The sequence below is a fragment of the Pseudophryne corroboree genome, chromosome 1 (assembly GCF_028390025.1).
Source record: "Pseudophryne corroboree isolate aPseCor3 chromosome 1, aPseCor3.hap2, whole genome shotgun sequence".
NCBI lineage: Eukaryota > Metazoa > Chordata > Amphibia > Anura > Myobatrachidae > Pseudophryne > Pseudophryne corroboree.
Window position 1 is genome coordinate 497840365 of NC_086444.1, and position 144179 is coordinate 497984543.

At 46.7% G+C, this 144179-nt stretch overlaps 2 protein-coding genes and 1 long non-coding RNA gene across 3 annotated transcripts in view; 2 read left to right on the forward strand and 1 right to left on the reverse strand.

The window, feature by feature from the left end:
* RFK (riboflavin kinase) overlaps positions 1 to 3086 on the forward strand; it is a 78156-nt gene extending 75070 nt beyond the window's left edge. The window contains exon 4 of the mRNA XM_063913848.1: positions 1 to 3086. This exon is cut by the window's left edge and continues 852 nt beyond it. The gene's annotated coding sequence lies outside the window, so the exon portion shown is untranslated.
* A 47747-nt stretch (positions 3087 to 50833) lies between these two features.
* On the forward strand, positions 50834 to 97951 carry LOC134895667 (uncharacterized). Its single transcript, XR_010171932.1, has 2 exons — positions 50834 to 51317; positions 97345 to 97951. It is a non-coding gene; the product is annotated as an uncharacterized LOC134895667 (long non-coding RNA).
* On the reverse strand, positions 55668 to 84316 carry LOC134932092 (proprotein convertase subtilisin/kexin type 5-like). The gene is made up of 4 exons (XM_063926159.1): positions 84172 to 84316; positions 67907 to 68007; positions 65612 to 65795; positions 55668 to 56681 (listed from the first exon to the last, which is right to left on the reverse strand). The coding sequence occupies exons 1-4, from the start codon at positions 84314 to 84316 to the stop codon at positions 56266 to 56268; spliced, it is 846 nt and encodes a 281-aa protein (XP_063782229.1). The 3' UTR covers positions 55668 to 56265.
* Positions 97952 to 144179: the final 46228 nt, after the last annotated feature.

Genomic DNA, 144179 nt, shown 5'->3' on the forward strand with positions numbered 1-144179 from the left:
ATCGCAAGGTGACTTTGCGATCTGCACTAACATTTCTTACGATTTGGACTATATAGTCAAAATCAGTGATCACCAACCAGTCACTCGCAAGCTACAGGTAGCTCGCCGTAGTATTTTTCGATAGCTCGCAGAGCGCACGAGCTTGGCAAGTCACTGGCACGCCTCCTCCTTTAATTTTTAATATGGTGCCAGCCGTCAGCCAATCAGAGCTCGCGGACTGGCAGCGGCGGCGCCTTATTGGCTGCTGGACAGCGAGCTTTGTTTGGCTCACTTACCGGTGCCATATTTCAAATGCCCGCTGCCGCCGGAGACTGTCACCCTCACCGCAGCTGCTCTCCGGAGTCCTTCCGTTACTCATACAGGAGGAGCTGCGGCTGTAGAAGAAGCCAGCAGCGGTGAGCACTGCGGGGGGGCATTGTATCTGGCACTGCAGGGGGGCATTGTATCTGGCACTGCAGGGGGGGCTTTGCATGTGTATCTGGCACTGCTGGGGGGGCTTTGCATGTGTATCTGGCACTGCTGGGGGGCTTTGCATGTGTATCTGGCACTGCTGGGGGGCATTGCATGTGTATCTGGCACTACGCGGCAGGGGACAATACTTGTAGTTGTAGTTCGCAGGAACGCACGCGCATTGGGGGGAGGGGTTAGCTCTTTCAGAGGTTTTATTTTCTGAAAGTAGCTCACACCCCAATTAAGGTTGAAGACCACTGGTCAAAATTCTAAGAAAATATCTCACCGTGTGTACACACCATAAGTTATGTAAAGTCAGATGGCTAAACTATTACGCATTCTTTAACTGGAATACACAGACCATATAATAGTGTATATAACAAACTACTTTTTCTAGAAAAGTATATTTATTTTAAACTGGAGCAATTTTCAATTTAAATCTACAGCAATTTATGTATGCCTAACTTTCATTCCAGCTGAGGCAATACGGTAGAATATGCTCTAAAATGCTGTCTAGATCCTTCATGTCTGCAGCAGTGGCAAAGACTGAAATGTATCAAGCTATAAATATTTGTAACAAAAAGCTCTACACATTTAATATACCTTTGACAAGAACATTATATAGTCTATAGCCTCAAGATACTGATTCCATCAGTCATTTATTTATTAAGCAAATATTTATTATCTCTTGCGGGGGCAGATGTGAAAGTTGAAGTTCTACTGATATTACATCCGTGCCTCTCTTACCCGAATCCCAATATCAAGGTGAAGATTGTGCCAAAATCTATGCTTATTGAATTATCTTCCATGTCTATTAATCATACAGAACTACTGCTGCACAAATGTTTTCTCAATATTGCATTAAAATGCTGTATATATTGCATCAAACTTAAGATGTCTGTACATGTTTCTACCTGACACTCATTTTTAAAAAGAAGGGTAAGGGGACCTGCACCTTTTTACATAATGGTTATAGTAAATATCTACATGCTGCCTTATTCCAGGTTTTTATGCCGCTTAAATGCATACCCTAAATATATTCGTTCACACTATAAGTTACATTAACTCGTATAACTCACAATATTATATACTCCGATCATTGGAGTTCAGCACTATGTGGAAAAGTTAGTAATTATAATACAGTATCCATAAGCTCTTGACCAGTCAAGATAATCTATAAATTACAATGTGACTTGTTCCATTCGACATCCATTATTTGGGTACACTGTATTACCCAAGTGTCGAGGGCTGAGTTGTGTATTTGTAGCCGTAAAAATGACCTGTTACTTGAAAAAGATACATTAAATAAATGGCTTAGTCTTCGGATGCCTAACCATGTTGTTCTAATAACAGAACTTCCAGGATTTGGATTCTCATTGTAATAATCTATTTTACTTGTAAGGTGCCGCAAATGGTTTGCAGCGCTGTCAATAAATGTACTTTTTCATATGAACTGTGGCCTTACTGGTTAAATGACATATGTAGTAGTGTTACACATTTTGCGCAAGATGCAAATGTGTGTGTGTGTGTGTGTGTCGTCAACCCACCCTTCCCGCACCCGTTTGTGCCCGCTGGCAGCTGTTCAAATGTTTCTACGGCTGGGCACAATATCATTTGAGCTCACTATCCCACAGCGTAGAAAGCTGAATATGAGCGCAATATGCACGATAACGGGGGACAATTGAATATCGCCACGCGATCTCCCGTTACTCTAAACTTTTAAATATTGTACTTGCAAAAAGTAAAATCTAGTATTGGTAGGCATTTGTTATATGAAGATTTAATCTGGTGTTTTACTTGTGATGCCAATCTATAAGGTCCTTGAGGACTCTGTATGTTCACTTATTCAAAACAGTAGAGCTTGCCACTATTTTCCACCTCCCTTTTCCCAGGTGCATGTGCCATTTTTATGTACAGTACTTGGAGCTACAAGATGGAGAACCCTCAAACGCTGTACCAATTTTAAATCAAGTGAGATGAGGTAGTGTATTGAAAGGCAGTAAGTGGATAGACTCCTTGTTTGTGAATGGTAGATCAGTCAAGTAAGAGTGTAGATTTAGGGGCAGATTTAACAAGTGAAATTCTTGTTATCACTCGTTACAAATGATAAATGGTGCTCTAGCCAATCAGCTCCTGTCATGTGGTTGAAATATGACAGGAGCTAGCTGGAGCACCATTTATCATTTGTAACGATTGATAACAAGAGTATCACTCATTGTTAAATCTGCCCCTTAATCTTCTAATGCTAAGCATACTCCTTTTTAGGAAGAGTTTAAAAAAGTTTTCCAGTCACATGTCCTCTTTTAACTGTTGTCCATGTTTCTTTAGAAATACGGTCAGACTTTTTATTTATTTATTTATGTTTGTATTAAGAGTGCAGTTATTACTTTTAGGAAGTGTGCAGAATAGTCAGTTTTTTGGGACCATGTTACTGTTTGGTAAAAAATTATGAAAGCATTTTTTTTGTCTGAACTGTTAAAGGCAATGTCTTTTAAAATTATTTCCACGTTTTGTTTCTGATAGCCCTTTCTGGTTATAAATCTTTATTCATTTGAACTGTATAAAATTGTTTTGAAGGAAAATGTTTTGTTGCAGTACATCTAATCAAATCTATTAAATTGCTATTTTAATTAAAATCATTAGTGTCTTTATATTTTTGCTTTATCTGCTTTATGTTTATTGATACAGTTTCCCTATGTTTCTCTTTCATCCACTAGGGCACACTGGAGGCTGTAGACACTGGGGTATAGATGGGAGCTATTGGGAGCTGGCACTTTAAGAATCTGATCCTGGTCCGTTAGGGTGCCTTGAGGACCGCATTTGGGAACCTCTGCACTATAGATATCTGTAGCAGTGTTTCTGAAATTCAGTACATAGGGAGCCCTAACAGTGGCTGCTGCTGTCTAGTCTCTCAGGTGCACTGATGGAACGCTCAGATAATCACACACAAGACTTGATAGGAGAAGCTACTGGGGCTGGACTTATGCATGTAAAATTGTATCTTCAAACCTAGACAGATACCGGGTGATTTTCTCTCTGTCTAGTGAATGTAGTTTTGTCTCCCCTTTTTTTTTCTTTTTCTCGAACGTCCTTCGTGGATGCTGGGAACTGAAGTTTACTGTGGGGTATAGAGCGGTCCGCAGGAGCACTGGCACATAAAAAACAAAACTCTGCTGTGTACTGACTCCTCCCTCTATGCCCCTCCCCATGACTCAGTCTTAGAAAATGTGCCCAAGGAGCCGGGTGCACATTCTCAGAGCTGCAAGAATGTTTTCTTCAGATTTTCTTTTAGTTTGTTATTTTACAGGTACACTGGCATTCAGTGTACCTGCTTCGTGGGACTCAGGGAGGGAAACGAACCAACTTAATAGAGAGTTAATGGTTCGTTTCCCTGCTGACAGGACACTGAGCTCCTGAGGTGCTGATCCTCATTCTGATGGAGAGAGTGAGCCCACACCAGCAGCATATGCAGCCACCCTGAGCATAATGCCGAAGATCACAGTTTCCAATGGTGTGGTGAGTGAACTCCGGGGATCCCAATTAGCGGGTCCCCAGTGATATGTGGCGGCATGACTGGACGGCGGTCCCCAGCTCCTGCCGCGGCACCCGCCGGTACCTACACACTGGCCACTGTGATCTCCTGTTGCGCACACGGGCCCTCAGAGAGAGGATTTAGACTGTCAGGGCTGAAATATGAAGCTTTGAAACTTCGCAGGGGTCAGTATAATATTGTGGGACCGCGTGCCATTATGGGGGCGGGCTTCCCAGAGATCAGTTAAGAGCAGCAAGAAGTGCCATTTCCTCAGTGAGACTGCAGCTGCTGACACTACCAGGCCTCCCTCATCATAACCATTATCCACCACTGCAAACTGGTAACATAGGCCCTCATTCCGAGTTGTTCGCTCGCAAGCTGCTTTTAGCAGCTTTGCACACGCTAAGCCGCCGCCTACTGGGAGTGAATCTTAGCTTATCAAAATTGCTAACGAAAGATTAGCAGAATTGCGAATAGACACTTCTTAGCAGTTTCTGAGTAGCTCCAGACTTACTCTGCCACTGCGATCAGTTCAGTCAGTTTCGTTCCTGGTTTGACGTCACAAACACTCCCAGCGTTCGGCCAGACACTCCTCCGTTTCTTCAGCCACTCCCGCGTTTTTACCAGAAACGGTAGCGTTTTTTCGCACACACCCATAAAACGGCCAGTTTCCGCCCAGAAACACCCACTTCCTGTCAATCACATTACGATCACCAGAACGAAGAAAAAACCTTGTAATGCCGTGAGTAAAATACCTAACTGCATAGCAAATTTACTTCGCAGTCGCACTGCGGACATTGCGCATGCGCATTAGCGACTAATCGCTCCGTTGCGAGAAAAATATAACGAGCGAACAACTCGGAATGACTCCCATAGTGGGGTGTTAGACTAGCTGGTGAGCAGCGGAGGCTCCCCTCCCTGGGTCCTGGTCACTGCTATAGGGGCTGGAATTAGGCTGTAGCTGGGTATTTATTATTATTATTAATCTGTAATTGTATTATCTGTTATACTTGAGGTACTTGGCAATATGTCTGATAGCAACCCTATGTGTAATGTATGCAACATGCTACCATCATCTCCAGATTCCCTGCGGTGTACCCAGTGTTCAGTACCCTAACAGGGTGCAAGTAGTGGGCCTGAGTGGGTAGAGTCTTTTAAAGCAATATTTGCAAATATTAATACCGAATTAGCCACTGCTAGTCAGGAACGTCAAGCCCTAAGACAGTCTATAGACTCAGACAGGCCACTCAGGCTCCTCTGAGGATCCTTAACCCCCCACCCACACACGCGCGCGATTCAGAGTCGCAGGATTGGGACGAGGGAGAGGTAGATATTTAACAAGAAAGTTCCTTAACTCCTGGTGCTGAGGCCCTCATTTACACTATATGTGAAGTGCTTCGTATGCCTGACAAGGAAGCAGACATGCAGGAGGAATTAAACTTTAATGTATTACCCAAATCATCCTCCACGTTTCCAGTGTCTAAGGAATTGGACACTTTAGCTAAGCAAGAATGGGTAAACTCAGACAAATTCCTTATCCCTAAAAGGGTGCCGAATACCTTTCCTTTCCATACAGAGGACAGGAAGGTGTGGGAGAATCCGCCTATGGTTGATACTTCTGTTTCCAGATTATCACGAAAATTGGTACTCCCAGTACCAGGGGCTATTTCTTTGAAAGAGCCAGCTGACCGCAAAATTGAGTATACTCTCAAGTCATTATATACGGCAGCAGAGGTAGCCCAACGTCCTACAGTGGTCTGTGGGTGGATTGCCAAGGCAACAGTAAAATGGTCGGAAGCTGCCCTTACAGATTTTGATACTCTTCCACGGGAAGATATAATTACACTGATACAACACATGCAAGATTCGCCACAATTTATGTGCGAGGCTGTGAAGGAACTCAGTCTCATTCACGGTCGTACAATGGCTTTAGCTGTCTCAGCTCGTAGAGCTTTATGGTCGGCTGATGCGGATTTAAAGAAGGGAGTGGGAAACCTCCCTTTCACAGGGGAGGCCTTATTCGGTGAAGAACTCAACAAATGGATATCTCAGGCTACGGTGGGAAAATCCACATACTTGCCGTCAGCGCCTCCCCCTACTAGTTGTACCTATCCAGGGCCTGCTCTGCAGTGCTTTCGTGCCAAATTCAGAGGCAGAGGTACCTCTACGGCAGCCAAAGGAACTCGTGGTAGGTTTCGTGAAACAGCAGCCGCTACCAGCGCAGCTCAGCCTGTAAGTGCTACTGCCACTAAACCCATCGCATGACTGGCGGCCCCTTTTAAGGGGCGAAATCCAGGTGGGTGCTCTGTTGCTACACTTCGCCCAGGAGTGGGCGCAGACATGCGGAGATCCTTGGGTGAGGGATCTCGTTTTGCAAGGGTATCGCCTGGAATTCCAAGAGCTTCCCCCTCACAGATTTTTCAAGGCAGGCTTACCAGCTTCACCTGCAGCAAAAGATGCCATTCGAAGCCTTCTTTCAGCAGAAGTAATTGTACCAGTACCCCCTCAGCTTAAAACGCAGGGGCTCTACTCAAGTCTTTTTGTGGTTCCCAAACCAGACTGTTTGGGACACCCAATTTTGAACCTCAAAAACCTGAACCCTTATTTAAGGGTCTTCAAATTCAAAATGAAATCACTGGGGTCGGTGATATCCAGTCTGGAGGAGAGGGAGTTTTTAGTCTCGCTAGACATCAAAGATGCATACCTGCGTATCCCAATTTGGCCACCTCATCACGCATTTTTATGCTTTGCAGTGCTGGACCAGCACTACCAATTTCAGGCTCTGCCCTTTGGCCTATCAACGGCTCCAAGGGTGTTCACGAAAGTCATGGCGGAGATGATGCTCTCCTCATTTTCTGTCAGGAACAATTGACATTGTTGCCCGAGGTGCAGACCTTTTTACAGGGTGTTCTGCGCATTCAGTCTCCATTTGTTCCTCCCACAGCTCCGTGGGATTTGAACGTGGTTTTGGCTTTTCTCCAGTCGGACTGGTTTGAACCGTTGCATTTGGTTGAGTTGAAATAATTGACATGGAAGACGATCACACTGTTGGCCCTGGCTTCCGCTAGACGTGTGTCAGAGTTGGGTGCTTTATCCTGTAAGAGCCCGTATTTGGTATTTCACGGGTATAGGGCTGAGCTTCGGACTCGCCCACAATTTTTACCGAAAGTGATGTCCGCTTTCCACGTGAATCAGCCTATTGTGGGTCCGGTTTTAGGTGACACCTCCATTGCCCCATGTTCCTTGGACGTGGTGAGGGCGTTGAAAGTTTGTCAGCAGGACTGCTAGTACCAGAAAGATGGACTCGTTGTTTGACCTCTATGATGCAAACAAAATTGGTCGACCTGCATCTAAGCAGTCTATTGCTAGATGGCTACAGTTGACTATTCACCAAACCTATACTTCGGCGAATTTGCTGGTTCCAAAGTCTATTCAAGCCCACTTGACAAGATCGGTGGGTTCCTCCTGGGTGGCTGCCCAGGTGGTCTCGGCCTTGCAACTGTGCAGAGCGGCTACTTGGTCTGGTTCGAACACTTTTTTGTCAAGTTTTATAAGTTCGATACTTTGGTCAGTGATGACCTACAGTTTGGTCAGGCGGTTTTGAAGGGGTCTGAGCACTCCCACCCGTTTTGGGAGCTTTGGGACTTCCCCACAGTAAACTTCAGTTCCCAGTATCCACGAAGGACGTTAGAGAAAATAGGAATTTGTTACCTACCGGTAATTCCTTTTCTCGTCGTCCAGAGTGGATACTGGGCGCTCGCCACAGTGCTTCGTTCCTGCCTGCCGGTTAATGTGTTGTTGGGGACTGCTTGTTTCTGTCCCTGTTTTTCAGTGGTTAATTTAATTATCCGGGTTACATCAACATTTTCCTGGGTTGGTTCTGTTTGATGTTTTGCATTATGATTAAGCTGTTGTGTGTTATGTTGCCACACCTGTTATGTTAATCATATGCCTTCTTCGAAGTATGTTCGGTCTCCTAGGGCACAGTTTTCTGGACTGAGTCATGGGGAGGGGAATAGAGGGAGGGGTCAGCACACGGCAGAGTTTTGTTTATGTGCCAGTGCTCCTGCGGACCTCCCTATACCCCACAGTAAACTTCAGTTCCCAGTATCCACTCGGACTACGAGAAAAGGAATTACCGGTAGGTAACAAATTCCTATTTTCTCTAACGTCCTAGTGGATGCTGGGGACTCCGTAAGGACCATGGGGAATAGCGGGCTCCGCAGGAGACTGGGCACTCTAAAGAAAGATTTAGTACTATCTGGTGTGCACTGGCTCCTCCCTCTATGCCCCTCCTCCAGAACTCAGTTAGAATCTGTCCCGGCCAGAGCTGGGTGCTCCTAGTGGGCTCTCCTGAGCTTGCTAGAAAATAAAGTATTTTGTCAGGTTTTTTGTTTTCAGAGAGCTTCTGCTGGCAACAGACTCTCTGCTACGAGGGACTGAGGGGAGAGAAGCAAACCTACTCACGGCAGCTAGGTAGCGCTTCTTAGGCTACTGGACACCATTAGCTCCAGAGGGATCGAACACAGGTACCTAACCTTGATCGTCCGGAGCCGCGCCGCCGTCCCCCTCGCAGAGCCAGAAGAACAGAAGCAGCATTAGCATGAAGACACCGAAATCGGCGGCTGAAGACTCCTGTCTTCACTTAAGGTAGCACACAGCACTGCAGCTGTGCGCCATTGATTCCACAGCACACCGCACACTCCGGTCACTGTAGGGTGCAGGGGGGGGGGCGGCGCCCTGGGCAGCAATTAATTACCTTTTTGGCAAAAATAGACATATACAGTCTGGGACTGTATATATGCCCGAGCCCCCGCTATTTTTAACACATTAAAGCGGGACAGAAGCCCGCCGCTGAAGGCGCGGGGCCTTCTTCCTCAGCACACCAGCGCCATTTTCTCTTCACAGCTCTGCTGGAAGGACGCTCCCCAGGCTCTCCCCTGCAGTATACAGGTGCAATAGAGGGTGAAAAAGAGAGGGGGGGGCACATAAATTTAGGCGCAGAGATATATTTAACAGCAGCTACGGGGTAAACACTAAGGTACAGTGTAATCCCTGGGTTATATAGCGCTGGGGTGTGTGCTGGCATACTCTCTCCCTGTCTCCCCAAAAGCCTTTGTGGGGTCCTGTCCTCAGTCAGAGCATTCCCTGTGTGTGTGCTGTGTGTCGGTACGCCTGTGTCGACATGTTTGATGAGGAAGGATACGTGGAGGCAGAACAAGTGCAGCGGAGTGTGGTGTCGCCGCCGACGGTGCCGACACCTGATTGGATGGATATGTGGAAGGTGTTATATGATAAAACTGTAATCTTGGGACAGTCAGGGTCTCAACCCGTGCCTGATCCTACAGCGCAGAGGCCGTCAGGGTCTCAAAAGCGCACACTATCCCAGATAGTTGACACAGTTGTCGACACGGAAGCTGACTCCAGTGTCGATGACGATGAGGCAAAGTTGCAGCCTAAAATGACTAAAGCCACCCGCTACATGATTGTAGCAATGAAGGATGTATTACACATTTCTGAGGAAAATCCTGTCCCTGACAAGAGGATTTATATGTATGGGGAGAAAAAGCATGAAGTGACTTTTCCCCCTTCACATGAATTAAATGAATTATGTGAAAAAGCTTGGGATTCCCCTGACAGGAAGGTGATAATTTCCAAGAGATTACTTATGGCGTATCCTTTCCCGCCCACGGACAGGTTGTGCTGGGAATCCTCCCCTAGGGTAGACAAGGCGTTGACATGCTTGTCTAAGAAGGTGGCCCTGCCATCTCAGGATACGGCCGCCCTAAAGGATCCTGCGGATAGAAAGCAGGAAGCTATCCTGAAGTCTGTTTATACACATTCTGGCACACTGCTGAGGCCGGCAATTGCTTCGGCCTGGATGTGTAGTGCGGTAGCTGCAGGGACGGATAGACGGTCTCTCGGACCTAGTTTCCACAGCTACGGCTGGGAAGTCAAATTTCTTGCCTTATGTCCCTCCACAGCCTAAGAAAGCACCGTATTACCAAATGCAGTCCTTTCGTTCTCAGAAGAGCAAGAAGGTCAGAGGTGCGTCCTTTCTTGCCAGAGGCAGGGGTAGAGGAAAAAAGCTGCACCATGCAGCTATTTCCCAGGAACAAAAGTCCTCCCCGGCTTCCACTAAATCCACCGCATGACGCTGGGGCTCCACAGGCGGAGCCAGGAGCCGTGGGGGCGCATCTCCGACATTTCAGCCACGAGTGGGTTCGCTCACAGGTGGATCCTTGGGCTATACAAATTGTGTCTCAGGGATACAAGCTGGAATTCGAGGTGACGCCCCCTCACCGTTACCTAAAATCGGCCTTACCAACTTCCCCCATGGAAAGGGAGATAGTGTTGGCGGCATTTCACAAACTTTTTCTCCAGCAGGTGGTGGTAGAGGTTCCCCCCCTTCAACGGGGAAGGGGCTACTATTCCACTATGTTTGTGGTACCGAAACCGGACGGTTCGGTCAGACCCATTTTAAATTTAAAATCCCTGAACATTTATCTGAAGAAATTCAAGTTCAAAATGGAATCGCTCAGAGCGGTCATTGCAAGCCTGGAAGAGGGGGATTTTATGGTGTCTCTGGACATCAAGGATGCTTACTTGCATGTCCCTATTTATCCGCCTCATCAGGAGTACCTCAGGTTTGTGGTACGGGACTGTCATTACCAATTCCAGACGTTGCCGTTTGTCCTGTCCACGGCACCGAGAGTTTTTACCAAGGTGATGGCGGAAATGATGGTACTCCTTCGGAAGCAAGGGGTTACAATTATCCCATACTTGGACGATCTCCTCATAAAGGCGAGGTCCAGGGAGCAGTTGCTGATCAGCGTAGCACACTCTCAGGAAGTGTTGCGTCAGCACGGCTGGATTCTGAACATTCCAAAGTCGCAGCTGATTCCTGCGACGCGTCTGCCCTTCCTGGGCATGATTCTGGACACAGACCAGAAGAAGGTGTTTCTCCCGGAGGAGAAGGCTCAGGGGCTCGTGACTCTGGTCAGAGACCTCCTAAAGCCAAAACAGGTGTCGGTGCATCACTGCACACGAGTCCTGGAAAAGATGGTGGCGTCATACGAAGCCATTCCCTTCGGCAGGTTCCATGCGAGGATCTTTCAGTGGGATCTGCAGGACAAGTGGTCCGGATCGCATCTTCAGATGCATCGAATGATCACCCTGTCCCCCAGGACCAGGGTGTCTCTTCTGTGGTGGCTACAAGGTGCTCACCTCCTCGAGGGCCGCAGATTCGGCATACAGGACTGGGTCCTGGTGACCACGGATGCAAGCCTCCGAGGGTGGGGGGCAGTCACTCAAGGAAGAAACTTCCAAGGGCGGTGGTCAAGTCAGGAGACTTGTCTGCACATAAATATCCTGGAGCTACGGGCCATATACAATGCCCTGAGTCAAGCGGAGCCTCTGCTTCGAGACCAACCAGTGCTGATTCAGTCAGACAACATCACGGCAGTCACTCATGTAAACCGCCAGGGCGGCACAAGAAGCACGGTGGCAATGGCGGAAGCTACCAGGATTCTTCGTTGGGCGGAGAATCACGTGCAAGCACTGTCAGCAGTGTTCATTCCGGGAGTGGACAACTGGGAAGCAGACTTCCTCAGCAGACACGACCTCCACCCGGGAGAGTGGGGACTTCATCAAGAAGTCTTCACGCAGATTGTAAATCGATGGGAACTGCCACAGGTGGACATGATGGCGTCCTGCCTCAACAAAAACTTAGAGGTATTGCGCCAGGTCAAGGGACCCTCAGGCGATAGCTGTGGACGCCCTGGTGACACCGTGGGTATTCCAGTCGGTCTATGTGTTTCCTCCTCTTCCTCTCATACCCAGGGTATGGAGAATCGTAAGAAAAAGAGGAGTGAGAACAATACTCATGGCTCCGGATTGGCCAAGAAGGACTCGGTACCCGGAACTGCAAGAAATGCTCATAGAGGACCCATGGCCTCTGCCTCTCAGACAGGACCTGTTGCAACAGGGGCCCTGTCTGTTCCAAGACTTACCGCAGCTGCGTTTGACGGCATGGCGGTTGAATGTCGGATCCTAGCAGAAAAGGGCATTCCGGATGCAGTTATTCCTACACTGATAAAGGCTAGGAAGGACGTGACAGCAAAACATTATCACCGTATATGGCGAAAATATGTTGCTTGGTGTGAGGCCAGGAAGGCCCCTACAGAGGAGTTCCAGCTGGGTCGATTCCTGCACTTCCTACAGTCAGGTGTGACTATGGGCCTAAAAGTAGGGTCCATAAAGGTCCAGATTTCGGCCCTATCCATTTTCTTTCAAAAAGAACTGGCTTCACTGCCTGAGGTTGACGTTTGTTAAGGGAGTGCTGCATATTCAGCCTCCTTTTTGGGCCACCAGTGGCACCTTGGGATCTTACCGTGGTCTTGGGTTTCCTGAAATCCCACTGGCTTGAGCCATTTAAGACAGTGGAGCTAAAGTATCTCACGTGGAAAGTGGTCATGCTGTTGGCCTTCGCCTCAGCTAGGCGTGTGTCAGAATTGGTGGCTTTGTCATGTAAAAGCCCCTATCTGGTTTTCCATATGGATAGGGCAGAATTGCGGACTCGTCCGCAGTTTCTGCCAAAGGTGGTGTCATCTTTTCATTTAAACCAACCCATTGTGGTGCCTGCGGCTACTCGTGACTTGGAGGATTCCAAGTTGCTTGATGTAGTCAGGTCTTTGAAGATCTATGTTGCCAGGACGGCTGGAGTCAGGAAAACTGACTCGCTGTTTATCCTGTATGCATCCAACAAGCTGGGTGCTCCTGCTTCAAAGCAAACCATTGCTCGCTGGATCTGTAACACGATTCAGCAGACTCATTCTGCGGCTGGATTGCCGCATTCAAAATCAGTGAAAGCCCATTCCACAAGGAAGGTGGGCTCTTCTTGGGCGGCTGCCCAAGGGGTCTCGGCATTACAGCTTTGCCGAGCTGCTACTTGGTCGGGTTCAAACACATTTGCAAAATTCTACACGTTTGATACCCTGGCTGAGGAGGACCTGGTGTTTGCCCATTCGGTGCTGCAGAGTCATCCGCACTCTCCCACCCGTTTGGGAGCTTTGGTATAATCCCCATGGTCCTTACGGAGTCCCCAGCATCCACTAGGACGTTAGAGAAAATAAGAATTTACTCACCGGTAATTCTATTTCTCGTAGTCCGTAGTGGATGCTGGGCGCCCGTCCCAAGTGCGGACTTTCTGCAATACGTGTATATAGTTATTGCTTAACAAAGGGTTATGGTTATGTAGCATCGGTTGAGTGATGCTCAGTTGTTGTTCATACTGTTAACTGGGTAAGTTTATCACAAGTTGTACAGTGTGATTGGTGTGGCTGGTATGAGTCTTACCCTGGATTCCAAAATCCTTTCCTTGTAATGTCAGCTCTTCTGGGCACAGTTTCCTTAACTGAGGTCTGGAGGAGGGGCATAGAGGGAGGAGCCAGTGCACACCAGATAGTACTAAATCTTTCTTTAGAGTGCCCAGTCTCCTGCGGAGCCCATTATTCCCCATGGTCCTTACGGAGTCCCCAGCATCCACTACGGACTACGTGAAATAGAATTACCGGTGAGTAAATTCTTATTTTTTTTTTCCTTTTGAGGATAAAAGGATGGTAAAAAAAAAAAGAGAAAATATCCTCCTCAGTAGTAAATATTGATTACTGTAGAAAGAAAATAGGATAGACTGTCAGGGCTACTTGGTCTTCAAAATTATTCTATAACTATAATCCTGGCAGAGTTGCCACTAGACCTACTTTCAAGGGAATCCATTTAGATGAACATCGGGCATAGGTTCAAATGCTGCAACAATAAGCACATAAAATACTAAATTAAGATACCCTGAAGCCACAAAAGACTAGTGATGTGCACCGGAAATTTTTCGGGTCTTGTGTTTTGGTTTTGGATTCGGACGTGTTTTGGCAAAAGCTCCCTGAAAATTTTTTGTCGGATTCGGGTGTGTTTTGGATTCGGGTGTTTTTTTTTTTTTTTACAAAAAACCCTCAAAAACAGCTTAAATCATAGAATTTGGGGGTAATTTTGATCCCATAGTATTATTAACCTCAATAACCATAATTTCCACTCATTTTCAGTCTATTCTGAACACCTCACAATAATATTTTTAGTCCTAAAATTTGCACCGAGGTCGCTGGATGACTAAGCTAAGCGACCCAAGTGGCTGACACAAACACCTGGCCCATCTAGGAGTGGCACTGCAGTGTCAGACAGGATGGCACTTCAAAAAAATAGTCCCCAAACAGCACATGATGCAAAGAAAAAAAGAGGCGCAATGAGGTAGCTGTGTGACTAAGCTAAGCGACCCAAGTGGCTGACACAAACACCTGGCCCATCTAGGAGTGGCACTGCAGTGTCAGACAGGATGGCAGATTTAAAAAATAGTCCCCAAACAGCACATGATGCAAAGAAAAAAAGAGCTGCACCAAGGTCGCTGGATGGCTAAGCTAAGCGACACAAGTGGCCGACACAAACACCTGGCCCATCTAGGAGTGGCACTGCAGTGTCAGGCAGGATGGCCCTTCAAAAAAATAGTCCCCAAACAGCACATGATGCAAAGAAAAAAGAGGTGCAAGATGGAATTGTCCTTGGGCCCTCCCACCCTCATGTTGTATAAACAGGACATGCACACTTTAACCAACCCATCATTTCAGCGACAGGGTCTGCCACACGACTGTGACTGAAATGACTGGTTGGTTTGGGCCCCCACCAAAAAAGAAGCAATCAATCTCTCCTTGCACAAACTGGCTCTACAGAGGCAAGATGTCCACCTCCTCCTCATCGTCCGATTCCTCACCCCTTTCACTGTATACATCCCCCTCCTCACAGATTATTAATTCGTCCCCACTGGAATCCACCATCTCGGGTCCCTGTGTACTTTCTGGAGGCAATTGCTGGTGAATGTCTCCACGGAGGAATTGTTTATAATTCATTTTGATGAACATCATCTTCTCCACATTTTCTGGAAGTAACCTCGTACGCCGATTGCTGACAAGGTGAGCGGCTGCACTAAACACTCTTTTGGAGTACACACTGGAGGGGGGGCAACTTAGGTAAAATAAAGCCAGTTTGTGCAAGGTCCTCCAAATTGCCTCTTTTTCCTGCCAGTATACGTACGGACTGTCTGACATGCCTACTTGGATGCGGTCACTCATATAATCCTCCACCATTCTTTCAATGGTGACAGAATCATATGCAGTGACAGTAGACGACATGTCAGTAATCGTTGGCAGGTCCTTCAGTCCAGACCAGATGTCAGCACTCGCTCCAGACTGCCCTGCATCACCGCCAGCGGGTGGGCTCGGAATTCTTAGCCTTTTCCTCGCAGCCCCAGTTGCGGGAGAATGTCAAGGAGGAGCTGTTGACGGGTCACGTTCGGCTTGACTTGACAATTTTCTCACCAGCAGGTCTTTGAACCTCTGCAGACTTGTGTCTGCCGGAAAGAGAGATACAACGTAGGTTTTAAATCTAGGATCGAGCACGGTGGCCAAAATGTAGTGCTCTGATTTCAACAGATTGACCACCCGTGAATCCTGGTTAAGCGAATTAAGGGCTCCAGCCACAAGTCCCACATGCCTAGCGGAATCGCTCTGTTTTAGCTCATCCATCAATGTCTCCAGCTTCTTCTGGAAAAGCCTGATGAGGGGAATGACCTGACTCAGGCTGGCAGTGTCTGAACTGACTTCACGTGTGGCAAGTTCAAAGGGTTGCAGAACCTTGCACAACGTTGAAATCATTCTCCACTGCGCTTGAGTCAGGTGCATTCCCCCTCCTTTGCCTATATCGTAGGCAGATGTATAGGCTTGAATGGCCTTTTGCTGCTCCTCCATCCTCTGAAGCATATAGAGGGTTGAATTCCACCTCGTTACCACCTCTTGCTTCAGATGATGGCAGGGCAGGTTCAGGACTGTTTGCTGGTGCTCCCATCTTCGGCACGCGGTGGCTGAATGCCGAAAGTGGCCCGCAATTCTTTGGGCCACCGACAGCATCTCTTGCACGCCCCTGACGTTTTTTAAATAATTCTGCACCACCAAATTCAATGTATGTGCAAAACATCGGACGTGCTGGAATTTGCCCAGATGTAATGCACGCACAATATTGGTGGCGTTGTCCGATGTCACAAATCCCTAGGCGAGTCCAATTAGGGTAAGCCATTCTGCGATGATGTTCCTCAGTTTCCGTAAGAGGTTGTCAGCTGTGTGCCTCTTATGGAAAGCGGTGATACAAAGTGTAGCCTGCCTAGGAACGAGTTGGCGTTTGCGAGATGCTGCTACTGGTACCGCCGCTGCTGTTCTTGCTGCGGGAGGCAATACATCTACCCAGTAGGCTGTCACGGTCATATAGTCCTGAGTCTGCCCTGCTCCACTTGTCCACATGTCCGTGGTTAAGTGGACATTTGGTACAACTGCATTTTTTAGGACACTGGTGACTCTTTTTCTGACGTCTGTGTACATTTTTGGTATCGCCTGCCTAGAGAAATGGAACCTAGATGGTATTTGGTACCGGGGACACAGTACCTCAAGCAAAGCTCTAGTTTCCTGTGAATTAACGGTGGATACCGGAAACACGTTTAACTCCGCCCAGGATGCCAAGGCCTGAGTTATCCGCTTTGCAGCAGGATGACTGCTGTGATATTTCATCTTCCTCGCAAAGGACTGTTGGACAGTCAATTGCTTACTGGAAGTAGTACAAGTGGTCTTCCGACTTCCCCTCTGGGATGACGTTCCCTTTATTTTTTTTGAGCAGTTTATATAGCTATACTGGTGGTCAGCAAAATTCTGCACTGTCCTCCTACTATATACTACAATGCAGCACAGATATGGAGCGTTTTTCAGGCAGAGAATGTATAATACTGGTGGTCACTGGTCAGCAAAACTCTGCACTGTCCTCCTACTATATAATACTGCTGGTCCTCAGTCCCCACAATAAAGCAATTAGCACACTGAGCACAGATATTTGCAGCACACTGAGCACAGTCAGATATGGAGCGTTTTTCAGGCAGAGAACGTAGGTATTTGCACTTGCAGCACACTGAGCACAGATATTTGCAGCACAATTTGCAGCCCACTGAACATAGAAACTGAGAGGACGCCAGCCACGTCCTCTCACGATCATCTCCAATGCACGAGTGAAAAATGGCGGCAACGTGCTGCTCCTTATATAGAATACGAATCTCACGAGAATCCGACCGCGGGATGATGACGTTCGGGCGTGCTCTGGTTAATCGAGCAAGGCGGGAGGATCCGAGTTGCTCGGACCCGTGAAAAAAAAGGTGAAGTTCGGGCGGGTTCGGATCGTGAGGATCCGAACCCGATCATCACTACAAAAGACTTTTATAAATTGGCTTCTGCATTCAAGAGAATTTTTCAAACACAGTCTCTAACATGCAGTTAGGAGCTGGTTGGTTGGTACTTTATCACTGTCCAATTTATCACTTTTAAGGCCCAGATTTATCAAGCCTTGAATTCTTTCATTTTATTTTAACTACAAAAAACTCTACCTCAATAAAGAGCCCTTCACCACTTAACTGAGAAGTGGGGTCTTTGTCTCTCGCATCCTGCACATGCAGGAATGGTCTGTCAGGACTCATCAGAGAAGCGTCTGCCATTGTCCCAAATGCCGGTGGCATTCCTGGTGAGTAAATGCTTCACAGTGCGGCCTCCACAAACCCGCTTCAGAGTTTGCTGAGCCGGGACTTTCACATGATACAGCTCCAATCCCCTGTGGGCATCTACCTGTGCAGGGCTGATGGCTGATTTAACTGCTGAACTGGCCACCTCACATAGGGAACGGGAGTCCGCCAGGTCTGAGGGCCCTTTACATTGTCCGCTGTCTTTCTTCATTTTCCCTTTCTACAGAACCAGACCGCGCTTGCCAAGTCGGTGGAAGGTTTGGTGAAGCTTATGGATTCTTCTTATAGACAGATAGTGGCATCCCTTCCCCCTTCTTAAGAAGCGGACGTTTCCGCAGATCCTTCAATCAGACGAGTCGGATGTAGAGCTCCTGTCACAAGATGAAATAGGGGAGGAACGGGAACTTTAAAAGGTTTCTGAGACAGAGGTCCTTTCTCCACACGATGCTGCCCAGGGGGTTGAACCCCTAATTTTAGCGCTTCAACAGGTTTTAAACATTACTGATATATGGTGGTGCCAGATACTCTGGAAACTTGCTTATTTGGTAAGCGATAGAAAACATCAGTAACCTTTACTTTTTCCCATAAACTTGATGGTCTGTCCTCAGCACCCAGAGTGTTTACAAAGATAATGTCAGGCAGATCTTTTGGGGTCACGATCATCCCGTACCTGGACGATTTTCTCATCAAAACTCCGTCCAAAGAACTTCTACAGTAACATGCGTTGCTCACATACAGGATCTTAGTACTTTGGTACTTACCGATAAATCAGTTTCTCTTATTCCACAGGGGACACTGAATGTCCGCTCAGCATTGTTAACCTGCAGTCATTGTTCCATCCAGTTTTTAAATTGGTATTATTATTTGTGTGAGTTCCTCTTCTTTTTCTGGTTTATCTTCCTCTTGTTTTCCATCTCATTTTCTTAAACTACTGGCTGATGGGGGGATAGAGGGCTCCCAATAGCCACCCATCTATACCCCAGTGTCTACAGCCACCAGTGTCCCCTGTGGAATCAGAGAAATGGATTTATCGGTAAGTACCAAAATCCTAAATTTCTTTTTCTCCATTTTATTTTTCTATGTTACTTTCACAATTTCTATTGTATTTTAATTGCTATTTAGTGCCCAGGGTTATTCTCTAACAGATTACTTTGTGAAAAAGAATACTTCATTGCTTTCTCAAAGTTAGTGAAAGCTGAAGAAAATTTTTAGTCACAAAATTAATCTGATACTAGAGATGACTTGGTCTAGACAAACAATTTCAGCATCATGAACAATTTTAAGGCGCTCAATGAAGCATGTCTTGTTTTATTGGGTATGAAATGGGAAAATTATCTTGAATGCAGAAGCCAATCTATGAAGGTCTTTTGTGGCTTCAGGGGATCTTAATTTAGTATTTTATGTGCTTATTGTTGCACCATGTGAACCTATGCCTGAGGTACCTCTAAATGGATTCCCTTGAAAGTAGGTCTAGTGGCAACTCTGCCAGAAGGATTATAGCTACAGGCAGTAAGGGGTAAAGAATACTTTTTAATCTTTTTGAAGACCAATTAGTCCTGAGAGCTAATCCTATTTCCTTTCTACAGCAGGGTCACTGGAATGTTTTGAGTTTGGGGGGGGGGGGGGGGGGGCGTAGTAAAAATGACAATTTGGCGCCCCCCCCCCCCCCTCAAAAACAAAAACCCTCCCCACCCCCAGTGCGGGTGAGCGCTTACCTCCGGGCAACTCTTCCTGTAAAATCAGTGTGCTGTGCTGCCGCAGCCTGCTGTGCCCCATGTCCTCCTAGCCGGCTCTTCACAGATGCATTACTGGGAGGAGGCTGTGATGTCCCAGCAGGCTCAGCATGGCCGCGCCTCCTCCCAGTAATGCATCAGTGAAGAGCCGGCTAAGAGGACATGGGGCATAGCAGGCTGCAGCAGCACACTGATTTCACAGGAGGAATCCCCCGCGGGGATCCGGGGGTAAGCGCTCCCCCCTCACCCATGCCTGCACCTCCATCTCGTTTGAGGGGTGCATGCTGCCCCCCTATTCCGATGCCACTGTTCTACAATAATCAATATTTACTACTGAGCAGGAGATTTATTCTTTTTTTTTATTTTTTTATCATCCTTTAGCCTTCAGCCTGTGACAAAAAAAAGAGACAAAACTACATTCACGAGACTGTGAAAAAGCAGTCACCGGGTATCTGTCTAGACCTGAAGATATCCGATTTTACATATAATGTACATGTCCAGCCCCAGTAGCTTCTCCTATCAAGTCTTGTGTATGAGTATCTGAGCGTTCCATCAGTGCACCTGATGAGAGACTAGACCAGAGGTTCTCAAACTCGGTCCTCGGGGGCACACACAGTGCATGTTTTGCAGGTCTCCTCACAGAATCGCAAGTGAAATAATTAGCTCCACCTGTGGATCTTTTAAAATGTGTCAGTGAGTAATTAATACACCTGTGCACCTGCTGGGTTACCTGCAAAACATGCACTGTGTGTGCCCCCGAGGACCGAGTTTGAGAACCTCTGGACTAGACAGCAGCAGCCACTGTTAGTGCTCCCTATGGACTAAGTTTTAGAAACACTGCTACAGCTATCTATATGCAAAGGTTCCAAAATGTGGTCCTCAAGGCACCCTAATGGTCAAGGCTTTAAGGCTAACCAAGCTTGGGCACAGGTGATTGAATTAATACCTTAATCAATTTGATTTAACAATTGTACACAGTCATGGATATCCATATAACCTTGACTCTTAGGGTGCCTTGAGTACTGCTATAGTGCTAATTATTACTACTGTATTATATTTTTCTCTAACGTCCTAGAGGATGCTGGGGTCTCCGTAAGGACCATGGGGATAGACGGGCTCCGCAGGAGACATGGGCACTTTAAGAAAGAATTTAGTTCCTGGTGTGCACTGGCTTCTCCCTCTATGCCCCTCCTCCAGACCTCAGTTTGATACTGTGCCCGGAGGAGCTGGGTGCTTTTCAGTGAGCTCTCCTGAGTTTGCTGATAGAAAGTATTTTGTTAGGTTTTTTATTTTCAGGGAGCTCTGCTGGCAACAGACTCCCTGCATCGAGGGACTGAGGGGAGAGAAGCAGCCCTACTCTCTGAGTGCAGGTCCTGCTTCTTAGGCCACTGGACACCATTAGCTCCAGAGGGATTGGTACGCAGGATCTCACCCTCGCCGTCCGTCCCAGAGCCGCGCCGCCGTCCCCCTCGTAGAGCCGGAAGACAGAAGCCGGGTGAGTATGAGAAGAAAAGAAGACTTCACAGGCGGCAGAAGACTTCATGATCTTCACTGAAGTAACAGACAGCACGGCAGCTGTGCGCCATTGCTCCCACACACCTCACATACTCCGGTCACTGTAAGGGTGCAGGGCGCAGGGGGGGCGCCCTGGGCAGCATTTGGGACCTCTGGTTGGCAAAAAGAGAACATATATACAGCTGGGCACTGTATATATATATATATATATATATATATATATATATATATATATATATATATGAGCCCCCGCCAATATTACAGTTTAAAAGGGACAGAAGCCTGCCGCCGAGGGGGCGGGGCTTCTCCCTCAGCACTCACCAGCGCCATTTTTTCTCCACAGCACCGCTGAGAGGAAGCACCCCGGGCTCTCCCCTGCTGATACACGGTAGAAGAGGGTTGAAAAGAGAGGGGGGGCACATAATTAGGCGCAAAAATATTACATACAGCAGCTACTGGGTTAACATTAAATTACTGTGTTGTTCCTGGGATATATAGCCATGGGGTGTGTGCTGGCATACTCTCTCTCTGTCTCTCCAAAGGGCCTGGTGGGAGAACTGTCTTCAGAAAGGACATTCCCTGTGTGTGTGGTGTGTCGGTACGCTAGTGTCAACATGTCTGATGAGGAAGGCTATATTAGAGAGGAGCAGGAGCAAATGAATGTGGTGTCTCCGCCGACGGCGCCGACACCTGATTGGATGGATATGTGGAAGGTTTTAAATGCTAGTGTTAACTCTTTGCACAAAAGATTAGACAAGGCTGAAGCCTTGGGACAGTCAGGGTCTCAACCCGTGCCTGATCCTATGTCGCAGGGACCGTCAGGGTCTTATAAGTGCCCACTATCCCAAATTGTTGACACAGATACCGACATGGATTCTGACTCCAGTGTCGATTACGATGATGCAAAGTTACAGCCAAAATTGGCTAAATCCCTTCGATATATGATTATAGCAATAAAGGATGTTTTGCACATCACAGAGGAAACCCCTGTCCCTGACACGAGGGTGCATATGTATAAGGAAAAGAAGCCTGAGGTAACCTTTCCCCCCTCACACGAGCTGAACGAGTTATGTGAAAAAGCTTGGGAATCTCCAGATAAAAGACTGCAGATTTCCAAACGGATTCTTATGGCGTATCCTTTCCCGCCAACGGACAGGTTACGATGGGAATCCTCCCCAAGGGTGGACAAAGCTTTAACACGCTTATCCAAGAAGGTAGCCCTGCCGTCCCAGGATACGGCTACCCTCAAAGATGCTGCTGATCGCAAACAAGAGGTTACCCTAAGGTCCATTTATACACATTTGGGTACCTTACTAAGACCGGCAATCGCTCCGGCCTGGGTGTGTAGTGCTATAGCAGCATGGACGGATACCTTATCTGAGGAGATTGATACCCTAGATAAGGATACTGTATTATTGACCCTGGGGCATATTAAAGATGCTGTCCTATATATGAGAGATGCTCAAAGAGACATTAGTTTACTGGGTTCTAGAATAAACGCTATGTCGATTTCTGCCAGAAGAATCCTGTGGACTCGGCAGTGGACAGGTGATGCCGACTCAAAAAGACATATGGAGGTTTTACCTTACAGGGGTGAGGAATTGTTCGGGGAAGGTCTCTCGGACCTGGTCTCCACAGCTACTGCTGGAAAATCAAATTTCTTGCCTTATGTCCCTCATAGCCTAAGAGAGCACCGCATTATCAAATGCAGTCCTTTCGATCACAAAGAAACAAGAAAGTGCAAGGTGCGTCCTTTCTTGCCAGAGGTAGGGGCAGAGGAAAGAAGCTGCACAACACAGCTAGTTCCCAGGAACAGAAGTCCTCCCCGGCCTCTACAAAATCCACCGCATGACGCTGGGGCTCTACTGGCGGAGTCCGACACAGTGGGGGCACGTCTTCGGAATTTCAGCCACATATGGGTTCACTCCCAGGTGGATCCCTGGGCAATAGAAATTGTTTCTCAGGGTTACAAGCTGGAATTCGAAGAGATGCCTCCTTGCCAATATTTCAAATCGGCCCTACCAGCTTCTCCCCAAGAGAGGAAGACTGTTCTAAATGCGATACAAAAATTGTATCTTCAACAGGTGGTGGTCAGGGTTCCCCTCCTTCAACAAGGAAGGGGTTATTACTCGACCATGTTTGTAGTCCCGAAACCGGACGGTTCGGTCAGACCCATATTAAATTTAAAATCTCTGAACCTATACTTGAAAAGGTTCAAGTTCAAGATGGAATCGCTAAGAGTGGTCATCGCCAGCCTGGAAGGGGGGGATTTTATGGTGTCTCTGGACATAAAGGATGCATACCTTCATGTCCACATTTATCCACCTCATCAGGCGTACCTCAGATTTGTGGTACAGGATTGTCATTACCAATTTCAGACGTTGCCGTTTGGTCTCTCCACGGCCCCGAGAATTTTCACCAAGGTAATGGCGGAAATGATGGTGCTCCTGCGGAAGCAAGGTGTCACAATTATCCCATACTTGGACGATCTCCTCATAAAAGCGAGATCAAAAGAGCAGTCGCTGAACAGCGTAGCACTTTCACTGGAAGTGTTACAGCAACACGTCTGGATTCTCAATATTCCAAAGTCGCAGTTGGTTCCGACGACTCGTCTGCTTTTCTTGGGCATGATTCTGGACACGGACCAGAAGAGGGTTTATCTCCCGATAGAAAAGGCCCAGGAACTCATGACTCTGGTCAGGAACCTATTGAAACCAAGACGGGTGTCAGTGCATCACTGCACTCGAGTCCTGGGAAAGATGGTGGCATCCTACGAGGCCATTCCCTTCGGCAGGTTCCATGCGAGGACCTTCCAATGGGACCTACTGGACAAGTGGTCCGGGTCACATCTACAGATGCATCGGCTGATCACCCTGTCCCCCAGGGCCAGGGTGTCCCTCCTGTGGTGGCTGCAGAGTGCTCACCTTCTCGAGGGCCGCAGATTCGGCATTCAAGACTGGATCCTGGTGACCACGGACACAAGCCTCCGAGGTTGGGGAGCAGTCACACAGGGAAGAAATTTCCAAGGTCTTTGGTCAAGTCAAGAGACTTGTCTTCACATCAACATCCTTGAACTAAGGGCCATATACAACGCCCTGTGTCAAGCGGAGACCTTACTTCGCAACCAACCGGTTCTGATCCAGTCAGACAACATCACCGCAGTGGCCCATGTAAACCGCCAAGGCGGCACAAGGAGCAGAGTGGCGATGGCGGAGGCCACCAGAATTCTTCGCTGGGCAGAGAATCATGTAAGCGCACTGTCAGCAGTGTTCATTCCGGGAGTGGACAACTGGGAAGCAGACTTCCTCAGCAGACACGACCTACACCCAGGAGAGTGGGGACTTCATCAGGAAGTCATCGCACAGATTGTGAGTCGGTGGGAACTGCCACAGGTGGACATCCCGCCTCAACAAAAAGCTACAGAGGTATTGCGCCAGGTCAAGAGACCCTCAGGCAGTAGCTGTAGACGCCCTAGGGACACCATAGATGTTCCAGTCCGTCTTTGTGTTTCCTCCTCTTCCTCTCATACCCAAGGTGTTGAGGATAAGAAGAAGAAGAGGAGTGAGAACAATCCTCATTGTTCCAGATTGGCCACGAAGGACCTGGTGTCCAGATCTGCAGGAAATGCTCACAGAAGATCCGTGGCCTCTTCCTCTAAGGCAGGATCTGTTGCAGCAGGGGCCTTGTCTGTTCCAAGACTTACCGCGGCTGCGTTTGACGGCATGGCGGTTGAACGCCGGATCCTAGCAGAGAAAGGCATTCCAGATGAGGTCATTCCTACGCTAATAAAGGCTAGGAAGGACGTGACGTCTAAACATTATCACCGTATATGGCGAAAGTATGTTTCTTGGTGTGAGGCCAGGAATGCTCCTACGGAAGAATTCCATCTGGGCCGTTTCCTTCACTTCCTACAAACGGGAGTGAATTTGGGCCTAAAATTAGGCTCTATTAAGGTCCAGATTTCGGCCCTATCCATTTTCTTTCAAAAAGAATTGGCTTCTCTTCCAGAAGTTCAGACTTTCGTGAAGGGAGTGCTGCATATTCAACCTCCTTTTGTGCCTCCGGTGGCACCTTGGGACCTTAACGTGGTGTTAAGTTTCCTAAAGTCACACTGGTTTGAACCACTTAAAACGGTGGAGTTGAAATATCTTACGTGGAAGGTGGTCATGTTATTAGCCTTGGCTTCGGCTAGGCGAGTGTCAGAATTGGTGGCTTTGTCACATAAAAGCCCCTATCTGGTTTTCCATATGGATAGAGCGGAATTGCGGACCCGTCCTCAATTTCTGCCAAAAGTGGTATCATCTTTTCATATGAACCAACCTATTGTGGTGCCTGTGGCTACATGTGACTTGGAGGATTCCGAGTCCCTTGATGTAGTCAGGGCTTTGAAAATTTACGTGGCCAGAACGGCTAGAGTCAGAAAAACAGAAGCATTGTTTGTCCTGTATGCAGCCAACAAGGTTGGCGCTCCTGCTTCAAAGCAAACTATTGCTCGCTGGATTTGTAACACGATTCAGCAAGCGCATTCTACGGCTGGATTGCCGTTACCAAAATCGGTCAAGGCCCATTCCACTAGGAAGGTGGGCTCTTCTTGGGCGGCTGCCCGAGGGGTCTCGGCACTACAGCTGTGTCGAGCTGCCACTTGGTCGGGTTCAAACACCTTTGCAAAATTCTATAAGTTTGATACCTTGGCTGAGGAGGACCTCATGTTTGCTCAATCTGTGCTGCAGAGTCATCCGCACTCTCCCGCCCGTTTGGGAGCTTTGGTATAATCCCCATGGTTCTTACGGAGTCCCCAGCATCCTCTAGGACGTTAGAGAAAATAAGATTTTAAACCTACCGGTAAATCTTTTTCTCGTAGTCTGTAGAGGATGCTGGGCACCCGTCCCAAGTGCGGACTACTTCTGCAATACTTGTATATAGTTATTGCTTCAATAAGGGTTACGTTGTAGTTGCATCGGGCCTGACCTGATGCTATGTTGTTTTTCATGCTGTTTTTCATGCTGTTAACTAGGCTGTTATCACAAGTTATACGGTGTGATTGGTGTGGCTGGTATGAATCTTGCCCTGGATTAACAAAATCCTTTCCTCGTACTGTCTGTCTCCTCTGGGCACAGTTTCTCTAACTGAGGTCTGGAGGAGGGGCATAGAGGTAGGAGCCAGTGCACACCAGGAACTAAATTCTTTCTTAAAGTGCACATGTCTCCTGCGGAGCCCGTCTATCCCCATGGTCCTTACGGAGTCCCCAGCATCCTCTACGGACTACGAGAAAAAGATTTACCGGTAGGTTCAAAATCTTATTTTTTTAGTTTCATTGTAGCGCAATAATACACGGGGCGTAATTCAATTGAGTGCAGGAGAATTATAAAACCCTGCTGCACTGTGTTTTTCCTGCAGCCACAGGGTTTTCCTATTCAATTAAATGAGATAAATGAGGCCCGCTAAATGTCATAGCCTGTGAGAAGCCAAAGGTTTGGAACTTGTTAGTATTAACTCACCTTCAGAAGCTGTGTCTTCTTCATCCAGCATCATGAGCTGATCTTCTGCTGCAGTTGTGTGTGTGTGTGTAACTCCCGCTAGAAAGGCTGCAGCAGGGAGAACTATACCTCCCAGTAGCCCCTTCCGCAGTGAGAAGATGCAGGAGAGGCCATCAGACTGGTAAGTATATGCATTTTTTTAAATTGGATATAGTGGGTGTCAGGAAAGCGCATACTAGAGATGTGCACTTGAAATTTTTCGGGTTTTGTGTTTTGGTTTTGGGTTCGGTTCCGCGGCCGTGTTTTGGGTTCGACCGCGTTTTGGCAAAACCTCACCGAATTTTTTTTGTCGGATTCGGGTGTGTTTTGGATTCGGGTGTTTTTTTTTTAAAACACTAAAAAACAGCTTAAATCATAGAATTTGGGGGTCATTTTGATCCCAAAGTATTATTAACCTCAAAAACCATAATTTCCACTCATTTTCAGTCTATTCTGAATACCTCACACCTCACAATATTATTTTTAGTCCTAAAATTTGCACCTAGGTCGCTGGATGACTAAGCTAAGCGACCCTAGTGGCCGACACAAACACCGTGCCCATCTAGGAGTGGCACTGCAGTGTCACGCAGGATGGCCCTTCCAAAAAACACTCCCCAAACAGCACATGACGCAAAGAAAAAAAGAGGCGCAATGAGGTAGCTGTGTGAGTAAGATAAGCGACCCTAGTGGCCGACACAAACACCGGGCCCATCTAGGAGTGGCACTGCAGTGTCACGCAGGATGGCCCTTCCAAAAAAAATTCCACAAACAGCACATGACGCAAAGAAAAATTTAAGAAAAAAGAGGTGCAAGATGGAATTGTCCTTGGGCCCTCCCACCCACCCTTATGTTGTATAAACAGGACATGCACACTTTAACCAACCCATCATTTCAGTGACAGGGTCTGCCACACGACTGTGACTGAAATGACGGGTTGGTTTGGACCCCCACCAAAAAAGAAGCAATTAATCTCTCCTTGCACAAACTGGCTCTACAGAGGCAAGATGTCCACCTCATCATCATCCTCCGATATATCACCGTGTACATCCCCCTCCTCACAGATTATCAATTCGTCCCCACTGGAATCCACCATCTCAGCTCCCTGTGTACTTTGTGGAGGCAATTGCTGCTGGTCAATGTCTCCACGGAGGAATTGATTATAATTCATTTTAATGAACATCATCTTCTCCACATTTTCTGGATGTAACCTCGTACGCCGATTGCTGACAAGGTGAGCGGCGGCACTAAACACTCTTTCGGAGTACACACTTGTGGGAGGGCAACTTAGGTAGAATAAAGCCAGTTTGTGCAAGGGCCTCCAAATTGCCTCTTTTTCCTGCCAGTATAAGTACGGACTGTGTGACGTGCCTACTTGGATGCGGTCACTCATATAATCCTCCACCATTCTTTCAATGGTGAGAGAATCATATGCAGTGACAGTAGACGACATGTCCGTAATCGTTGTCAGGTCCTTCAGTCCGGACCAGATGTCAGCATCAGCAGTCGCTCCAGACTGCCGTGCATCACCGCCAGCGGGTGGGCTCGGAATTCTGAGCCTTTTCTTCGCACCCCCAGTTGCGGGAGAATGTGAAGGAGGAGATGTTGACAGGTCGTGTTCCGCTTGACTTGACAATTTTCTCACCAGCAGGTCTTTCAACCCCAGCAGACTTGTGTCTGCCGGAAAGAGAGATCCAAGGTAGGCTTTAAATCTAGGATCGAGCACGGTGGCCAAAATGTAGTGCTCTGATTTCAACAGATTGACCACCCGTGAATCCTTGTTAAGCGAATTAAGGGCTCCATCCACAAGTCCCACATGCCTAGCGGAATCGCTCCGTGTTAGCTCCTCCTTCAATGTCTCCAGCTTCTTCTGCAAAAGCCTGATGAGGGGAATGACCTGACTCAGGCTGGCAGTGTCTGAACTGACTTCACGTGTGGCAAGTTCAAAGGGCATCAGAACCTTGCACAACGTTGAAATCATTCTCCACTGCGCTTGAGACAGGTGCATTCCACCTCCTATATCGTGCTCAATTGTATAGGCTTGAATGGCCTTTTGCTGCTCCTCCAACCTCTGAAGCATATAGAGGGTTGAATTCCACCTTGTTACCACTTCTTGCTTCAGATGATGGCAGGGCAGGTTCAGTAGTTTTTGGTGGTGCTCCAGTCTTCTGTACGTGGTGCCTGTACGCCGAAAGTGTCCCGCAATTCTTCTGGCCACCGACAGCATCTCTTGCACGCCCCTGTCGTTTTTTAAAAAATTCTGCACCACCAAATTCAAGGTATGTGCAAAACATGGGACGTGCTGGAATTTGCCCATATTTAATGCACACACAATATTGCTGGCGTTGTCCGATGCCACAAATCCACAGGAGAGTCCAATTGGGGTAAGCCATTCCGCGATGATCTTCCTCAGTTGCCGTAAGAGGTTTTCAGCTGTGTGCGTATTCTGGAAAGCGGTGATACAAAGCGTAGCCTGCCTAGGAAAGAGTTGGCGTTTGCGAGATGCTGCTACTGGTGCCGCCGCTGCTGTTCTTGCGGCGGGAGTCCATACATCTACCCAGTGGGCTGTCACAGTCATATAGTCCTGACCCTGCCCTGCTCCACTTGTCCACATGTCCGTGGTTAAGTGGACATTGGGTACAGCTGCATTTTTTAGGACACTGGTGAGTCTTTTTCTGAGGTCTGTGTACATTTTCGGTATCGCCTGCCTAGAGAAGTGGAACCTAGATGGTATTTGGTAACGGGGGCACACTACCTCAAGAAATTGTGTAGTTCCCTGTGAACTAACGGCGGATACCGGACGCACGTCTAACACCAACATAGTTGTCAAGGCCTCAGTTATCCGCTTTGCAGCAGGATGACTGCTGTGATATTTCATCTTCCTCGCAAAGGACTGTTGGACAGTCAATTGCTTACTGGAAGTAGTACAAGTGGTCTTCCGACTTCCCCTCTGGGATGACCATCGACTCCCAGCAGCAACAACAGCAGCGCCAGCAGCAGTAGGCGTTACACGCAAGGATGCATCGGAGGAATCCCAGGCAGGAGAGGAATCGTCAGAATTGCCAGTGACATGGCCTGCAGGACTATTGGCATTCCTGGGGAAGGAGGAAATTGACATTGAGGGAGTTGGTGGGGTGGTTTGCGTGAGCTTGGTTACAAGAGGAAGGGATTTACTGGTCAGTGGACTGCTTCCGCTGTCACCCAAAGTTTTTGAACTTGTCACTGACTTATTATGAATGCGCTGCAGGTGACGTATAAGGGAGGATGTTCCGAGGTGGTTAACGTCCTTACCCCTACTTATTACAGCTTGACAAAGGCAACACACGGCTTGACACCTGTTGTCCGCTTTTCTGTTGAAATACCTCCACACTGAAGAGCTGATTTTTTTGGTATTTTCACCAGGCATGTCAACGGCCATATTCCTCCCACGGACAACAGGTGTCTCCCCGGGTGCCTGACTTAAACAAACCACCTCACCATCAGAATCCTCCTGGTCAATTTCCTCCCCAGCGCCAGCAACACCCATATCCTCCTCATCCTGGTGTACTTCAACACTGACATCTTCAATCTGACTATCAGGAACTGGACTGCGGGTGCTCCTTCCAGCACTTGCAGGGGGCGTGCAAATGGTGGAAGGCGCATGCTCTTCACGTCCAGTGTTGGGAAGGTCAGGCATCGCAACCGACACAATTGGACTCTCCTTGTGGATTTGGGATTTCGAAGAACGCACAGTTCTTTGCGGTGCTTTTGCCAGCTTGAGTCTTTTCAGTTTTCTAGCGAGAGGCTGAGTGCTTCCATCCTCATGTGAAGCTGAACCACTAGCCATGAACATAGGCCAGGGCCTCAGCCGTTCCTTGCCACTCCGTGTGGTAAATGGCATATTGGCAAGTTTACGCTTCTCCTCCGACAATTTTATTTTAGGTTTTGGAGTCCTTTTTTTTACTGATATTTGGTGTTTTGGATTTGACATGCTCTGTACTATGACATTGGGCATCGGCCTTGGCAGACGACGTTGCTGGCATTTCATCGTCTCGGCCATGACTAGTGGCAGCAGCTTCAGCACGAGGTGGAAGTGGATCTTGATCTTTCCCTAATTTTGGAACCTCAACATTTTTGTTCTCCATATTTTAATAGGCACAACTAAAAGGCACCTCAGGTAAACAATGGAGATGGATGGATACTAGTATACTTATGGATGGACTGCCGAGTGCCGACACAGAGGTAGCTACAGCCGTGGACTACCGTACTGTGTCTGCTGCTAATATAGACTGGATGATAATGAGATGAAATCAATATATATATATGTATGTATATATAATATCACTAGTACTGCAGCCGGACAGGTAGATAATATATTTATTAGGTAATGATGACTGATGACGGACCTGCTGGACACTGTCAGCTCAGCAGCACCGCAGACTGCTACAGTAAGCTACTATACTATAGTAGTATGTACAAAGAAGAAAGAAAACAAAAAAAAACACGGGTAGGGGGTATACAATTATGGATGGACTGCCGAGTGCCGACACAGAGGTAGCTACAGCCGTGGACTAACGTACTGTGTCTGCTGCTAATATAGACTGGATGATTGATAACGAGATGAAATCAATATATATATGTATGTATATATATATATATAATATCACTAGTACTGCAGCCGGACAGGTAGATAATATATTTATTAGGTAATGATGACTGATGACGGACCTGCTGGACACTGTCAGCTCAGCAGCACCGCAGACTGCTACAGTAAGCTACTATACTATAGTAGTATGTACAAAGAAGAAAGGAAAAAAAAAACCACGGGTAGGTGGTATACAATTATGGATGGACTGCCGAGTGCCGACACAGAGGTAGCTACAGCCGTGGACTACCGTACTGTGTCTGCTGCTAATATAGACTGGATGATAATGAGATGAAATCAATATATATATATGTATGTATATATAATATCACTAGTACTGCAGCCGGACAGGTAGATAATATATTTATTAGGTAATGATGACTGATGACGGACCTGCTGGACACTGTCAGCTCAGCAGTACCGCAGACTGCTACAGTAAGCTACTATACTATAGTAGTATGTACAAAGAAGAAAGAAAAAAAAAACCACGGGTAGGTGGTATACAATTATGGATGGACTGCCGAGTGCCGACACAGAGGTAGCTACAGCCGTGGACTAACGTACTGTGTCTGCTGCTAATATAGACTGGATGATTGATAATGAGATGAAATCAATATATATATATATATATGTATGTATATATAATATCACTAGTACTGCAGCCGGACAGGTAGATAATATATTTATTAGGTAATGATGACTGATGACGGACCTGCTGGACACTGTCAGCTCAGCAGCACCGCAGACTGCTACAGTAAGCTACTATCCTATAGTAGTATGTACAAAGAAGAAAGAAAAAAAAAAAACCACAGGTAGGTGGTATACAATTATGGATGGACTGCCGAGTGCCGACACAGAGGTAGCTACAGCCGTGGACTAACGTACTGTGTCTGCTGCTAATATAGAGTCTAGACTGGATGATAAATTATTGATAATGAGATGAAATCAATATAATATCACTAGTACTGCAGCCGGACAGGTACTATATATATTTAATATGTAATGACTGATGACGGACCTGCTGGACACTGTCAGGTCAGCACAGCACCGCAGACTGCTACAGTAAGCTACTATAGTAGTATGTATAAAGAAGAATGAAAAAAAAAAACCACGGGTAGGTGGTATACAATATTATATATATATATATATATATATATTATATACAATTTTATATATATATATATATATATATATATATATATATATATATTAAACTGGTGGTGATTGATTATTAAACTGGTGGTCACTTCAGGTCACGTTGCAACTTGCAACTAGTACTCCGAGGCCTAAGCAGACAATCACAAAATATATTATTATACTGGTGGTCAGTGTGGTCACAACAATGGCAGTGTGGCACTGACTCTGGCAGCAAAAGTGTGCACTGTACGTTATATGTACTCCTGAGTCCTGCTCTCAGACTCTAACTGCTCCCCACTGTCAGTGTCTCCCCCACAAGTCAGATAATACACTTACAGTCACACTATCTAATCTATAAATATCACTTCAGCAAGTAGTATAGTAGTATACAGTATAGTAGTACTCCTCCTAATGCTCCCCAAAATACTGTCTCTCTCTCTTCTCTAAACGGAGAGGACGCCAGCCACGTCCTCTCCCTATGACTCTCAATGCACGTGTGAAAATGGCGGCGACGCGCGGCTCCTTATATAGAATCCGAGCCTCGCGATAGAATCCGAGCCTCGCGAGAATCCGACAGCGTGATGATGACGTTCGGGCGCGCTCGGGTTAGCCGAGCAAGGCGGGAAGATCCGAGCCTGCTCGGACCCGTGTAAAAAAACCTGAAGTTCGGGCGGGTTCGGATTCAGAGGAACCGAACCCGCTCATCTCTAGCGCATACCCGTGGTAGTCTAAAATGGTGTGTGAGGTCCGTGAGGTTTTTTTGCGGGATAAACCTTAGGGGTCTATTTACAAAGCCTTGAAGAGAGATTAAGTACCAGCCAATCAGCTCCTAGCTGCCATGTTACAGGCTTTGTTTGAAAAATGACAGGAGCTGGTTGGTTGGTATATCTCCGTCCACTTTATTTCTTTCCAATGCTTAATAGATAGACCCCTTAATTCTTGCAGTGTTCTCATAGGCTTAATAAATAGACCCCTTAAATCTTGCAGTGCTTTAATTTCTCCTACGTCCTAGAGGATGCTGGGGTTCCAAAAGGACCATGGGGTATAGACGGGATCCGCAGGAGACATGGGCACACTGTAAGACTTTGAATGGGTGTGAAGTGGCTCCTCCCTCTATGCCCCTCCTCCAGACTTCAGTTAGACTCTGTGCCCAGAGGAGACTGGACACACACTAGGGGAGCTCTCCTGAGTTTCTCTGAAAAGACTTTGGGGTATATGCAATTCCGGGCGAATTGCGGCAATTTTTCGCCCGTTTTTTAATTCGACACACGGTGGGTGCCAGAATTCGACATATTCAATAAAAAACGGATTCGACAGTCCCGCTGTCGAAAAACAGCCGATTTGACGGATTTTGATTAGATTTTTAAAAATGTTAAAAAAACGGTAAAAAACCCAAAAATTTTTTGCGTGGGGTCCCCCCTCCTAAGCATAACCAGCCTTGGGCTCTTTGAGCCGGTCCTGGTTGCCAAAATACGGGGAAAAAAATGACAGGGGATCCCCCGTATTTTAACAACCAGCACCGGGCTCTGCGCCTGGTCCTGGTGCAAAAAATACGGGGGACAAAAAGAGTAGGGGTCCCCCGTATTTTTTGGACCAGCACCGGGCTCCACTAGCTGGACAGATAATGCCACAGCCGGGGGTCACTTTTATACAGCGCCCTGCGGCCGTGGCATTAAATATCCAACTAGTCACCCCTGGCCGGGGTACCCTGGAGGAGTGGGGACCCCTTCAATCAAGGGGTCCCCCCCCAGCCACCCAAGGGCCAGGGGTGAAGCCCAAGGCTGTCCCCCCCATCCAAGGGCTCCGGATGGGGGCTGATAGACTCGAGTAAAATGTAAGAATATTGTTTTTTGCAGAAGAACTACAAGTCCCAGCAAGCCTCCCCCGCAAGCCGGTACTTGGAGAACCACAAGTACCAGCATGCGGAGGGGAAAAGGGCCCGCTGGTACCTGTAGTTTTACTGCTAAAAAAATACCCAAATAAAAACAGGACACAGACACCGTGAAAATACAACTTTATTTCACACATGCCGACACATACATACTTACCTATGTTGACACGCCGACTCTGGCCACGTCTCCGTCTGTCGACATCCGGGGTACCTGAAAATAAAATTATACTCACCTAAATCCAGTGTCCTGTGATATTTGTAATCCACGTACTTGGCAAAACAAAAAAACGCATACCCGCTCCACACGGACTGAAAGGGGTCCCATGTTTACACATGGGACCCCTTTCCCCTAATGCAGAGACCCCCCGTGAAAGTGTGGCGGATTGAAAATGACGAATTTACTGTCTAAAAGCACTGTTGTCGAATTTACAATCTTCAATTGAATATACTTTTGTCGAAATGCCGCATTTGTACCATTGCAGAAATATCGAATTTGACAAACGTCGAATTTCAAAAAGTCGAATTTGGAATGCCCGTTTTTTTGGCGAAAAGTACTGTATTGTATTGTCGAATTTTTTTTTGGGTGAAAATGTCCCGTTTTTCGACATTTTCGGGAATTCGACCGCAATTGCATATACCCCTTTATGTTAGGTTTCTTATTTTCAGGGAGACCTGCTGGCTACAGGCTCCCTGCATCGTGGGAGTGAGGGGAGAGAAGCAGACCTACTTCTTCTGAGTTCAAGGGCTCTGCTTCTTAGGCTACTGGACACCATTAGCTCCAGAGGGTCTGATCACTTGGTTCGCCTAGCTGCTCGTTCCCGAAGCCGCGCCGTCACCCCCTCTCACAAAGCCAGAAGAAAGAAGCCGGGTGATTATTAGAAGAACAGAAGACTTCAGTGACGGCAGAAGACTTCAGAGTCTCGGAGGTAACGCGCAGCGGTCGCGCTGCGCGCCATTGCTCCCACATACCAGCGGCACTACAAGGGTGCAGGGCGCAGGGGGGGGCGCCCTGGGCAGCAATATACCTCACAGTTTAACCCTGGCAAAGATGTATACAGTGCATAGGCACTGTATACGGACAACCGCCAGTATAAAACTGTAAAAAGATAGCGGGGCCGAGAAGGGGGCGTGGCTTAGCCCTCACAACTCTGTACAGCGCCATTTTCTCCTCACAGAGATGCTGGGCCCGACAAAACACCCAACAGTGTAAAATGAGGGGGGGCACAGTTATGTAGTGCAATACACTAGGTTCACCATGAGGCACTATAGATATATGTATATAATGTGCGTGTGTACACAGTGTTGTGGTTTCCCTATCAGAAATCTGCCCATGTTAGCAATGCTGGTGGGTGTTTTAGTACACGTGTGTCAACATGTGTGAGTGATCTACCGCAAACAGATATGGGTATCCCTCTGTCGGCAGAGCCGACTCCAGATGGTACTTGATTCATTAGATTAAGTGTCAGCATGTCAGTAGTGGTAAGCTTTGCCAAAGTAAGCACTGTCTGGGGAACACAGAAGTATGTGGGTGACCCTGTCGGCACCAACTATGATGACTAGGTGAAAAAAATAATAATATATATATATATATATATATATATAAAAACCTATACCTGTAGGTATATATATGTATGGTACGTTGCAGTGAGCTGTAGCTCGAGCACAGACGTGATAGTATCTTGTGGAGGCGTCCTAGTGAAATTAGGTATATGTTTCCCTCAGATCCCTCGGGGTCAGAAATCTGTTATTTTGCCCAGTCACAACTCCCTGTCGTCGACACGAATACTATGTTCTATGTCGGTCATAATGTTTCCTGATTAGATCCACAATATTGGCATTCAGTACATGTTCATACACATTCAGAACACATAAATGTCACTAGGGACCCTGATGTTCCTGACAGATTTTATATATATATATATATATATATATATATATGAGATGTATCTATAGGTATATGTGTGTACATATGTGTATTTAAATGTGTATAGTTATATTACAATTTATTATGAATGTTGAAGTACAGTTATTCTTTCTCATGTGCTGGTCGCTCTGTTGATGAAGCTCTAGGTCAGCCATGACAAGATGGTCTCGAATCCTCACGAGGAGTCCGAGTGTTTATTCTTCTCCCGCCGTGGATGGAATAAAGTGAATGTCTACCCCTGGTCTACACGGGGCCCTGTCACCAAAGATCGTAGACAGGAAGCTAGTTATAATTTTAATTATATGCTTTGATGATATTTGCATTACATGCGCATGGGGCTGTACTTGTATTCAAAGATGGTCGGTTAACTTGTTATCCGATATAATTACCCTGGGGAGAAATGGGATATTCCTCGGGTCCTATCTATAACATTGCAGCATGCTGCCGTGCAACGACAAGAGGTATGCATTGACTCAGAGAAATACTGGAGCATCTTCCCTATGAAGGGATTATCTGGTTTGGGGATGGCTTGGTTAAGTGGATCTCGGCAGATACCACTGGTATGTCTACCGTCCTGAGCTATGTTCTCTCACAACGGTTGGTGACGCATTTTTTGTGGGATGCAGTCATTTTGACCGGTCGGTTACCGTTTTGTTTTCCCCTTCTTTGCAGGTAGAGGAAGGTGAAAAGGTAAGAGGTCTGCGGCCTTTTCAAGTTCGCAGAGCAAGATATCATCCTCTGTTTCTACCACGTCCACCGTAGATCGCTGGGTCTATCTTGCTGGAGCCCACACCAGTGGGAATGCGTCTAATACTCCTCAGTCAGTCCTGGAATGGACTGGACACAGTGAGTTAAGAATACAGTCCATAGGGGTACATACTCGAGTTTCCAGATGATTCCCCTCGCTGATTTTTAAAATAGATCTTACCGATTCTCCTATGGACGGGGAGGTAGTAGGTGACACCATACAAGGCTTGGTTCAGGATCAGGACATTGTCCTGCTGTCCCTGTCATAAAAAAAAAAGAAAAAAAAGAAAGGGAATAAGCTGTTATTCAGGCTTTTTCGTGCTTCTCAGACTGTACAGCTCGGTCAGAACAATCCCAAAAAGATTTCTTCTTAAGAAGTTGAACTACAACTTGGAATCTCTCAGGGAAGGGATTTCCGACCTGTAAAAGAAGAAAGTGGTTTTAAGTGCGGTGTCATCCGCATTAAACTTACCTATTTTTGCCATTTCACCAGAGTGATGGTGGTATGATGGTTTTCCTTCTATAGTAAGAGCCATTATTTTTCTGTACTGGGACGCTCTCCTGACTGCGGCGAGGTCAAGAAACAAATGGTACAATTCGTTGTTTCTCTCTGACAGTTCTTCGTCACAAAGAATCGCTATTGATCCCAACGACGCTGAGGTGGGAGTTGGGAATAAGTTTAGATACTGATCGGTTAAGAGTTTGTTTTTTCCTGTGGAAAGAGATCTGATGATCCAGAGTCGGATCAGGTTTGGAACAGTGTAAACCCGTCGATACCTTTCGTTGATGCGGAAGATGGTTGCGGCCTACAAGGCCATTCGGTGAGAAGGTCAAATGCCAGAGTTGTTTTGCGGGACCAGTTGGACATATGGTCCGGGTCTTACCTGCACATGCACCGGTAAATATTCCTATTTTACAGGACCAGGATATCTCTCCTGTGGTGGCTTTACAGTTCTCACCTCCTACAGGGACGATGGTTCGGGATCCAGGATTAGATCCTGGTGTCCATGGATACAAGTCTCCGAGGCTGGGGAGCAGTTTTCCAAAGGAAGAATTTCCAAGGGGAAAGGTCAAGCCGAAAAGCTTGCCTGCAATAAGCATTCTTTTATTAAGAGCTATTTACAATGGAACATCTTCTTCGTGTTCTGCCCGTCTTAATTCTGTCGGACGACTAAACAGCAGTGGCGGAAGTAAGCCACTAGGGCGGAATGAGGAGCAGAGCGGAAATGGTGGAAGCCACAAAAGTTTCTGATGAGAGGAAAGGCAGGTAAACGCTCTATTAGAAATCGTTGTTCCGGGTGAAGACAATGGAGAAATAGACTTCCTAAGCACGATCTTCATCCAGGAGAGTGGGGTCTTCATCAAGAAGTTCACAGAAATGACAAGTCTTCGGGGAATTCCTCGATTAGACGTGAGGGCGTTTTCGCCTCAACAAGAATCTTCGGGGATGTTGTTCCAGGTCAAGGGACACTCAAGCTATAGCAGTGGACCCCCTCGTGACACCTTGGGTGTTTCAGTCGGTCTGTGTGTTCCCTCCACTTTCACTCTTTCCGAAAGTGATAACCATAAGAAAAACAAAGATTCAGGCGATCCTCATTGTTCCGGTCTAGCCAAGGAGGGCTTGTTATCCAGATCTTCAAGACTTACTCATAGAAGATCCCTGGCCTCTTCCTCTAAGAGTGGTCCTGTTACAGCAAGGACAGGGCGTGTACCAAGATTTACCGGGGCTGCGTTTGATGCCTTGGCGGTTGAACGCCATATCCTGGCCCGAAAGGGTATTGCCGGTGAAGTCATTTCCACATTGCTTCAGGCTAGTAAAGGAGTAACAGCGAAGATTTACCACCGTATTTAGGAAGTATGTGTCTTGGTGTGAATCCAAGAAGGCTCCTACGGAAGAATTTCGGCTTGGTCGTTTTCTCCATTTTTTGCATGCAGGTGTGGATGCAGGCCTAGCGTTAGGCTCCATTAAAGTGCCGGTTTCGGCCTTATCAATTATCTTTAAAAAAAAATAAAAAGAATGGGCCACCTTTCCAGAAGTTCGGACTTTCGTGAAAGGAGTGCTGCACTTCCAACCTCCATTTGTGCCCCCAGTGGTACCATGGGACTTTAATGTGGTATTGCAGTTTCTTATGTCACACTGGTTGGAACCTTTACGTAAGGTAAAAATTTCTCTCTTGAAAAGTGGTCATGCTATTGGCATTGGCGTCCGCAAGGCGGGTGTCGGAATTGGCAGCTTTGCCTCACAAGAGCCCTCTTTGATCTTCCTTGTGGATAGAGCGGAATTGAGAAATTGACAACAATTTCTGCCTAAAGTGGTTTTCTGCATTTTCACAGGAACCAACCTATTGTTGTGTCTGGGGCTACTTAAGCCTTGGCTGATTCGAAGTCTCTTGTGGTAGTCAGAGCTTTGAATATTTGAGTCACCAGAACGGCTCAGATTGGGGAAACAGAGGTCTGTTTATCCTGTATGCTCCCAACAAAATTGGGGCTCCTGCTTCTAAGCAGACTATTGCACGCTGGATCTGTGATACGATTCGGCAGGCTCATTCTACGGCTGGATTGCCGTTACCGAAGTCGGTGAAGGGCCATTCTACCAGGAAGGTGGGCTCTTCTTGGGAGAATGCCCGTGAAGTCTCGGCGGTTCAACTTTGCCGAGCGGCTACTTGGTCGGGTTCAAACACTTTTCATAAGTTCTACAAGTTTGATACCCTGGCTGATGAGGACCTCAGGTTTGCTCAATCGGTGCTGAAGAGTTATCCGCACTCTCCCGCCCGGTTTGGAGCTTTGGTATAAATCCTCTAGGATGTAGGAGAAAATAGGATTTTAATACCTACCGGTAAATCCTTTTCTCTTAGTCCGTAGAGGATGCTGGGCGCCCGTCCCAGTGCGTGCTGTATCTGCAGCTATTGGTGGTCGTTACACTCATGTGGTGTTTTCAGTCAAGTCTGTTGCTGCGGTTATTCGTGCCATGACATGCGATATGTGATTATCGGTCATGATACACACAAGTTGTGTTACGTTTTCGGTCAGCATTTTGCTGTATGGTTTTTCCATGCCATCAGCTTGTGTTCTATTGAATGCCACGTTCTGTGGCATGTTCGAGGTGTGGGCTGGAATGACACTCACCGTGTTTAAACAATAAATTCATTCCTCGAAATGTCCGTCTCTCTGGGCACAGTTTTCTAACTGAAGTCTGGAGGAGGGGCATAGAGGGAGGAGCCAGTTCACACCCATTCAAAGTCTTATAGTGTGCCCATGTCTCCTGCGGATACCGTCTATACCCCATGGTCCTTTTGGGACCCCAGCATCCTCTACGGACTAAGAGAAAAGGATTTTCTCTTAGTCTGGTAGGTATTAAAATCCTTAGGTAGGTATTAAAATCCTATTTTCATGACCTAATAATCATTGGACAATAAATATCTACCATAGAGCATAATGGGAGAAGGAATTAATAGTTCATGCTTTAGATGACCCTAGGCAAGGGGATGTAGTTGGTGTCCCAATGGATGGGATGCCGGCTGTAAGACCGGAACCGGAATCCAACACTACTCAGAGTCCCGACAGTCGGCATCCTGAATGTTAGTATGCCAGGGAGGGTTAGGCTGTGGAGGGTGTTAGGAATAGACTGCAGGGAGGGTTAGGCTGTAGATAAGCAGGGTAAGGCTTAGGGGCATATTCAATTGGTGTAGAAACTGCCGTCTTGTCGAAAAGACGGCAATTTTCGACTTTTTGAAGTCGGTAGGGGTTCCGACGTATTCAGTCCCAGACTTTTTTATTCGACAAGACAGGGAATTCGACTTGTCGAAAAGTACGTGGATTGGCGGAATAGCTGCCGATCTGCGTGCTTCTGTCGGAAACGAGGCCAAATCCGACAGGTTTTGGACCTGTGTCCGACCATCTCAACCCAACAAAAAAAGTTGCATTGAGATGAGGGTGCTGAGGGAGCACAGTGGTGAGACGGGGGTAAGCAGCAGTGAGATGGGGGTGAGCAGCAGGGAGATGGCAGTGTGCAGTGGGGAGACAGGGGAGAGCAGCGGCTACAGCAGCTTAGCCGGAGGATGGGGCACCGCCGCCAGACCTCACGGCAGCATCCTCCCGGCTCCAGCAAGCGAGGTCCCGCTTGCTGGAGCCGGGTGGATGCTGCGGTGAGGTCTGGCGGCGGTGCCCCATCCTCCGGCTAAGCTGCTGTATCCGCTGCTCACCGCTGTCTCGCTGCTGCTCACCGTCGTCTCCCCGCTGCTCTCCCCGTCTCCCCGCTGCTCACTCCAATCTCCCCACTGCTCTCTCTCAGCACCTTCATCTCAATCAGACTTTTTTAAAGTCCTGAATCCTGTCAGATTTGGCCGCATTGAATAGGTTCTGTCGGATCCATTCCGACAAATTCATGTTGGAATGGATCCGGTTTTAATTGAATATACCCCTTAGTTTTAGTATACTAACTAAAAAGTGTTGGCATTCTGACAGTCAGGATACTACTGTTGGTATTCTGACCATCCTGGCATCCTCACTGTCTGCATCCTGTACCCAAACCCAGGCAAGACATGTTCATGGAATACTAGCCATGCCATAGAAATAATTTCGTGAGATGTAATCTAAAATTTTAAAAAGTAAATGTATGTGTAACCTAACAATGGTCACACATTTCAGGGGGCTTACATGCTGAAGGGTATACATTACTTTATGCTCAAGGTGTAAAGAACTGTAGACAAGTATAGGCCTTCCATGTAGCCACCATTCCTGGTAGGAAGCTTGACTTGCAATTTGTGTTTATTACATTTATGCATCAAGAGTCTATTAGAATAATATAGGCACTATACTGCCCACTATCTTAAATCTTGTTTTTTTTCCTTGTGGATTTTCCCCCTTGCAAGTAAGAAAGGAGCATACCTTATGAAAGGTTCTCAAACACAGTCCTCAAGGAACCCCAATGGTCCAAGTTTTAAATTTATCCATGCTTGGCCACAGGTGACTTAATTAGCACTTCAGTCAATTTGATTTAAACCCTCTCTGCTGGTCCATGGATTTATCTAAAACCTGTACCGTTGGGTTGCCTTGACGACCGCGTTTGAGAACCTCTGCCTTAGATCACAGGTACTCAATCTCGGTCCTCGGGACCTCACAAAGCGCATGTTTTGCAGATTTGCTCACAGAATCACAAGTGAAATAATTAGCTTCACCTGTAGAACTTTTAAAATGTGTCAGTGAGTAATAAGTACACCTGTGCACCTGAACAACAATGAGACTGTTTGAGGGCCTGAGGACTTTGAGAACCACTGCCTATAGATGATTCAAAGGTGCCTCTATGTTTAATATGCTGTTGCTATTAGTGGCGTAAGCAGGGGGGAGATGCAGGGGAACTAACACATATCTTGGCACAGTTTGTTGTTTTTTAATTTATTTTAAATCATTACCAGGTCTGAGGACACAGACAAAGTCAGCGATGGAGAAGGGTGTGAGGAGCTGGGAGGGTGTGAGGCACAATTTATTACATCTGTATATAGCTACCTGTAGTAAAAAACACATTTCTCTGTAGTGTCATACCCAGGACCTCACACATTACAGTCAGATACCATGGCCCTCATTCCGAGTTGTTCGCTCGCAAGCTGCTTTTAGCAGCATTGCACACGCTAAGCCGCCGCCTACTGGGAGTGAATCTTAGCTTATCAAAATTGCGACCGAAAGATTAGCAGAATTGCGAATAGACACTTCTTAGCAGTTTCTGAGTAGCTCCACACTTACTCGGCATCTGCGATCAGTTCACTCAGTTTCGTTCCTGGTTTGACGTCACAAACACACCCAGCGTTCGCCCAGACACTCCTCCGTTTCTCCAGCCACTCCCGCGTTTTTCCCAGAAACTGTAGCGTTTTTTCGCACACACCCATAAAACGGTCTGTTTCCGCCCAGAAACACCCACTTTCTGTCAATCACATTACGATCACCAGAACGAAGAAAAAACCTCGTAATGCCGTGAGTAAAATACCTAACTGCATAGCAAATTTACATGGCGCAGTCGCACTGCGGACATTGCGCATGTGCATTAGCGACTAATCGCTCCGTTGCGACAAAAAAATAACGAGCGAACAACTCGGAATGACCCCCATATGCATGGAGCTATTTACATCTGCATAGGAAGCCTGGTAATTGTAACGGGTTGGGTATGTTTTACCGGCGTCCGGCATCCCGCCGGTCTGCATCATGAAGCCGGGATCACGGCCACAGAATGCCGGCAGGGGAGGGTGGGACGGTGCTAGCGCAATGAAGTCCCTTGACGGCTTGCTGTGCTCACCAGGCTGTGGGCTCGATGACGAGCTACGCTCAGCACAGATTCTATTCGATATAGGTATCATGAACACCCACGAGTGGCAATAGTCCATTTTAGACGGCATGCCGACTGTCGGGTTTATGAGGCTTGAGAATGTAAGGGGAGGTATTGTGACCGCCGGTCACATAACTACAGCCCATTGTAACCAGGGGTGCCAAGAGAATTCCTGGGCACCGGTACAACAACTTTCTGGCCCCCCCTGCCCCTCCCCCCAGAGGGGGTGTGACCACAGCATGCTGGGGGCAGGGCAACACCTCTTTGGAGGCATGTGTAGCACATGAGAAGCACCCATTCAGAGGAGTATGGCATGCCTCCCAGCTAGAGCAGTAGAGAGCCTGGCTGGGCCAAGGTACTTTTCAGGGGGCATGGCCTAATCAAAGAAGGCGTTGGCTTGGGACCCCATTGGGCCCCAACATCAGACCTGGGCCCAGGTAATTTGTACCCCCTCCTCTCTTGGCGCCACTGATTGTAACTACTGTATATGAAACTAGTTGTAATGGTGAGTATAAAACCATTGCAGCCAAGCAGATCTATCTAATCCCCTGCTGTCACTCTACACAGATTTACTCAGTTGCAATGCCCATTACATTGACCATCAAATAACAATTACAACTAGCTTCATATAATTCAAGTTATCATGTTTACTCTGCAGGAGCAAATAGCTCCATGTGTAAGCTGTCTGACTGCATTGTGAGAGTTTGTGGGTTTGAGCAGTGGGTTTGACATTACTGAGAAATATTTTATATACAAGGAATGTAACTGAATGAGACAGTGCACACTCATTCACGTTAAGTGTATGAATATAGTATAGGAGGTTTGGTGTTCTGAAACTAAGTTTAAATGTTCTAATAATATATGTGTAGATAGAGAATTAAATTAACATCTTCATCCACCTTACGCTTCCACTCTTACCTTACGGATGAATTGTTCTGTGGTGGCAGTATCACATGCTCATATTATCTGTTGTGTGGCACCCCTTCTCTGGTTTGTTGCCAGAGCACTTGATGGTCCAGCCCTGTACGGGGGAGCTATTTATGCAGCAAGCATGTGGAGGGGTCTGATGGGGTTTACAAGCTTGCAATGAACTTATGGTTTATGCTGTGTGTTTTGCACAACATACTTTGTATTTTCTTCTTCGGGTTTCATAGGGCTCACAGGGAGAAAATTGGGGCTGTAGGTAGTGGATGGTGGTGGAGTCTGCACACCAAACTGTAAAGCTTTTAGGCTTGCCAGAATGTTTGACTCCTCTCCCCTATAACCCCGCCTCCATGCTCAGGCAGGTCAGATTTTTGTTGGTGCCAACAGAAAAGCTGGTTGCACCTTTACAGGGGGCTGCTATAGCAGCACTATGCTTGCAAATGTAAAAGTTATTTTTTCCCCTTTTCTGAGCTTGTCAGCACTGTAAGTCTGTTAGCCTTCAGCACTACAGCTCCATCACCCCCCACTGGTGCCAAAACTCCCACACAGCCAATGCCAAGATGGGTACTTGCGGCAGGGGACGCACACCGCGTTTTGCACCGCCCACTGTGGAGACCCCAGGACTGCGTGGCTGGCATATGGGGGCAGGTAAGAGGGTCCCATCTTAAAAGAACCCACATTTAAATCACGTCTGCTGCATATTCTGGGAGACGGACTGCAGCACTGGCGTGGACTTTGTCTCTAGGCAGGGATTCCACTAGACAAGTTGTTTCCAACCTTAATTAGTGTGTGAGCTACTCGAGAAAAATTATACCTCCTGAGGAGCTATGAAAGTTTTTGAAACAAAATGCTGTATTTAATGCTTTCTGGCACTCTCTAAGTGTTAAGACTGGACTCGTGGGCAGTGGCGTAGCTAGAAATTTTGCACCCTCCTGCCAAAAAAGTTTCTGGCGCCCCTCCCATTGCTATATTAAAAATAAAGAATTAGCCAAAAAATAGGATTTTAATTACCTACCGGTAAATCCTTTTCTCGTAGTCCATAGAGGATACTGGGGTCCATTTAGTACCATGGGATATAGACGGGTCCACTAGGAGCCATGGGCATTTTAAGAATTTGATAGTGTGGGCTGGCTCCTCCCTCTATGCCCCTCCTACCAAACTCAGTCTAGAAAACTGTGCCCGAGGAGACTGACATACTTTGAGAGAAGGATAGATAAGGATAGTGGTGCGATTCTGAACCAGCACACACAACAAGAGGAAAGCCAACCAAACCAAACTTGAAACAGCAACGGCTGAACCAACATTACTTAACCAAGTAACATTGCAGGAAGAACGAATAACTGGGCAGGCGCCCAGTATCCTCTATGGACTACGAGAAAAGGATCTACCGGCAGGTAATTAAAATCCTATTTTCTCTTACGTCCTAGAGGATACTGGGGTCCATTTAGTACCATGGGGATGTACCGAGTGCTGAGGTTCCTGCAGAACTGAGTGACCAAACTGAAGGTCCTCAGAGGCCAAAGTATGAAACTTGTAGAACTTAGCAAACGTTTTCGAACCTGACCAAGTAGCTGCTCGGCAGATCTGTAAAGCCGAGACACCCCTGTCCACCGCCCAGGAAGAACCCACCGACCTAGTAGAGTGGGCATGAACAGATTTTGGACATGGCAAACTTGCCGTGGAATAAGCATGCTGGATAGTAAGTCTGATCCAGCATGCAATAGTCTGCTTTGAAGCAGGACACCCAATCTTATTGGGATCATAAAGAACAAACAGCGAGTCTGTCTTTCTGTGACAAGCTGTTCTTTTCACATACACCTTCAAAGCCCTCATGACATCCAAAGACTTTGACGTAGCAGAGGTGTTGGTGACAACCGGGACCACAATAGGTTGGCTGATGTGAAATGCAGACACCACCTTAGGAAGAAATTGCTGACGAGTTCTGAGTTCAGCTGTGTCCTCATGGAAAATCAAATAGGGGCTCTTGTGAGACAAAGCCCCCAGCTCCAACACATGTCTTCCTGAAGCCAAGGCCAACAGTGTGACGGTCTTCCACGCAAGATATTTTACATCCACCTCCAGTAACGGCTCAAACCAGTCCAACTGGAGGAAATGCAGCAAAATATTGAGATCCCAAGGTGAACGTCTGGTCCTCAGGGAGAGATCTGGACTTTTATGGAGCCCAGACGTAGACCCACATCCACTCCTGCTTGTAGAAAAAGCAGGAAACGTCCTAGATGGAATTTCACCGCAGAAAATTTTCTCCTCTCACACCAAGAGACGTATTTCTTCCAAATAGGATGATAATACTTAGACGTTACTCCCTTCCTGGCTTGGATCATAGTCAGGATATCCTTGTTAGGTATCCCTCTCCTGGCTAGAATCAGCCGTTCAACCTCCATGCCGACAAATGTAGCCGAGGTAAGTGCTGATAGACGAACGGGCAGAAGATCCTCGCAAAGAGGTAGAGGCCACAGATCTTCGAGGAGCATCTCCAGAAGGTCCGCATATCAGGCCCTTCTTGAATTCCAGGCCCTTTAGAATTCTTGGGATCAGAGGAAGTGGAGGAAACACGTACACCATCTAATAGACCCATGGAGTCGCCAGGGCATCTACCGCCACCACCTGTGGGTCTCTCAACCTGGAACAATACCGCTTGAGCTTCTTGTTGAGACGAGAGGCCATCATGTCGATCTGTGGATATCCCCATCGACTTGTCAAGCACCTTGGGTAAAGGCCCCACTACCCCGGGTGCAGGTCCTGTCTGCTGAGTAAGTCTTCTTCCCAGTTGTCTACTCCCGGAATGAAGACCACTGACAACGCCACAGCGTTTCTCTCTGCCCAGAGGAGAATTCTTGACACCTCTGACATTGCTGCTCTGCTTTTAGTTCCACCCTGTTGGTTTATGTACGTTACTGAGGTCACATTGTCCGACTGGACCTGAATGACCAATCTTGAAGAAGATGTGAGGCCTGCAGAAGGGCGTTGTATACGGCCCTGAGTTCCAGAATGTTGATTGGAAGGACGACTTCCTTACTGGATCATCTTTCTTGAAACTGCACCCCTTGAGTGACTGCTCCCCAACCTCTGAGGCTTGCGTCCGTGGTTAGCAGAATCCAGTTCTGAATTCCGAACTTTCGACCCTCGATGAGGTGAGATGTCTGTAGCCACCACAGAAGGAAGATCCTGGCTTTTGGCGACAGACGGATCCTCTGGTGCATGTGAAGATGCGATCCGGACCATTTAACTAACAGATCGAGCTGGAAGGGTCTTGCATTAAACCTTCTGTATTGAAGAGCCCCGTAAGAGGCCACCATTTTCCCCAGAAGGTGAATGCATAGATGCACCGATATCTGGGTTGGCTTCAGGACATCCCAAACCATCGACTGGATTACTAATGCTTACACCTTCTGCAACTCCATATCCAGGAACATTCCCAGGAATGGGAGCCTCCGCGTTGGCTCTAGGTGAGATTTTAGAAGGTTCAGAATCCACCCATGATCCTGGAGAAGTTTGGTTGAGAGAGCAATGCTGTCCAGCAACCTTTCCTTGGACGGTGCTTTTGTCAGGAGATCGTCCAGGTACGGAATTATGTTCACTCCCTGTTTGTGGAGTTAGAAACATCATTTCTGCCATCACCTTCGTGAACACCCTCGGTGCCGTGGAGAGGCCAAATGGTAGGGCCTGGAACTGGTAGTGACAGTCCTGCAGTGCAAACCGTCGATTAGCCTGATGAGGCGGCCAGATCGGAAATGTGAAGGTACGCATCCTTGAAATCCAGAGACGCTAGGAATTCCCCCTCCTCCAGACCTGAGATCACCTCTCTCAGAGACTCCATCTTGAATTTGAACACTCATAAGTATGAGTTCAACGACTTGAGGTTCAAAATTGGTCTTACCGAACCATCTGGTTTCGGTACTACAAACAATTTGGAATAGTACCCCTTGTTTAGCTGATGAGGTGGAACTGGAACAATGACGTGAGTCTGTACCAGTTTTTGGATGGCATGTTGTAAAATTATACTTGCCGCTTGTGAAACTGGCAAGCTTGATTTGAAGAATCTGAGAGGTGGGAGCTCTTGGAACTCCTGTCTGTAGCCCTGGGAAAGAATATTTATGACCCAGGGATCCTGGCACGAATTTGACCAGATTTGACTGAAGAATTGTAGGCGAGCTCCCACCTGACAGCCTTCCAGGCATTGCGGTCCACCGTCATGCTGAAGTCTTTGAGGAAGCAGATCCCGAGCTCTGCTCCTGAGCACCTGCTGTTCCTGGTTTGCGTGGTTTACCTCTTGCGGCGCTGGAGGATGTAGAAGCACCTTTGGATTTGCCCTTGAACTTGGCCGTCCAAAAGGACTGTAACCTAGTAGCTGAATAAGTCTTCTTGGTTGGGGGGGCTGCGGAAGGAAGATACGTATACTTACCCGCAGTAGCTGTGGAGATCCATTTGTCTAATTCATCTCCAAACAAGGCCTCTCATGTGAATGGTAGGCCTTCCACGCCTTTCCTGGAATCCGCGTCAGCAGTCCACCGGTGTAGCCACAAGCCCCTGCGTGCCAACACTGCCATAGCAGTGGTGCATGCTTTAAGCACGCCTGTTTCCTTTATGGCTTCCCATCATAAAGTTCACAGAGTCCTGTATATGCTGCAGGAGTAAGACAATATCCCCCCTAGGCAAGGAATCTAACCCCTCAATTAGGTTACCTGACCATTTTGCAATGGCTTTTGTGATCCACGCACATGCAATAGTGGGTCTCTGGGCCACCCTAGCAGCTGTGTACAATGATTTGAGTGTAGTCTCAATTTTACGATCAGCCGTGTCTTTCAGGGAGGCTGCACCAGGAACAGGCAATACGATTTCATGTGACAGCCTAGAGACTGATGCATCCATTATCGGTGGATTTTCCCATTTTTTCCTATCCTCTAGAGGAAAAGGAAAAGATGAGAGCAACCTTTTAGGGATCTGAAACTTCTCATCAAGATTAACCCATGTTTCTTCAAACAGGGTATTCCATTCTTTTGACGCAGGAAAAGTGTCTGAGAACTTATTTTTACATTAAAATAAGATTCCTCACACTCCTCTGGCACCTTATCAGGAATATGCAGAACAACTCTGATAGCCTCTATAAGAGCCTCTGTTCCCTGTGACAGAGTTGCATCCCCCCCTCTGAGTCCACCTCCCCCCCCCCCCCTCTCCATGTCTGACCTGTCAGCATCAGAGTCAGACTGCAGGATATGGGCCAGAGATCGGTTTTGCAGGCAAATGGAAGGGGACTGAGATGCTGTCCTGGGGACTGAGTCTCTGTTCTGTTCATAAACTCATCCACAGTTTGTTTTAAGTATTGCGTCTCTTTCTCATTGCAGGACAATTTTGTAGAAAGAGTTGAGATCATTCCCTTAAGAGAATTAACCCATTCCAGTTCAGCCCCGCTAGTCTGTGGACCCTGAGTACCCTGTAGTCAGCCCCCTGGTGAAGAGGAACACTCTGCGGTACAAGACACACACTCTTTGCCTGACATACTGTAATGTGACAGCACACAAACACAGGGGAAAGTTTAAGCACAATTAACCCACAAAGAGCCCTTCAGGGAGACACAGAGATGTTTGGAGCCAGCCCTCACCGCGCCCTTACCGCTAATGCCAAGCTTAGCCAGGTCGCAGACTAAGTACCCTGATAGGGGACTTAGTACACTAATAATCGCTTTCCCCCTGCTATGACCGCCTGGTACCGCTGAGGTAATTTGGAGTCACACTGGAGGAGCTGCGCGTCTCTGTCCTGTCAGCGTCTGTGTCCACAGCAGGGGGAAAATGGCGCTGGTGAGCTGCTAGATGCTCTCATAGTGAAGCCCTGACCCTTCATTGGCGCATGGTCTTCCCGCTTTTCTTATACCGGCTGAGGTAATTTTGTGCTTAAAGTGGAGAGAACTGTTTTAAGGCTGTTGTGCCAGTATAGGTACTGTGTACAGTGTACTGGGATGCAGTTGTGCACTGTGTCCGAAGACTCATTCCGCCCCCGTTTAGAAGCCGTGCATCTCCGTACCCTCATGCCGCCATAATGGCTGGCGCCCCGTTAGCTGGGACTCAGTACTCACCACTCTTCATTCTTCTGGCTCTGTTAGGGGTGGCGGCGTGCTGCGGGACTGTAAGCTCGCCGTGGTGGAGCTTGCGAATAGGTTCCTCAGGAGCTCAGTGTCCTGTCAGCAGGGAACGGGACCATTAACTCTCCAAGAGATTGGGCCCCCCTAAGTCCCACGAAGCAGGCAGGCTGGTGCCATCCAGCCCTGCCTGAGAATAACAAACATATAAAATAAATGTAGAAAACTCTTCAGGAGCTTCCTTCAGCGTGACCGGCTCCTCCGGGCACATTTTCTAAACTGAGTCTGATAGGAGGGGCATAGAGGGAGGAGCCAGCCCACACTATCAAATTCTTAAAGTGCCCATGGCTCCTAGTGGACCCGTCTATACCCCATGGTACTAAATGGATCCCAGTATCCTCTAGGACGTAAGAGAAAGTGGGTGTAGCAACACTGCAAGGGGCGTGGTATTGCACAAAATGACTACCTTATACCCCAGTTTTCCAACCTGCATGCCCATTGGCCACCACAGGAAAAAAATATCCTGATTCATGCCCCTTACATTATTTGTAATTTTTCCTCCTTATAGTAATGCTCCTTACACATTATGCCACACCGTAACACCCGGGACACATTATACCATACACAGTAATGCCACTTACACAATATGCCACACACCGTAATCCCTGCTTCCTACTTCCCACCCCCCAGTGCTTGCTCCCTACACACACCCTCCCTGTGGACTCTGCTCACTACACATGCCCCACCCTGCTGTCCCTGCTTTCTACACCTCCTCTCCCCCATCCCCCCCAGGTACTTGCTCTCAACTGCTTATACACACCCATGACAGTCCATGCTCCCTACAAGCTGTGATACCTCCTCCACGGCCTGCCCGGCCACACAGCAGGCACACGCTTCTCACACCAACCATCTACTATGGCCTGCTTTGTCTCTCAGGACACCAAGGATACAAGCTGTGTGGTTCCAGATACCCAGCCTCTGGCAGCAATGACTTGTCTCTGGGTTTTTGTGGCATTAGTCTGAGGTTTTTGTGGCATTAGTCTGGGTTTTTGTGGCATTAGCCTGAGCATTAGGTTTTTGTGGCATTAGTCTGGGTTTTTGTGGCATTAGCCTGAGCATGGAGGTGGTGTTGTAGGGAAGAGGTGACAAGTATTCTGGGAAGCCTGAAAGCTTAACTGTGTGGTGCCCGGACTCTCATCTAGCACCTACAACCCCAATGTGCTCCATGTGGACCATATGAACCTCGAAGAAAGAGACTTAACAAAAGTAAGTCTATCATAACTCTCGTTATTTTATCCATAGAACATGTGTATTTTTCTATTTGCCTCTCTCTACAAATAACGGCATATGAGATGCAAGTGACATCTGTCCTAGTAGTATAAAAGTCTCATAAGTGATAACACTACATTAATACAATGTTGGCTCCCATTGTTAGTGATTTCTCACAGTTATTATACTATACAGAATGTTTCTTAAGAGGCCAAAATAAAATAGATATGATTTGTTCTGTTTTGGTATTTAATGCGTTATTTACCTGATAAAACGTGGGGTGGGAGAGGGAGGCTATTGTGGAATAAACAACTGTAAAGATATTTTTTTCTGTGCCTAGGTCTAGTGCATAAGTTCTCAAACTCGGTCCTCAGTACCCCACACGGTGCATGTTTTCAGGGCCCCCAGCAGATACACAGGTACTGTATATTAATTATTCACTGACTCGTTTTAAAAGGTCCACGGGTGGATCTCATTCTCTCACTTGTAATTCTGTGAGGAGACCTGGAAAACATGCACTGTGTGGGGTCCTGAGGACCGAGTTTGAGAACCTATGGTCTAGTGTGTAGGACAGATGCTCCCAAATACATGTGTTAGCATGATGTGTGAATACATTTTATTTATGTTTGGACATCGACTGACAGGGAAGATAATGCTATTCAACCTTTACTACAACATAGCTAACATACGTAACATGTTACACACCATCTACTGAATTTTTGCTTCTGATGGAAATACAGCGTTCTAAAATCCCAGTCTGTCAGGTGCTCTAAGTAAATCTAGCAAGCACTAAAACAAAAGTGAGTAACATGTTTTTCACCCTGAGGCCTGTCTCACACACCCCAGTTTTGACCGGACTGCAAAAGTTGTCCTTTTTTTTGGTGGCTGGCAGTGCCTTTCACACACAACTGCTTTGAGGCGTGTTTAATGCTGTGCGCATGAGCAGCAGCAGCGGCACGAAAAACCTGGTGTGAATGAAAGAGGCCATTCACACACACACTCCACTGCCTTCAGTGACGGCACGGCCACGGCCCGGCAGCCATCCTATTCAGTGGATATTTCTGGCTGCAACACGGCGACCGGGCCGTGTCCATGCCGTGTGAAAGGACCCGATGGGCTTATGTATTTATTACAATCCCGGCACAGCAAAAAGCCGTCAGGGAGTTTGCCGTGCCGGTTAGTGTTAAAGGGGCCTAAGGCAGGAAATGATTCTGGAGGGGATTGCTTTGAAATGCATGTAAACTGAACATAAAAGAACATTTCATGTGTAATTACATATTAAATATAACAACTATTGTCTTTCAGTGAACATGAAAGGAAGCAAAGGCAAGTACAAATCATTTTCATTTAATCTTTTTTTTTTGGGGGGGGACATCATAATAACACAGGGCAAATGTGGAACAAAGGTACAGTATATATTTTTAAACACATTTGAAACTAAAATATCGCTGTAAAGACTGTCCAACGTATTGGGATTGTTTTAAAAGAAACAATTACATTTATCAGTTAAGCACAATACAGTGCTAAGCAGATCCACTCAGAGAAGTAGCCCAGTAGTAGTGTTGGTGACCCCACTTTGGACACATTCTCACAATAACATATTCTATTAATTTAGGGTCTAGAAAATGTAAGATTATCCACATACAGTACATTTGTATATTAAGTCCAGAAAAGATAAGGGTACATACAGAGGCGGATTGGCCATAGGGTTTACAGGGAAGACTCCCGGTGGGCCGACGCACCCGTGGGGCCTGTTTTGTTTGAGGACATGTGGTCCTTTTTATAGACATAATGAATAAGATGCAAAATAATTTGCATATATAAAAATGACTTTGCCACTTAGCCTGGGATTGCAGATGATCTAGTGTATGCTCTGTCTGCCTGCTTGGCTGACATATAAGATTGAGTGAATAGTGATTGGGATATGGTTGGTGTAATAAGCAAGAAAATATATCTTTCTAAAGAATTATATAGTTTCCTAAATTCTAAAGGTGTATCATATAATGTGCTCAGAATATTTAATTTTATTTATTTTTAACTTCCCCTCTTGATGCTGGACATCCCCACTATCTGGAAAGTCTTGGGGGGAGGGTGCTGCTGCCATGGCCCATGGCTAGACCTTACACCTCTGGTGCTGCCCATGTGGGGCCACTAGTACACATTTTTCCAGGGCCGCTTTTTGTTCCCAATCCGCCCCTGGGTACATACAACTGATTCTAGAGCTGTAGCAATGTTGTCCTGTGCTGCTTTCACTGAATCCCCAGAGTGCTGGTTCATAGAACACTATGAGGACTCTGTTGTCAGTAATGACTTCAAATTATGAACCAACTTAAAAATAGATTATGCCTCTGGCATTTGACTTTAAGTAATGTCAATTCAGTCTTCTGTGATCTGCTGATCACTATTCTGAGATCCCTTTACCTTCTGCTTAATACATGTCAATACATAAGGGCACCTGTATGGCTACTTACAGTTATGTACCCTTTTTTCTAAATCTATTCTTTAACATTTAAAGAAATAAAAATCTGATCATATTCACAGTACAATTTGTCTATTCACAAATAATTTATTCAACTGGAATATCCAACACAAAAAAAAATGAATTCTCATATACAGCGGTTATGTCTTGCTGCAGGCTGTAGTGTTCCCTTTGTGAAGTGTACTGCATGGTATACACGTAGAGCCACCTGCTCTGCAACATGGCAACTAGAAAGTCAGACAGATATGTGTACAAAAGAGAAAAATCACCAAAACATGGATTGTTTAAATGCTCAGCTCACTGACTAATACTGAGATAAGTGCCATCTTAGTAAGTGTACAGGTACTGTGGATTGATCTGTCTCAACTCCCTAACAAATTTAAACTATTGATCTATTACAGGTGAAAAAAATAATAATATCAAATGCCTATATAAATGCAGAAACCAGTGTAGTTTTTGATATACAGCAAATGTGGGAACTTTTTGCATGTTCATTTTTGCTGTTTTTGACAACTGTATATGTGCAGTAACTTTATACTCAGTACATTTAAATATTTCTTATGGTTCAGTTTCTGCCTTATAGTTTACAGGCTGCGTTTGAAACAATGGGGGTCATTCCGAGTTGTTCGCTCGCAAGCGGATTTTAGCAGATTTGCTCATGCTAAGCCGCCGCCTACTGGGAGTGAATCTTAGCATCTTAAAATTGCGAACGATGTATTCGCAATATTGCGATTACACACCTCGTAGCAGTTTCTGAGTAGCTTCAGACTTACTCGGCATCTGCGATCAGTTCAGTGCTTGTCGTTCCTGGTTTGACGTCACAAACACACCCAGCGTTCGCCCAGACACTCCTCCGTTTCTCCGGCCACTCCTGCGTTTTTTCCGGAAACGGTAGCGTTTTTTCCCACACGCCCATAAAACGGCATTTCCTGTCAATCACATTACGATCGCCAGAACGATGAAAAAGCCGTGAGTAAAAATCCTAACTGCATAGCAAATTTACTTGGCGCAGTCGCAGTGCGGACATTGCGCATGCGCATTAAGCGCATTAAGCGGAAAATCGCTGCGATGCGAAGATTTTTACCGAGCGAACAACTCGGAATGACCCCCAATGACAGAAGCTGTTTGGTACTTTATCGCTCACAATTTTATCTCTCTCCAAGCTTTGATAAATACCCCCCCCTCCTCCCCACCTTAAAGACATAATTCTAAGCCTATATCTAGGTAAACATTATATACAGTGTTTTAGGGCATCAACAAAACATTATATACAGTGTTTTAGGGCATCAACAATTCTAATTATAACACCAAACATTTCTCTGAGGTTAGTTAGTTATTTGCAAGTATTTCCCAGTATCAGTGAGCAGGGGCAGAACAAAGCATCTCATTGCCCCACAGAAAAGAGCAGAGAAGAACCCTCTTCTTAGTGTGATGTGGAGGTCCCCAAGTGATCAGGGGGTCTCCTGAAGGGAGTTTTGGGGGTGGGGGGCTCCAGCATTCTGGAATTCCTCATCTCTGCGCTCAATAGTAGCAGTGCCACCACTGTCAGCGAGGATTAGGAGACAGAGGGTCTGATTCAGAGATGGACAAAAGTTCAATGCTGCATGCAAGCAGCATTGAATTTTCACCCAATCTCTAGGAGGGGCATGCAGAAGAAGTCTAAGGAGAAGAGATGCCTCCTGCATGTACCCGTGATAGAGACATCGCAAGCTGGGATCTAACATAACCACCTCAGCTTGCGCAGCTGGCCAGTGGAAGCGGGGGCTGTGAGGCCAGGAAGTCTGCGTGTTGACACACAGACCCTTGGCTCTTAGGCAGCCTTCCCTACCCACCCCTCAACACCACTGCCTGTCAATCAGGCATCGGCAGTGGGGAACTCCAGGCGTCATCACAATGCCCATCCTACATATGTGCAGAACAAGCCTTGCACAGGCACAGATTCCAAATAATCAGGAATCTGCATAGTTTACAGAATCTGCGACAACCTCTGTATCAGGTCCAAAGTAAGTAAGCTTGGATAAAACTGTTGGTATTAAGGTGGGGTTAAAAAAGTGATGACAGAGTATTGTATTTTACTCTCCCAAAGATTGGGGCTTATTTTACTATATATAGTATATACTGTGCATAATGACCTATCGTACAAGTGTAAATTGGCCAAGCTTGTATTTTGTATCACATTAATCTCTGTTTATCAATTAGTTTTTTCAACAGTATGTTGTTTTGTTACTTTGCTTTAGAATAGAGTCAATATGGTAATATTTTAGATATGAATTGCCTGGGAGATTCAATGATCATCAATGATTAGAATAAAGATCATCCATGGATAAAACATTAGTGCTAAAACACAGTTTACGCAAACTGGCACCATAAGGACCTACATTACTATAAGTTTATTTGTGCTATTGGTTGAAAAGGGTTGTGCATCCTGGATTGCTAAATGACTAATAATGTACATTTTTCAATTAATTATCTAAAGGAATAACTTTCATCATCATACTCTAAATCCTCTTCATCGTCGTCTTCTAGAAGGCCATATTTAAATTTCCGATATACTGTTCCATCCTGACCCATATAAACAATATCTTCATCATCATCATCATCTTCTTCCTCCTCATCGCGATCATGGTACTCAATCACATGATCTCGCTGGAAGCTGGAAGTACTTTCTCTATTACTTTTGAAAGACTGGAATGACTTTGTTTGGTCTGGCAATTTCTCATATCCGGCTTTGGTAACAGATACAGCCTTTGTGCGGGCTCTTCGCCAGAAAAATATGATCGCCCCTGCGCTTAGCACCAGCAAAATGGATGTGGCTACAAACAAAGCAGTCTTTTTGTGTCCATCGTTTTCTGCAAGGAGCCCTGTTATTAAGGTGCATGCCTCTAAATGAACAAATGCAAGGGACATGGATTAGTCAATGAATAACGATAGATCCTATTTATTTTCTTTATTTTTTCAGTTAAACATATATTTAGTTCTTAGTCAAATGTACATATAATACCTTCCTTTTGACTAAGCACTGGCTTCTGAACTGAGCTTTTCAAATAATTATTTTTATTATTTTCCTCTGTTACCAATACTGGTATTTGGGCCTAATTCAGACCTGATTGCAGCAGCAAATTCATTCTCTGATGGGCAAAACCGTTTGCACTGCAGGTGGGACAGATATAACATGTGCATGGAGAGTTATATTTGGGTGGGTTATATTGTTTCTGTGCAGGGTAAATACTGGCTGCTTTATTTTTACACTGCAATTTAGATTTCAGTTTGAACACACCCCACCCAAATCTAACTCTCTCTGCACATGTCATATCTGCCTCCAGTGTCGGACTGGGGAATGAAGGACCCACCGGGGGAATGCTGTTGTAGGGGCCTATGCTTAAGGGTTTGGCCAGCCACCACAGAGGTTTGGCTAACCATTACAGAGTACATGTTCTGTTCCCCTTGGTAAATATATAATAAACCATGTTCTTATGAAGTATAATGTAACATATGTATAATGCATAATTCATGTGCACTAGGATAGAGACTGGAACCTGATCCCTAGAGGAGGAGGAGGAGGGCCCACAGGTAGTGGGGCCAACCGGAGGTTTCCACTGTTCCCCTGTGGGCCAGTCCGACTCTGTCTGCCTCCCTTCCCTTCCTGCACTGCACATGGTTTTGCCCATTAGAGAACAAGTTTGCTGCTGCAATCAGGTCTGAATTAGGCCCTTTGTCAGTTCCATTGCTGTGCACCTCTACTTGCTCAGATGTCTTTATTTCCATCAAAATATATAGGGTTGCAGAGCAAGATGGTAGTGGTTGCAGACAAGGGGTGTGGTATGGTATGCCGGCGGTCGGGCTCCCGGCGACCAGCATACCGGCGCTGGGAGCCCGACCGCCGGCTTACCAACAGTGTGGCGAGCGCAAATGAGCCCCTTGCGGGCAAGGTGGCGTGCTACGCGCGCCACGCTATTTTATTCTCCCTCCAGGGGGGTCGTGGACCCTCACGAGGGAGAATAAGTGTCGGTATGCCGGCTGTCGGGATTCCGGCACCGGTATACTATGTGCCGGGATCCCGACAGCCGGCATACTGAAGACCACCCGCAGACAAGCAGGGACGTCTTAACAGCAGTGTAGGCCCCTGGGCACAGCAATGCACTGGGCCCCCTACCCATCCTCCAGTGGTAGGGGTGGTGGGTGCTATTAGCGGCGGCTTTGATGTCCCACAGGCGGTATGGGGTGTTCTATCTTCCGCTGAGCATGTAGGACCTGGAACAGTCATTTCTGCTAATTACTACTTTACTGCACAGATGGGGCTAAACTGTAGAAGGGGGCATTGGGCTGAATGAAGAAGCCCTGGTACATGACTTCCAGCGTGGTAGGGGGTGCTTAATATGTAGGGGAGGGTGGATAGTGGAGTGGGCTTAATATTCATCATTTTCTGGTGGGAGGTCAGCTTGCTTGACTGCAGATATCTCTAGTTCCTGAAAATATATTTCTTAGCTTTGACTGGAATAAAAAATTAGAGAGTCCCACCTTTCAGGAGGTGCTGGGGACACCTTTCAGGAGGATTTGGGGACTTGGGGATCAGAGTTCAGGAGCCAGAGCAATTCACTGAGCAGGGACCAGCTGCTTGAAGGTTGATATCTTTGGTTCTGGGCATAGTAGAGACAAGCTGCCAGTGTCCATCAAAAGGGGAGAGTCCCAGCTTTTGGATTATACCCTCAGAAAAACTCTAAGTCAGACAGAACATGAGAACATGCTCAGATGGGGACCACTGCTTTGACGTTGGATATCTCCGGTTCCCCAGGTCCGATTTTCAAAAATCTGGTACCCATGGAAAGAGGGGACCCTCAGCTATCAGCCTATGACCCTTATACCCCTGGGGCCCTTGGGCAAGAGCCCATTGAGCCCATACGAAAAGACGCCCCTGCAGACAAGGCCATGCAGGTGAGCATTTGACTTAACTTAAAGTAAGTGCACATTAATCCTGTGCCAACCCATAGTAAGAGCACACTGATCATGTGACTTACTTAACCTACAATAAGTGCACACTGATCACGTGACTTAACCTGCAATAAGTGCACACTGATCACGTGACTTTACAACGTTTTACGGAAATATTGGTGTTCACATCCATTTCTGGTTAATTTTGTTTCTCTTACGTCCTAGAGGATGCTGGGGACTCCAAAAGGACCATGGGGTAAAGACGGATCCGCAGGAGCTTGGGCACACTATAAAGACTTAAACTGGGTGTGAACTGTCTCCTCCCTCTATGCCCCTCCTCCAGACCTCAGTTAGACGTTGTGCCCAGGAGTGACTGGATGCACACTAGGGGAGCTCTACAGAGTTTCTCTAGAAAGACTTTTGTTAGGTTTTTTATTTTCAGGGAGACCTGCTAGCTACAGGCTCCCTGCATCGTGGGACTGAGGGGAGAGAAGTCAGACCTACTTCTGCTTAGTTAAGGGCTCTGCTTCTTAGGCTACTGTACACCATTAGCTCCAGAGGGTTCGATCACTTAGTTCGCCTAGCTGCTTGTTCCCGGAGCCGCGCCGTTACCCCCCTCACAGAAGCCGGGTTAGAAGAAAAGAAGACTTCAGTGACGGCAGAAGACTTCAGTACCGGAGGTAACACGCAGCGGTCGCGCTGCCCTCCATGCTCCCACACACCAATGGCACTGGGGGGGGGGGGCGCCCTGGGCAGCAAGTTACTGTAAGTTGTTGAAGCTGGCATATGTACATATTAGGTGCCTGGGCACCATTTCCGATACCCCCGCCAGATGCTGCGGCGGCCGCGCTGCGCGCCATTGCGCCCACGCGCCGATGGTTGTTGCAGGGGTGCGGGGCGCTGGGGGGGGGGAGCGCCCTGGGCAGCATGTTACTGAGGGCAGGCATACTCGGGGCCCCGATACCCTGTACGATACCCCCGCCAATTAGCAGCGGTAGCGCTGCGCGCCATTGATCCAGTACATGCCAGCGGCTGGTTGGGTGCAGGGCGCTGGGGGGGGGTGCCCTGGACAGCAATTTAGATGTGTTTGGTGAATGTATATAGTGCCTAGACACTATATACAGTCCTCTGCCTGCATATTATACTTTTTTATAATAGGGATGAAGCGCGCCTCACAGCAGTGTTCAGCGCCATTTTTCTGTCTGTCCCCGCCAAAATGGTGATACAGTCCAAACGAGGGGGGGCACAGAGTTTTTAGTGGTATATTTAAGGATATCTATAACACTATTTGGTTGGAGATGGCCATATAAGCATTGTTGTGCATATTTCTGTGTGAGTTCCCTGTCAGTATACCCACTGTAGTACACATGTGTCTACATGCGTGAGGGCTCTGTCACAATCTGTTCTGGGGTCACTGTCGAAATCGCCGACGCCTGTTGGTACTGGATATAGTCAACCGGTCGGTAGTTGTATGCTTGCCATAAGTACACACTGTATGGGAGACACAGTAGTACGTGGGTGACCCTGTCGGCACCAACTATTATTACGGGGTGTAAATTAACATGCTGTAACTGCCTGAGGCCTGTATATATGTATATTATATGTATGGTTTGGTTCCGTGAGCCTGTAACTCGAACACGGACATGGTAGTGTATGTGGGGAAGTGCTATTGATATTATTTATATATATATATACTCCCCTCGGACCCCTCAGGGGCGCAATAATGTTATTTTTGCCTAGGTTACTACTTCCTGCTGTCGACGAATACTAGGTTTTCTGTCGACCATAACGTTCCTGGTAGATCCACAAGTGGGGTGTATTAGTACATGATTATACATTACTGTCACTAGGGACCTTTTGGGTCCGGACAATTGACTTATGTATATATGTTTTTATATATATATATATATATATTTATATATTGGGTATTACATTATGTATATTCATGAATGCTGAAGTAATAGTATTCTTTTTCATGTGCTGGTTGCTCTGTAGATTAAGCTCTACGTCGACAGTGACGAGTTGGTCTTCAGTCCTCTCAAGGAGTACGAAGGTTTATTCTTTCCCCGACGAGGTGAGAATACTGTGGAAGTCAACTCCTGGTCGACACGGGGCCCTGTCAGAAAGGATCGTATACAGGAAGCTAAGTGATATTTTATTCCTATACGTTGACCCTGTTTACATTTCATGCACATGCGGGAGTGTTTATATTCGGAAAGCCGTCCGATATAATTTACCTAAAGTGTGTGAGGTTGGTTTCCCCTGTTGGTTCTTCTTATACCATTACGGCGGCTGCTGTGGGAATACAGGAGGGTGGCCGGGGAAATGCTGAGGCTGTCTCCGGGAGATACTGGAGTTTTTCCCTGGGACGGTGTATCACTGTTGGGTGATACCTCGGCTCAGTCAATCCCGGGGCATGCTGCTGGTGATTCTAACTTCCTGAGTTAGTCTCCTTCACAAGGGTTGGTGATGCATTCTTTGGTGGGATGTAGTCGTTTTCACCAGTTCGATTCCGTTCTTTTTCCTTTTCTGTACTGACAGTGGAGGGTGTAAAAGGTAAGGTTTCTGCAACCTTGTTCGGTTCGCAGAACGGGATGTCGTCTGTTTCTACCACATCCATTACAGGTTGCGGGGTCTACCTGGCTGGAGGCCACCTTGGTGTGACCTCGTCTACTACATATCAGTCAGTCCGGGAATAGACTAGGAACTGTGAGTTACTTATAGAATCCTAGGGGGACTTTCTGGTGTGACAGATGGTTCCCCTCACTGATTTTTCTATTAGATCTTGCTGTTCCCCTATGGAAGGGGAGGTGGTACGCGACACCATACCAGAGGTGCGTAAGGTTCAGGGCATTGTCCTGATGTCCCTGATATATAAAAAAAAAAAGACAAGGATTTCTCCTTACGATGTTGGACTACAGGATGGAACCTCTCCGACGAGGGAGCTCCACCACGTCATGATAGTAAGGGGTTCAAGGCGTTTTTCTCCGCATTCAGGTTACCTGGATGGGTACCCAGGAATGTCTTGGCCATTTCACCGGAGTGATGGCAGTAGGATGGTATTTTTTCCATAGTAAGAGCCATCGTTATTCTGTAGGGGGGCACTCTCCTGATTAAGGCAAGGTCAAGCCACAAGTGATGCAAATTGACGTTTTCGCTCTGACTGTTCTTCGACACAGGGGTAGCCTGTTATTCCCAACGGCGCAGACGTTGGGGTAGGTATCAGAGTGGTTACGGAAAGGTTGAGGTTCTGTGTGTTCCTGTGGATGGAAGTCTGAGGATCCGGAGTCGGATCAGATTTGGAGAGAGGCTTTTTTCGGTGAGCTGGTCAAATGTCAGAGTGGTTTTCACGAGACCAGTTAGGAAGATGGCCCGGGTCTCCCCTACACATGCGCCGGAATATAATCCTAATAGTCAGGATATCGCTCCTGTGGTGTTTGCTCTGTACTCACCTCCTAGAGGGACGAAGGTTCGGAAACCAGGATGAGATCCTGGTGTCCATGCATGCAGATCTCCGAGACTGGGGAGCAGTCCTTGCAAGGGAAGTATTTCCAGAGTAAAAGGTCAAGCTGAGAAGCTTGTCTGCATTAAGCCTTCTTGAGTTAAGAGAGATTTTCAATGAACATATGCTTCGTGACCTGCCCGTGTTAATTCTGTCGGGCGGCTTGACAGCAGTGGTGTATGTAAGCTGATAGGGCGGAACGAGGAGAAAAGCGACGATGGCAGAAGCCAAAAAGTTTTCCGCTGGGTGGAAAGACTGGTAAACGCTATATTAGTAGTTTTCGTTCAGGAGGTGAACGACAGTGAAATAGATTCCTCTGCAGACGTGATCTCCATCCGGGAGAAATATGGTCGTCATCGAGAAGTTTTCCCTGAAGTGACAGGTCTTTGAGGAGTGCCTCAGTTGGACATGTTGGCGTCTCGCCCCAAAGAGAGTTTTCAGGGATATTGTTCCGGGTCAAGGGACAGTCAAGCTATAGCAGTGGACGTCCTCGGGACACCTTGGGTATTTCAGTCAGTCTATGTGTCCCCCCTGTTTTCACTTTTTCGGACGGTGATAATCATAAAAAGAACAAAGGTTCAGACGATCTTCTTTGTTCTGGTCTAACCAAGGAGGGCTTGGTATCCAGTTCTTCAAGATTTACTCGTAGAAGATCCATGACCTTTCTTCTACGTGAGGAACTGTTACAGAATGATCCGGGCGTGTACCAAGACTTACCGCGGATGCGGTTGACGGCGTGGTGGTTGAACGCCATATCCTGGCCAGAAAGTGTATTCCCAGGTGAAGTCTTTCCCACACTTCTTCAGGCTAGAAAAGAAGTAACGGCAAGGTCTTACCACCGTGTTTGGAGAAAATAGGTGTCTTGGTGTGAATCCAAAATGGATACTACGGAAGACTTTCCCCTGGGTCGTTCTTCTCCATTATTTTTTGTAAAGCAGGTGTGGGTGCAGGCTTAAAGTTAGGCTCCTTTTAAGTGCAAAGTTTTGGCCTTATAAATTTTCTTTCCAGAAGGAATTGGCAACCTTTACGGAAGTTCGGACCTTCGTGAAAGGAGTACTGCACATCCAACCTCCATTTGTGCCCCCGTTGGCACCGTGGGACCTGGACGTGGTGTTGCGTTTTCATGTGTCACACTGTTTGGAACAAAGGTTGGGTTGAAATTTCTCTCTTTGAAAGTGGTCATGCTATTAGCTTTGGCGTCCGCAAGGCGGATATCGGGGGTAGCAGCTTTGTCTCACAAGAGTCCTGTTTGATCTTCCAGGTGGATAGAGAGGAATTGAGAACTTGGTTAATAGTTCTGCCAAGAGTGGTTACTGGGTTTCGCAGAAATCAGCCTGTTTTGATCCCGGTGGTTACTTAGGCATTAGCTGAGTCAAAGTATCTCGATGTAGTCAGGGCTTTGAATATTTAAGTCACCATTTTGGGCTCAGGACGCCTGCGTCTATGCAGTCTGTTACACGTTGGATCTGCGATACGATTCGGCGTGCTCGTTCCATGGCTGGATTGCCGTTACAGAAGTCGGTGGAGACCCATTCTACTAGAAGGTGGGCTCATCTTGGGCGGCTGCCCGAGGGGTCTCGGCACTTCAGCTTTGCCGAGCAGCTACGTGGTCGGGGTCAAACACTTTGCTAGGTTTACAAGTTTGCTACCCTGGCTGCGGAGGACCTCGTGTTTGCTCAATCGGTGCTGCAGAGTCGTACGCACTCTCCCACCCGGTCTGGAGCTTTGGTATAGACCCCATGGTCCTTTTGGAGTCCCCAGCATCCTCTAGGACGTAAGAGAAAATAGGATTTTAATACCTACCGGTAAATCCTTTTCTCCTAGTCCGTAGAGGATGCTGGGCGCCCGTCCCAGTGCGTACTGTCTCTGCAGCAATTGGTTATGGTTACACTCTTGGGGGTGTTTCTTTTCTGTCGGCTGTTGCTGGCGTTGTGCATGCCAGGGCGTGCGGTGTATTATTATTGGTTGTGTTGACACACAGGTTGTGTTACATATTCTCTCAGCATATGGCTGTATGTTTTTCATACCGTGGGCTGGTATTCTGTTGAAGGCCATGTCTTGCGGTATGTTCGTGGTGTGAGCTGGTATAACACTCACTGTGTTAAATTCTAAATTCTTTCCTCGAAATGTCCGTCTCTCCTGGGCACAGTTTTCTAACTGAGGTCTGGAGGAGGGGCATAGAGGGAGGAGCCAGTTCACACCCAGTTTAAGTCTTTATAGTGTGCCCAAGCTCCTGCGGATCCGTCTATACCCCATGGTCCTTTTGGAGTCCCCAGCATCCTCTACGGACTAGGAGAAAAGGATTTACCGGTAGGTATTAAAATCCTATTTCTGTAAAAAATTGATTGTATAAGTGATGTCACAGTTTAATACTTTATTATTAAAAGTATGAAATAGTTAATAGCTAGCTTTGATTGCTACATACAGAGTTAAAGGGTGTGGATCATTAGATCGACAGTGTCTAGGTCGACAATGTTTAGGTCGACCACTATAGGTCGACAGTCACTAGGTCGACAGGGTCAGAAGGTCGACATGTTCTAGGTCGACAGGTCAAAAGGTCGACATGAGTTTTTTATGATTTTTTGGTGTAGTTTTCTTTGTAGAGTGACCGGGAACCCCAATTAGTGCACCGTGTCCCCTCACAAGGCTCGCTTCGCTTGCCATGCTTCGGGCAAGGTGCCTCGCTCCGCTACCGCTTCGCTCGGCACAGATTACCATTCCAATTGTAGTCCACGTGGATCGTTAAGTATGAAAAAGTAAAAATTTTTTTTTTTTAAAAACAACTCATGTCGACCTTCTGACCCTGTCGACCTAGTGACTGACGACCTATAGTGGTCGACCTAAACATTGTCAACCTAGACACTGTCGATCTTCAGACCGGATCCCAGAGTTACAGACGTGTCCTCATATACTAATCATTAATGCAGTGCAAGACGCCCGGCATGATTGAGACGCTCCGAGTGGTGTAGTGTACCCTCTTTTTCTTTAAATTTTGTATCTTATTCGTACTGCAGATGTAGTGAAACGCCACTCAAAGAGCAAATTTACGTAGTCGCAGATGAAGCATAATGGAGCTTGGCATGAGAAAAAGCCACAGCCGATTGGCATGGTGCACCAAGAGGGTCTATGTGGTGTGACCAAAGCCACAGTGTATGGGGGCACATCTGTATTGATTTTTGAGACTTGAGTAATAAAATAGTATTTACAAAGCTGTATAGCTTATATTTAAAAAATAAAAACCTAGAATGTCAAGCAAATATTTTTTTTTTTTTGGTACGGAATAGTCCATTGAATTATAGAATATGTTAATTTGTTTTTGGTTTTTGTTTGTGTGTTTTGTTTTGTCTTTTTAATATAAAGTGTTCCACATAATGGTCTCACCGAGTGATCTAGTACAGTCACAGCATTCCCCAGAGTCCTCTGGTTTGGCACTGCAGCAATGCACACATCTACCTTCATCCAAATAAAGCGAAAAGTTTGGTTGACACGCAGTACAATTCAGAGGCCCGGGTCCCTTACACTCTGCACAGCTATCATGGCATTTTTCACATTTTGCATCTGGATTCTTAAAAAGCAGAAATAAAAAGAATTACTAAACCTTAAATACATGGATCGAACAAAAAAGATATCTACTAATGTTGTTAAATATTTATTGAGATTTCCTACCTCTGCTGAAAGCCGGTCACACACTTAGCGCTCTGATTCTTGTCTGATCAGTCTTGCACATCGTACACATGTAACACATATGTGTAATTACCCCTGGTGAAACCCATTCTTTTGCATGTGTTTGGCAAATGCATATCTCAGTCCTGTATTCTCCACCTTTGAAATATTGCTAGCAGTGCCGCAACATTTTAGCTCTGTGTACAAGAAACAGCAGCTCCCTCCCCCCTCATATTTAAAATAGGCCCAGTGCGCACCGTAGGCTTGTGCCCAAAATATAGGGGCGTGGCTTCACAAGGAAGGAGCATGGTCACAAAATAATAACAATTCATATTATGCTGCACAGTAGTCTCCATTATTCAAATTACACTGCACAGTAGCACCACTTACACACATTACACTAGGTAGAGCTCCTTTTACACATTATGCCAGGTAGAGCCCCTGTCACACATTACTCCAGGTAGAGCCCCTATCACACATTACACCAGGTAGAGTCCCCCTTTTATATATTAGGGCAGGCAGAGTCCCCCTTTTACACGTTACGGCAGGCAAAGTCCCCCTTTTACACATTACAGCAGGTAGAGTACTTATACACATTACGCCAGGTAGAGCACTTGTACACTTTACGCCAGGTGGAGCCCCATATACACATTACGCTAGGTAAAGCCAGAAACCTCCCCTCTGTGAGACTGACTAAGGGCACTGAGGGCACTAAACTGCAGTGCTGCACCTGCTGCTGGGGTGGACTGTTAAATCTGCCTGCCTGCCTCCTCTGCTTCCAGGCTCTCCCTCCCACTGGAACACAATGCCGCGGCTCCTCACAGGGCACTGTGTGTGTGCTAGGGGCAGGCTGGGAGAGACGTCTTGACATCTCTCCCGAGTCTTAGAACAGAGGGAGGGAGTAGAGCTTGCAGTGGGTGGCTGCAGCACTGCCTGGCTGCAACTGTTAACAGTGAGAGAAGGAGCCAGATGCTCCTCTCCGCAGGCACCGCTGCAGCTAGCTGGCAGGCGGACAAATAGTGTGGTGTGGCGGGTGCTGATGAAAGTTTTTCTGCTCCACAGCTCGTTGTGCTGTGGGCAAAGCACCATCCACCCACACCTAGTTATGGCCCTGATTGCTAGGGCTACACCTCTCCCTTGCCCAAGAAGCAAACATCATCTTCTTCCTTGACTAATGTATTCTCCCATTAATCTGATATTCCCCTCACACATCTTAATCAATCCATCCTAAAAGGCAGTAGCAAGACCGACCTTCCTCTCAATAAAAAATGATGGTATACAGGCAATTAGGGGCAGGTTGTTAGAACTTTTTCAGTAACTGAAAACCCAAATCAGGTTTGACTGAGCAGACTGGCATTAATAGAGCAACCCCACCACAACCACCACCCACCAAAAAAAAACCCATAGCTTTTGAACCTGTTGATGGAATAATGCTGCTGATAATCATTGACTTGTACTTTCACTACAGGGTGATTAGAAGCTGCAAATGCTTTGAAACTATTAATGGGGGGGGGGGGGGGGGTGTTGGACTGCTTGCCCTAATTCTACACAGAATGACAGGTGCTACCATGCTGAGACTCTTGGTCCACACTGGAAAAAGAGAAAATGCAAGTGCACGCACAAGCTACTGTAAGTATTCTAAGTACTAAACACTGCTAATCAGAATAATTATAATAAACTCTGCAATATAAGATAGAGTAAAATTGAGGTGCTTAACATCATCTTGTCCAAAAATATAAGCCCACCAAATGCGACAATGTGACCTCATCTGCTGGGTCCCTAACATTCCTAAGGTTCAAGTCCAGAGCACAGGACTTAGTTCTTCGAGTATGCACCTGCATTTTCTCTTTTTTTATGTAAAACTATTAAAGTTCAAACTTGGAGTGCAACATAATACAGTGTACAATTATCGATAGTTGGATTTTTTTAGTTTCTGATAAATAAAACTGTCAGTAAGTTTTCTCATCTTTGGCAACCTGTCATAAATTTGAATTCTGTCTCATTAAATATTACCTGTGAACGTTTAAACTCTCCAGGAAAACACACCGATTGACATATGGATCCTGACAGCTTGTAACTTGATACACAGGATAAACAGAAAACAGCTCCCGAACCTAATGTAAAAATACACAGATTTTAATAAGTCTCTACAAATTTCTAACAGTCCAGTCATAAATTCAAGGCAAAGAATGTAAATGTTTTTTTGACCTAAACAAAATTATTATTTTTATTTACTTGGACAAAAGTTTAATGATCACTTTTCGCAAAACTATATCAAAAAGTCTTCTGGCCAATGGCTGATTAAGTCACCCCTAACCAAAATAACCCTGGAAGCCATAATAAAAATGAAAACTTATGGGGGCACAAAGAATGACATCTAATAAAGCTGCATTGGCACAGTATATAGAGAGTGTAGGCTTTCAGCACTAATATTTGCCCAAGGCCTCTTGGATGTCAAGTTACACCACTGTCTGTACTGTACAATATAACTAAAGAACATAAACAAATACTATACAGATATATTGCAATAGGAGCAATCACACCACCACGTAAATATAAAACAATTAAATGGATATTGCAGTAGTGGTTGGGTAACTATTATCTTCCAACTAGAGTTTATTCAATGCCATAACTTGAGAGGAACATGGCACCGCACTGCACGCACTCAGCGCGCACAGAGTAGTTTAGCTCTAGTCTACCCGTGGCCCACAGCACTCCTACTCATCGCGTTGGCACGGGTACTGTGGGGGCATATCTGGCACTGTGGGAGCATTTGTATCTGGCACTGGGGGCATATATGACACTCTGGGGACATGTGTATCTGGCACTGGGGGCATATCTGGCACTGTGGGGACATGTGTATCTGGCACGGGGGCATATATGTATCTGGCACTGTGGGCATATATGTATCTGGCACTGTGGAGGCATATATATATATATATATGTATCTGGTACTGTGGGGACATATATATATATATATATATATATATATATATATATATATATATATATATATATATACAGTGGGGATTGAAAGTTTGGGCACCCCAGGTAAAAATTTATTTTAATGTGCAAAAAGAAGCCAAGGAAAGATGGAAAAATCTCCAAAAGGCATCAAATTACAGATTAGACATTCTTATAACATGTAAAAAAAAGTTTGATTTTATTTCCATCATTTACACTTTCAAAAGAACAGAAAACAAAAAATGGCGTCTGCAAAAATTTGGGCACCCTGCAGAGTTAATACCTTGTACTGCCCCCTTTGGCAAGTATCACAGCTTGTAAACGCTTTTTGTAGCCAGCCAAGAGTCTTTCAATTCTTGTTTGAGGTATCTTCGCCCATTCTTCCTTACAAAAGTCTTCCAGTTCTATGAGATTCCTGGGCTGTCTGTGACGCACTGCTCTTTTAAGGTCTATCCATAGATTTTCAATTATGTTGAGGTCAGGAGATTGTGAAGGCCATGGCAAAACCTTCAGTTTACGCCTCTTGATGTAATCCACTCTGGATTTTGAGGTGTGTTTAGGATCATTATCCATTTGTAGAAGCCAGCCTCTCTTTAACTTCAGCTTTTTCACAGATGGCATCAAGTTAGCGTCCAAAATTTGCTGGAACCTTATTGAATCCATTTTTCCTTCTACTCGTGAAATGTTCCCTGTGCCACTGGCTGAAATACAACCCCAAAGCATGATTGATCCACCTCCATGCTTAACAGTTGGACAGAGGTTCTTTTCATTAAATTCTGTGCCCTTCCTTCTCCAAACGTACCTTTGCTCATTCCAGCCAAAAAGTTCGATTTTAACCTCATCGGTCCACAGAACTTTATTCCAAAATGCATCAGGCTTGTCTCTATGTTCATTTGCACACTTCAAACGCTGATTTTTGTGGTGAGGACATAGAAGAGGTTTTCTTCTGATGACTCTTCCATGAAGACCATATTTGTACAAGTATCTCTTTATAGTGGAATAGTGTACCACAACTCCAGTGTCTGCCAGATCTTCCTGGAGGGATCATGCAGTCAAACGTGGATTTTGACTTGCTTTTCTCACAATCCTGCGAGCTGTTCTGTCTGATATTTTTCTTGGTCTTCCAGATCTTGCTTTAACTTCCACTGTTCCTGATGACTGCCATTTCTTAATTACATTCCGAACAGAGGATATGGGCATCTGATAACGCTTTGCTATCTTCTTATAGCCTTCTCCTGCTTTGTGAGCATCAACTATTCTCAGTTTCAGTGTTCTACACAACTGCTTAGAGGAACCCATGGTGCTGATTGTTGGAGCAAGGTCAGATGAGTCTGGGCTTTTAAAACCTTTGAAATTGACATCACCTGGTCTTTCCAGACGATGATTGAGAACAATCCATGACACTGCCAGGTCTCAGCTGTCCAAAGGGGGCAGTACAAGGTATTAACCAGTGGCACAGGGAACATTTCACGAGTAGAAGGAAAAATGGATTCAATAAGATTCCAGCAAATTTTGGACGCTAACTTGATGCCATCTGTGAAAAAGCTGAAGTTAAAGAGAGGCTGGCTTCTACAAATGGATAATGATCCTAAACACACCTCAAAATCCACGGTGGATTACATCAAGAGGCGTAAACTGAAGGTTTTGCCATGGCCTTCACAATCTCCTGACCTCAACATAATTGAAAATCTATGGATAGACCTTAAAAGAGCAGTGCGTCACAGACAGCCCAGGAATCTCAAAGAACTGGAAGACTTTTGTAAGGAAGAATGGGCGAAGATACCTCAAACAAGAATTGAAAGACTCTTGGCTGGCTACAAAAAGTGTTTACAAGCTGTGATACTTAAAATGTTTCTTTGTTTTCGCTGTGGTGCGCTCCCTGGGTTAAAGTGGATATTCTTACTTATCGATTAGTCTATAGGGTCATATATGTTTCAACGGTGCTTGGAGATAGACGGGTCAATAAATCACAGTCTCCGCTTTTCCACACGACACCTCACCAGTTCCCCAATATAGGGATTTTTATCAGTCAATATATGGGGTTATATAAGTTCATCAGCATTAGGAGATGGACGAACTCACAAATCTTAGATTCCTCTTCTCCACGGGACACTTCACCAATTCCACCAACATAGGGGTCCCAAAAAATATAAGGAGAAGGTTCGCATATGGTGAAGTACAGTAATTTTATTCGACAGATGTGCAAATATGCTAAAACTTAAGTGCAAATATGCTACAGATGGTATGGTTATCCAATGTGCAAATAGGCAAAATATAACTCATAAAGTTAGCAGCATATGAATAATAGCAGCATATGAATAATGAAGAAATGAAAAAAATCCACCACAAATTATGTGGACCTGCGTACCAGATTGTGTGGGGTGTCAGATAGCCCACCCAGAAGCGCATGGAAGGTTACTTCCCGGGATTTGCAGCAACCAAAATAACCACTGCGGATTCTCGGCTGGTTCTTGTGACACACCTTGAGGAAGGCTCACTTATAGGAGCTGAAACGCGTTGGTGATTGATTGGAGGGACCTTCCATGACCAGAGGGGAACAAGAACCAGCCGAGAATCCGCAGTGGTTATTTTGGTTGCTGCAAATCCCGGGAAGTAACCTTCCATGCGCTTCTGGGTGGGCTATCTGACACCCCACACAATCTGGTACGCAGGTCCACATAATTTGTGGTGGATTTTTTTCATTTCTTCATTATTCATATGCTGCTATTATTCATATGCTGCTAACTTTATGAGTTATATTTTGCCTATTTGCACATTGGATAACCATACCATCTGTAGCATATTTGCACTTAAGTTTTAGCATATTTGCACATCTGTCGAATAAAAGTACTGTACTTCACCATATGCGAACCTTCTCCTTATATTTTTTGGGACCCCTATGTTGGTGGAATTGGTGAAGTGTCCCGTGGAGAAGAGGAATCTAAGATTTGTGAGTTCGTCCATCTCCTAATGCTGATGAACTTATATAACCCCATATATTGACTGATAAAAATCCCTATATTGGGGAACTGGTGAGGTGTCGAGTGGAAAAGCGGAGACTGTGATTTATTGACCCGTCTATCTCCAAGCACCGTTGAAACATATATGACCCTATAGACTAATCGATAAGTAAGAATATCCACTTTAACCCAGGGAGCGCACCACAGCGAAAACAAAGAAACATTTTAAGCTACTCAAGGGACTGAGGTGACCGTCCTGTCTGTTAGGTTGCTGCACCTTTGTATTGAAGCGCCATCTGTACATTTGTTTTTTATACAAACTGTGATACTTGCCAAAGGGGATCAGTACAAGATATTAACTCTGCAGGGTGCCCAAACTTTTGCAGACGCCATTTTTTGTTTTCTGTTCTTTTGAAAGTGTAAATGATGGAAATAAAATCAAACTTTTTTTGACATGTTATAAGAATGTCTAATCTGTAATTTGATGCCTTTTGGAGATTTTTCCATCTTTCCTTTGCTTCTTTTTGCACATTAAAATGAATTTTTGCCTTGGGTGCCCAAACTTTCAATCCCCACTGTGTATATATATATATATATATATATATGTGTGTGTGTATGTGTATATATATATATATATATATATATATATATATATCTATATATATATCTGGCACTGGGGGCATATATGTATCTGGCACTGTGGGGGCATATATGTATCTGGCACTGTGGGGACATGTGTATGTGGCACTGCTGTGGGGCATATCATGTGTATGTGGCACTGCTGTGGGGCATATCATGTGTATCTGGCACTGCTGGGGGGCATATCATGTGTAGCTGGCACTGCTGGAGGGCATATCATGTCATGGGGGAGGGATGCTTTTAAGTTTTCTCGCTCAGGGTGCTAATAGGCCTGGAGCTGGCCCTGCACTTACCAGTACACGTTCTGCAGGTTGGATGGCATCTTTCACAAACATTCTGTTCATGGTCTTCATAGTAATTCTCAGGACATGAGCTATAACACTGTTTTTTACTTGACATGAGGAAAAAATATTTATTGCAGGAGAGACAGTCAGAAGACTCTGGACCCGAGCATTCCCGACAGCTCCTGTCACACCTCTCACATGTTGTTGTGGAGTTCTCTGCATAATATCTGGAACCAGAAAGGATAACAAGATCATTGTATAACAATGATAGTCTTTATCGTCCTACAACAGCTGTTTTGAGATCATTTAGCTTCAGTATTTCTCTGTGTGTTTTTTCTTTTCTGCTGATTTTTTTTATTTATGCTAATTTTTTTTTTTTTTGCATGCTGTGTGTATAGAGGCAATTTAGAGGGTCTCCGAAAGTATAGGGTCAAACAAAACAGCTCTGTCCTCAGATCAAGCAACTGCAACATTCTCAAAGAATCATGGGGCTAATTCAGGTTGGATCGCAAATCATGATCCAACCGGAATTATTGCGCATGCGCCCAAACTTTCTGAAAATCAGGCAGAAGCGGTCGCGGAGCGGGGGGAGGCAGCAATGCTCTGTTTCCAGGGCGGAGAATGAGCCTTGCGGGGGCAATGCAGCGCAAATGGGGGCATGGTGGGGGCGTGATTGCGGCAGCTGCATGACGTTACACGCAGCCACCGCGATCGGGAACATGGTGGATGCAGCTAAGCTGTGCCGGCAGGAGGCATCCCTAATTCCTGCTTTGAAGCAATTTCTGCTTCATCAATGGGAGAAGCGGCCCCCAGCATGCTAGCTAAAGGATTGCAAATTCTGCAAAGTAGCAGAATTTGCAATCCTTACTGAATTAGGACCTATATGCTAAAAGAATGGCGGTGCTCCTAATCCACAATGTTACCCTTCCCTAAGGATCGCCTAAACTTATTTTTGACTTCAACATTCAGTGGCCCATTTATGACAGTGAGAAAAGCCTTTTGTCTGGTATTTTTACCCGAAAAATGACATTTCCCACCTTCTCTCAAACTCTAAAAAAATGAACACCTATTTAGCTTACTGCCATCGCCATAGACTTCTATAGGGATACGGTTTAACTCTAAAGAAGCAAAAGGCTTCACTATTCAATGCTCGATAATGTCATTCTGAGGTAGCATCACCCTACACCTGGCAAAGCTCGCACCTTGGCGAATAAAACTAATGCACTGTGGCAAATGACAATACTGCTATAATTTGTATCAATGTGATAAGCGGCAATTCATAATGTTACTTAGCGAATGATCTACATACTCAGGCAGAGGTCCAACAACTGTCAAACAAGATTGTAGCAGTGTTAGTCATAAGTGGTCACAGGTTTCTAATGATAGTGCGTTCAGGGTTGGACTGGCCTGTAGGGGTAAAGGGGAACCCAAGCTGCCTGGGGGCCAACCTCCGCTTCTAGGGATCAGGTTCTAGACTGTGCACTTAAATTATACTTTATACATATGTTACCTTATACGGCACAGGGGTATGGTGTATTTTCTCAGTGCATTGCTGTTATTAATCTGGTACATTATCCAGCATGCACTAGCAGTATTTACTATGTATATATATTAAGGAGCCCAGATCATGCACTCTCAAATGGTTAGCCAAACCTCTGTTGCAGCTGGCCACAACCTCAGACAAGGGCCCCTATCCTGCATTCCCCCAGTGGGCCCTTCATGCCCCAGTCAGACACTGAGTCATAGGCGTGCGCACGGGGGGTGCCTAGTGCGCACAGGCACCCCCTAATGTCCGGCACCCCCCGCACGTTACGCCTGCGCTCCGATCATTGCTGTCTGTGTGCTACTGTTGTAGCAGTGTGTGTGCTACTGCTACTACAGCAGCACACTGATAGCGATGATCAGATATAACCTAGTCCTCCTGGCTCCTGCATCGCTCGCTGGTGCTGCCCTTACAGCATGCTTCCACCCCCTCCTGCTGCGCCGCCGGTCACACTCACACAGTGACAGCTGACAGCTCCCTGTCAGCTGCACTGAACCTAAACGGCTTCTTAGTGGACGGGTGGGTTGGCCGCACTGCCCAGCCCACCCATGTCATAATCCGACTGCCTCGCAGTGTGACGTCAGCACGTCACACCGCACGCCCTCCCCTCCCTACCTTCCTCCTTTCCCACCCTGCGTTGTGGGCTGTTTTCCAGGCTCCCACCTGTGCTCATTTGCAGTGGCACTGGTAGTTAGTATTGTGTGCCTGCCCTGCCCTGCCGTTTTCTACCGCTGCAGGAGAGGAGCCGGTGCCTGCTGCCTGAGCCTTGAGAATGTGAGTGATAGACTCACTCACTCAGTCACTGTCTATGTGCACCAAGGTTCAGGGCAAAGTTCAGGCCAGACAGGGGGTGGGGGTGGGATAAAACTTAGAAAATATAGGGTTATTATTAATATATATATATATATATATATATATATTTATATATATCCCCCTTTGCCGTATTCTGCAATATGCACGTCACTCCAGGATTGATAGAAAAAGTTGATGTTTGTTTAGTCCATGTTAAATGAGCATCACACTACAAAAGTGCTGAGTGCAGCCTGCTTATAGCTGCACTCAGCACTTTTGTGGTATGATGCTCATTTAACATGGACTAAACATCAACTTTTTCTATCAATCCTGGAGTGACGTGCATATTGTAGAATACGGCAATGGGGGATTATATTATTTGAGCACAAGCACACAGGTATAAGTATGTGTATATCAGGCATTCCCAACCACGGTCCTCAAGGCACATTAAAGGGCCCTACACACTGGCCGATCCGCCGCCGCGCTGCCCGACGGCGGATACGGCCGACGAGCGACGCGGCGGGGGGGGGAGGAGGCAGTGACGGGGGGAGTGAAGTTTCTTCACTCCCCCCGTCACGCGGCTCCATTGAAGTGCAGGCAAATACTGTATGGACGAGATCGTCCATATTGGCCTGCATGCATAGCCGATGGGGGACCAGCGATGAACGAGCGCGGGGCCGCACATCGTTCATCGCTGGAGCCTCCACACTGAAAGATATGAACGAGTTCTCGTTCATTTATGAACGAGATCGTTCATATCTTTCAAACAAATCGGCATGTGTGTAGGGCCTATTACAGTGCAGGTCTTAGTGATATCCAGGCTTCAGCACAGGTGACTTAATTAGTAGCTCAGTTATTTTTATTTAATCATCTGTGCTGCAGCCTGGATATCACTAAAACCTGCACTGTTGGTGTGCCTTGAAGACCGTGGTTGGGAATGCCTGGTGTGTGTGTGTGTATATATATATATATATATATATATATATATATATATTAGTGATGTGCACCGGAAATTTTTCGGGTTTTGTGTTTTGGTTTTGGATTCGGGTCCGCGGCCGTGTTTTGGATTCGGACGCGTTTTGGCAAAACCTCCCTGAAATTTTTTTGTCGGATTCGGGTGTGTTTTGGATTTGGGTGTTTTTTTTACAAAAAACCCTCAAAAACAGCTTAAATCATAGAATTTGGGGGTCATTTTGATCCCATAGTATTATTAACCTCAATAACCATAATTTCCACTCATTTTCAGTCTATTCTGAACACCTCACACCTCACAATATTATTTTTAGTCCTAAAATTTGCACCGAGGTCGCTGGATGGCTAAGCTAAGCGACACAAATGGCCGACACAAACTCCTGGCCCATCTAGGAGTGGCACTGCAGTGTCAGGCAGGATGGCACTTCAAAAAAATTGTCCCCAAACAGCACATGATGCAAAGAAAAAAAGAGGCGCACCAAGGTCGCTGTGTGACTAAGCTAAGAGACACAAGTGGCCGACACAAACACCTGGCCCATCTAGGAGTGGCACTGCAGTGTCAGGCAGGATGGCACTTCAAAAAAATTGTCCCCAAACAGCACATGATGCAAAGAAAAATGAAAGAAAAAAGAGGTGCAAGATGGAATTGTCCTTGGACCCTCCCACCCACCCTTATGTTGTATAAACAGGACATGCACACTTTAACGAACTCATCATTTCAGCGACAGGGTCTGCCACACGACTGTGACTGAAATGACTGGTTGGTTTGGGCCCCCACCAAAAAAGAAGCAATCAATCTCTCCTTGCACAAACTGGCTCTACAGAGGCAAGATGTCCACCTCATTATCATCCTCCGATTCCTCACCCCTTTCACTGTGTAATCCCCCTCCTCACAGATTATTAATTCATCCCCACTGGAATCCACCATCTCAGGTCCCTGTGTACTTTCTGGAGGCAATTGCTGGTGAATATCTCCACGGAGGAATTGATTATAATTCATTTTAATGAACATCATCTTCTCCACATTTTCTGGAAGTAACCTCGTACGCCGATTGCTGACAAGGTGAGCGGCTGCACTAAACACTCTTTCAGAGTACACACTGGAGGGGGGCAACTTAGGAAAAATAAAGCCAGTTTGTGCAAGGGCCTCCAAATTGCCTCTTTTTTCTGCCAGTATACGTACGGACTGTCTGACGTGCCTACTTGGGTGCGGTCACTCATATAATCCTCCACCATTCTTTCAATGGTGACAGAATCATATGCAGTGACAGTAGACGACATGTCCGTAATCGTTGGCAGGCCCTTCAGTCCGGAATCGATGTCAGCACTCGCTCCAGACTGCCCTGCATCACCGCCAGCGGGTGGGCTCGGAATTCTTAGCCTTTTCCTCGCACCCCCAGTTGCGGGAGAATGTGAAGGAGGAGCTGTTGACGGGTCACGTTCCGCTTGACTTGACAATTTTCTCACCAGCAGGTCTTTGAACCTCTGCAGACTTGTGTCTTCCGGAAAGAGAGATACAACGTAGGTTTAAAATCTAGGATCGAGCACGGTGGCCAAAATGTAGTGCTCTGATTTCAACAGATTGACCACCCGTGAATCCTGGTTAAGCGAATTAAGGGCTCCATCCACAAGTCCCACATGCCTAGCGGAATCGCTCTGTTTTAGCTCCTCCTTCAATGTCTCCAGCTTCTTCTGCAAAAGCCTTATGAGGGAATGACCTGACTCAGGCTGGCAGTGTCTGAACTGACTTCACGTGTGGCAAGTTCAAAGGGTTGCAGAACCTTGCACAATGTTGAAATCATTCTCCACTGCGCTTGAGCCAGGTGCATTCCCCCTCCTTTACCTATATCGTGGGCAGATGTATAGGCTTGAATGGCCTTTTGCTGCTCCTCCATCCTCTGAAGCATATAGGGGGTTGAATTCCACCTCGTTACCACCTCTTGCTTCAGATGATGGCAGGGCAGGTTCAGGACTGTTTGGTGGTGCTCCAGTCTTCGGCACGCGGTGGCTGAATGCCGAAAGTGGCCCGCAATTCTTCGGGCCACCGACAGCATCTCTTGCACGCCCCTGTCGTTTTTTAAATAATTCTGCACCACCAAATTCAATGTATGTGCAAAACATGGGACATGCTGGAATTTGCCCAGATGTAATGCACGCACAATATTGCTGGCGTTGTCCGATGTCACAAATCCCCAGGATAGTCCAATTGGGGTAAGCCATTCTGCGATGATGTTCCTCAGTTTCCGTAAGAGGTTGTCAGCTGTGTGCCTCTTATGGAAAGCGGTGATACAAAGCGTAGCCTGTCTAGGAACGAGTTGGCGTTTGCGAGATGCTGCTACTGGTGCCGCTGCTGCTGTTCTTGCTGCGGGAGGCAATACATCTACCCAGTGGGCTGTCACAGTCATATAGTCCTGAGTCTGCCTTGCTCCACTTGTCCACATGTCCGTGGTTAAGTGGACATTGGGTACAACTGCATTTTTTAGGACACTGGTGAATCTTTTTCTGAGGTCTGTGTACATTTTTGGTATCGCCTGCCTAGAAAAATGGAACCTAGATGCTATTTGGTACCAGGGACACAGTACCTCAATCAAGTCTCTAGTTGCCTTTGAATTAACGGTGGATACCGGAACCACGTTTCTCACCACCCAGGCTGACAAGACCTGAGTTATCCGCTTTGCAGCAGGATGACTGCTGTGATATTTCATCTTCCTCGCAAAGGACTGTTGGACAGTCAATTGCTTACTGGAAGTAGTACAAGTGGTCTTCCGACTTCTCCTCTGGGATGCCGATCGACTCCTAGCAGCAACAACAGCAGCGCCAGCAGCAGTAGGCGTTACACTCAAGGATGCATCGGAGGAATCCCAGGCAGGAGAGGACTCGTCAGACTTGGCAGTGACATGGCCTGCAGGACTATTGGCTTTCCTGTGTAAGGTGGAAATTGACACTGAGGGAGTTGGCGGTGTGGTTTGCAGGAGCTTGGTTACAAGAGGAAGGGATTTAGTGGTCAGTGGACTGCTTCCGCTGTCATCCAAAGTTTTTGAACTTGTCACTGACTTCTGATGAATGCGGTCCAGGTGACGTTTAAGGGAGGATGTTCCTAGGTGGTTAACGTCCTTACCCCTACTTATTACAGCTTGACAAAGGCAACACACGGCTTGACACCTGTTGTCCGCATTTGTGTTGAAATAATTCCACACCGAAGAGGTGATTTTTTTTTGTATTTTTACCAGGCATGTCAATGGCTATATTCGTCCCACGGACAACAGGTGTCTCCCCGGGTGCCTGACTTAAACAAACCACCTCACCATCAGAATCCTCCTTGTCAATTTCCTCCCCAGCGCCAGCAACACCCATATCCTCATCCTGGTGTACTTCAACAGTGACATCTTCAATTTGACTATCAGGAACAGGACTGCGGGTGCTCGGTGCTCCTTCCAGCACTTGCAGGGGGCGTGCAAATTGTGGAAGGCGCAAGCTCTTCTCGTCCAGTATTGGGAAGGTCAGGCATCGCAACCGACACAATTGGACTCTCCTTGGGGATTTGTGATTTAGAAGAACGCACAGTTCTTTGCTGTGCTTTTGCCAGCTTAAGTCTTTTCATTTTTCTAGCGAGAGGATGAGTGCTTCCATCCTCATGTGAATCTGAACCACTAGCCATGAACATACTGTAGGCCAGGGCCTCAGCCGTTCCTTGCCACTCCGTGTCGTAAATGGCATATTGGCAAGTTTACGCTTCTCATCAGACGCTTTCAATTTAGATTTTTGGGTCATTTTACTGAACTTTGTTTTTGATTTTACGTGCTCTCTACTATGACATTGGGCATCGGCCTTGGCAGACGACGTTGATGGCATTTCATCGTCTCGGCCATGACTAGTGGCAGCAGCTTCAGCACGAGGTGGAAGTGGATCTTGATCTTTCCCAATTTTAACCTCCACATTTTTGTTCTCCATTTTTTAATGTGTGGAATTATATGCCAGTATCAATAGCAATGGCCTACTACTATATATACTGCGCACAACTGAAATGCACCACAGGTATGGATGGATAGTATACTTGACGACACAGAGGTAGGTAGAGCAGTGGCCTTCCGTACCGTACTGCTATATATACTGGTGGTCACTGTCGGCAAAACTCTGCACTGTACTCCTCCTATATAATATACTGGTGGTCCCCAGTGCCCACAATAAAGCAGTGTGAGCACAGATATATGCAGCACACTGAGCACAGATATGGAGTGTTTTTCAGGCAGACAACGCATACTGGTGGTCACTGGTCAGCACAACTCTGCACTGTACTCCTCCTATATAATACAGCTGCTCCCCAGTCCCCACAATTAAGCAGTGTGAGCACAGATATATGCAGCACACTGAGCACAGATATGGAGTTTTTTTCAGGCAGACAACGTATACTGGTGGTCACTGGTCAGCAAAACTCTGCACTGTACTCCTCCTATATAATACAACTGCTCCCCAGTCCCCACAATTAAGCAGTGTGAGCACAGATATATGCAGCACACTGAGCACAGATATGGAGTGTTTTTCAGGCAGACAACGTATACTGGTGGTCACTGGTCAGCAAAACTCTGCACTGTACTCCTCCTATATAATACAGCTGCTCCCCAGTCCCCACAATTAAGCAGTGTGAGCACAGATATATGCAGCACACTGAGCACAGATATGGAGTGTTTTTCAGGCAGACAACGTATACTAGTGGTCACTGGTCAGCAAAACTCTGCACTGTACTCCTCCTATATAATAAAGCTGCTCCCCAGTCCCAACAATTAAGCAGTGTGAGCACAGATATATGCAGCACACTGAGCACAGATATGGAGTGTTTTTCAGGCAGACAACGTATACTGGTGGTCACTGGTCAGCAAAACTCGGCACTGTACTTCTCCTATATAATACAGCTGCTCCCCAGTCCCCACAATTAAGCAATAAGCAGCACAAATATTATTAATAAACGGAGAGGACGCCAGCCACGTCCTCTCCCTAACATTTCCAATGCACGAGTGAAAATGGCGGCGACGCGCGGCTGCTTATATAGAATCCGAATCTCGCGAGAATCCGACAGCGGGATGATGACGTTCGGGCGCGCTTGGATTAACCGAGCCATACGGGAGAATCCGAGTATGCCTCAGACCCGTGTAAAATGGGTGAAGTTCGGGGGGGTTCGGTTTCCGAGGAACCGAACCCGCTCATCACTAATATATATATATATGTATATATATATATATATATATATATATAATACACTCCCATAAAAGCACAACTTGCTCAGAAAGACAGATACATAAAGGCCCCCATTTATCAACGAGTTTCCTTGCTGGAAACTCGTTGTAGGTGGTAAATGGGACCAATTTCTATTTAACAAGGCTAATGCTAGCGCTGCTATCTAGCAGCACTATTAGCCTTTCATTTTCCCTATACAGCTGCACACTAAAGTCTATTTAACAACGAGCGCTATTTCTGAAATAACGCTCGCTTACCTAAAATGGCTTTGTCTGCTCCGGGCAGACGTTATGCAGAGCGGTGTCCGTCCTGCACTCCGGCTCCCCCCTCCCGCAGCAATCCCAGCATACATCACGGCAGCCGGGTTGCTATAGAGACAGGACTCCGCTGCAACCAACCCAGTCAGCATGAACACCAAAATGGCCGCCGCGTCCAGAAAATCACTACTGCACATGTGCCGGGAGTATGCATACAACGGTACATGCACAGTAGTTAGGGACGCCGGAGAAAAAGAGCATTCGTCGGCGCTGTTTGGCCTTGACATACAGCGCTGTCGGGTGTTTTTACGTTACCGCTTGCCAGCGACAGCTTCAATGCTGAATACAAGTAAAAAAGCGCGGTGAGCGGTAACGTTAATTAGCATTAGAAAAACTTTTAATTGATAAATGGGGGCCAAAGGTCCATAAATAACTGGCACTCGGAGACAGCAAAATGATTCAAAAGCAATATGTAATATCCATGTCAAGAATGCATATCACATATTGCTTTTGAATCATTTTGCTGTCTCTGAGTGCCAGTTATTTATGGACACATATATATAATCTTGTGGACCGGTGCTACGGTGCCCTCTGACTGGATAGATACAAAACTTGCGAGGAAAAGGTTAGCAGTTCACCTTGACAAAGGGGCGGAAATTTCCCCAAAACGTTGGGAGTTTTATGCTATTATGTTTTAATACATTAGTTGCACCTTTAAAAGCCTCTGAGTGCCGCTGTTTTTTCCTTGCAAGTTTTGTGTGTGTAGATATATAGATAGTTGGTGGTCGGCACTCACTACGGGGGTCATTCCGAGTTGATCGCTAGCTGAAATTGTTCGCTGTGCAGCGATGAGGCAAAAAATCGGCACGTATGCGGTGCAATGTGCACGCGCGACGTACTTTCACAGTGGCCAATGTAGTTTCACACAAGGTCTAGCAATGCATTTCAGTCGCACAGGCTGCCGCAGAGTGATTGACATGAAGTGGGCGTTTCTGGGTGGCAACTGACCGTTTTCAGGGAGTGTTCGGAAAAACGCAGGCGTGTCAGGAAAAACGCAGGCATGGCTGGGCGAACTTTGGGCGGGTTAGTGACGTCAAATCCGGAACTGAATGGTCTGAAGTTATCTCGAGCGCTTAGTAGGTTTTGAGCTGCTCTAAAACTGCACAATTTTTTGCTGTAGCCGTTCTGCGATGAAAGCGTTCGCACTATTGCAAAGCTAATATACACTGCCAGATGTCAGCGAGGTCCCAGGCTTACAAATTGTTAGGTTTAATAAACCTCTGTCAGCCCTCACTGTACACTCTATTTAATCAAATTCCCTGTATTATTTAGTTTGCATTAACTGCTAATATATGGTGCTAGGTATGCCCAGTAGGCGGGGCTAGGCACGCAACTCCAGTCGTGCACCCCCTAATAAAATGTGCTGCGCACGCCTATGCACTGAGTGCATTACATACTATACAATAGCTGGTACCCATGGTCTCTAAGCTGACTAATGTGGAAATTAATGTTGAACAACGAACCTGCTAGGAAAATACTTAGTTAATACTTAGAACAACGAACCTGCTAGGAAAATACTTAGTTAATACTTAGAACAACGAACCTGCTAGGAAAATACTGCTAGGAAAATACTTAGAAAATACTTAGATCCGAGGATAGGCGCCGGTGGCCGGAGACGGAGGGCTGCAGCAGTTGGGAAGCAGGAGCGGGGATGGTGAGTATTTATTAATTTTTCTTTTTTCTTTTGGTAAGCGGCGCAACTAGGGGGCACAGTACTGGGGGCACAAATCTACAGGGGACACCGTACTGGGGGCAAAACTACTAGGGGCACAACTCTACAGGGGGCACAGTACTGAGGGCAAAACTACTGGGGGCATAGTACTGGGGGCACAGCTACAGAGGGCACAGTACTGGGGACACAACTACTGAGGGCACAGTACTGGGGGCACAACTACTGAGGGCACACCTACTGGGGGCACAACTACTGAGGGCACAGCTACAGGGGGCATAACTGTGACCATGCCCCTTCCCAACGAAGCCACGCCACTATTTTTTTTTATGCGTGCCTACGGTGCGCACTAACCCTTTTTTACCTGTCGGGAGGGTGGGGCGCCGCCCGCCAAAGGAAACTTTCGCCCTGGGCGCCACAAGGTCTAGATCCGGCCCTGGCTTAACTATGTCTAACAATGAGTTGTACACACATTAATGTTATGCATTTAATCCATGTGTATTTAAAGCCAAGTACAGTTCCCTGCTAAAGTATTCACCCCTTTAGCTTTTTACCTATTTTGTTACATTACAACCTGTAATATAAAAAAAAAAATATCTGAATTTTACGTGATGGATATGCACATAATAGTCTAAGTTGGTGAAGTGAAATGAGAAAAATTTATATAAAAGATAATTTTTAAAATAAAAAATTGAAAATCGGCATGTGCATATGTATTCACCCCCTTTGCTATGAAGCCCCTCAAAAGTTCTGGTGCAACCAATTACCTTCAGAAGTCACATAATTAGTGAAATGAAGTCCACCTGTGCGCAATCTAAGTGTCACATGATCTGTCTGTATAAAGTAAACACACCTTTTCTGAAAGGCCCCAGAGGCTGCAACACCTCTAAGCAAGAGGCATCACACCATGAAGACCAAGGAACTCTCCAAACAAGTTCGGGGAAATTTTTGTTGAGAAGTACAAGTCAGGGTTGGTTATAAAAAAATATCCAAATCTTTGATGATCCCCCGGAGCACCATCAAATCCATCATCTTCAAATGGAAAGAACATGGTACCACAACAAACCTGCCATGAGAGGGCCCGCCACCAAAACTCACAGACCGGACAGGGAGAGCATTAATCAGAGATGCAGCACAAATACCAAAGGTAACCCTGAAGGAGCTGCAGAGTTCCACAGCAGAGACTGGTGTATCTAAGCATGTGACCACAATAAGCCGTACACTCCACAGAGCTGGGCTTTATGGAAGAGTGGCCAGAAAAAAGCCATTACCTAGTGTTAAAAATAAGAAGGCAAGTTTTGAGTTTGTCAAAAGGCATGTGGACGACTCCCCAAATGTATGGAGGAAGGTGCTAATGTATGGAGGAAGGAGACTAAAATTGAACTTTTCGGCCACCAAGAAAAGCGCTATGTCTGGCGCAAACCCAACACATCCAATCACCCCTAGAACACCATCCCCACAGTGAAACATGGTGGTGGCAGCATCATGCTGTGGGGATGTTTTTCAGCAGCAGGGACTGGGAAACTGTTTCGAGTCGAGGGAAAGATGGTGCTAAATACAGGGATATTCTTGAGCAAAACCTGTTTCAGTCTGCCTGTGATTTGAGACTGGGATGGAGGTTCACCTTCCAGCAGGACAATGACCCAAAGTATACTGCTAAAGCAAGACTCGAGCGGTTTAAGGGGAAACATTTAAATGTGTTGGAATGGCCTAGTTAAAGCCCAGATCTCAATCCAATTGAGTATCTGTGGTCAGACTTGAAGATTGCTGTTCACAAGTGGAAACCATCCAACATGAAGGAGCTGGAGCAGTTTTGCCTTAACGAATGGGAAAAAAATCCAAGTGGCAAGATGTGGCAAGCTTATAGAGACTTACCCAAAGCGACTTGCAGCTGTAATTGCCGCAAAAAGTGGCTCTACAAAGTACTGACTTTAGGGGAGTGAATAGTTATGCACGCTGAAGTTTTCTGTTATTTTATCCTATTTGTTGTTTGCTTCACAATAAAAAAAAAAACATATTCAAAGTTGTAGGAATGTTCTGTGAATGAAATGATGCAAACCTTCAAACAATCCATTTTAATTCCAGGTTGTGATGCAAAATGCAAAGGGGGTGAATACTTTAGCAAGGCACTGTAAACATGCTTTAACACTAATAGGGCAAAACATAATGTAAGTGGATGGACACAAATACTTTCTAACTTGCTTTCAATATGCATCAATTTTAAGTTCATGCAGCATTCACAATTACTAACGCATTGTCACATATAATGGGATACATACAAGTCTACACTAAGAAATTAAAAGCATGCAGCCTTTTGTTAAATGGGAATACATAAAATTCCCTGGAGGACAGGATGCCGGCTGTCATGATCCAGACAGCTGGATCCCATCTGTTAGAATGCCAGCAGCGGGGCGTGGACACCCATAGAGGAAGAATAGCCTGTGTCGCCGGTATTCTGGCGGCGGCATTTCACCGCCTGTTGGGATCCGACATCGGTATTGTGACCGACTGGATCCCGACTGGCGGTATTTTAACTGCTTCCCCTCCAATGACCCAGTGGCTCACTATGCAGAGACTGCACTGTTGTAGCCCAGAGTTGCCAGTTTGAAAACCTCATGGATAGTGACATGAAAAACCCTGTGGCAGCACAGCAGCCACACAATTTCAGAGGAAAGGCATCTCAAATGGTAGCCTCTGCAGACTAACCATGAGATCTTCTGGGCATTTGAAAATTGCACACTAGGGCAAGTTTATAGGGACTGCCGCAGTACATGACCTGAAAGTTCCCCCCTAGCAACTGCCAGACACCCAGGTTTTGATTGGGTCACTAGTGAAAGGCAGCAATTAGTTGACATTGAATACAGTATATGTAGCAGGATCCTATGTCCTTACTATACCCTTTCCATTTAGCAAGATGTTGAAGCGGACCTTTGACCTGTGGGAGTGCAGCCCGTTCAGGACATCCGTTATATATTCTAGATAGAACCAGTAGTGGAGCTTTTGGAGGCTTTATGCATGTGGACTAATGAAACATTGTCTAGATTCTTTTGCATAGAATTTTAATAACTTAATTTCAAAGTTAACAGCAGAGAGTTGTTTTGAGATTTGAAACCATCACAGTATTCTGCCTCCTTGTCACCTTAAAGGTTTTTTGTGGAGAGCCATACTCCATGGCCTACTTGCTAAGAATGCAGACACTTGAAGGGCATTTGAGCCCGAGCAGAGCTGGGTCGGCCTTAAATTTAATTTGATAAATCTCACTAATTGCTGGCATAGAGCATTCGGTCCAGGAAGAAGGCTAAGGTACATATGCCCACCATCACTATAATGGTATCCTAATAAGAGGATGAAGTTAAAATGATTTAATTGATTAATCATTAATTGAATTGATTTAAAGTCCATAGAAATGGACTTCCAAGGTCCTGAAGAAAGAGTTTTAATAGCACGGTAAGGCAAACATGAGAAATCTAATTTTAATACGATGCAGAATATTGTCATCTTGTGTGTTGGCTAGCTGACCGGACCACCTTTTAATGTCGACTATTTCCACAGTTTTATGAACTCTTACATGACCGGTGATTAAGACAGTATAATATCTTTGTAATTTCTCACTTCTTTTTGCACCACGACCCCACTGGACTTCTTCTGAATCTCATGGATTAAGTGGTCTTTTTGTAAGTTGCCATGATCAGTGTGCTTTTTTTTTAAGAAGAATAGGCTGTGGGCATTTGAGATAGGCAGGGTACGAAATGCCAGAATCCTGACAGCGGAATCCGGGCGGTCACGATGCCGATTGATCCCAGTGAGTATTCTAACCTTAACCACCCCCTCCCACAGCTTAGCCCTAACCATGCCCTTCGGTAGCCTAACCTTAACCATCCCCTCCTGCAGCCCAACCCTCCCTCTAGTAGCTAACCTAAACCCTTACCCATAAAACTAACCCTAACCCGAATACTCACCGGGATCCATCGGCATTGTGACTGTGTGGATTCTGACCAATGGGATACTGACCGCCGGGGTCCTCACTACATCCCATTGAGATTAAGATTCAGGGGCTCAAACTGGTGTGAAAATATTTATGCTTTTACTGTTCAAGATGCTAAAATTGGGCAATGAACTGGGCTCCCCAAGCCTCAATAGATTTAAGTCTTTTAGCAGCTTTGTGGTGTTCAGTGTTTTTGTGATTGGTGACATATGTAAAGAGGATTAAAGTTTCTTCAAATATCCATCAATGTAGCACTCCAGAAAATAAGAGTTATGGTAAAACTTACCTTTGTTAATGCTTTTCTTCAAGATACATGGGATCCACAGGGTTAACACTGGGGTATGGATGGTGGAGACCATGATCAGGCACCTAACAGCTAAGTTCATGAGCCTCCCAGGATGCACTGGGCTCCTCTCCCCTCATACCTTGCCCACATGCTCAGGAACTTCAGGTTTTTTTCGATGCCAGCAGGAGTTGGTCACACTGAACAGGGGCTGCACACTGCAGCCCAAGATTTTATATTTTTATCTTTAATCTTTTTATATTTTTCTTTGAGCAATTAGTGCCAGACAGTCCAGAGGATGCCAATGCTCATGCTTCAGCACCCAAACCAGGCCGCGACACCATGACTGGGTAGGTGAGTTTGGCGGTACCCCTGGCAACACCTTCCAGTAGCAGAGGCACAGGGGCACCCAAGACTGCAACCGGATGGCATTGGGGACAGGTAAGGTGGGTCCCCTCTTGTGGGACCCGCGCATTGCGCAGTCCTCATGGCGCCGGTCCCGGAAGATGGACTGGTGGCGCTGATGTACTCCCAGACCATTAAGTGTTCCTGTGGTCGCACTAGACCACCAGGGCTGACATGTATACTGGCGCTGGTTAACCTTGCAGGCCAGGAGAACCAGTGGTGGAAGTCAGCATAGGGGAGGTCAACGCTTCTCCATCGGCACCTCTACCAGCCCAGGGCACCATTCCACTGCAGTCTTCCCGCCCTGGGCTGCTTCTCCCTCATCCTCCTTCACCAAAATATGCTGGGCAGCCATAACAGAGCTCTGCAGGTCTTCAGGAGCGGTGGTCTGAGTCTCCCTGTATACCTCTCCACATAGCAGGTTATACACAGCGCTGCATCCTTCTAGCCTCCTCCACATGTAGTTGATATAAGTGCCCATTGCAGTTAAATTGAATACTCTGCATTGTGTGTGACTTATGCTAGTACTGATGCTTGTATTTCACTCTCTTTCACTGTACATACAATTGCTTTCCCTGTACCTTTTTCTCTCTCTAAGTGACCCTTGTATACTGGTGTGTATTGGGTTGATTATGCCACACTTTACTGCATATTGTATTTGTTTGAGCTCATTGTCACATACTGTTCCTGTTACACGCTGGACATTACCATTTTGTGTGTGTACACTCCTTGCACTTATGTCTAACAAAGCAAGGGTTCCTAAAAAGCTCACCTCCTTTTACCCATTACCCACATCAAATTGTGCACAGTGGGAGAATCCACCTGCGGTGGATGCTCATGTGACGCATTTCATTAAAAGTTTCATCCTTTGTATCCCGACTGAGATAGACAACTGGATGCATGTCTCAAATCTCAGTACTCCCTTGCAGGAGCAACAACCAGACCGGACACGGCTACAGCCTGGGTGGCTAAAGCTGTAGAGATTTGGACCAATAACCTGGAACATAGTTTCACGTCTGATCCTATTAAGGAACAATTGTCTCTACTTGCTAATATCAGAGACGTCGCCTATTACATTGGTGAAGCTGCTCTGAATGCTATTCTGTTATCCTCTAAGGCTTCGGCTGTTTCCATTGCAGCTCACTGCATTGTGTATCTCCGCTCATGGAAGGCAGATTCGGATGCCAAGAAGGACCTGGAAGCCCTACCATCACGGGCGAGGTCCTGTTTGGACCAGAGCTGGACAAGATTGTTGAGAAACTGGAAACCTCCAAGACAGCTTACCTACCTTTGGCTTCCTCAGTGCGACCTCGGACTTCATCCTTTCGGTCCATTTGTCCACAGGGCAAGACCAAAGGTCAGACCTTTACACGATTGTCTCGCACCATCAAGACCTCCAAACCCAAAGCCAAGCAGGCTTGGGCCGCTAGACATCCAACTACCAAGCCAGAGGACAAACCCTCAACCTGACAGGATGGGTCTCCACCTGGTGGACCCCAGGGTGGGAGGTCGACTTCTTCAGTTTGCCCACAGATGGCATTAAGTCACAACTGATGCCTGGGTGTGCTCTTTCCTTCCTCAAGCGTCCTCTCAGACAATACTTTCCTACCACTCCATTAACAGACCCCGGCAAAGAGTAGGCACTGAAAAGAGTCATTCACTCCTTACTACAGTCGGGGGTCATTATGCCTGTTCCATGAGCACAACAGGGTCAGGAGTTCTATCCTATACTCTTTTTGGTTCAGAAACCAAATGGGTCATACCGTTCCATTGTGAATCTGAAGTTGCTGAACAAATACCTCACGGTACCAAAGTTCCGTATGGAGAGTCTCCGATCCATTGTCCTGGCTATGTGACCTTGGAATTATATAGTCTCCCTGGATATACAGGTTGCGTACCTACATGTACCTATAGCACCCTGTCATCAGCAATATCTCCGATTTGCCGTCCTATGTCAGCATTTCCAAATCCAGGCACTACCCTTCGGACTGTCCACAGCTACCAGGGTGTTCACCGACCTCATGGCAGTGATGGCAGCCCATCTCTGACGGCATGGAATTCGAATACTATCTTACTTGGATGACCTCCTTCTTCTGGGGCAGTCCCCAGAGTTGCTGAAATGGCACCTACAGTTAACTGGTCCAAATCCTAACTCATCCCATCTCAGAGCACTACTGGACGCCAGCGTACAACGCATCTTCCTTCCTCAGGACAAGATTGCAGCATTGCAGTTATGCATCCACAGCCACATCACAGTTATGATCACAGTCCACGGGTCTCAGTCCACTCAGCAATGCAGACACTGGGCTCTATGATATCAATCTTTGACATGGTGGAATATACCCAATTTCACTCCAGGCCTCTACAGCGCCTGATTCTCGCCAAGTGGAATGCAACAAACTAGCACAGTAGAGCCATAGGTTGTTGTTATTATTATTATTATGATGATGATGATGATTGCAAGTTTATCCTTGCATTGTCATTGGGGCCTTGGGCACTACTAATTAGCATGAGCTCTATATCGGTCAGAAATTAACTTAGGACTTGAGTAGAGGAAAACGTGCCTGCTCCGAGACGAACCCAGCAACATGTAGTCCCATCAGGCTTGACCTTACCCAGGAGCAGATTAACATACAAAGAAAAAGGTTCGTAATAGCACCTGTCCTATATATTGGTTTTAATTAGGTTCCTGACATTTCTTAGACTGCATGCAGAGCAAGGTGAGTCCTGCACAAATGTATTTTGGATTATCAGATGGGGGTGCATTTCCGGGGTGTGGGTCCCCCTGGACTGTTGTGGCTGTTTTGCCTCAGGAGCAACACATATTAACACTTATTTTCATATTTACTTTCATCCCTATCGTGTGTTTTGTTTCAATGTAATTAATTTCCTTCCTTCACTTTTCACTACTTTACCTCTCACTACTTTATCTCTCACTTAATTACCTCTCACTAATTTACCCCTGCTCTTTTCAGCAGCCTCCCTCACTAACCTATTTTCACTTTTTCACTATATTTTTTTTCACTTTTGTGTTGCCCTGGGGTCACTCAGCTGCTTCATTTTGGGGGGTCCCGCACCCTAGATTTGTACCCCCCAAAATGTTAGGGACTTGCCGACTAATGAGGTTACCTGGACGCGGTGGGCAAGCCGTTACTTATGGCCATTACTATGCGAAGAACCTCGCTTAAAATGCAAAATTTTATTGCAATGATTATTATTAATAAATTGGTAATGTTTGAATTGTGCACCTGCAACCTTTTTCTTTGTATGCAGTTCTACTGAAAGGTCTCCGCAGGGTCGCACCTCTCATTACCGGTGTGCACCCCAGGACCCCTCCCCTGTATACCAGGAGCAGATTAAGACAGGAGAAGCTGCTTGTGCAGCATCAATCCTGGCTCCCTCCTCTCTCCAAGGCGCATATACGCGTAGACTCTGGCACTGTGCTTAGTTTCCAGTGACTTCTGTACTGCACATGTGCAAATCTCTGAGTAAATGGTGGCCATGCCATTTTCACTGTGATTTGTGCACTGCCAATGAGGGAGTCCAAGAGGTAAGTATACTAAAGGGTGCAGGGTAATAAACAAAGATTCAAAGGATATATCATTTTTTTGCAATTTTCTTTTTAACACATAAGAGCAGAGTCCATTAGCGATGAGTAGCTACGTGCATTTCCAGCTATTATGGTAAGAAAACCTCTGCCCCATACTATTGTTTAATAATAAAGTTCAATGTTCTAATCTCCTATATAATAGCCCAGATCTGTGACTTTGTGATTCATTTGCTAATGCTGGGCGGAGTCACAACACTGGGCGGAGTTAGTCAAATGAGTCACAGATCTGGCCAAATCTACAGGAGACTAGGAGCAGAAGCAGATAGTATGGGCATGGCACAGGCAGGGGTGCATACCTCCCAGCTTTCTGCAGGAGCTTTCTTCAGGCAGAAGGAGGGACACACACTCGGCGAAAAGGGGGCGTGGCTTCACGGGAGGGTCCCCGTTTTCGTCAGTGAGGGGGCATGCCCAGCACTCTGTGAGCTGCTGGCATGCCCCCAGGGGCTGATTATGAGTCCGGGGGGCCCAGGGCACTTGAGACAGGGGAGCCCTATCTCATTGCTGTGCCTGCTGTGGGTTTGGGGGCGTGGCCTAATCGCGGCCCGCGCGGCCACGCCCCCTTATGCAAATTCCAATTTTTATTTTTTAAATGGGATTTTGGCCCCTCAGCTAGGGCTAAATCCAGAGGAGGTGGTCGCTCTACCCTACACACCCGCACAGGCAGAAGAAAGCAGGGAGACTGCTGCCTCCCTGTAACACCACAGACCTACCAACACGCAGCAGCGTGTGCTGACTGTAGCAATGCTGCCGTTGTTGCTGGCAGGACGGGGGGGGGGGGAGCTTCTGAGCTGGGACAGAGCTACTCCAGCCCGGGGGCCCCCTAAAACTGTGGGGCCAACGGTACGTACCCCCTGCCCCCCCCCCTTAATCTGGCTCTGCTGCTGGAACCCCCCCTTAATCCGTACTACCCTGATGCCCCCTCTCCCTCTGTCTCCACTATTCACCGCTGCTCTGCTAAGCAGAACAGCGAGTACAGGAGCTTTCCAACTGCCCCCCCCCCCCCCGCGGGACACTGCGACCCGTGGGTGGGACAGCGGGACAGACCCCAAAAAATGGGACTGTCCTGCGAAAATCGGGACATTTGGGAGGTATGGGGGTGTGTGAGGGGTATGTCATACAGACAGACGGGCACCGGCTCACTGTGTACTTGACCCCCCACATCGGCATACTCAGCAGGGTCTCTCTGGCGCGGAGGAGCGTCACTTCCTGGCACACTCCACGCTTCTTAGCTGCAATTTTGTGGGGCACCTGCCGCTGTGCAGGTTCCGTACTGCCTCTGTTATCTCCAGCCCCGGCAACCCCACCGCTAGCTGCAGCGCTGCCACCCGCAGTGAGGTGCGCCCAGCTCATTCACACAGTTTAGCTGGCGGGTAGCGCTGCAGAAATCCGAGCTGCTTGCAGGCTCCGACCCACTCCTCCCTCCAGCCGCAGCGTCTCCTGGGAGCTAACCAGTCACTCCCAGTCTCCCCTTACCACAGTGCCCGGCAGCCGCGAGGTCCGCGCCACGTGCATGCTATGACCCCCTCCTCCCTCCAGCCGCAGCATCTCCTGGGGGCTAACCAGTCATGTCCAGTCTCACCTTACCACAGTGCCCGGCAGCTGCGCGAGGTCTGCGGTGTGTGACTGAGGAGGGGGGGAGGGATGCGGACGGGCAGAGTAAGCAGGACTCCAGCCTGAGAGAGTCAGCCATGTCAAGTCTCCAGCAGCAGCAGATCCCAACAGGTTGGAGTGGAACAGCAGCAGCCAGCAGCAGTGACTCCGGTAAGACACATCTGTCTGTCACCACTGTTTTGTCCCTAATACCAATCTCTCCCGTGCCCTGTGTTCTGTCATGTCCCTGTCACCCCTGGCCTTGCCCTGCCACCCTTATCCTGGCCCTTTCACCCTTATCCTGGTCCTTTCACCCTTATCCTGGCCCTGTCACCCTTATGCTGGCCCTGTTACCCCTATCCTGGCCCTGTCACCCCTGTGCTTGCCCTGTCAACCCTATACTGGCCCTGTCACCCCTGTCCTGGTCCTGCCGCCCCTACCCTGGCCCTGTCACCCCTATCCTGTCTCTGTCATTTCTGTCCTGGCCCCGTCACCCCTGTCCTGGCACCGTCACCCCTGTCCTGGCACCGTCACCCCTGTTCTGACCCTGTCACCCCTGTACTGGCCCCGTCAACCCTGTTCTGACCCTGTCACCCCTGTCCTGGCCCTGTTACTGCATACCCTCCAACTACCTTTTATGGCATGTACAGTACCTGCAGCGCCTCCAGACCTCTCCCCAATGCACCACACCTCCGCACCTTCCCCTCCACCACATGCGGCACTCCACCCCTCCCCCACATGCTGTGCCTCCAGACCCCCTACACCACCCGCGGCTCCCACACCTCCGCCCCTTCACCACCCACAGCACCTCCAGGCCCCCTCCACCATTCACCCCCCTTATATGTCTCCCCCCACACCTGCCCCCCTCCACCCGCAGCATCTGCAGACACCCTCCTCCATCCGCGGTCCCCCCCTCACCCACCCCTCCCCCACCAATGGCACCCCCGCACCTGCCCCTTCACCACCTGCAGCACCTCCGGACCTCCTTTCCCATCCGCCGCACCACCCGTACCTTCCCCTACCCTACCCATGGTGCCTGCGGTCCCCTACCCCACCCCCGGCACTCCTGTCCCTTCCCATCCCACAGCACCTCCGGAACCCTTCACCCATCCACAACATCCCCACACCTGCCCCTCTCCCACCCGTGGCACCCCTGCCCCTCCCCCACCTGCAGTGCCTCCGGACCCCTCCCCCATCTGCATCCCCCACTCCTCTGCCCCTCCCCCACCTGCAGCACCTCCCGAACCTTCCCCATCCGGGCCCCACCCCCACTTTTGCCCCCCCTCCACCCGCAGCATCTACAGACACTATCCGCAGTCCCCCCCCCGCACCCGCTACATTCTGTACATCGTGCCCTGCAGGTGCTGTTCACGCCGTCGCAAGGGGCTGCGCCTCCTTCACCATCGCACGCCCTTTCATTGTGCAATATTTAACCACTAACAAAGGAATGCAGGTAATACTCCATATAATACAAATATTAAACCCCAGAAAGGCATGCAAGGGTTAAGGGGGCGTAGTCCCTTGCGACGGTGTGAAGAGCGCCCGTAGGGCGCGATGAAGCACCTAGTTATATAATAATAACTATCAGCCATTACAATATTTTGGTTTTTATTTACCAAGTGTAATACATTCAACAAAGTCAAAGCCACCAGTATAGTTTTATGTGGGGAAGGATGACATGTCCACTATAAGTACTCTTTAATGAAATAGTATGTGCTGTTCCAGAACCATGGAAGACACATGGAAAATGAGTCATAAAGCTATGTAAGCATTTAAAAGCCAACATTAATGTGTTTTGTAGCACTTCCAAGAAGTTGTTTTCTTGTGATAGAACACAGGGTCACCTTGTACTGAAGCTCTGGAAATAATTAGATTTAATTTTCAGGGTCTGTTTATCAAATTCCAATTGCAAAGATTAAATTGTACTAAATACATTTGACAGAAAATTGTGTATTTCCTGCCATTATATATGTTTATTAGTAAATGCAGCAGTGTTGATAGTAATTTAACCGTACACACGATTCTGCAAGACCAACTATAAATGAAATATTCACATAAAATACTGTATATGAATATGATTAGAACAGGGCTGTCCTTCTTGTGGTCTTGGGCCAAATGCAGCTCTCCAAGGTTTTTTTTGTGACCTTCACCATTTGGGACTAATTCCATCAATTCTAATGTAGGACTTTTTGTGTGTGTTAATTCAGCCTCTGAGCCCATATTGTAGTAGTAAAATAATGTAGCCCTCTTCCTGTAAATCAAGAGCCTTGGAGTTGAGAAATGAAAGAGGTTTTTAAAAGCTGCATACTGTAAGGCATTGACTTGTACATGTTCTGTAAGGGGAATGAGGCTATGTTAAGCCTATACTCCCTGCATCCTGGCTAAATGGAAGCCTGGCTGGTGACATGGTTATTCGCAGTGAAAAAATCTCCCAACATATTGGGGCAGATGTATTAACTCGGCAGGAGTGATAAAGAAGTGATAAGTGGAAGGTGATAAGTTAACGCACCAGCCAATCAGCTCCTAACTGTCATTTTTCAAACCTGTAATGATTGGCTAGCGCATTATCACCTTTTCACTTATCACTGCTTTATCAATTCTCTAGGCTTAATACATCTGCTGTCCTGAAGAACCGGGAAAGAGAGTGCACACCACTGCATGATAGTAGAAGGTGGCCACACATCATGGAGGCATAGCACTACAGCCTCAGTAGCACTCAGCAACAGGGGGGAAGTCCCCAGGGCATCACAGTACTCTCCATCGTTATTCAATATAATGGTTACACCTTTATCTAATAACTATCTAAAGCTGCTAATTTTATAATTTCCGTCAGTAATGCCAAGATGACTTAACTCAAATAAATTTTGTTGTTGTTGTTATTATTATTATTATTATTATTATTACTGTTATATATATTTATTCCAACAGAGCCATTCAGCGGGGAAATGGACCATAGTGTGTGTATATATATATATATATATATATATATATATATATATATATATAAAAGACAGATCAGAGGGCGCTAATAATGGTAAGATAATTTAAGTCTTACCTACAATAACTTAAAAATACATTGAAACAATGAGCTTGAAACATTTATTCACAGAGTCGATAAAAACCATTCGCTTCGCAACATTTACAGAGATAAATGGCTTATTCAGCTATACATATCACAGACGGACACTCAGTCTGAGTACATTTTCTTACTGTCATAAATTCACAGTATGCACCAATTTGATTGGTCAAACAAAGAAGGGGTTATTCGTTTGACCAATCAAATTGGTGCATACTGAATTTGTGACAATTAGAAAATGTACTCAGACTGAGTGTCCGTCTGTGATATGTATAGCTGAATAAGGGATATAAGTGTGTGCGGCTACAATGGTTCTTAATAAATGTTAGATATGGAGTCTATATCTATTTCCAATGAAAATGGCCAATTCCCCTTAGATAGGTCCTCTCCATACTTTAAAAGCCGCTGGGTCAGCAATAGCTATTCCTGGATATCGCCAGCAATATCCTTTCATAAGCCTATTTAAGAAGAACCATGGTGAAACAAGCATTATTATCACCACGTCAGGATAGCGAAATCTAGGGCAGGAAAATGAACAATTACTTGAACTAAATAAAGAAAACATTATATATATATATATATTAGAGATGAGCGGATTCGGTTTTACTCGGATTTACTCGGTTTTCAAAACAGCATCTTATTGGCTCACGGATGTCACGTGGTTTGGATAGCCAATCAGATGCCGTTTTGAGAACCGAGTAAATCCGAGTAAAACCGAATCCGCTCATCTCTAATAAATATATATATATATATAGATATATATATAGATATATATATAGATTTAGATATATAGAGATATATATTTTATGAAAAGTGGCACTACATGCCCTAGTCTGGGCGTTCAGTTCACTGCACCTCTGGTAAGCCAGGTCATGCAAATGCATTTGCCTCCACACTGGCCTGACGTAGAGGTACTGTAAATTCAACTTTATCACTGCCAGCCAACAGGAGCTGAGCATCTGCTATATAGACAATGACTACTAAACATTTTAGCATTTGAGGCACAATTCAGGAATACTCAGGAATTGTCAAGGAAATGTGAGCAACTTCAAGACCCACAATGCACCACAGTTGGAACACATGCTAACTTAAATACCCAATGCCAATCGATTACTCATATAATCCCACAGGTTCCCCTACATCTGAAGCTGCTGAGATCCCTCCTGCACTCTCCCACTGGCAGTGTGTACTCTGCGGTAAGTAATCTCTATTAGAAGAACAGGAGCGAGGAGAGTCTAACACACTCACATAGCTTCTTGTAAAGTAATCTTTTTTCAATCAAGTAGCACTTGCTCCTGAGGAAGCTGGACTATATAAACCAGCGAAACGCGTTGAGCTATTTTGCCTGCCTTGACATCGTCTACCACCATTGGCATTCTTCTGACACTCTGGCATACCATCATTGGACATTCCTACTGCAGTATCCACCCATTCTGGACCTTTTCCCTTATGATAAGGAGGAAATTTGACCCAGCCATTCATTAGGTGGACAATTTCTGCATTCAGGATCTCTGGTAAATACCTCATACCTGCAAATTATCGGCTTTATGCAAATTAACCGATTAGTGATGGACATCTCCAGTGACATTAGTACTTTCTGAGTGTCATTAGCCGTTCATGTGGACATCCAAATCATCAACTCAGGCATATTGTGGCAATTTTAATTACTATTTTTTAATTTTATTCTTTGATTCTTATGTGTTTTTATATGTGGAATAAATGTTTTTTTTTTATTCACTAAGCCTTTCGGATGTATAGTACCTATTATTCATACATGATCAGCCAGCACTGGTAATCCTTTTCTTTTGTTGTATAGCTTCTTGTAAAGTAATCTTTTTTCAATCAAGTAGCATGATTGATGACCACCAAGAACATATTACCAGCATGAGCGAACTCTGCTGCACAGAGCGCACATATGACTGTTGAGGGACTCTCTGGATAAAATAAACACAGCATCACAGGTAAGTAAAATTTTTGTTTTGGGTTGAATTATCTTTCAAAGTTTACCAGGTCTTACCACATTGTTTCACATCATGATGAAGTGCATGGATTAGTCTGAGTGTGATGGAAATAGCTCTTTTCTCCTACTGCTCTGTAATTCTTACCCTGTGATGCAGTGCTCATAACAGCTGTGACCCAGGAAGTACAATCCCTCTCTGCAGGACTGGCAGTCAATGTGGCGCGGCCCAGTGCACGTCTTACAGTTGCTATGACAGGGAACACAATGCCTTTTTTCCTCTTCTTTGTAATATCCAATAGGGCATGTCTCCACACATGTAGAATCTGAGAATCCAAAAAGTTCAACACTGAAGCAACCATACAGTATATCATTCCCACACATATAATACTTAGCACAATTGTTGTAGGATCATAATGGTCAGTACTAGAAACATTTAACTTTATTATAAGCATTTTAATATCTTAAACTGAAATCACCAACACCGAATAGATTTTTCTACTCCCCAGGATTTAATTTTTGTTGTCTTATCACTACATTGCCATTTACAGTAACTTTGCCACTAGTGGTCTGTGCAAGTGTTGCATGGTAGTAATGTTTTAATTATTTTAATTATATGTAACTTATAATGTTTTTTTCATTAAATACAACTTATGTTTTTAGAGTGATCTGGACTAGTTTCATTATGTGTCGCTTTATTGTTTGTGTTTGTGAGTTATTACATTGCACAGAGTAATGGAAATCTCATTTCCAGGGTCACATTGAAGACTGTGTGATGGGTGCTGCTGCCCAGGGCACAAGGCTGATTGGGTGACACTGCAGGCTGTTACTTGCCCCGGCTTCACCAGACTGTGGTCCCACCTCCACACAGTGAGAATATCCAGGAAATGTGACAACAAGAACGTGCAGGATGGTTGTAGAAGTCCTGGTGAGAACTGCTATGTAGATTGTACAAGTGCCAGTGGAATTCAAGGGCCAGGATAAGTGCTGGGGGCTCGAGGAAGATCATTGGAGGGGGGTGTTGTAGGTTTGCTAGAGAGCACGTGGGGGGGGGGGGGGGGGCTGGGGGGGGGGCTGGGGGGGGGGCTGGGGGTGTCACTGTTAATACTGGCCGGGCCAGTAAGATGTCCACTTGCGGCACTGATCATTTCTGCAGTAATAAGAGCTCACTATGGAGGTAATTCTAAGTTGATTGCAGCAGGAACTTTGTTAGCAGTTGGGCAAAACCATGTGCACTGCAGGGGAGGCAGATATAACATGTGCAGATAGAGTTATCTAAATAAGTCACTTGTAACTGAACACATCCGCATAGTTCTCAGCTTATACTTGCTTGCAGTATATCATACATCCAAAAATGCATACTAACCAACATTGTTCTGCTGCAAATTAGGACCGTGCATGCGCCGAAGTCATGTGTGCATTCAAAAAGAGGGCATGGCCTTTTGGGTAGGGGTGTTGCTGTAAAGAGATGATGTGCGCATATACATGACATCTATTTACCCACTGCTCTGCTGCTATGCAGAGTAGGGATGTCCATCGAAGGGTCAGCCATTGATGGTTACCATGGATAGTATCATTGATGGTTACCCTCGATAGTGTAAAACTATCTGCAAGGGAACCATTGACGGTTTCACCCACAGATTGTCATCCCTGCTTTTCTATTTACTTGGCTGCAGGTCAATCAGGTGTTGGGGGCGGAGCTATGGTGGTATAAAACCAACATATGGTAGTTTTATAGCATCAATGGCAGGAAACCATCTGGTTCTTCCCTATCAATGGTAACAGTATTCACAATCAGGTATAGACCATTGATGATTTTCATTCATCGATGGTCAATGGCCATCTATAATGCAGATCAGCGGTGAGTGCTACCCCTGGACATTGGGGGCCCGCGGGTGGGACAGCAGGAAATTCGGGAGGTATGAAAATTGGATTTTGCCCATTCTAAATAAGGCTCTTTGTAAGCAAGTTATTATTATTATTCAGGGTTGGAAAAAAAAAAACTGTGTAAAAACAAATAGTTTTCTTTAAACTTTTTTTTTTCGACCACTTTTTTTGCATTGATTGTTTTAATGAAAAAAAAAAAAAAAAAAAGAATCCTGCTCATTATATTAATACTGTGAAACATTGGTATGTATTAGAAACCTTGAATGCTTTCTAACATTAATAATTCAACGTTATTAGGCTTTGATATGATTTATTTTACATCTTTCAATAAAACCAATGTTTTACTTATTACTTATAATTAAATAAATCTGAATAGTAATACAAAGTGGAAAATGCATAAGCACTTTTCAGAGAAACACACACACACACACACACACACACACACACACACACACACACACACACACACACACACACACACACTGTATAAAAGGAGGCATTAAACATTAGAACTGGGCATGCCACTGGCATTAAACAGCTTAAATAAATAAAATAGTTTTTTAGCATAACATGCTTTTTTGCACATACATTAGTCACAGTATAATAATTTTTTTTTTTTTTTTTTAACATATAGTTTAAACCAGCCAACCCTGCTATTATTACTGCTTTTATACTCACTTAGAAGATAGTAGCCCACGCTACAGCTCAGGCACTGGTGATCAGTGGCTCCCATGCATCTTGAGCACTTCTTATGACATGGGACACAGCCCTTGTGTTCATCTTCATATTCCTGAGGTGTGCATACCTTATGTGACACACAGAGGCCTTGGCTGTTTTTAAATAAGCCTCCCTTACATTCATCACAAGTTCCTGATGAATGGCAAGATTTGCATGCAATGTCACAGTCTGGAAAAAAAGTACACAAATTATACAACTGAAATATTATTATTACTGTTTCTTTACCACCTGAAATGCAATTATTCTAAAATGTCATATCTGGTTTACATAAAAATGACAGTGACAATTTAAACAAGCTAAATGACTTAAAAGTGTGTGAAATTTGTTTGTACAGTGCTACGCAATATGTAGTATGTAGGTGATATATATGTATATATATGTTTATATATATATATATACTAGGTGCTTCATCGCGCCCTACGGGCGCTCTTCACACCGTCGTAAGGGGCTACGCCCCCTTAACCCCTGCGTCGGATGGTGAAGGGGGCGTAGGCCCTTGCAACGGTGTGAACAGCAGCTGCAGGGCACACTGTAAAGAATGTAGTGGATGTGGGGGGACCGTGGATGGGGGAGGGGATCTGGAGGGGCTGCGGGTGTGGATGTGTGGGGGAGTGGTATACAGAAGCGCTATGGGTGGGGGAGGGGCGGGGGTTGTGCGGGTAGGGGCAGGTACGGGGATCTGGCGGATGGGGGGTGCAGTGGGGCCCGCGGGTGGGGTAGGGGGTCAGGAGATTCTGCGGGTGGGGAAGGTGCAAGTGCGCTGCGGGTGGGGTAAGGGGTCCGGAAGCGGCATGCATGGGGGAGGGGCAGGTGCGGTGGTGTGGCAGATGGGGAGGGGGTCTGGAGGCGGTGCGGGTGGTTGAGAGGCGGGTGCAGTGGGGCCGTGGGTGGGGTAGGGGGTCAGGAGGTGCTGTGGGTGGGGAAAGGGCGGTTCGGGGGATGACTGCGGATGGGGTAGGGTGTCTGTAGATGTTGTGGGTGGAGGGGGGTCTGCGGTTGGGAGGTTTGGTGGATGAGGGAGGGGCAGGGGAGTGGTGGAGGGGTGGCAGAGTGGCGTGTGGTGGAGAGGCAGGTGCGGGGGTTGCGTGATCCGCTCTGCCTGACATCCCCCCCCCTACACTGCCAGGCAGCCGGGGAGCCCAGCAGTGTGCGGTGTCCGTGCTCCTGGGTGAGCCGCACTGCCTGATATCTGCCCCCCCGCCAGCCGCCCCACATGCAGCGGGCCGAACTGGCCACATCAGGCACCTACCGGGATCACCGGACGGAGCGCTGTGAGAGGGCTGTGGTGGCAATAGGTGCGCGGTGCATCGTAGCCTCTGTCCTCGCTGGTGCAGGCCGTTGTATAGGCTACTGTGACAGGCGGCAGGGGAGAGGCGCCGGGGCCCAGACGGGGAGCGGGAGTGAGAGCTGCTTGGCGTCAGACGGAGAGTGGCCTCCCGACATCACATCACCGCTGCAAGGCCGGGGGTACGATGGATGCCTGTAGACCGGACCTTGGTCAGAAGACTGGGGACATGTGAGAAGGCGCGTGGTGTGTGGCAGAGCTTCTCCTCATTGGCAGCTGTCACTGATCTGCATAGATTAGCTCACATCTGTGACTCCGCCCAGCGTTAGAGGGCCAGGCACAGAGTCACAGGGCTAATATAAAGGAGATATTGTGGAAGGGGTACATAGATAGTGGGGGTTGTATAGAAAATGGTGTGTGTGGGGGGCTGGGCTGAGTGAGGGTGAACGGTGTATGTGGTCTGGGTAGGGTATGAGTTGGCATAGGGGTTAGGAGGTGTAGTAGTTGGTGGAGTTGTATGTGTGTGTTGTTGGGTGTGTTTGTTGGAAGGTGTCATGGGTGTGGCTTTTCTGCATAGGGTGGGTTGTGTAGGATATTGTGGTGTGTGAATGGGAGGTTGGGGGGGGGGAGTAGAAGTTGGCATGTGGGTGGTAGTTAGTGAGACGGGAACAGTTGTGGGGTAATTGTTGTGGTTATGGTTTGACAGATTCCATGGGCTGCTTAGAGAGGGAGGTGGGTGTGCAATAGTAGTAGTGTTGTGTTGTGCAGGATTGTGGAGGGTGTGGAAGGGAATGTGGGTGCTGGAGTGTTATTTTGGAGGTGTGTGTGTGTGTGTGTGTGTGTGTGTGTGTGTGTGTGTGTGTCAAGTAAAAGTTTTGGGTAGTGATGTATGGTGCTTGCAGAATAGGGTGGGGGTGTGTGGGTGCCTGTATATGTATTGGTGAGGGTTGGGTGTGGTGACAGGGTGTGCAGTGTGTGATGGAGTTGTGGTTGTGGGTGTTAGGGGGATGGAATTGGAGGTGTGCATGGGTGGGGTGTGTTGATATGTGCTGGATTGGTGGAGGGTGGTGGGGTTATTTTTGTTGGGGGGTAGGGTGTGTGCATGGAAGGTGTGGCCATTAGGTGAAGGTTTTATGTATGTTTTTTTGTGTGGGGAGAAGCTGGATGGGTGTTGTTTTTGTGGTGTGTGGTTGGCAGGTATTGGGTTATGGTGGGTGTGGGATGTCCTTACGGTGTGTGTGGTGTTTAGGAGAGGGGTGTGGTTGGGTGTGAGTGTGTGTGTGTAAGAAAGTGTTTTGGCTGTGTGTGTGATTTGCGTATGTAAATGTGCCATACCTCCCAACCTGTAACTGGAGTGAAGAGGGACACTTTAGATATGTGCGGGGGCAGCGTGTGGGGTTGGTCGTGAAAGTGGGCGTGGGCTTGTAATAAGTGGGGTGGCTTTGTGGTGGTGCAGAGATTGCAGATCACGGCCCCGGTTTTTTGTCACAGAGGGGGCATGTTGAGCGCTCTGTGAGCTGCTGGCATGCCCCCTCTCCTCTGTGTCCATGCGCACAGCGTCTATTCAACGCTGCTGTGTTAGGCAGAGCAGTGATTGACAGGTGGCTGCCAAGGTCCCAGCCCCCACAACGCGGAACACTGGTGTCCACGGGTGGGACAGCAGGACAGACCCTAAAAAAGGGGACTGTCCAGCGGAAATTGGGACAGTTGGGAGGTATGTGTGGTGTGATGGTGATAGGGGCAGGTGTGAAAGTGGGTGGGTGATGGGGGTGTAAATATGGTGAAAGTGTAATGTGTATTTTTTTTTGGGGGGGGGGCTAGGGTACGTGGGTGTTGGTAGCAGTGTGCGAGTGTGGTATATGTGGCTTAAGAGGCAGTAGCAGCAGCTGTGGGCTGCGGGTTGTAGGGAGGGCGGGTGCGCTCTGTGCGGCCGTAGTGTGGACGGCGTGCTGCGGGACTATGTGCCTGCGTTACGCCTGCAATGTATCATATGGTGCAGGGGTAGTGGGTGGGGGCTGGCGTAACAGTGTGTGGCGGGGTCGGGAGACATTTGAGCTGGGGTTGTGTGGAGGGGGGGTTGGCTCTGTGCGGCTGTGCTGTGGATGGCGTGCTGCGGGACTATGTTCCAGGGGCGCGCCTGCAGTGTGTCAGATGGTGCAGGGGTTGTGGGGGGTAATTATCAGCGGTGTGGTGAGGGGTCCGGGAGGACAATGTGTGCCGGGACGGGAGTCTGTATGTGGTGGGCTTGTGGGGAGGGTGGGCCCTGTGCGGCCATGCTGCGGAACGATGTGTCCGCGGCGTACCTGTAGTGTGTCCGATGTTGCGGGTGGGGATTTATCTGCGGTGTGGGGAGGGGGGCCGGCGAGACACAGTGTGCAGGGATGGGAGACAGCTTGTGGGGAGGGTGGGCTGTGTGGGGCCGTGCTGTGGACTCTGTGCGTGCGTGCTTCACCGCGCCTGTAGTGTGTCCGATGGTGCGGGGGAAAAGATTTATCTGCAGTGTGGGGAGGGGGGCCGGCGAGACACAGTGTGCAGGGACGGGAGATAGCTTGTGGGGAGGGTGGGCTGTGTGCGGCCGTGCTGCGGGACTATGTGCCCGCGGCGCGCCTGCAAAGTGACAGATTGTGCAGGGGCTGTGGGGGGGGGGGGGGGAGAGTGAGCGGCGTTGTGGGCTGCGGGTGTCCCGTGGTGGGGAAGGTGGTGGTGTTGTACATATAGGGGGAGGGGTGGTGTTCTGTGTGGCTGGGTGGCCGTGGTGCGTACCACTGGCAAGGCAGGATGTGGGTGTTGTTGGTGGGCTTGTGCGGCGGGTGGGTTCGGTGCACTGGGGTTAGGCTGGGCAGTGTGTGGTGGATGAATTCTGCATGTGTCGGTGTGAAGGGGGGTTGTGTGCTGTGAGTGGCTGCATGTGGGAGCTGGTGGAGGGGGGAATGGAGGGGTGCATGCATACCTGCCACTGTGCTGCGTCCGTCCCCTGGTGGCTGCAGGCTGGGGATGGTGGTGGGATTATGTGGCCGGCGCTGCTGCTCAGTTCTGCTAGTGGTAGTGGTGTGCTGGGACAGGGCAGGAGCTGCTAACTCCACCCAGCGTTAGAGGGCCAGGCACAGACTTACAAGGCAAATATATAGGAGATATATATATATATATATATATATATATATATATATATATATATGCACACACATACTAATAATACTTAGTGATGAGCGGATTCGGTTTTACAATACTAAGTCAAAATTTGTAAATACTGTACCTTGACAATATCTTTCCTCGTTTGCATTAAACGTTCCTTGTGGACATCTCCCATAGCATGTGTTATCATAAAGGAATAGATTGGGATTGGCACATTTCTCACAGTCGGCAGAATCAGGCCCATAGCATTTTGCACACATGGCATGACAAGGCATGCAGTTACCCTCTTCACTATAGTATCCTTCGGGGCAAGAGCTCAAACATTTGCCATTATGGAGTAAATAATTTGGCATGCATACTAGAAAAGAATACAGACAAGTAAATGTACTGTATATTATATGTTCTGTTTACAGCATCCATATAATTATCATTTTCATACACAAACAATATTTGCCCACCGCCTTCCTCATATTGTACATGGAGTTGTGTACCCCTATTATTACATAAAGATTTTTAAATTCACTTCAGTTTAATACAGAAAGAGCTGACAACTTTACAGAGAAAGCTGCCAGTCTTGCCAAAAGAGCTGACAAGCAATCAAGAAAAGCTGCCAAGATATTTAGAGAAAGCTGCCGGCATGTGTGGCTGGCTGTATCTTTTGAGGTATAAATATAAAGGGAATATGCATATATGTCAGTGAAAGTGGCTGTGTTCCCAGACACATGGCCACAAGCATAGGAGCACGTGATCAGACAGACAAACTGCACCTACCACAGGGCTGGTGCAACTTTAGATGGTGCGACCGATGGTAGCATAGAAGATCTCGCCAATAAGTATTACAGTGTACAATGGTGCTAAAAGTAGGAGTTTGCCTCATGGTTGTACACACGAGAAGTAGTTTGTAGAAAAAAACAGTTGCAGATGGACGCAAAATCAGCCCCAGTGTGTCACAACATGTTAGTATTGGGCAGGAATCTTCCCCTGGTATATTTCCAGAACTCTCCCCAGAAGAGAAAGCCGTAATATAGTAACATAGTATCTAAGGTTGAAAAAAGACAATTGTCCATCCGGTTCAACCAATTTGTGGTCTCCTATGCACGATTATTTTGTATAAAATTTTGACTGAAGTTGCTGACTGCCGTTCCGATTAACCCCTCTTTTTTATAATAACCATAGTGCGTGACTATGCCCCGTAACCCTGGATATCCTTATCCATTAGGAATTTATCTAACCCATTCTTAAAGGTGTTGACTGAGTTGGCCATTACAACTCCCTCAGGCAGGGAATTCCAAACACGTATCGCCCTTACCGTAAAAAAGCCTTTACGCCGTATTGTGTGGAATCTCCTCTCCTCTAACCTAAGCGAGTGTCCATGAGTTCTCTGTGTTGATCTAACCAAAAACAGGTCCTGCGCAAGATCTGTATATTGTCCCCTTATATATTTGTAAATGTTGATCATGTCCCCTCTTAATCTCTTTTCCAGTGTAAACATGCCTAGTCTTGCAAGCCTTTCCTCGTATTCCAGCGTCTCCATACCCTTAATTAGTTTGGTCGCCCGCCTTTGAACCTTTTCTAGCTCCAGGATATCCTTTTTGTAGTAAGGTGCCCAGAATTGTACACAGTATTCAAGGTGTGGCCTCACAAGTGATTTATATAACGGGAGTATAATACTCTCGTCCCTAGCATCGATTCCCCGTTTTATGCATGCTAATATCTTATTAGCCTTCTTTGCTGCAGTCCTACTTTGGGTAATTTGGGTGGATTCAATGAAAACCAAGTACATAGATGAGAAGCACCTACATCCAGGGGTTAAAGTGGGCTGGAAAGCGCCCGTCACTTGTAATTGGAGTCTGCCTACTTTACCCAGCCACAGCAACTAAGCATAGGCAGCTGTGGCTGCCTGATTAAGGAGACTCAGCACAATCTCTGGCTGCTCCGCCTCCGCCCTATCACCCACCCACCCTGCCCGGCTACACTACAGTACCTGGAATAGCTCTAGTACACTTCAGCTTCCCAGAACTGTGGTCACATGACCAGATGCACAATACACAGGGAGCAGCCGACGATACACACTACAGTGAGAAGACAGAGCAGACTACTGGAGGAGCATCTGAAGGTGAGTATCCATAGTGGAGGGGGTGCCTCGCAGGAGGTACTTCAAAACCAAAGTTGGTAACATCCCCTTCCCAGGCTGAGGCTGACTTCTGGCAGGACCTAAGCGCCAGGGGACGACTGCACTACAGAAGCACCACTGCTCGCGGGTCCTGAAGGGAGGACAGCCAGTCCATAGCCCCTAAGGCCACCCCAGAGACGAGCTCTGGTTAAAGGAAACTGCTGAAGGTTTAACTCCTACACCACCAGGAGTGACGGGCAGAGCAGGTACAATATTACATACTGATCTGTGCACCAAGAGTAGGTAACTGGGACGTCGCTAGCTACAGACTTTTAAACTCAAGATTTATCCTCGTGTAATAGTATATGTTCAGCCCAGAGGGACTCACAAAAACTGAGAGGAAGAGCTAGGTAGAGTATCCTACCCTCCCGCATTCAGCAGGAGGCTCCTGTTTTTTAATTGAGCCCCCCACTGCCCCGCAAAATCTTGCTCTTCCTTACGGTTTTTGCGCATCCCTCCACGAAAATCTGGACAGCACATAGATAAGTTTGAAAATATTATTGGGTACATTTACTAAACAGTGATAAGAGCGGAGAAGTGAGCCAGTGGAGAAATTTCCCCATCAACCAATCAGCAGTTCTGTATCATTTTATAGTATGCAAATTATAGATATTACTTCAGTGCTGATTGGTTGCCATGGGCAACTTCTCCACTGGCTCACTTCTCCGCTCTTATCACTGCTTAGTAAATGTACCCCTATATGTAAAGCAGCATTATATATTTTTCAAGGGACAATATATGTATTTCATAGAGCAGTATATTTCTTCGAGGAGCAGTATATTTATTTCAGGGGGCAGTATATTTATATCGGGGGCAGTATGTTAAGTGGCAATAGATACGCCCATGGTTAGAGCTAGACACGCCCTTTGGGCAGAACGTGACATGCTCTCTCAACGGCGCATCGTGCTTCACAAACTGCTAGCACCTAAACTCTCTCTGAAACTAGTTTTCAAAAGTAGGCAATTATGCATTACACTAGTAACTTATGTAGCCTTCAGCTACCTCAGTCACTTCCTGTTTTAATTGCAACTCCCAAGCCTTAGTCCAGCTCACCCTCCCAGTCAGTGGTGTAAGTAGAAAAAATGTATTAGGGGTACTGTGTGCGTGCGCCATGGGTATGGCCACATGGTGGGTGGCCAATGAAATGGGGGCGTGATACACATATGGCTGGGCATTATACACCCCCAATAGTACAGTGCCAGATACACATACTGTATGCCCCCAATAGAGCAGTGCCAAATACACATATGCCCCCACAGTGTCAGATACACATATGCACCCACAGTGCCAGATACACATATGCACTCACAGTGCTAAATATGCCCCATAGTGCCAGATACCCATATGCCCCCACGGTGCCAAATATGCCCCACAGTGCCAGATACACATATGCCCCCACGGTGCCAGATACACATATGTCCCCACAGTGCTAGCTACACATATGCCCCCCATGGTGCCAGATATGCCCCCACAGTGCCAGATATGCCCCCACTTTGCCAGATACACATATTTGCCCACAGTGCCAGATACACATATGCCCCCAATAGTGTAGTGCCAGATACACATATCCCCCCAATAGTGCCAGATACATATATGCCCCCAGCAGTGCAACTCACGGTTGCTGCTGCTGCCTGGGGCCGGCTCTGAAGTGTCTCTGTGTCGGGAAGAGGAGAGCGCAGCACGTGCCTCTCCTGCTCCTCTCGTGCTCTCAGTCCAGTCTCCTGTGGCGGCGTGTATCTCAAATCAGGCGCCGGTCCATGAGCCAATCAGAGCTTGTGGTTCCGGCAGCGGCGGCTCCTGATTGGCTGCTGGTCAACAACCTTTGATTGGCTCGCGAACTGGTGTCTGCCCCCGGAGGAATAGAGACCGGACTGACTGGGCAGGAGAGGAGAGGCGCATGCTGCGCTCTCCTCTCCCCGACACACTGGCTGCAAGTTGGCGGCACGGCGGTACGGTGTACCAGCTGCCACTTTCTTACCGATACGCAGTGCCACCCCGTACTGCTATCCTTGCAGCACTGCTTCCAGTACATATACAAGGGAAAGGAAAGTGAGGTCAACTGCAAAAAATGGCTCTTATTAATACCTTTGATAATCAAGAGCAATATATTATTTATATAAATTATAAATATTATTACTGGTATAGTACCTGTACAGGTGTCTTCATCAACACATATAAGACAGTCCGTAGGACAGCGCTCGCAGACACCATTAATGTTTGTATAACTGTCAGAGCAGGTACTTTTACACATGCTTTGCTCCAAAACTTTTGGTGCTTGGCATGACAAGCAATAATCAGCACTTCCATCACAAGTATTGCACTCCTCACTACATTCTGTGCAAGCTTGCCCCAAGCCAAAGGTACTCCTGTGTCAGACATGATGGGAAAAACATTGTTGTTAAAAGCACATAATAATAGTTAACTGAAAACCTAGAGCAATAAAGCCAATTGAAAAACATCATGTACATCTTTACCTACACATGTATGTCTTAAACAAATTAAGAACGTTGGATTTACCAACATGTTTTACATATCCAGATGCTATCTACAGAAATCTACTATAAAAAGTTTGCACAGAAAATGTAACTGACATTTCCATAAAATCTAATATTTATATTATTTTCACATATAAACCATGATGTTGATGATGCAGTGCAGCAATGTTAGAAAGTAAAGTATCATGCCTCTATGGGGGTAATTCAGATCTGATCGTAGCAGCAAATTTGTTAGCAGTTGGGCAAAACCATGGGGGTCATTCCGAACCGTTCGCACGCAGCGGTTTATCGGTGCGGTGCGAACGGGTTCGGAATGCGCATGTGCGGCGGCCGCACTGCGCGTGCGCGGCATTGCCTGGCAACAGGGGTCGCCAGTTTACGTTGCGTCCTACGATGGAAGCGGTCACAGAGCCGACCGCAAAGAAGATTGACAAGAAGGGATTCCTGGGCGGATCTGGACCGTTGGCTGCCGTTTTCGGGGAGTGGTAAGGAAAACTCAGGCGTGTCCAGAAGAACGGAGGGCGGATGTCTGACATCAAAGCCGGGTCCAGCATCGCAGAGATCGTCGCACAAGGTAAGTAAGTATAAGGCTACTCTTGTTCTTCTTGAAAACTTTTTAGCTTAGCAGGGCTGCACAAGCGAACGCAGCCCTGCTAAGCTAAAATACACTCCCCCATAGTTGTGGACTAGTTGATCGCAGCAGCAGCAAACAGTTGCTGGCTGCGATCAACTCGGAATGACCACCAATGTGCAGTGCAGGTGGGGCAGATACAATATGTGCAGAGAGAGTTAGATTTGGGTGGGTTATATTGTTTCTGTGCAGGTATATTCTGGCTGCTTTATTTTTGCACTGCAATTTAGATTTCAGTGTGCACACACACCACCCAAATCTAAAGTACTGACGGGAGAGATGTGTGCTGAGCGATCTTAACACAAACCACTCAGCACACATCTCTCTCCCCACTCAGCTCAGCGCGATGTGCTGAGCGAGGGGAGGAACGGACGGGGGGCCACTCACTTCACACAGCGGTGAAGTGAGCAACCCACTAGATTGAGCCTGCATGCAGGCTCAATCTAGCACCGGTGATAGCGATGCGCGGGGCCGCGCGTCGCTATCGCTGGGGGGCATACACACGGCAGATCCCTGCTTGAAATCTAGTCAGATTGCTTAGATTTGAAACACGGATCCCTCCGTGTGTACCCCTCTTTACTCTCTGTTATATCTGCCCCACGTGCAGTGCACATGGGCCCTCATTCCGAGTTGTTCGCTCGCTAGCTGCTTTTAGCAGCATTGCACACGCTAAGCCGCTGCCTACTGGGAGTGTATCTTAGCATAGCAGAATTGCGAACGAAAGATTAGCAGAATTGCGAATAGAAAATTCTTAGCAGTTTCTGAGTAGCTCGAGACTTATTCCTACACTGCGATCAGTTCAGTCAGTTTCGTTCCTGGTTTGACGTCACAAACACACCCAGCGTTCGCCCAGACACTCCCCCGTTTCTTCAGACACTCCCGCATTTTTCCCAGAAACGGTAGCGTTTTTTCGCACACTCCCCGAAAACGGCCAGTTTCCGCCCAGAAACACCCACTTCCTGTCAATCACACTCCGATCACCAGAACGATGAAAAATCCTCGTTAGGCCATGAGTAAAATACCAAACTTTTGTGCTAATTTACTTGGCGCAGGCGCACTGCAAACATTGCGCATGCGCAGTTTGCGACTAATCGCTCCGTAGCGAAAAAAAATAACGAGCGAACAACACGGAATGACCCCCATGGTTTTGCCCAACTGCTAACAAATTTGTTGCTACGATCAGGAATGAATTACCCCCTATATACTAAGCGTTGGAGAGAGATAAAGTGGCAAGATATAAAGTACAAGCCATCCAGCTTCTGTCATTTATCAAACACAGCCTGTAACTTGGCAGTTAGGAGCTGATTGGCTGGTACTTTATCTCTGTCCACTTTCTCTCTCATCAAGGCTTTGTACATATGGGGTAAGTTAGATCTGATTGCAGCAGTAAATTTGTTAGCAAATGGGCACAATCCATGTGCACTGCAGGGGGGGGGGGGGGGACAGCTATAACATTTGCAGAGAGAGTTAGATTTGGTGGGTTATATTGTTTCTGTGCAGGGTAAGTACTGTCTGCTGTATTTTTACACTGTAATTTAACTCTCTCGGCACATGTTATATCTGCCCATAGGTGAATCCGGGGGGGAGGGAGGCACTCGGGCCCGTGCCCCCCCTGTCGTTTCTGACTTCTTTTTTCAAAGTGAGAACAGCAGCAGCACTACTTCTATTTCCGTCAGTCAGATTTGATAAAAGAGCCAGCAGGCACTAGGACGCGCCGCAGCTCTAACAGCAAGTCCGTATGGTAACCAATGGGGAGGCTGGAGCTGCAGATCCAGCCTCCCCCTACTCACACCGCAAACCTACCTCTCCCACTGCCAGCCGACCAGAGTCCAGCCCAGGCGCGGGGTTCAAATGCCAGCATCGAGTAAGACTGTTACTTATGATGGCGCAGAACTTGCAGTGACGTGAGGTGGGGTGAGGCAGGTGAGGCAGAGCCTTTCCTGTCATACTAACGTTTGTGCCAGAGGTTTTACTATATAAAGTATATGAAAAATACAAAGAATATGTTTGAAATATCTGCTTTGCATTATTCTAATCATTTTTATAGCCAAAACTCTGGAGTAAAAAGTCTATGACAGGTGAGGCAGTGCCTCACCTGGCTAACTTTTCACCACATCTCTAATCAAAACTCACAAAATTTTCAGGAATATATACTGCTGCACATGTGTATAATTCCCCCATGTACCCTTTGGCTCATATATTGCGTGTAAATCTGGTTCTGGTGCAAGCCAGTGCCTTCTGAGCAATTTAGCTCACCGCACGTCCCTGCGCAGAAGGCTTCATTAGCCCTCATTGCACCACACAGTATCCCAGCGCTTCCTCCTCCACTTCCTTTACCACCATGCTAGGTGCAGTCAAACTCAGCCACAGCTTGAGAAGGCGGCCCGTGTGATTGTGACAGGGCTGTCCTGCAGATGTCTTATGCTGCTTGTTGGAGATCCAGCTGGCTGCTTCTGCCAATCAAAGATGGGCAGTTCATGTGCTGCAGTCTGAGTCTCACTGCAGTGCACAAAACAAGGTATGCTGCACCTGCCACCACCAACTAAAAACTATAATAATTATATTGTGCTGGGGTGCCTTCCAGGCTCCCATAACTAATGGAACAGGTGACCAAAATTTCAGGCCCAATCAGCCTTTTCATCAGGGTGAAACATTGGCAATAAACCAGGATGCGCTCCTACAGCCAATCATTACCTGATTGCGTACTCTTTGAGGCCACACCCCCTGTGATACCACACCCCTTATCTGGGAGCACGCGTGCCTTAGGGGCCCTACACACTGGCCGACCCGCCACCGAGCTGCCCGACGGCGGATACGGCCGACGAGCGACCCGGCGGCGGGGGGGCAGTGACTGGGGGAGTGAAGTTTCTTCACTCCCCCCGTCACGCGGCTCCATAGAACTGCAGGCAAATATGGACGAGATCGTCCATATTGGCCTGCATACACAGCCGACGGGGGACCAGCGATGAACGAGCGCGGGACCGCGCATCGTTCATCGCTGGAGCCTCCACACTGAAAGATATGAACGAGTTCTCGTTCATTTATGAACGAGATCGTTCATATCTTTCAAAAAATCGGCCAGTGTGTAGGGCCTATAAGGTGCATGTAAATATAACTATTACCGTTCCCCTATCATGGTGCCCCCCCCTTTCATTTACTTCTGGATCCGCCCCTGTATCTGCCCCCCCCCCCCCTCCCCCCCCGCAGTGCACATGGTTTTGCCCATTAGCTAACAAATTTTGCTGCTGCGATCAGATCTGAAGTAGGCCCATAGATCCCTATCTCCCTTCTAGAGACCGTTGGCCCCTCCTACATATGTATATCAATACCTAATAGAATCTGTTGTATGCTAAGAAGCAGGGAATGCAGTCATTGGAGCTGCTGTGACATCACTGTTATTGTCCCCAATATACAACACACAGGTTTCACTTTTAAGTTTAAAACGCTCACAAACGCTATTTGGGTCAGCGTATGATTTATTTAACTTTGCCAATAATTTCAGTCTAATATAAGTACTTCCGTTCTTGGAAAAGAATTGTATACAGTAATTGTAAGTACCCTCAGGGCAAAATGTCCTAAAATAAAAGGTTTTATTTAGCATTACGACTGGCATTTGCCTGTCTCTACAGCATTCAAAGAGCATAGTGGAACTAATGTAAGTTTAATGTTGTCAGCACTGTACTTAATGAAAAACAAGTCATAGTGCTTTTTACTTCTTTCATGTAGGAAATTGATAATGAAGTTTTACTTTGATTCCAGCTGAATGCAGGAGGTTCCGTTCTTCCCTGGGAAGACAGAGGGATCTAGTATTTAGCACTTTTGCATTCTAAACAAATGTTATAACTGTATTTTTTTCTACAGTGTAATGGATGATGTGATCTAAAACACTAACTGCAAAATAGCATGAAGGTGGTATCAATAGGGTTGTATATGGGATCCCGGCAGTCAGGATGCCGGTAGCTGCCAGCAGTTAGAATACCGACAGAGGCATCCAGACTGCCATAATCCTGACACTTGTATGTAACACCTCTTCTATACCGCCTGAGACAGGTCGCACCTGGAAGCCTGACACGGGCACTCCCCTGCTGCGACCTGTCTCACGCTCCTTGCTGCCGCTGTTTCCAACCCAGCATATTGGCAAGCGCCGCCCGTCCACACAGAGTGAACGGGAAACGGGTCACATCGATTTGGATTTACACAGCACAGCGAGCCGGGTTGAACATGGGTTTAACCCTGCACGCTGCCCGAGCTGGAATACCGGTTCCAGACGGATTATTCCAACTGGGCCCTTTTAGACCGCACAGCAACGCGGGTTGTGCGCGCTCATGTGCAATAACCTATGTTCAAAGCTGGTGGTGTAAAAGGGGTATAACGAAACTAACCCTTCCCTCGCACACCCTAACCCTCCCCCTAGTGCCAAACTTTAACCATCCTCCTCCCGCAGCCTAACCCTTCCCGGAACATTCAGGATTCTTGTTGCTGGGATTGCGTATTCTGGCATTGTGATTCTGACAGTTGTCTCCGTCTTCTGACCGGCGTATTCCGATCTGTCGGGATGCTTACTACATCCCCATTCGAAGGATATTTATGAAACAGAACAGTAAATATAGGAATGGTCATAGTACATCATCCTAATTCAACAATTGTGATCAACTTACTCTGGGCACTCCTTGTAGCATCTCCCATTATGTAGGTAGTCATGTAAACACTTCAGACATTCATTGTTATCTGAGCAAATCTTACAATCTTCTGTACATCTCTCACACCGTTTGTCTATTTCATTACTGAATGTTCCTTCAGGACATGAACTAACACAGTTTTCTTCATAAAGATATTTCCCTGTAAGAGCAGTAGACACGGTATGATACTTGTGAAAATACTAGCAGTAAATATAAACTGTGGGGGAGATGTATCAAACCATCTAAATAGGACAGAGGGGTTAGTTGGGCATTTCAAATGATCAGACTTTACTATAATTTTATAGAATGTACTTGACAAATACCAGTGGGCTTATTGACTACTTTGCAATAGAAATAAGCTATACATACACTTTAGCGCTGAATGAACATTAGTGGAATCTCACTACTTCCCATCTTAAAAGTTGAATGAGCAAATCACTCTAAGGGGTACATTGACTAAGCAGTGATAAGAGCGGAGAAGTGAGCCAGTGGAGAAGTTGCCCATGGCAACCAATCAGCACTGAAGCAACATCTATAATTTGCATACCATAAAATTATACAGAGCTGATGATTGGTTGATGGGGAAATTTCTCCACTGGCTCACTTCTCCGCTCTTATCACTGCTTAGTAAATGTACCCCTAAGGTATGAGAAATTATCCATCATCTGCATTCAGGTTTGCCAGTCTACCCAGGGCTGCCGTAAGGGGGTAAAGTTGTAAGAGGCAAAGACTGACTAGGGTGCCCACAAGCAACACTGATAAGGCCACACATTACTTCTTCACAGTCTGCCTGTTCATGGGATCATCAACGCTGGCTGGCTCTGAGACAGATGTACATGAATCACCAGAACCGGCAGGGGAGAGTCTGTCCCTATCCAACCCATACCAGAGCTTATATGATGGTGATGGGACATAACATTTTCTTTCCTTAAGGACAGAAAGAGGCAGTGGGTGCTGGAGTCTTCGAAGGAGAAATGTATCAAATCATGGAGAGAGAAGTTGAGAAGCTCCCCATATCAACCAATCAGATTTTGTCATTTTACAGGATGTGCTAGTAAAATGACATAAGCTTATTAGCTGCTATAAGCAGCTTCTCTTTATCTCTCTCCAAGGTTTGATACATCAGCAAACTGTCTAATAGCATGTAATGAAGTGTTATGGCATATGTAAGGATCATATGAGGAAATATAATGGCACATGTTAATGGCATGTAGGAAGATCCAATAGGCATGTATAGGGCATATAGGGAGGTCTGAAGTTTGTTCTGATGGGCTGTAATGGGTATGTGGTGAGATCTGTGGGTGTTCTGAGGGGCTGTAAGGGGCATGTGGTGAGATCTGAGGGGCTGTAAGGGGCATGTGGTGAGATCTGAGGAGTGTTCTGAGGGGATGTAACTGCCATGTGGTGAGACATGAGGGGTTTCCCGATGGGCTCTAAGGGGTATGTGGTGAAATCTGAGGGGTGATCTGAGGAGCTATATGGTGAGGTATGATGAGGTATAATAGCATGTGGGAAGTCTGAGAGATATGTTGGGAGATCCAGAGTACCTCAGGAGGTCTGATGGACAAACAAGAGACACACAGAGGTCTGATGATGGCATGTGGGTAGGTCTGGTGGTATGTGGAGAAGTCTGATGGGCATATAAGGTTTTTATGGGAGGATGTAAATGGCATGTGGTGTGCTGACTCCAGGCTTTAGCTCCACACGTCACCTCTGTTCACTGGTTTGGGATGCCTGTTTCACTTTTACTGGCCCCAACATTTTATGATGGCAGAAGTCTGCTACATAAGACATGTGAACTAGAATTAACCTTATGATATGTGGTGTCAAAGTCCGAAAAATATCACTATGCACACTGCCATATTTGCACCTCATGCGAGCTCCCGCTGCGCGTGCAAGAGCTCTCCCGTGCGTGCGCATACTCGCCTTCGCGGGCACCCGCAGGCGCACGATATGCGGATTTACGGTAGAGTTTGTATGCGTCTAGCGGGCGACTCAATCGATATATATTTTAACCATATAATGTATTTTGTAGATTATGGTCCCTTTGATAGATTCTGAAAGTTTAGTTAATGTAGCATTTTCATGGACAGAGAGATCCCTCTTTTTCTGATACAGGGGGTCAGACAAGGATTATACAGTGGTGTTTAGTATCCATCGGAAGAGTATTTAATTAGCAATATTCCGGTGTTGGTTTGGAGCAGATTAATCGCTCGTGCGAATAGTTATGGACATAAGAAGTTTATGTCCATTTACTATTATTTGCACTTACTTATCCATGCGGCGGGAAACCTAGTTTCCCACCCACCTGAGCAGTTGGAAGTAGACACAGCCCACCTGTATGAATCAACCTATGACCTTTTGTTTTAGTGCGAAGACGAATTCCTGTGTCCAATGAACAATGAGATTGTAGGGACCATTGAATTGTATTGTGTGTGGGGCATAAATAGACAAGCCGATCACATCCAGCTCTCACTCTTCAACGGTTCTCATTGCTGATAATCGGGAGCTGGATGTCCAGAGGCGCATGCGATCGTTCCCCTTTGTGCGTAAGTTTTTCTCCGCAATCATATTGTCTTTCTTGTTGTCGTGAGACATATCTCTCTCTCTCTCTCTCTCTCTCTCTCTCTCTCTCTCGTTTCTCTTATATAGTTATTGTACTGATATTGTATTTCATGTGTAGTTATCTGGTTAGGTAGTCTATGTTATATTGGTAGTGTATGACTTGTATTGTAATATTCTTTTTGAACGTTCATTCATTTCCTTAAAAGGCGTTAGACCCTTAGACCGGTATTGTGTGTTCATTGTATTGCAGTGGGTAATAGGAGCGTCTCTATCGCTCAAATAGCTTTAGCGTAATCCCGCTTACAAAGTGTTGCATTCTCATCTTATCACTACACCAAGGTTTACTGCATGATACACTGTTTTATGGTATAGTTACAAAGGTTTAACATTGTGAGCGTCTGCGCCGCTGGTGATCTCCTCGTGGTCCCGAGCGTCCGCTACGCTATAGCGAATCATTACATTAGTCGGCAGCCAATAGCGGGCCTGCCTGTGATCTCTTGGCCGTGAGCGAACGTAACGCTTGAGCGTCTCGACTATGGCTAAGCGATTGTTACGCCACGTGCGTACCCTTACGGTATTCCATACGCTAATAGCGTACAGTGTTCTTAGACCTCTTAAAGGGTTTTAAGTAAGATAAATATTTAGCTTTATCAATTGGCGGCTCGCCCGTCCTTCACATATCTGTACTAGGTAATTTCAGCAGACATTATCCATCAGCAAAGGGCGGGAGATCATATTCCTCGTAGTGCTGTCTGGATAAGCATCTGCTTCGCTTAGTAAAGGGTGCTGAAGGAATCCGGGAACCGGAGGTAAGAACAACACGCTAGTGTCTTTTAAAAAAACTGTTTATTTCTGTCTTGCGTACGCACGCACGCATATATCTGCATTTCTTTTCATTCGTGTATTTTCATATCACTCTCCTGTTTGCCATTCTATAATTGATAAACGTGCTAAGAGAGATTTGTCGTTATTTCATAGTTAAAGTATAAAAGTAATACATTAAGAGATAAATTGCAAAGCACACACGCAGCTCTGCTTAAGATACAAGGAGAGATTGGTGTGGTGTTCGGTAGATGATCGAGGATCATCTACATTGATAAACGTGTACATTGTGTTACGGTGGATATTTGCTTTGTGTACACGTGTCTCTAACAAAGGGTGAGACTCGCGTACGCAACTCAAAGGCCGACGCACGCAGCGTATATTACGCAACGGAACGTCCGGGTACGCCCACGTAACTCAAATCACACGCTAGTGTTATTGTAACAGGCGAAAAGGTGGCAACGCGATAAATAGCGCAAATCTATTTTAGTGTCCGAAATTTAGACTAACAGATCCTTCTCCAAATTTACAACACATCTGGTCTAAAGGAAAGAAAATTTCTGCGCAGAAATAGAAATAGAAATAGAAACAAAAGTGTACATGTGGTGAGTGAGTGTTTGCATATATAAGTTTATACAATTTTTGAGGTTTGAACCACAGGAAGTCAAGTTCTCGCAGGGTACATACATGTAAGTGACGTGCATGGTGGCAAGGGAGGCATCCTTTGTTAAACATAAAATCTGAGCATTAGAGTACAGCAGACCAGGAGGTCTATTGTAGCACAGACCAGGAGGTCCGGAATTGACCAGGAGGTCCAGGTACAGCAGACTAGGAAGTCCGCTATAAATAGAGAAAAGAGCACAACCCAGGGGGTTTGTGCAGAACCCATATAGGCCAATAAAGCTCATGCTGAAGGAATTCGCAGCCGCAATTTTCGATTCCACTGGTCGCTCCGCACATAAGATTAGTTGCTTATGTGCTGAACGATTGTACCGCACGTAATTGTGTGCATTAGTAAATCTGACCAGTACCATTTGTGTACGAAACGGGTCACAAACACTATTTGTACATTCTGACGTGATTTGTGTAATTTTTTATTTTCTGAAGGGAAGTTCGCTGGTCACTCAGGAATTATCCAACAACCAACAGTTACTGGAAAGGGTCAATGCTCTGCGGAACACACTCTCACATGTTCCAGTAAACGAAGGTTCATAGGGGCCCTGGGTCGAGTACGCCAGCACTAGGGCAGTGTGTAGGTCGTATTGGTCGGCGTGGGCGAGTGAGTGGGGTACTCGGTAAACCGCCACCGTCAGCCTATCGTGAACATTTTGGTTTTTGTAAGGGTTCGCTGAAGACCCTGATTAAAGGTCAGAGGTGGTGAAAGCAACACCTGCAAGTCATGGGGGCCAATTGTTCAGGTAGGGGGCGATCAACCTCGGTTCGGGTTGATTCAGTAAACCGACCAATCGGGTCGGCAAGGTACGTAATGTGTGAAAAATACGGTTCACACACAGAGGTTTTATGTGATGAATGGGAGAGAATGACTGTGCATGACGGGGAGAAGTTCCCAAGAATAGGCAGCTTTAGCCCAGAAGTGTTACAAAATCTAAGGAGGAGGATATGTCTCATTAAATCAACAAAGAGACGAATCAAACATTATGATTATTTGCAGTTATGGCAACAGGAGGGTGAAATACAGAGAGGATTGGCTCAGGCGGCGGGATCTAATCCTATCAGGAAACTGGTAGCCACGGCCCCGCCGCCACCATACATATCAGGAGAGAAATTGGTTGCGGAGAATGACGCATTAGGGTGTAACAAACAAACACTTAGCAACTGTGTAAATGTTAATAAGTTAACCAATGCAAGTATTAACCCGTGCAAGTTGTACCCTGTTTTGAACTTTCCCCAGGAGTGTGATCAAGAGGACGAATCGGCAACCATATCGGCGCTCTCTCTAGCAGCCACCATATCAGAAACAACAGTAGGCACGGCCCAACCCTTAAGATTAGTAACCAAGCCCCCTAGCGGAGGGACAGGTGAGGTCGTATCAACGGGTAAGTACGGCACCATACACTATGCTGAAACCATTTCACCACAGGCTGTAGAATCTACACAGAATGATGTTATTAAACTTGCTCCCGTGAGGGTAATAGCAGTTCCAAATGGGAAAACGGACACTACAGGAGTCACTCCTATCAGGAACATTGCCATGTACAGCCCGTTTTCCCGAATGGAATTAAGAACCATAGTGTCTGAATTCCCTGATCCTAGAAAAGATCTAGTTGCTAGTCAGAAATACATCAGAGACCTAGGGAACACTTTAGAGCCCAATAACAAAGACTGGCAGGTATTGCTGAGGGCATGTTTACCCTCCAATGTCGACTCGGCTCAATTTTTAGCTGACTGTGGATTGGATCAGGATGTACCTCTTACAGATGTGTACAACAAAGACAATGTAAAAAGGATAAGTTTACAGTTAAAGGAGTATTTTCCAGCTGTAGTTAAATGGAACAAGATTTTCTCCATTAAACAAAAAGAGTCAGAAACAGCTGCAGAGTATTTTCACAGGGCATTACTAGATATGGCAAAATACACAGGCATAGAGGACATTAAAACAAACATAAACCATCGAGAAGTAGCAGTATCTGTACTAATGGATGGTTTAAAAGAGGCATTAAAGACAAGGGTACAGACCACGCAACCATGTTGGCGAGGTCTGTCGGTGGCTACTTAGAGAGAGGCAGCTGTGGATCACGATCGGAATATCACCAGACACAGGGAATTACAAGGTGATAAGTTAATGGCCGTAAGTATACAGGCCCAGACCACAAGGCAGCTTTTGTATAGATCACCAAACCCTGTGGGTAAGTCAAATGTGGTAACCTGTTATTACTGTCATAGAGAGGGACACTTTGCACGAGACTGTAAATCGAGAAACATACAAAAGTCTTATCAACCCCCTAGACAACGACACGACACACGACATTGGGAGCAGGGTCCGCAGAAACGGAGTTATGAGCCACATGCAGGGGAAACAAAAAGATACCCCCCGAACAGAGACTGGCAAGCCTCTGGTAGTTCCCATTTAACCCCTTCACAAGTAGTTGCTGCCAGCGGGATCCAGGGAGGTCACCATACCCAATAGGGGTGTGGCCATACCTGTAATCTGCAGCCAGTAAAATTGATTGCAAGTCTTGGTAGTGAACCCGAAATTGCAATTAATGTAGCTGGTAAATCATTAAACTTTCTTGTAGATACGGGGGCGGCCAAATCAGTGATAAATTCGACAGTGGGCATGAGAACCACTGGTAAGACAGTTCCAGCCATAGGAGTAACGGGAGTAGTCCAGCATTACCCTGTTAGCAAACCAGCCGAGATTACAGTAGGGCCTTTACATACCAAGCATTCCTTTTTGCTGGCTGCATCGGCACCGACTAATCTCCTAGGAAGAGACTTATTGTGTAAAATGGGGTGCGTCATTTATTGTACTCCTGAAGGTGTATTCTTGGACATACCTGAGAATCACGCTCAGGAAGTGCGAGACATGTTAGACTCCCCATCAAAATTAATGTCACATACCATTATGACAAATAGGACTCCATCCCAAGTAGAAGAAATGACATCCCAGATACCAGAGTCACTGTGGACTAAAGACGGACAAGACACTGGATTGATGGCAAATGTAGCTCCAGTAGTTGTGCAAGTAAAAGATGGTAGGATAGCTCCAAAAATCCCACAATACCCTCTGAAGCCAGAGGTGGAGTTAGGAGTATATCCAGTAATAGAGCGCTTGCTACAACAGGGCATTCTGGTCGGAACGTCCAGCACTGCCAATAGGCCCATCTTCCCTGTGAAAAAGAGTGGGGGGAGGGGTTACCGGCTAGTGCAGGATCTAAGGGGGATTAACAAAATAGTTGAGAGTCAGTTCCCCATAGTGCCAAATCCAGCTGTCATCCTTATGCAAATCCCTCCCACTGCGAAATTTTTCACTGTTATTGACCTCTGCTCCGCTTTCTTTTCGGTACCTCTGCACCCTGACAGCCAATATTTGTTTGCATTCACATACAGAGGAGTCCAATTCACATGGACTCGATTACCACAAGGTTTCATAGACAGTCCAAGTATATTTTCCCAGGCTTTGCATGATTGTTTACAGTCTTTCCAACCAGAGAGTAGATCAGTATTAATACAGTACGTGGATGATCTACTACTGTGTTCTGATTCAGTGGAAGCATCCCTGAAGGATACGAAACAGCTCCTGTTTCATCTTTCAGACACAGGACACAAGGTTTCCAAAGACAAATTGCAATTATGCCAAACTAAAGTAAAATACTTGGGACACTGTCTAACACAAGGACTGAGACACCTGACCGCTGATAGAATTCAAGCAATTAGAGACATGACTCTGCCACAAACCCAGCAACAGATCAGAACATTTTTAGGAATGTGTGGGTATTGCCGTAACTGGATCCCAGGATTTTCCATTCTAGCATTACCTTTGCAGGAGATGGTTTCCTCAAACAAGCCTGATCGGATTTCGCACACAGACGAGTCCGAGATGGCATTTGAGAGACTTAAACAGTGCCTAACGCAGGCACCAGCATTAGGTATGCCAGACTATGGGAAACCCTTTGAGCTGTACGGAACAGAAAGTGCTGGTTGCGCGGCAGGCGTCCTAACCCAAAAGCACGGTGATGCCAGCAGGCCAGTAGCATACTACAGCGCTCAGCTAGATACGGTAGCGCGATCCCTCCCAACATGCTTGCGAAGCGTTGCTTCGATAGCATTGCTAGTAACGAAAAGCGAAGATGTAGTGCTAGGTCACAACCTCACAATTCATACACCACATGCAGTGTCAGCCTTGCTAAATTCTGCCCAAACCAGGCACGTCTCATCAGCGCGGTTTACAAGATGGGAATTGGCACTAATGGCCCCCGTAAACATCACCATAAGGAGATGCAGTGCATTAAATCCTGCAACATATCTCCCAGGTGTGCCTGGACAGGCACAAAGGGTGGAGGATGAGAGTGGTGGGGAAGGAGAATTTAATACAAAGGATGACACACATGATTGTATGGAATATTTGACCCAAAATTTTACCGCAAGGCCTGACATCAGTGACAACCCACTGGAAGATGTAGATCTGACCTTCTACACGGATGGTAGTTGTCACAGACAGTCGGACTCGGGAGACTTGTGTACTGGATACGCAGTCGTAGATGACCAAGGCACCATAGAAGCAGAACCGCTAGGCCCACCTCACTCAGCCCAGGTTGCTGAACTGGTCGCCCTAACCAGAGCATGTGAATTGGCTAAGGGCAAATCAGCCAATATCTACACCGACTCTAGATACGCATTCGGGGTAGTCCATGATTTCGGAGCCCTATGGCGCCTCAGAAATTTCATGACAGCAGCTGGTACACCGGTAGCGCATGCAGCTCACATAAAAAGGCTTCTAACAGCGATACAGGAACCCGACAGAGTGGCTGTTATCAAGTGTAAAGCACACACATATAGCCAGGACCCAGTATCACTTGGTAACAGCCGAGCAGACGAAGCTGCTAAGTTAGCAGCTGGTACCCCCAGACAGACAGACACCACACAATTGATGGTATTCAATACCATCAACACACAGAAGTTGTGTGAAATGCAAAATTTGTGTTCCACACAGGAAAAGGCAGTCTGGAAGGCAAAAGGATATGGCCAGGAGTCCTCAGGACTCTGGACGGATGGACAAGGTAAACCAGTGGCCCCCAGAGCATATCTTCCATGTTTAGCTGAGGCAGCACACGGGCTGACTCATCTGGGCAAGGAGGGAATGTGTAAGTTGGTAAGAGCATATTGGTGCGCCCCAGGATTTTCATCCCATGCAGGTAAGAGAGCAATGTCATGCCTTACCTGTTTGAGAAAGAATATCGGAAAGGCAATACCAACAGAACCATCTCATATCCCACCTACAGGCGGACCTTTTCAGGTAATACAGATTGACTTTATTCAATTACCCCCTTGTCGAAATTTGAAATATGTACTTGTTTGCATAGATGTGTTCTCAAATTGGGTCGAAGCATTTCCTGCGGCCACAAATACCGCTATGTTTACTGCTAAGAAAATTCTGCAGGAATTTGTATGTAGATATGGTATCCCTAGAATAATTGAAAGTGATAGGGGTACCCATTTTACAGGTGATGTCTTTCAAGGAATGTGTAAGTTGATGGGAATTGATAGCAAGCTGCACACTCCATACCGTCCACAGGCGAGTGCGAAGGTGGAAAGAGTGAACAGCACTATTAAAAATAAACTGAGCAAAGTTATGGCAGAGACAGGATTGACATGGCCAGAAGCTTTACCCATAGTACTGTACAGCATCAGAACCACTCCCAGGTCCCCTCTTAATCTGTCTCCCTTTGAAATCTTGTTTGGTCGACAACCGCATGTTATGATTAACCCTCAGGATGATTTGAAGTGTAACAATGAAGTGACTGTAAAATACTTGATCAACATGAGTAAACAGCTAAGGAATCAAAATGATAATTTGAAGTTGGTGATTCCTGATTTACCAGATAGTAATTGTCATGACATTGAACCTGGGGATTATGTAATGATACGGAATTTTCTACGCTCAGGTTGCCTTATTGACAGATGGGAAGGACCATACCAAGTCTTATTGACTAGCACTACAGCATTGAAGGTTGCCGAGAGAGAGACTTGGGTTCATTCGTCCCATTGTAAGAAGGTTGCTGATCCAGAGAAGTCCCGTGATAAGGAACAGACGGTAGAGGAAGTCGTATCACTGGAGTGTCTGTTCCAGGAGGACTGAGGCGGCACCTGAGCATTGAAAATCACAAGATCAAAAGCAGTTGTCGATCCCCTGTTTCCCTTTTATTGTTTTTCTCCACTTCCCATCCCCTCTCCCTCAAATTATTTTTCCCCCTTCTCATTCGTCTTCGTTTCCTCCTAAGATGGACTTGCCTCAAGAGACTGTGATCCGGATTTTCCTGTTGACCATGATGTTGACCAGAGCAGTCTGTTCCGGCGAGAGTACCATGGAGGTCGAGAGAGGTTCTGGAATGGGTTCTGATGACAGAGATGGAGGCGTAGTTTTCCAAGAACAACATAATCAACAAGCAAAGGCGAGTATCAGAAAACGATCCGATAACATAGACCATAGAAGGAATTGTGAAGGATTGTTAGCTGAAGAAAACTGTATCTGTAGGCTCTGTGACAATGTAGTTGAGGACGGGTGTATCAAGAAATGTCAGTCCAGTTTTAATATCCACATGGACCGGCATCCATTGAGTGACTATCACTCCTTAGTGGGTAATGTGTTAAATCAGACAGATTGTTGGGTATGCTCTCAAGTACCTCAAGGCCATAGTAAATCAGGCTTAGTACCATTTCCTTTAACGATAGGGGAAGTACTTGAGCTAAGTGGTGGGAGGCCGGTGGACAGGAGGTTTAATATCTCCAGTCCTCCTAGTCTGAAGCTCCACCAATATCATGTGGATAGATCCCTAATATGTTTTAACATCTCCAACCCCCGAAAGCCGGGAAATTGGGAAGTGTCATGGAGTAACCAAACCATGACCTTTTCATATAGAGCAGATAGAATGCCGACAGATACAGAGCTTATACGCCACATAGCCAGTAGAGGAAAATCTTTCCGATATAGGTATACCCTAGGAAGTAGGATTACGAGAGTTGGAGAGGTATCGCCAGGATACTGTGCACATATCGTACAAGCTGATACGTGTACTAGACAGATGGGAGAATTAGGGTTAGGAGATTTCACATGGAAGATGTGTAATATGGTTATGTCCTACTCCGTCCCATATGTTCTCCCCGATGATGCATATTTCATATGCGGGAGGAAGGCGTATAAGTGGCTTGCCCCAAACTCTGAAGGATTGTGTTATATTGGAAAAGTACTGCCTGAAGTAATGACTGTATCACATGCCAAAATGAAAGATATACACCGTGTTGCCCAAGCTCCTTATACTCACACTCATTACGAGCACGTAGTTAAACGGCACCTGATAGAAAGAACAGAGCATCCGGCCTCTGACCTGATCCATGAATCCACCGGGATTCAGTTTCTACTTGCGTTAGACATCACTCACACCGCCAGAGGAGTGTTGAATTATAAATACATATCTGCACTCGCAAATTTGTTAGACAATATCACAGAAATGTATGATGACACTTTTAGGTATACTGGAAGGGAGCTTCAAGCTTATAAAACAGAACTGGTTCAGCATAGAATGATTCTCAATTATCTCACGGCAGTGACAGGTGGATATTGTGTCACACTGGCAACGCAGTACGGCGTGAAATGCTGCACATATATAACGAATAGTACCGAGGACCCGGTCGAGGTCATAGACCAAAAGATGGACGACATTCTCCAATTAAAGTGGGAATTTCGCAGGAGACACAATCTCACCTTTGCTGCTGTGGGTAATGAGCTGACTGGTTGGGTGTCATGGTTGAACCCGCGAAATTGGTTCTCTGGTTTAGGAGAATGGGCTCAAGGAGTCATAATGAATGTAGGGAAGTTTCTTCTATGTATCTTAGGTGTTGTCATATCAATTGGCTTGATATTTAGATGCGGTCAGGCTTTAATGAAGTGCAAACGTAGTACCAGGGTAATGAGTCTAAGGAGTGAGGAAATTGTAATTCCAATGGATTTGATTTATGACCCAACGGTAGAAACAATGATGTGATGAAAATGCGATTATACGGTCCGTTTCTTTCACCTGTTTTTCCGTTTTCTCCAAGGTAAAAAGACCCACATGGACGAGGAATTTGACGAGCCTGTATACAGACAACTGATGGATTAAAGAAGAAGTTTTGACAACCTTATACACAGATATTTTATGAACTATGCCATAGACCCCCAGTTTCCCTAGAAATTTAAAAATTACGCTAGCCCAACATTTTTGTAAGTCTATGGACATTGACAAAGCTTTTGCCCACACCTATTGGCAAAAGCCCAAAGAAGACTGCATTCAACAGACACCGAACAAGACTTCAACCGACAAATGTTCATTAACCTGACATAGAATACCACTGCATTTACCATAATTGTGTCTTATCTTCATCTCTACAACCTTCAGGTAAAGCACACACATAGTCGATAGGGAATACCAGCACAGATATCAGCAATCACATATTCACCCATTCATGTATCATCAACTAAAATGTGCTCCCCCATTTTGTTACAACCAAAAGCCGAAGAGAGCTCGGTAAAGTTTGACAGCCCATCCACAGACCCGTACCACGGGATAAGAAGGAATTCGAATGTATACTTCGCAATACCTCGAAGCTTGATTTAAAACACGTACGGCACGATGATACATGACCCCCCCAAACATGGATTCATACACACATGCTTCTGCTATCTCACTAGGTCATACCCTTTTTCCTACCTTTTCCTCTCCTCCCCTACCCAATCATAGAAATGTATTTACACTTGACATATATTTTTCTCGTTTTGAAATGTTTTAGGAAGTGGCAGTTATTGTTGACTGCCAAAGGGTGGACTGTCAAAGTCAGAAAAATATCACTATGCACACTGCCATATTTGCACCTCATGCGAGCTCCCGCTGCGCGTGCAAGAGCTCTCCCGTGCGTGCGCATACTCGCCTTCGCGGGCACCCGCAGGCGCACGATATGCGGATTTACGGTAGAGTTTGTATGCGTCTAGCGGGCGACTCAATCGATATATATTTTAACCATATAATGTTTTTTGTAGATTATGGTCCCTTTGATAGATTCTGAAAGTTTAGTTAATGTAGCATTTTCATGGACAGAGAGATCCCTCTTTTTCTGATACAGGGGGTCAGACAAGGATTATACAGTGGTGTTTAGTATCCATCGGAAGAGTATTTAATTAGCAATATTCCGGTGTTGGTTTGGAGCAGATTAATCGCTCGTGCGAATAGTTATGGACATAAGAAGTTTATGTCCATTTACTATTATTTGCACTTACTTATCCATGCGGCGGGAAACCTAGTTTCCCACCCACCTGAGCAGTTGGAAGTAGACACAGCCCACCTGTATGAATCAACCTATGACCTTTTGTTTTAGTGCGAAGACGAATTCCTGTGTCCAATGAACAATGAGATTGTAGGGACCATTGAATTGTATTGTGTGTGGGGCATAAATAGACAAGCCGATCACATCCAGCTCTCACTCTTCAACGGTTCTCATTGCTGATAATCGGGAGCTGGATGTCCAGAGGCGCATGCGATCGTTCCCCTTTGTGCGTAAGTTTTTCTCCGCAATCATATTGTCTTTCTTGTTGTCGTGAGACATATCTCTCTCTCTCTCTCTCTCTCTCGTTTCTCTTATATAGTTATTGTACTGATATTGTATTTCATGTGTAGTTATCTGGTTAGGTAGTCTATGTTATATTGGTAGTGTATGACTTGTATTGTAATATTCTTTTTGAACGTTCATTCATTTCCTTAAAAGGCGTTAGACCCTTAGACCGGTATTGTGTGTTCATTGTATTGCAGTGGGTAATAGGAGCGTCTCTATCGCTCAAATAGCTTTAGCGTAATCCCGCTTACAAAGTGTTGCATTCTCATCTTATCACTACACCAAGGTTTACTGCATGATACACTGTTTTATGGTATAGTTACAAAGGTTTAACATTGTGAGCGTCTGCGCCGCTGGTGATCTCCTCGTGGTCCCGAGCGTCCGCTACGCTATAGCGAATCATTACGTTAGTCGGCAGCCAATAGCGGGCCTGCCTGTGATCTCTTGGCCGTGAGCGAACGTAACGCTTGAGCGTCTCGACTACGGCTAAGCGATTGTTACGCCACGTGCGTACCCTTACGGTATTCCATACGCTAATAGCGTACAGTGTTCTTAGACCTCTTAAAGGGTTTTAAGTAAGATAAATATTTAGCTTTATCAGTGGGCACGTGAAAATCCTGATAATAGTGCCATCTTAATAAAATGAAACAATACTTTTGCACCCTAATATTTTAATAAAATAACATTACCACAGAAGAGGACTGTTCATGTTATCTGCCTCCAAATTTAATATACTCAGAGAAAAAATAAGATTTTACTTACCGGTAAATCTATTTCTCGTAGTCCGTAGTGGATGCTGGGGACTCCGTAAGGACCATGGGGAATAGACGGGCTCCGCAGGAGACAGGGCACTCTAAGAAAGAATTAGGACTACTGGTGTGCACTGGCTCCTCCCTCTATGTCCCTCCTCCAGACCTCAGTTAAGGAAACTGTGCCCGGAAGAGCTGACAGTACAAGGAAAGGATTTTGGAATCCAGGGTAAGACTCATACCAGCCACACCAATCACACCGTATAACTTGTGATAACTTACCCAGTTAACAGTATGAACAACAACAGCGCATCAGACAACCTGACGCAAACATAACCCTTAGTTAAGCAATAACTATATACAAGTATTGCAGAAGAAATCCGCACTTGGGACGGGCGCCCAGCATCCACTACGGACTACGAGAAATAGATTTACCGGTAAGTAAAATCTTATTTTCTCTAACGTCCTAGTGGATGCTGGGGACTCCGTAAGGACCTTGGGGATTATACCAAAGATCCCAAACGGGCGGGAAAGTGCGGATGACTCTGCAGCTTCGAATGAGCAAACACAAGGTCCTCCTCAGCCAGGGTATCAAACTTGTAGAATTTTGGATGCGGCAATCCAGCCGCAGAATGAGCCTGCTGAATCATGTTACAGATCCAGCGAGCAATAGTTTGCTTTGAAGCAGGAGCACCCAGCTTGTTGGATGCATACAGGATAAACAGCGAGTCAGTTTTCCTGACTCCAGCCGTTCTGGCTTCATAAATCTTCAAAGCCCTGACTACATCTAGTAACTCTGAATCCTCCAAGTCACGAGTAGCCGCAGGCACCACAATAGGTTGGTTCAAATGAAAAGATGACACCACCTTCGGGAGAAATTGCGGACGAGTCTGTAATTCTGCCCTGTCCATATGGAAAACCAGATAGGGGCTTTTACATGACAAAGCCGGCAATTCTGACACACGCCTAGCCGAAGCTAAGGCCAATAGCATGGCCACTTTCCACGTGAGATACTTTAACTCCACGGTCTTAAGTGGCTCAAACCAGTGAGATTTCAGGAAACTCAACACCACGTTAAGATCCCAAGGTGCCACTGGTGGCACAAAAGGGGGCTGAATATGCAGCACTCCCTTTACAAACGTCTGAACCTCAGGAAGAGAAGCCAGTTCCTTTTGAAAGAAAATGGATAGGGCCGAAATCTGGAGCTTTATGGACCCTAATTTTAAGCCCATAGTCACTCCCGATTGCAGGAAGTGAAGGAACCGGCCCAGCTGGAATTCCTCTGTAGGGGCCTTCCTGGCCTCACACCAAGCAACATATTTTCGCCATATACGGTGATAATGTTTTGCTGTCACGTCCTTCCTAGCCTTTATCAGCGTAGGAATAACTTCATCCGGTATGCCTTTTTCCGCTAGGATCCGGCGTTCAACCGCCATGCCGTCAAACGCAGCCGCGGTAAGTCTTGGAACAGACAGGGCCCCTGTTGCAACAGATCCCGTCTGAGAGGCAGAGGCCATGGGTCCTCTGTGAGCATTTCTTGCAGTTCCGGGTACCAAGTCCTTCTTGGCCAATCCGGAACAATGAGTATTGTTCTCACTCCTCTTTTTCTTACGATTCTCAGCACCTTGGGTATGAGAGGAAGAGGAGGAAACACATAGACCGACTGGAACACCCACGGTGTTACTAGTGCATCCACAGCTATCGCCTTAGGGTCTCTTGACCTGGCACAATACTTTTGTAGCTTTTTGTTGAGGCGGGACGCCATCATGTCCACCTGTGGCAGTTCCCATCGATTTGTAATCTGTGTGAAGACTTCTTGATGAAGTCCCCACTCTCCCGGGTGGAGGTCGTGCCTGCTGAGGAAGTCTGCTTCCCAGTTGTCCACTCCCGGAATGAACACTGCTGACAGTGCTTGCACGTGATTCTCCGCCCAACGAAGAATCCTGGTGGCTTCTGTCATCGCCACCCTGCTTCTTGTGCCACCCTGGCGGTTTACATGAGCCACTGCGGTGATGTTGTCTGATTGAATCAGCACCGGTTGGTTGCGAAGCAGAGGCTCCGCTTGACTCAGGGCGTTGTATATGGCCCTTAGTTCCAGGATATTGATGTGCAGACAAGCCTCCTGACTTGACCACAGCCCTTGGAAGTTTCTTCCCTGAGTGACTGCCCCCCACCCTCGGAGGCTTGCATCCGTGGTCACCAGGACCCAGTCCTGTATGCCGAACCTGCGGCCCTCGAGAAGGTGAGCACTCTGCAGCCACCACAGAAGAGACACCCTGGCCCTGAGGGATAGGGTGATCCGCCGATGCATCTGAAGATGCGATCCGGACCACTTGTCCAACAGATCCCACTGAAAGTTCCTCGCATGGAACCTGCCGAAGGGAATGGCTTCGTATGACGCCACCATCTTTCCCAGGACTCGCGTGCATTGATGCACCGACACCTGTTTTAGTTTTAAGAGGTCTCTGACCAGAGTCACGAGCTCCTGGGCCTTCTCCTCCAGGAGAAACACCTTCTTCTGGTCTGTGTCCAGAATCATGCCCCGGAAGGGCAGTCTCGTCGTAGGAATCAGCTGCGACTTTGGAATATTCAGAATCCAGCCGTGCTGTTGTAGCACCTCCCGAGAATGTGCTACGCTGATCAGCAACTGCTCTCTGGACCTCGCCCTTATGAGGAGATCGTCTAAGTATGGGATAATTGTGACTCCTTGCTTTCGCAGGAGCACCATCATTTCCGCCATTACCTTGGTAAATATTCTCGGTGCCGTGGACAGACCAAACGGCAACGTCTGGAATTGGTAATGGCAGTCCTGTACCACAAATCTGAGGTACTCCTGATGAGGTGGATAAATGGGGACATGCAGTTAAGCATCCTTTATGTCCAGAGACACCATAAAATCCCCCTCTTCCAGGCTTGCGATGACCGCTCTCAGCGATTCCATCTTGAACTTGAACCTTTTCAGGTAAATGTTCAGGGATTTTAAATTCAATATGGGTCTGACCGAACCGTCCGGTTTCGGAACCACAAACATTGTGGAATAGTAAACCCTTCCCTGTTGAGGGAGGGGAACCTGTACCACCACCTACTGGAGATATAATATGTGAATTGCCGCTAACACTACTTCCCTTTCTATGGGGGAAGCTGGCAGGGCCGATTTGAGGCAACGGTGAGGGGGCATCACTTCGAATTCCAGCTTGTATCCCTGAGACACAATCTGTATAGCCCAGGGATCCACCTGTGAGCGAACCCACTGGTGGCTGAAATTTCGGAGACGCGCCCCCACCGCTCCTGGCTCCACCTGTGGAGCCCCAGCGTCATGCGGTGGATTTTGTGGAAGCTGGGGAGGACTTCTGTTCCTGGGAACTAGCTGTATTGTGCAGCTTCTTTCCTCTACCCCTAACTTTCTTGCCTCTGTGCGATCGAAAGGACTGCATTTGGTAATACGGTGCTTTCTTAGGTTGTGAGGGAATATATGGCAAAAAATTTGACTTCCCAGCCGTAGCTGTGGAAACTAGGTCCGAGAGACCGTCCCCACACAATTCCTCACCCTTATAAGGTAAAACCTCCATGTGCTTTTTTGAGTCGGCATCACCTGTCCATTGCCGAGTCCACAGGACCCTTCTGGCAGAGATTGACATTGCATTTATTCTAGAGCCCAGTAGGCAAATGTCTCTCTGGGCATCCCTCATATATAGGACAGCGTCTTTTATATGCCCCAGGGTCAGTAATATAGTATCCTTGTCCAAGGTATCAAGTTCTTCAGACAGAGTATCTGTCCATGCTGCTACAGCACTACACATCCAGGCCGACGCAATTGCCGGCCACAGTAGGGTACCTGAATGTGTATAAACGGACTTCAGGATACCTTCCTGCTTCCTATCCGCAGGATCTTTTAGGGAGGCCGTATCCTGTGACGGCAGGGCCACCTTCTTAGATAAGCGTGTCAAAGCTTTGTCTACCCTAGGGGAGGATTCCCAGCGTAACCTGTCCGTTGGCGGGAAAGGATATGCCATAAGTAACCGTTTGGAAATCTGCACTTTCCTATCAGGAGAATCCCAAGCTTTTTCACATAACTCATTTAACTCATGTGAAGGGGGAAAAGTCACTTCTTGCCTTTTTCCCCCAAACATATAAACCCTCTTGTCAGGGACCGGGTTTACCTCTGAAATGTGCAATACATCCTTCATTGCTATAATCATGTAGCGGATGGCTTTAGCCATTTTAGGCTGCAACTTTGCATCATCGCCATCGACACTGGAGTCAGAATCCGTGTCGATATCTGTGTCAACAATCTGGGATAGTGGGCGCTTCTGAGACCCTGACGGCCTCTGCGCTGTAGGATCAGGCATGGGTTGAGACCCTGACTGTCCCAAGGCTTCAGCTTTATCCAACCTTTTATGCAAGGAGTTTACATTATCATTTAACACCTTCCACATATCCATCCAATCAGGTGTCGGCGCCGTCGGCGGCGACTCCACATTCATCTGCACCTGCTCTGCTTCCACATAGCCTTCCTCGTCAAACATGTCGACACAATCGTACCGACACACCACACACACAGGGGATGCTCTATTTGAGGACAGAACCCCCACAAGGCCTTTTGGAGAGACAGAGAGAGAGTATGCCAGCACAAACCCCAGCGCTATATAACCCAGGAATTACTCAGTAACTTAGTGTTTACCCAGTAGCTGCTGTATTAGTGATTTTGCGCTAAATTTATGTGCCCCCCCTCTCTTTTTACCCTCTTTCTACCGTGATTCTGCAGGGGAGAGCCTGGGGAGCTTCCTCTCAGCGGAGCTGTGGAGAGAAAATGGCGCTGGTGAGTGCTGAGGAAGAAGCTCCGCCCCCTCAGCGGCGGGCTTCTGTCCCGCGATTTTGTGTAAAATAATGGCGGGAGCTCATGCATATATACAGTGCCCAGCTGTATATATGCTCTATTTTGCCAGGAGGTACTCAATTGCTGCCCAGGGCGCCCCCCCCTGCGCCCTGCACCCTACAGTGACCGGAGTGTGCGGGTTTAATGTGGGAGCAATGGCGCACAGCTGCAGTGCTGTGCGCTACCTCATATGAAGACAGGAGTCTTCTGCCACCGATTTTGAAGTTTTCTTGCTTCTCTCGCCGGCTTCTGTCTTCTGGCTCTGCGAGGGGGACGGCGGCGCGGCTCCGGGATCGGACGACCAAGGGTGAGTTCCTGTGTTCGATCCCTCTGGAGCGAATGGTGTCCAGTAGCCTAAGAAGCACGACCTATCCGCAGTTAGTAGGTTTGCTTCTCTCCCCTCAGTCCCACGTAGCAGAGAGTCTGTTGCCAGCAGATCTCTCTGAAAATAAAAAATCCTAACAAAATACTTTCTTATTAGCAAGCTCAGGAGAGCTCACTAAAGTGCACCCAGCTCTGTCCGGGCAGAGATTCTAACTGAGGTCTGGAGGAGGGACATAGAGGGAGGAGCCAGTGCACACCAGTAGTCCTAATTCTTTCTTAGAGTGCCCTGTCTCCGGCGGAGCCCGTCTATTCCCCATGGTCCTTACGGAGTCCCCAGCATCCACTAGGACGTTAGAGAACACTAAATTAGCGGTGGCTAATCAAGACAGTACAGTAATTACTTTTTGGGGAAGTCTTAAAAATGATCAGTTAAATGAAACGATTGTAATGTTAAAACGTATGCTCTGTTTCACATTCATTAAAATAACAGGGTGTCATAGACTTAGTCATCATTTGTCATATAGGCCCTACACACATGCCGATTTTTTGAAAGATATGAACGATCTCGTTCATAAATGAACGAGAACTCGTTCATATCTTTCAGTGTGGAGGCTCCAGCGATGAACGATGCGCGGCCCCACGCTCGTTCATCGCTGGTCCCCCGTCGGCTGTGCATGCAGGCCAATATGGACGATCTCGTCCATATTTGCCTGCACGTCTATGGAGCCGGGGACGGGGGGAGTGAAGAAACTTCACTCCCCCCGTCACTGCCCCCCCGCCGCCGGGTCGCCCGTCGGCCGTATCGGCCATCGGGCACCTCGGCGGCACATCGCCATATGTGTAGGGCCCAATACTCTCTGAATCTAAAACAACCCTAACAGACAGACTCTGTCCCGGTGAAAATATAGCAGACAGAGTTAGTCTGATGGGGAAAATATTGAAGTCCTAATATTCTGACACTTATATAACGGTATCAGCAATTGGACAGACAGCAGAGACATAATTTAAATATCCTAATATCTGAAATTATCCACAGATAATATTAATCACTGATGTATATCCCTTCAGGGGGTGTGCACTGACTTTACCCAAAATGAACATGTACAACTATATACAACTAAATAGGGTACAATGCCTTATTGCTACTGGTTGAGGAACATGTAATGGGATGCGTGTGCTCCTCTGAAGGAGATCAGCAAGGTAGTATGGGCCTGTGATAGATGAGATAACCCTAGGTGTAACAGTCTGATTAACTCCTAGTTTGCCCAATTGGTGCATGTAAGGATTGTGCCCTGTGTTGGTTAGCGAGCTGCTGTACAGAGAATTCCACACCTGACTAGGGTATGCACACATATATAAAGGTTACTGTTTATGGTAATTGAAAGCAGTGATTGTATCTCCTTGGAAAGATGAAACATTAGCTAATTAAATCACACCTACAGATCATTGTACTGTACTAAAGTGTGGGAGCCCTGTAACCAACACAGTGTTTGGGCTAGGCCCCTTATCTCCAGTGAAGGACAAACTTAATGCCTCAGCATACCAAGACATTTTGGACAATGCTATACTTCCAACTTTGTGGCAACAGTTTGGGGAAGATCCTTTTCTATTCCAATTTCCAACATGACTGTGCCCCAGTGCACAAATCAAGGACTATAAAGACATGGTTTGATGAGTTCGGTGTGGAAGAACTTGACTTCCCTGCACAGAGCCCTAATTTAAATCCCATAGTGCACCTTTTGGATGAACTGGAATAGAGATTGTGAGCCAGGCCTTCTTGTCCAACATCAGTGCCTGACCTCATAAATGTTCTACAGAATAAATGGGTACAAATTCCCACAGAAACACCCCAAAATCCTGTGGAAAGCCTTCCAAGAAGAGTGGAAGCTGCTATAGTTGCAAAACCATATTAAAGTATATGTATTTGAATACAATGTCATTACAGTCTCTGTTGGTGTTATGGTCCGAATGCTTTTGTCCAGGTGGTCTTCTGTTTGCCGGCGGCTGGGCTCCCGACGACCAGCATACCAGCGCCGGAATCCCGACCGCCGGCATACCGACATCTTTTCTCCCTCTTGGGGGTCCACGACCACCCTGGAGGGAGAATAGATAGCGTGGCGCATGGTGCGCCACCGTGCCCGCAGCGAGCCCGGAAGGGGCTAATTTGCGCTCACCCAGTTGCCGGTATGCCGGCGGTCAGGATTCCGGCACCGGTATGCTGGTCACCGGGAGCCCGGCTGCCGGCATACCCTACTACACCCCTTTTGTTCCTATAGCGTACAATAAATTTGACATGTCAAAGGAAGTGTCAATAGAATGAAGAAAATAAAGAGAATTCTTAGTCTGCAAGAAGAATTGAGAGACAGACTCAGCAGAATGAAATGTGAATCCATGTGTAAACTCACCTGAGGGACATGAAGTACACGCAATAGCAGACCCATTGCAGGTCTCACAGGAGACATCACACTGGAGGATCGTTAGTTCATCTTGTGGAAAAACACAAACATATTATAAGCATGTTTTATATAACACATCAGCCATTGCTATGCGGAATATTTATATTTATGTTGCTGTCATTTGCCAGTTTTCTAAAGAATAGACTCTATCTCATCAGCATTTTATACATAGTGGATTTTCTATGTAGTAACACTATATTTGTTTTACCAAAACAGAAAAATAGTTTTACATATCTGGATTTATTTACCAGTTTAGGAGCAGTCATACTTTAAAAATCAGGGAAAAATAAGAATTTACTTACCGATAATTCTATTTCTCGGAGTCCGTAGTGGATGCTGGGGTTCCTGAAAGGACCATGGGGAATAGCGGCTCCGCAGGAGACAGGGCACAAAAAGTAAAGCTTTTCCAGATCAGGTGGTGTGCACTGGCTCCTCCCCCTATGACCCTCCTCCAGACTCCAGTTAGGTACTGTGCCCGGACGAGCGTACACAATAAGGGAGGATTTTGAATCCCGGGTAAGACTCATACCAGCCACACCAATCACACCGTACAACTTGTGATCTAAACCCAGTTAACAGTATGATAACAGCGGAGCCTCTGAAAAGATGGCTCACAACAATAATAACCCGATTTTTGTAACTATGTACAAGTAATGCAGATAATCCGCACTTGGGATGGGCGCCCAGCATCCACTACGGACTCCGAGAAATAGAATTATCGGTAAGTAAATTCTTATTTTCTCTATCGTCCTAGTGGATGCTGGGGTTCCTGAAAGGACCATGGGGATTATACCAAAGCTCCCAAACGGGCGGGAGAGTGCGGATGACTCTGCAGCACCGAATGAGAGAACTCCAGGTCCTCTTTTGCCAGGGTATCAAATTTGTAGAATTTTACAAACGTGTTCTCCTCTGACCACGTAGCTGCTCGGCAGAGTTGTAATGCCGAGACCCCTCGGGCAGCCGCCCAAGATGAGCCCACCTTCCTTGTGGAATGGGCCTTAACAGATTTAGGCTGTGGCAGGCCTGCCACAGAATGTGCAAGTTGAATTGTGTTACAAATCCAACGAGCAATCGACTGCTTAGAAGCAGGCGCACCCAACTTGTTGGGTGCATACAGTATAAACAGCGAGTCAGATTTTCTGACTCCAGCCGTCCTTGAAATGTATATTTTTAAAGCTCTGACAACGTCCAACAACTTGGAGTCCTCCAAGTCGCTTGTAGCCGCAGGCACTACAATAGGCTGGTTCAGGTGAAACGCTGATACCACCTTAGGGAGAAAATGCGGACGCGTCCGCAGCTCTGCCCTATCCGAATGGAAAATTAAATAAGGGCTTTTATAAGATAAAGCCGCCATTTCAGATACTCTCCTGGCGGAAGCCAGGGCCAGTAACATAGTCACTTTCCATGTGAGATATTTCAAATCCACATTTTTTAGTGGTTCAAACCAATGGGATTTGAGGAAATCTAAAACTACATTTAGATCCCACGGTGCCACCGGAGGCACCACAGGAGGCTGTATATGCAGTACTCCTTTGACAAAAGTCTGGACCTCAGGGACTGAGGCCAATTCTTTTTGGAAGAATATTGACAGGGCCGAAATTTGAACCTTAATAGATCCCAATTTGAGACCCATAGACAATCCTGATTGCAGGAAATGTAGGAAACGACCCAGTTGAAATTCCTCCGTCGGAGCACTCCGATCCTCGCACCACGCAACATATTTCCGCCAAATGCGGTGATAATGCTTCGCGGTGACTTCCTTTCTTGCCTTAATCAAGGTAGGAATGACTTCTTCTGGAATGCCTTTTCCTTTTAGGATCTGGCGTTCAACCGCCATGCCGTCAAACGCAGCCGCGGTAAGTCTTGAAAGAGGCAGGGACCCTGTTGAAGCAGGTCCCTTCTCAGAGGTAGAGGCCACGGATCGTCCGTGACCATCTCTTGAATTTCCGGGTACCACGACCCTCTTGGCCAATCCGGAGCCACTAGTATCGTTCTTACTCCGCTTTGCCGTATGATTCTCAATACCTTTGGTATGAGAGGCAGAGGAGGAAACACATACACCGACTGGTACACCCAAGGTGTTACCAGTGCGTCCACAGCTATTGCCTGCGGATCTCTTGACCTGGCGCAATGTCTGCTGAGGAAGTCTGCTTCCCAGTTGTCCACGCCCGGGATGAACACTGCTGACAGTGCTATCACGTGATTCTCCGCCCAGCGAAGGATCCTGGCAGCTTCTGCCATTGCACTCCTGCTTCTTGTGCCGCCCTGTCTGTTTACATGGGCGACTGCCGTGATGTTGTCCGACTGGATCAACACCGGTCTTCCTTGAAGCAGAGGTTCCGCCTGGCTTAGAGCATTGTAGATTGCTCTTAGTTCCAGAATGTTTATGTGAAGAGACTTTTCCAGGCTCGACCACACTCCCTGGAAGTTTCTTCCTTGTGTGACTGCTCCCCAGCCTCTCAGGCTGGCGTCCGTGGTCACCAGGATCCAATCCTGTATGCCGAATCTGCGGCCCTCCAATAGATGAGCCCTCTGCAACCACCACAGAAGAGATACCCTTGTCCTTGGAGACAGGGTTATCCGCAGGTGCATCTGAAGATGCGACCCTGACCATTTGTCCAACAGATCCCTTTGGAAAATTCTTGCATGGAATCTGCCGAATGGAATTGCTTCGTAAGAAGCCACCATTTTTCCCAGGACTCTTGTGCATTGATGTACAGACACCTTTCCTGGTTTTAGGAGGTTCCTGACCAGGTCGGATAACTCCTTGGCTTTTTCCTCGGGAAGAAAAACCTTTTTCTGAACCGTGTCCAGAATCATCCCTAGGAACAGCAGACGAGTTGTCGGCATTAATTGGGATTTTGGAATATTCAGAATTCATCCGTGCTGCTTTAGCACCTCTTGAGATAGTGCTAATCCCATCTCTAGCTGTTCTCTGGACCTTGCCCTTATTAGGAGATCGTCCAAGTATGGGATAATTAATACGCCTTTTCTTCGAAGAAGAATCATCATCTCGGCCATTACCTTTGTAAAGACCCGAGGTGCCGTGGACAAACCAAACGGCAGCGTCTGAAACTGATAGTGACAGTTTTGTACAAGGAACCTGAGGTACCCCTGGTGTGAGGGGTAAATTGGAACGTGGAGATACGCATCCTTGATGTCCAAGGATACCATAAAGTCCCCTTCTTCCAGGTTCGCTATCACTGCTCTGAGTGACTCCATCTTGAACTTGAACTTCTTTATGTACAGGTTCAAGGACTTCAGATTTAGAATAGGCCTTACCGAGCCATCCGGCTTCGGTACCACAAATAGAGTGGAATAATACCCCTTCCCTTGTTGTAGAAGAGGTACCTTGACTATCACCTGCTGAGAGTACAGCTTGTGAATGGCTTCCAAAACCGTCTCCCTTTCGGAGGGGGACGTTGGTAAAGCAGACTTCAGGAAACGGCGAGGTGGATCTGTCTCTAATTCCAACCTGTACCCCTGAGATATTATCTGCAGGATCCAGGGATCTACCTGCGAGTGAGCCCACTGCGCGCTGTAATTTTTGAGACGACCGCCCACCGTCCCCGAGTCCGCTTGAGAAGCCCCAGCGTCATGCTGAGGCTTTTGTAGAAGCCGGGGAGGGCTTCTGTTCCTGGGAAGGAGCTGCCTGTTGCTGTCTCTTCCCTCGACCTCTGCTTCGTGGCAGATATGAATAGCCCTTTGCTCTCTTATTTTTAAAGGAACGAAAGGGCTGCGGTTGAAAAGTCGGTGCCTTTTTCTGTTGGGGAGTGACTTGAGGTAGAAAGGTGGATTTCCCGGCTGTAGCCGTGGCCACCAAATCTGATAGACCGACTCCAAATAACTCCTCCCCTTTATACGGCAAAACTTCCATATGCCGTTTTGAATCCGCATCGCCTGTCCACTGTCGCGTCCATAAAGCTCTTCTGGCCGAAATGGACATAGCACTTACCCGTGATGCCAGTGTGCAGATATCCCTCTGTGCATCACGCATATAAAGAAATGCATCCTTTATTTGTTCTAACGACAGTAAAATATTGTCCCTGTCAAGGGTATCAATATTTTCAATCAGGGACTCTGACCAAACTACCCCAGCACTGCACATCCAGGCAGTCGCTATAGCTGGTCGTAGTATAACACCTGCATGTGTGTATATACTTTTTTTTGGATATTTTCCATCCTCCTATCTGATGGATCTTTAAGTGCGGCCGTCTCAGGAGAGGGTAACGCCACTTGTTTAGATAAGCGTGTTAGCGCCTTGTCCACCCTAGGAGGTGTTTCCCAGCGCTCCCTAACCTCTGGCGGAAAAGGGTATAATGCCAATAATTTCTTTGAAATTATCAGCTTTTTATCAGGGGCAACCCACGCTTCATCACACACGTCATTTAATTCTTCTGATTCAGGAAAAACTATAGGTAGTTTTTTCACACCCCACATAATACCCTGTTTAGTGGTACCTGTAGTATCAGCTAAATGTAACGCCTCCTTCATTGCCAAAATCATATAACGTGTGGCCCTACTGGAAAATACGGTTGATTCGTCACCGTCACCACTGGAATCAGTGCCTGTGTCTGGGTCTGTGTCGACCGACTGAGGCAAAGGGCGTTTCACAGCCCCTGACGGTGTTTGAGGCGCCTGGACAGGCACTAATTGATTGTCCGGCCGCCTCATGTCGTCAAACGACTGCTTAAGCGAGTTGACGCTATCCCGTAATTCCACAAATAAAGGCATCCATTCTGGTGTCGACCCCCTAGGAGGTGACATCCCCATATTTGGCAATTGCTCCGCCTCCACACCAATATCGTCCTCATACATGTCGACACACACGTACCGACACACAGCAGACACACAGGGAATGCTCTACACGAAGACAGGACCCACTAGCCCTTTGGGGAGACAGAGGCAGAGTCTGCCAGCACACACCAAAAAAGCGCTATATATGACAGGGATAGCCTTATAATAAGTGCTCCCTTATAGCTGCTTTATATATATCAAAATATTGCCATTAAATTTGCCCCCCCTCTCTGTTTTACCCTGTTTCTGTAGTGCAGTGCAGGGGAGAGACCTGGGAGCCGTCCTGACCAGCGGAGCTGTGAGAGGAAATGGCGCCGTGTGCTGAGGAGATAGGCCCCGCCCCTTTTCCGGCGGGCTCGTCTCCCGCTATTTTGTGAATCCAGGCAGGGGTTAAATATCTCCATATAGCCTCTGGGGGCTATATGTGAGGTATTTTTAGCCTTTTAATAGGTGTTCATTTGCCTCCCAGGGCGCCCCCCCCCCAGCGCCCTGTACCCTCAGTGACTGCGTGTGAAGTGTGCTGAGAGGAAAATGGCGCACAGCTGCAGTGCTGTGCGCTACCTTTAGAAGACTGCAGGAGTCTTCAGCCGCCGATTCTGGACCTCTTCTTACTTCAGCATCTGCAAGGGGGCCGGCGGCGCGGCTCCGGTGACCATCCAGGCTGTACCTGTGATCGTCCCTCTGGAGCTGATGTCCAGTAGCCAAGAAGCCAATCCATCCTGCACGCAGGTGAGTTCACTTCTTCTCCCCTAAGTCCCTCGTTGCAGTGATCCTGTTGCCAGCAGGAATCACTGTAAAATAAAAAACCTAAGCTAAACTTTCTCTAAGCAGCTCTTTATGAGAGCCACCTAGAATTGCACCCTTCTCGGCCGGGCACAAAAATCTAACTGGAGTCTGGAGGAGGGTCATAGGGGGAGGAGCCAGTGCACACCACCTGATCTGGAAAAGCTTTACTTTTTGTGCCCTGTCTCCTGCGGAGCCGCTATTCCCCATGGTCCTTTCAGGAACCCCAGCATCCACTAGGACGATAGAGAAATTTAATTATGATGTGTAGGGGGAGGTGATATAATGGAATACATATGTTTTACCAGCAGACTGGATGTCAGCTGTCCGTATACGGACAGCAGCATCCTGTCTGTCAGAATCCCAGCAGCGAGGCAGCGTGTCCCCAGGCGAGCTCGCTGCGCTCAGGCTCGGACTGGCCCACAGGGGTACAGGGGAAACCACCGGTAGGCCCCACTGCCTAGGGAGCCCTCCTCCTCTAGGGATCAGGTTCTAGACTGTGTACTTGGATTATATATTATACATATGTTACCTTATACTGCATAGGATTATGATGTATTCTCTACAGTACATTGCTGTCATTAATCTGGCACATTATCATGCATGCACTGGCATTAATTACTATATAAATTATCAAGGAGTCCAGACCAGGTACTCCAGAGCCGGCCCTAAACAATATGATGCCCTAGGCAAGATTTTGGCTGGTGCCCCCTAACACCACCGCTGGTTCCGCCTCTGACTTTGCACCTCTTTCCCAGCACCATCACCCCTCATCCATAGCAGTCCTTATTTTGGTGTTTGTACCTCCTATATTTTAAATAGGAACAGTTCGCACATTTGGCGCACAGCCCAGAAAGGTGTGTGTTTTTGCTGGCAAGGGGCATGGCCACACAATAGTAACCCCAATTCAAATTACGCCACACAGTACTGCAACTAAATTCACATTTGATCATGCGATAGTGTCCATAATTCATATTACATCCCACAGTAGTATCACTTTACCTTATAAACGTTACTCCTCACAGTAGAGCTCCTTATTCACATTACACCACACCCTATTGCTCTTTATTCACATTAGACGACACAGTAATGCCCTTTCTATACGCAACGCCACTTAGTAGAGCACCTTATATACATAATGCCACACATTAGTAATGCATTTATACACATAATTCCACAGAGTAATGCCCCTTACACATATGAGACACATTATTAATGTCCTTATAAAAATAATGTGCCTTACACATTATGACAACCTTTATTAATGCCCCTTTACACATAATGTCCCTTACA

Bases quoted from the DNA above. Each gene is read 5' to 3' on its own strand.
- LOC134932092 (XM_063926159.1), bottom strand. From the start codon at position 84,316: ATGTTCTTTCCATTTGAAGATGATGGATTTGATGGTGCTCCGGGGGAT. The intron at 65,796-67,906 runs GTAATATTTAAT...CTGCTTTTTAAG, and splicing joins GAGAGTTTAAACGTTCACAG to AATCCAGATGCAAAATGTGA. The intron at 56,682-65,611 runs GTGAGACCATTA...TTGTTCATTTAG, and splicing joins TGACTGTACTAGATCACTCG to AGGCATGCACCTTAATAACA.